At 34.2% G+C, this 144,179-nt stretch overlaps 3 protein-coding genes and 2 long non-coding RNA genes across 5 annotated transcripts; 3 read left to right on the top strand and 2 right to left on the bottom strand.

The window, feature by feature from the left end:
- Nucleotides 1-54,040: 54,040 nt before the first annotated feature.
- LOC145312889 (uncharacterized) lies at nt 54,041-56,673 on the bottom strand. The gene is made up of 4 exons (XM_080152116.1): nt 56,518-56,673; nt 55,600-55,725; nt 55,128-55,171; nt 54,041-54,666 (listed from the first exon to the last, which is right to left on the bottom strand). The coding sequence occupies exons 1-4, from the start codon at nt 56,533-56,535 to the stop codon at nt 54,222-54,224; spliced, it is 633 nt and encodes a 210-aa protein (XP_080008242.1). The 5' UTR covers nt 56,536-56,673; the 3' UTR covers nt 54,041-54,221.
- Nucleotides 56,674-71,664: 14,991 nt separating this feature from the next.
- On the top strand, nt 71,665-92,714 carry LOC145312282 (uncharacterized). Its single transcript, XM_080151523.1, has 16 exons — nt 71,665-71,729; nt 72,370-72,452; nt 72,995-73,054; nt 74,656-74,717; nt 75,224-75,308; nt 78,223-78,306; nt 78,675-78,749; nt 79,330-79,403; nt 83,453-83,568; nt 84,008-84,085; nt 85,464-85,523; nt 86,694-86,748; nt 87,046-87,085; nt 87,729-87,772; nt 90,536-90,593; nt 92,091-92,714. Exons 1-16 carry the CDS (start codon nt 71,680-71,682, stop codon nt 92,258-92,260), a joined length of 1,194 nt encoding a protein of 397 aa, XP_080007649.1. The 5' UTR covers nt 71,665-71,679; the 3' UTR covers nt 92,261-92,714.
- Nucleotides 92,715-96,208: 3,494 nt separating this feature from the next.
- On the top strand, nt 96,209-109,398 carry LOC145312654 (glutamate receptor ionotropic, kainate 4-like). The gene is made up of 8 exons (XM_080151915.1): nt 96,209-96,296; nt 96,595-96,598; nt 97,573-97,651; nt 98,184-98,284; nt 100,936-101,054; nt 102,275-102,354; nt 103,089-103,141; nt 109,302-109,398. Exons 1-8 carry the CDS (start codon nt 96,209-96,211, stop codon nt 109,396-109,398), a joined length of 621 nt encoding a protein of 206 aa, XP_080008041.1.
- Nucleotides 109,399-110,955: 1,557 nt separating this feature from the next.
- LOC145312890 (uncharacterized) lies at nt 110,956-112,263 on the top strand. Its single transcript, XR_013877165.1, has 3 exons — nt 110,956-111,034; nt 111,465-111,521; nt 112,115-112,263. It is a non-coding gene; the product is annotated as an uncharacterized LOC145312890 (long non-coding RNA).
- A 26,064-nt stretch (nt 112,264-138,327) lies between these two features.
- On the bottom strand, nt 138,328-142,669 carry LOC145312891 (uncharacterized). The gene is made up of 4 exons (XR_013877166.1): nt 142,638-142,669; nt 140,662-140,710; nt 139,419-139,479; nt 138,328-138,422 (listed from the first exon to the last, which is right to left on the bottom strand). It is a non-coding gene; the product is annotated as an uncharacterized LOC145312891 (long non-coding RNA).
- Between the last annotated feature and the right edge of the window lie 1,510 nt (nt 142,670-144,179).

Genomic DNA, 144,179 nt, shown 5'->3' on the forward strand with positions numbered 1-144,179 from the left:
TGGACAAGGGGGAGATAGTACAGGTGTTGGAGTCTGTGGAAGAGGCTAAACTTTCGGAATTGGCTGCTAATTCACATGCCTTTGTTGTAGAGGTTACAGAAGATTGGTTTGTACATCTATATAATACATCGATTAATTGGTTGACTGATAGTTGGCAGCATTTTGTCATGGCAGTGATTGGTGCTGCGGGCGTGGTAGTTGGACTGATGTGTATTGGTTGTCTAGGGAAATTGTGTAACTGCGTTAAATTTTCCCGTTATCCGTCTGGGCGGCAGTAATTTTGAAATTTGGCATCCCCGACAACAATAATTTGTGTAATGTATTTTGTTTTGAATGTCGTCTTATATGTAAAATGTTAAAATATTAAAACATTTAATTATTGATTATTATCAGGAAATGGTGATGATAACGAGAGACGATATCAGCGGGCATCTGGGCAGCGGCGGGAGGAGCGTGAGTTGTCTGTTGAGATGCTGAAGACTGATAGAGCCAGCCGGTGGCATGTTGTGTATAGAAAGGATGATAGAGTAGGTCTGCGTAGACGGCAGTATGAGGTGGAGTCGCCCAGGTATGAGCCTGAGTCCAAAGATGATGCTGGCAACGAAGGTCTTGAGGTAGATCTTGATTCCCGGGACAGATTGCCTAGTGACCAGAGTGGTTTGGAGCTAGATAGTTGGATTGAACCTCCAACTGACAAGCCTGAGCAAAAGGTGGTAGATTCCAGTTCTGGAGAGGGACGGCGGAGATCTGGCAAGTCTGTTGGTGGAGGAGGTGAACGGCCAAAACAGAGTCATGCAGCTGTGTCTGTCAGGACTAAGGGGGCCAGCAAGAGTTATGAGGACGCAGGTGAAGGAAGTTCAAGAAGGGGCGTGGCCAAGCGTCCTGCTGTTGGGGCAGATACTTTGGGTCCTAAACAGAAAAAAAATTTACCAGACCTACGAGTAGAAGTAGAGAGGAATAGGGCTGAGCGCAAGAATGACAGACGTGGTGAGAGAGGTTTGGTGCTCAGTGATGAAGATATAGGTCGTATCAGTGCCTCTGTTGCTTCGACTTTAAAGCCTATGGTCGAAGAAAAGATCCAAGAGGCTGTAAAAGGGATGATTACTGAATCAGTCAAACGTCTGAACGTTGCGCAAAAACTGTGGCAGACAGATGGTCATAAACATATTAAAGATATGTTGTCACAGCATAAGAAGGATCTGATGGAATGCATTAGGAAGGTGGATACTGAGGTTCAGCAAATGGTAACTACAACTGCACAACAGAAGGCTTCCTATCTTGTACAGCGTATACAGACAGCGGTGGCTGATAATTGGGAAAATAGTTCAGTCAAGGTGGGGCAACAGGTGGGACAACAAGTAGAAAATGCTTTGACAGATCAAGGAGCCAAGGTACAGGAGGCTATTTTAGAGATGTCGCAAAAAGAGGCTGAAGTGCAGAGGCACCTGGTGAATATATTTAGCGAGTTGTCCGAGATCCGGCGCAGAATAAATAATGACTTACCTGCTGCTGCATATTGGCAGTTGTAACAGGAGGTGATGATGGTTTCGGGAGGCGTACAGGTTACTGGTGCTGAGATGGAGGTGGCAATGCCGGCGGAAGATGGTTCAGTGGCTGCTGCAGGGATGGCGGCTGTGGATGATACTGCTGCAGTAAACAATGCTGTGATGGCGGCCGTAGATGATGCTGTGATGGCTGCTGTAGGCGTTCCAGCTGCTGCTGCAGCGGGTAATGCGGTCATGGCGGCAGTAGATGATGCTGTGATGTTTGCTGTAGGTGTTCCAGCTGCTGCTGATGATGGGGCGCTGAACACTCCTCCTCCAGTGGGAGAGGGAGATGAAGGACTTGATGCCGGGGTTAATTTTGTTGTGGGTTCCCCCAGTACAGACGTTGATCCAAGTTTGTTGGATCAGCCTGAGTCATGGTGAAGCCTTGACGGCTTCAGAAGGAGGTAAATGTCATATATTCAAGTTGCAGACAAGTTTAAGTTCTTACTCTTAATTACTCTTTAATTACTCTCAATTATTCTGGAAGAGTAAAGAGAACATTTATTAAAACAGTTGCAATTGAGAGTCCACACACAGAACACTTCTGGTTTGGGGTCGAGTCTTATTAGACCAATTCAGCTATTTACAGACATCCTACTACTTCAACGAGTTTGCACAGGCAGATATTCCACCCCTTCAAAGTGCATAGTTAATTAATACATTTGTATTAATTAAACAGACAGCCATCCTACTGCTTTGGTGTCCTGACACATAAACAGACATCCCGCTACTTCAGAACTTTCCAGCTTAAATAATCAATAGTTTGAATTATTAATATATTTAACCATATAACCATTGCTAAATAAAGTATACATATTTAATCTTATTTACCCAAAACTGCATTTAATCCAATATAAATAAATACTTAAAAATCTGTTTTGAATCTGTATTTTGAATTAAATATTGAATCTACTCTATCATTAACTTGTGTAAGTCTGTCTTCATCTCATTATTATTATAGTAACAATTTATATCTTCTAGCTTATGAATCAATACTATACAGAATAGTTTTTTTATTATAGTAACAATTCATACCCAAGGATATGGGATTGGAAACCTGACCGAAAATTAGGTCCCAGCCTCCTTTTTAAAGTGATGGGGCAACTTTTCTTTTTTGCCTATAAAATCAACTCATTGCCTCCAGTTCCTTATTGGCTGTAGGCCAATATCCAATAGCCTGAAACTTGCTTTTAGCATTAACCAATTAATTAATAACCAACGCTGCCTCCAGTTCCTTATTGGCTAAATTAATTAAAGCAAACATAAATTTCTGCTATTAGAATGGCAACAATAGAAATTTTTTGCTATCAGAATGACAACAATATATATGACGTTCAATCACATCAACTTATTATTAAATCTACACATTAATAAATGTCCATATAGCAAAACATACACAGAGAGATCGTTTTTTGAAGACTGAGTAGGATTCAACACATTATACTTTAGAACAATGTGAAAAACTCGTGATAGACAATTTAAAGGTAATATTTCATGTGGAATTGATAACCCGCCTAAATGATTACAAATACAAAACTAGTTCAATATGTAAATAAAAGTGTACTGTACTTTGTTTAAATAAAAAAATTTTCATTAATTTTGGTAAAAATTATTGCACACTTAACCCATTAGTGACAAACCGGCTTTTAACGCCCGGTTCCAGAAAATGCCATAAAAAAACGGTTTTCAGTTTCAGGATTGCATCATGCTTGCATGAGCCTACCCTTTACTGCGCTGTTTTTCAATTCCCCCCAGAGAGAAGCGTTTCTATCTATTCGGTCGGCCACAATCTTTCATCGAAAATGGGTGAACCAAGAAAAACAAGGTGATTTAAAATACCCCTTCTAACTTTTTTGTTTATAAAGTAAAGTTAGTGATTTTTTTCGTGAAATTTAAAGTTTATTGGCAACTACATTCATTTGTGAAATCGTTTTATTCAAATTATTATTTTTTATATGATTTTTTTATCATTTAATTATGTTCTATATAACTCGGCGTGAGTAAAAATACCCGCTAGTTTTATTGCCCTGCTCGGCGCGAGTAAAGATACCTGGTTTTAACTTTTCCTATTAGATATATTCAGTGGTGTGCGAAGCACTTTGTCTAGGGGGGGGCATTTTGAAGATTTTGTAAAATTTATCCCCCCCTAGAGGGCCTTCCCTTCTTTCCCATCCCTTCCCCCATCACTATTTCCCATTTATAACCCTCATATCTTCCCCCCCATCTCTTCTCCCCCATTCCTTCTCCCCCATTCCTTCTCCCCACCCTGCAATGACAGAAGGGAAGGGAGCTAGAAAGCATCTTTGAAAAAAAAGTACAGAAGATAATTTAACCTTCCCCCCCCCCCACAAAACATTTTTTATGGGTGGAAGGGGATGTTATAAAATTTCAGCAGGAAGAATGAATAACCCCATTAAAAAAAAATTGGGGGGGGGAGATAAAAACATTCATTTTGGAAATAATTTACCAAAAATTAACCTAATATGTAAAACTGATTTTAAATATTTCTTTATTGTATGACAAGGATGACAACATCTTTAAGTAGCAAAGCACAAAAAAATCATTTATAAGAATACAGACAAGTAGATTTAAAGTGCATCTGTTGAAATAAATATATATTTTAGGTAGAAAAAGTCACAAATCCTTTTTCCTGTATGTTGTGTGATGACAGTCAAAGTAAATTACATACTGGATGCTCGAAACAGCGAGAAATTTTATTTTTTTTAATATTATAATCCACAAAAAAATTTATCATACCATAAAAACCAAAGATATAAAGAACTATGTTAAAAATAAATAAAAAATACTTGTCCTTTCATCTACAGATATAAAAATTGATAAAAATCTCTTAGAAATATGGAAAACTTTCGGGTATAGTCTCTTTTGTGGCAACGCCTCTTAAAGGGCATTTCGTTGTATTTTCATAGTAGCTTTTAATATGTTATTCTAGGTTAAGTTAGGTCAGGTGATTTCCCCGCTGGGTTAGGCAATTGGCCCCGTAGGAGCTATAAATAGGTGAAAAGCTACTGTGAAAATACTGTTAATATTAAGTTTTAGCCTTTTATCTTTAATTGCAGTTGAAAAAATCATATTTTCCCCTTAGCATTATGTACTGACAGCCATAGTGAATTATAGAGAAGCTAAAAAGTTATATCAACATAACCTACCCTCTTTAAATGGCACTTTAAAACTCTGCTAATTTTTGATTAAGTGGTGTTTCCAAGGATTTATAAGGGCGGTGCATGAAGCGCCCCTAAAATTATTTACTCCCCCTTTGAACTAAAATCAATTAAAGACAACAAGAGTTGTGTATTTTATCAAGTTAGGAATATAGAGTGTAGTTAGTTTTAAGGGTCTTTAATGAAAATTGCCATAAAAAAAGCATGTCTTTTTGTAAGGGTATGTACACAAAAAAAATGATAAACTTATCCTATAAATATATAGTTATTCATTTAGACAGACATACAGTGTTGAGAAAAAGGCTTAGATAAATATCAACGCTGTTTCTTTTTTATATAAAATAACTTTTTGATTAAATATTTGTTGTTTACACATGTTTTCATAGAAATAAAAACAAAATATACAATGTAATAAAAAGCAGAAACCATTTGGAAGGGCGCGAAGCGCAAATTTTTTTCTTCAAATATGCAGGGAGGGAGGGGTTTTTGGGCTATTTATTACACTAGTCCCCAATATTTCATATAAAATTTTCTTATTTGTTGGCTCAACAACTTTGGGGACTTTAATGGAATTTTGATTGGTTGGTTAATTAAGTTGAGTTTCCATACATTTAATCCACTAATTGTAATCTATATAAGGGTAATTTTGTGTAACATCATTGGGTATGTACAAAATTTCTTTGGTAAAAAGTTTAAATTATACAAAATAAAATACTTCCTATTACCTGGTTTGTTATGTTCAGTGAAAAAAGATTATAACCTAATTTCTACACTAATTAAAAAATTTGGTGAGGTTAAATGAATAGTAACTGTCTGTTTGGCGCGAAGCGCCAAAATTTTTTATTGTTGAGTGTTTTTTGATCTTTTTTTTGGAAACTGGGATAGTTTTGCTTTTTGTAGGGTAGGGGGCAAAAAGGGGCATTTTTGTTGACCAGGGGGGGGCAAAATGGGGCATTTTTCAACATTTAGGGGGGGGCAGGGGGGGGGCGTTTTGGTCGCTAGGGGGGGGGGGCTATTGCCCCAAATGCCCCCTTCGGTTCGCACGCCACTGGATATATTAGATATTTATTATCATTTATTATTCTCTTCAAATGTAAAAATTTCTTTATTTCCCAATGATAAATATAATTGATAGATAGATAAATAAAAGGATCGATAGATAGATAGATAGACTGATATATAGGGATAAGACAATGGCCGATAAATTTATGTAGATTCCCAATGATAATCAACAATTGTTAGATAGATATATCTTGGTTTAGACTTTATTACATAAATATTTTTAAGGGGTGGGGGGAGGGGGATATGCAAATTTGATGGTTTTAGGCCATTTTTGTTATCTTGATATTACTGTATTATTCTATTCTTTTGTTTGTGATATTTTTAAAATACTTTAGGCCAAAGATATGTGATAAGTCTTTTCTAGTCTTTCCTTTATCAATAAAAATTATATTTTTTTATATATTTGTCAATTACTGATACTACTAGAATAGTTGCTACTCTATAATTCACTTTGGACGTTCAAAAATTACATTATCAATATCCCTCCCATTATTATCAATACAAATATTAGCAAAAGTTTTAAAACTTCCTCAAAATGGGCTTTTTTAACCAAAAAGGGCGGTACCTATAGCCAAAATCTTAAATGTGATATAAATTGTTTTGTATGTTAGTTGTAGCTCTATCAATTACATGAGGTTATGTAGTTTTCAATTACGGATTGTATCGTAGTTTTAAAAAGTGTTCATCTCACTTTGGGCGTTCAAAAATTACATTTTTAACTTTTTGGGCCAAAAAACCGGGTATTTAGGTCGAAAACGGGCTTTAATGCCGGGGGAAAGCACCAAAAAACGCCAAAAGCGGATATTAATGCCGAAAGGTTTCTTTACTCGCGCCGAACCCGTTTTTTTTGCAACTTTCCTGTGCACGCCACTAGAGCAAAACAAAAAAATTGGAATTCCGTTTTTACCATTATAAAGCTTCCCTGAGATTTTCAGCTCGATCGGTCAAAAAAGTGGCGCTCTGCACTAATGGGTTAATTGAACTTTTCTGTTAATTTTTAACGTAAAATTAATTTTTTAAAAAAATTATTCTATTATACCTAATTTATTTATTAAAGCTGGGGGGCTAAAGCGGTGTTTATTTCTATATACAAATTTTGGGGTGAAGTAGATCCCCCCTTAAAATGTTTGAAAATAAATCAGATTTAACCATCTCAAAAAAACCTTTTTTCAAATGAGGGGGGGGGGGGTTGGCGAAGTAATGACCATCTTAACGTGATTCTACTTAAAGCCACTAACATATTAGTTCTTTAAAAAGTTTTTATTATATTTTATGCTAGGTGGAATCAACTACCTGAATTCTATTCTATACTTTTTTTCTTTGCATTCATATAATAGCTATTTCATCATTGTTCATAATTTTCAAATCTAACTACTTCGTCATCCCGTAACTGGTTTTTTAGGCCTAGTTGGAAAATAGGCCTGGAATAATATTTTCTTACGTTTTCCATCCCTTATCCCTGTTCATACCTTCTAGCGTATGAATCAATACTGTACAGATTAATTAAAATAGACACCAAGCGTGCATGCCTCTTATAGAAGAGATACAAGCAATAGGTATAAATTAATGTTTTAATGGCTCTGCTTGGTATGTTTGTTGATATCATAAAATGTATATGTACATATAATAGTCATATATTGTAAACTTTTATCTTTTATCCAAAGAAAACAGTTTTCATACCCTACAGGGTAACAAAAATTACAAAGGAGAGTATAAAAAACTTCCTTCTATCATATTAAATTTTATTACATAGAGTATATTGGATAATACTATATAGGCACTTACTTTATTTAGTAATACATATTACTCCCCTGAACACTCAACACAGTATTGGAATCTTCCTTGTATTGTAATGAGGTTTTTTGCTAGAACGTATTTGATGATACTTTACATTAATGAAATGAATATAGGTATTATTGTATGCTAAAAAAATATATTTTGACCAGTAAAGTTATATAAAGCCTGTTGAGTTCAGTAATAATTGTCAATTCTTAGGTATATGATTAATATATTAGTCATGAAAAAGAATGTCTTTATTATCAAGATGGAAATGTATATTTACAAAACAGTGTTGAAAAATATCTTTGAATTATAAATAAACTAGTGGCTTCGCCCCTAGCCTCTAGGGGCTTCGCCCTATATAGTTATGGGAAGTCAACCCTCCTTAATAGAAATATTCAAAAAAATTATTCTTTGTTTAATTACTCTGTGGTAAAATTAAACCCAGGTTGTGCGCTTATGCACAAAATTTTTAATTTGTACAAATTAAACCCAGGTTGTTTGCCGTATACACAAAAATTTCAATTCGCAAAAATTAAACCTATGTTGTTCACATACACAAAAATTAAAATTAAAAAAAAATATATTTAAATTTTTTCTTTGGGGGGTGAATTTATGGGGGCTTTGCCCCATGTTGCAGTGGGGTTCCCCCACCCCAATTACTGGTTTTTGTTTACAAAAATTTTAAAAACTAAAAATTTTGGAAGTAGTGATTTTTTATTTTTGGGGGGATTGGGGTGTCCCACCCCCCAAGAAAATAGCTTAAAACCACCAGAGGACCAGTAGGTATATTCCCAGAAGAGTAAAGCCCAATTTGAAGAGCAGTTACTGAGATTTTACTAAAAATGTAAAAAAAAAATTTTGAGGGGTGGTTTTTTTTTTATTTTTGGGGGGTTGGGGGTGTCCCACCCCCCAAGAAAATAACCTAAAACCACCATAGGACCAGTAGGTATATTCCCTGAAGAGTAGAATCCGATCGGTTCAGTGGTTACCGAGATCTTAAGGGACGGACAGACAGACAGACGGACAGACATCAAGCTACTTTGTATTATAGATATATTTTAGTTTGTGAAATGGAAGAAGATGGCCAAACAACAAATTGCTCCTCCACGTGTGACCTTCAATTTGGAGTTTATCATCTAGCTTCACAGGATTCTCAAGCATCAACTTTAGTTGAAGAATTTAGTAACTTGAGTATAAACTTTCATGGCCCTGCAGGAGAAAATAAAAGAATTTTAGTTAAAGAAAAGATTAAAGAGATAAAACAAAAAGTATCTGAATATTTTTATGACCCAGACTGCAAGATTATAGCTATTCCAAATCATTTTGTAACACCTAAGAAATCAACTGTGTTAGGAAACAAAGGAAAGGAAAAGCAAGATGCTCAGATTTTAGATAAATATCTTGAGGAATGTTTACATCATGAGCTTGTCAATACTGCAATTAATTCAAATCTGCAAGCTTTCATAATAAACAGCTTTCAGGCAGCTGATTGTATTCAACAATTAGATAATAAAGGAAAAAAAAACAGAGGCAAGAATAAATTTGCAGAATTTAATCAATATGAGAAAAAAGTGAAGGAGATCCTTGGCATTGAAGATGTTGAAGAGGAGAAACTGAAGTCTTGTATTGATGAACATTTAAGGTGGAGAAAAAATCCAATGGAATTTCAAGGCTCAGAAAACTGGTTGTTTAAACAGGAATGTTCATATTTCATATAGTAACCTATATATTTGCCCTATAAAGCTTTGATTCTCTTATTACAATAATGTAACTTTTAATCTGAGAAATTTTAACTTACCTTTCTGCAAAATTCCTAGAATATTTTTCTTGTCTGTTTTTCCATACTTGTTTCTTTGAATTCAATAATATTGTTTTGTATTATTTCAAGAAATAAACATTTAAAAAAAGTGAAATATAAGATTTATTATTTATGTTAGGTGCTAAAAAGTCAGGTAGACAGAAAACGTTTCAATAATGAATCAGGGCAAGAGAAAACATGTGTTGAGAATAATCAATCTTATTTCCAGAATATGAACACTGACAGCTCAAACACAGATCAATGTTCTTCTAGTTCAAATCCGAAAGAAAAAAAGTTGAATAACCAAACATACCAAAAAGACAATGTCAAAATAGAAAACACATTTCTTTATAAGATCCCAGATGATAAACTTAGAAACTTTTACAAATATCAGTTTTATAATTTTAGCCTTCAAGAAAAAAAAACAGAATGGGACACTATTATGATAGTTCCTGAGTATAGTGCTATTATAAACATAGAGGTCAAACGTGGTTGCAATGCTTCTAGTGATAAACTCAAATTACTGAAAGATGCTTCAGTTCAAACAAAACAACACTTTTCCTTCATACAGAAGTTATTTGGAGGTATGCTATCCAAAGATTGGGTATTTGTCAGAGCTGCATGTGTTCCTTATTTAGAGCTTGCTGAAGATGCAGTAATACCCTGTGCCAACTGTCAACAATTTATTCTACAAGAAAAAGGTATCAAGCATGAAATGCCTTGGTTAAAGCAGTTATTTGATAACCATCTTGTTACATCTCAAAATTATGATCAGACAGTTTATGAAAATCTTGTAGCTGAAATGATATATCACATTTCAATAAAAGATTCAGGTAGATTAAATCAATTAATATCAGATCCATTGACAATTAGTAAAGCAGCAGAGAAGGTATTCACTGGAAAAACTGATGGAATATCAGGAGAAAGCTCTATTCCTAAAAATATGCTAACTGATGAACAACTAGAATTAATAGGAAAGACAGAAGGACTTTTAGGAGATGGTAACGATCCTAAGTATATGTTAACTTATGAACAATTAAAATTACCAGAAAAGATTGAAGAGCTATCAGAAGAGAGTAATGTTCCTGTGTACATGCTCAACAATGAACAGCTGCAAGCAGTACACTCACCAGCTAAATTCTTTATCATAGATGGTGACTATGGTACTGGTAAAACATATGTACTAAAGGAAAGAACTAAAAGATGTGCAAAAGCTAATAGTAAAGATCAATTATTTTACATTGATATGACAGCACTTTCACCTGATTTTCTTGATTATTATGATAGAGCTGAATCTTCTGTTATGGACATTATAGCTGTAGAAGATTTTGACTCTTATCCTAATATAAGAGTTATTACTGTTAAAGATTTAGGGATTAGTAAAAAAAAACCTGATCTAAGTGATGTATTTAATACAATAAACAGATTTTTAAGAGATAATCACTGTGATCATTTATTTATTGATGAAATGATAATTGAAGAAATTGTTTTTCCTGACTCTATAGAGACAATTTGTGTTAACCTAAAAGTAATAAATGAAGAGAAAGAAGATTTCGAATTTAAGAAAGCATATAAGTGTAAAACTATGAAAGTGAATCAAAATGCTGTACATGTTAATCTGACCAAAAATATGAGAAATAGCCAAAGAATAATCAATCTAGCTAATGCTTTAAATTGTCATACTCAACAAGTTTCCAGGTCTCCTGATACTAATGTCATTGGTAACCATAATTTTTACTACAGAAATATTTATGAGTTTAGTCATAGTTTGTTAGCTGTTGCTGCAGTAAACAAATATTTCTTACATAAACCAAATGAAAGTGTTGTTGTATTATCAGAGAGCAAAACAGAGCATATTGATGAAGTATTTGAATTGTTACACAAACACTTTTCCTCAACTACATCAGTTGTCAGAGATTTTAGAGAATATGTGGTAAAACGTGAAGGAATATTGGTAACAAGTATACAGGAATTCCAGGGTGCTCAAGCAAGAAACATTATCATACTTGGTGCAAGATATGGTTTCTGGTATGTATATATGAGGAATATAGTAATTAGAACAATGTCCTTTGCAATTATTATTTTGGAGAAAGATAACAATAAACTAAATAATTCTGGAGCAATTGAAGATAAAAATCTACATAAATTTCTTTATAATGAAGGAAAAGCTCCAGTGTGTCATCACTTTCATAATGAATATAAACAAAATATTAGTGCCTTAACTATGGCTATATTGGATAAATATAAACTATTAGATCAGGATGAGAGTATTGTAATAATAACATACTCAAGAATTTATAAAAATATTATCAGAGAGGCAAATACAAACGAGTTTCTAAGTTTAAACTATCGAGAGAAAAGGAAACAAATTATGAAGAAAACTAGATTAGAAAACAAAGAACTATATGAAGAAGTAAAGAGAAATATTTCTAGAAATTATGCTGATATATCCTGGAGCTACTTTAACAAGACAAGAAAAGTGATGAAAGATTTAGTAAACAAGCCAAGACATATCAATTATATCAATATTTATTATGTAGTAGATTTGGAACACAAAATCAGTGAATTCAAGAATATTATTGTATTTGCTGATGAAAACATTGACCATAAGCATGAATTTGCATCTTGGGGAGATTGGGGACTAAAATATTCAAAAGATAAGACAAGCATTGATGCTGAGGTGAGTAAGAGGAAAAAAAATGAATATGATACATATTGTAGAAATTCAATAATGTTAAATCAACCAAAGTTTGCCATAGTTGTACATGATGGTAATTTAGAAACATTCAGTCAACCTGAAGGAGCTCTAGACCTTATTGAGGATGATAATCTACATGACCACATAACTGTAACAAACACTGACCTTTCAAATCAATAAAAACACATAGTCGAGTGTTTCATATTTACTCCTTTATTTCAAGGAAAATATTTTTATGCAATATTTTCTATAATAATGTATAAATACATTTAACTTAGTATAATAAATAATGATTATTTTCAGTCTTTTTTATTTATATTTTTATGCACCTACTCTTTAATCTATCTTGTAACCAGCATATTTTTCAAGTTACCAGCAATAAAGAAAGATTGCTGGCCAATGGGACTTTTTACCCCAAACCCCTTTGTTTTACAATATCCTAGGGAGAAAAGAGCAATGTTTAAAAAGGAATAGTGGCTTCTAATGCCGTACAACTAGCTTCAATTACTTGTACACCTTTACTGCATTCTTAGTAGGTTGGGGAGGAGGAGGTTGGGGAGGGGGATCATCTTTAACTTTTAATTTAACTGTTTTCATCTTAACTAGCCCCATGAGGAAATGGAAAGTCAACTGTCCTATAAGATTTTTTTAGAGTTATATTTTCAAAAAAGTTATTCTTTGCCAAATTACCCTTTGGTAAAATTAAACCCAGGTTGTTCACCGTATACACAAAAATTTAAAACTCCTCTGTAAATTTTATTTGATACCTATATATGCGACAACTCTTAAAAGATGTTAATTTTTAAAAATTACAAAATGCTCAATAATTTTTTATAAATTTTTTATTTTTGGGGGGGGAGGTTCATGGGGGCTTCGCCTAATTGTGCAGTGGAAATGGGGATTTTTTATTCAGAAAATAGCTTAAAACCACCGGAGGACCCGTAGGTATATTCCCAGAAGAGTAGAGCCCAATTTGTTCTGCAGTTACTGAGATTTTATAAGAAATGTAAATAATTTTTTTAGTTTTTTGGGGGGTTGGGGGTGTCTCACTCCCAGAAAAATAGCTTTAAACCATTACAGGACTAGTAGGTATAATCCCTGAAAAGTAGAGCCCAATCGGTTCAGTGGTTACTGAGATCTTAAGCTTCAGATGGACAGACAGACATCAAGCTACTTTGTATTATAGATATCTTTTTTTCGCGCCAAAATTTGAATTGCTTCTCAATGACCTCACAACCAATCCCATCTCTTTTTTTTATAATAATTTGAAAAAAGTGGGGGAGAGATATGCGTTATTATAACGTATTAGTAAATTGAATCTCTTTTTCATCTGATAGAATAGGGGTTTACATTAGTGGATATTTGAGTTAAGGTAAAGTAACCTTTTTGACGAAAAAGCTAATTTGTTACCAATTTTTAAATAACCAGCGACTGCGCCCCTAGCATCTAGGGGTAGATATCAAAGGAATACAGAAGGGCAAAAAATTAGCCTAAAAAAATACCTCACTGTGAGCTACAATTGAATCAAGACAAAAGTAAGTGCCGAGCCCCGGGACCTATGTAAAAAATTGAAAAAAATATGAAAATCTTCAATAAAAAACAAACAAAAAATAATTTTCAATATTTTTTTTTATTAAAAGATACAAACAACTTATATACATACTATAAGCGTTAAAAAAATCACAATTTTTAAATTTAGACTTTCAATATAAAGATTTTTAGAAAAAACCTAACAACAAATTCTAACATATTTCTGATCAACATAGCAATAAAACGTCTTTTGCAAAATCTTTATCATCAAAAATAAATAGCACTTACTAAGGGTTTTTTTTCATTTAAACTTATACTTATCACATTAATTAACTTTAAAGATTGATTTTTTTTAAAAGAAAGATTGCGTGATTTTTTTCTTCATAATTAATTGCCTAATTTTAAGATTCAGACAAAAAACCTTACTACTTTATATTAAGGGATAATCTACTAGCAGCGGCTACGCCTCTAGAGGCGTATGAGGCCCTTGGGTTGGGGGGGAAGTCGAACCCCCCCCCCTTACAGTTACAGTTTTTTTAATGAAAAAGTTAAAAACATTTATTTTGGAGAGTTAATTCTCTTGGGATAGTGGTGGTACCCTTCCCAAAAAAGTTATAAACCTTACCAGGACATATGAGAAGCTACCATGTAAAGGAGAACCATATCGTTTCAGTGGTTAGTGAGATCCCTTGTTGCACAAAGACTCACATAGAACCTGTTACTTTATTATAAAGATACATATATACACAGAAACTCTACAATCAGAGTATGTCTGTTTGTTCATCCGTCTGTATAAAAACATGACATGTGCCTAGTTCTTGGAGATATGAATGCTAAAGTAGGAACTGACAGGACTGGAGTGGAGAACGCAATGGGACACTTTGGTATAGGTACAAGAAATGAAAATGGAGAACTTTTACTTGAATTCTGTTTAAATAATGATATGGTTGTAGGAGGTACACTATTCCAACACAAAAACATTCACAAATATACCTGGACAACGCCTGATGGACAAACAAGAAACATGATTGACCACATTATGATCAATAGAAAATGGGTCAAGTCAATGCAAGACTGTAGGAGTTACAGAGGAGCCGACATATTTAGTGACCATGAACTAGTTGTCAGTAAGATTAAATTAAAGCTGAAGCGTACTGGCCATGATAAAAAGAGTGAGATTGGTAGACAATATGATTCTTCAAGATTAAAGGACCCTGTGATAAAGAATGAATTTGTCTTAAAACTCAGAAATAGATTTCAGGTCTTAGAGGACCTAAATGACGAGACTGAGATCACATGGACTTCAATTAAAGAAAACTTTCAATCTACTGCTAAGGAAATCCTAGGACACAAGAAACCAGAGAAAAAGGACTGGATCTCTGATGAAACATGGAACAAAATAGAAGAGAGAAAGAAGCTTAAAAATAAAATTCATAGTGCTCAACATTTGGCTGACATGAGCAATTTAAGAGCTGAATATACTGCTAAAGATAAAGAGGTCAAAAAGTGCACAAGGAGAGACAAGAGAGATTACATTGACAATCTGGCTGAAAAGGCCCAAAGAGCAGCTGACTTCGGTAACATGAAAACAGTATACAACATAACCAGGCAACTAAGTGGAAAATGTAACAAAAAGATTGGTGAGACTATCAAGGCTAAAGATGGTAAATTACTCACTACAGAAAAAGAAGTTGCTGAAAGGTGGAAATCACATTTTGAAGAAGTGTTGAACAGACCTGAACCAGAAATTACTGCTGAACCAGAACCAGGACATGAAATAGACATAGACACACGACCACCAACTATTCAAGAAGTTAAAGCTGCTATACATAGTCTAAAGAATGACAAAGCACCTGGACCTGACTTAATAACTGCCGAAATGCTTAAGGCAGACATAGATCTTTCTGCTAGGACTCTAACTGATCTCTTTGATAAAATTTGGAGGCAAGAAAAGATACCAACGGACTGGTCTAAAGGTATAATCATAAAACTTCCTAAGAAGGGAGATTTGAACAATTGTGATAATTGGAGAGGAATTATGCTGCTTTCTATCCCAAGCAAGGTCCTATGTAAAATTATTTTAAACAGAATTGATGAGAAAATCGACAATAAACTAAGAGAAGAACAAGCTGGATTCCGTGCTGGAAGGGGCTGTGTTGACCAAATTTTCACCCTTAGGACGGTTAATGAACAATGTGTTGAATTTAACAAGCCACTCCATGTAAATTTTGTTGATTTCTCTAAGGCCTTTGACTCCATACACAGACAAACACTCTGGAAAATACTAAGAAGTTATGGTATACCTGAAAAGATGATAATTATGATAACTAAATTCTATGACAACTTCCAAGCCTGTGTTTCAGTTGGAAACAATAAGACATCTGATTTCTTTAGAATAAGCACTGGAGTTAGACAGGGATGCATTTTATCACCTATTCTATTTATATTGGTTATTGACTGGGTGATGAAGAAACCCACAGAGGACAAAAAACGTGGTCTCCAGCTGGGCATACTAGGACACCTAGAGGATCTGGACTTTGCTGATGACCTGGCACTGATTTCAGAAACAATCAAACATCTACAAGCTAAAACAGATAGACTAGTCAAATATGCAGGACAAGTCGGGCTCTTTGTTAATTTCAAGAAGACCGAAATTATGAATATACCTACAAACCCTGATCAAAATATAACAATAAATGGTGAACAATTGAAACAAAGCAACAAATTCACCTATCTGGGGAGTGTTATCAGCAGCGAAAATGGCTCAAAAGCTGATATTAAGACCAGGATTGATAAGGCTAGGGTTGCTTTCAACAGTCTACACAACGTTTGGAATTCAAAGAAACTTGCTCTGAAAACAAAAATCAGACTTTACAACAGTAATGTGAAATCAGTTCTTCTTTATGGAGCTGAATGCTGGAGAACTGTGAAAACTGAAACAAATCAACTTAATGCATTTCACAATAGCTGCCTAAGAAGAATTTGCAAAATATTCTGGCCAAACAAAATATCAAACATTGAGCTGTATGCTAAGACCAAGTGCAATAGTATTGAAGCAGAAGTGAAATATAAAAGACTAAGGTGGCTAGGACATGTGCTCAGAATGGAACAAAATAGGTTTCCAAAAAAGTGCTTAAAATGGAACCCCACCACTGGTAAACGTAAACGGGGACAACCAAAAATGACCTGGAGGCGGAGCACTGAAAAGGACCTCTTTATTTTGGAATTAACATGGGGAGAAGCTGAAGCACTTGCCAAAAAAAGGAACTCATGGAGGAACAAGGTGTCCGTATTCTCTGGACTTAACAGTCAAAAAGAGAGATGCGCCTGATGATGACAGAATATATTTATTTGGTACTAGCAGCTACGCCCATAGAGGCCTTTAGGGGCACTTAAGAGGGGAAGAAGTGGTTGAATTCAACAACTATATTTTTATTTTAGGCTTAAAAAGAAAAAGTTTTTTTTTATGTGTTGTGGGGTCCTTTTTTAAGGGGCGATTTCTCTTAGGGAGGTAGAGGTACCATTCCAAAAGAAGTTATAAACCTTCCAAGGACCAATGAGAAGCTACATAGTAAAGTAAAAAAAGAACCATATCAGTTCTTAAGCGTCAGAAAGATGGACAAACAGACATCAATATATTTTGTATCATAAATAGTGCTTTAAAGCAGGGAAAGAAAAAATTTTTTTTGCTATTGTTTAAAAGTTATATCCCTGTATAAAAAAGATAGGATGTCCATGTGTTTTTTTCTGTCTGTGCCTAAAGTTCTTGCTAACCGCTGGAGCAATTTGGCTCTCCTTTATTGACCTATCTTTTAGACTGATAATAGGATCAACATATAAAGGAGTAGTTTAGTGTCTATTAATCCTTATATAAAAATAACAGTTTCTGTGTCTATCTGTTTGAGTGTATATGTGTGTGGGTGTCTGTCGGTACCGAAGATTCTTTATAACCGCTTAACTTTTGGTTCCAGCTTTTCATGGTCCTGAGAAGTTTTGAGTTTAAAAAAAATAAGTTCCTACCTAACATTTAAAAAAAACTTTTTCTTTTACATACTACAACTGAAAGTAGGGGAGGGGTCAACTTCCCCCCACTTATCAAGGGCCCCTAGATGCCTCTTAGGGGCAAAACCGCTAGTGATAAAATAATTCTTATCTTGAATTATGATTAAAGTGTTCTTTTTCCATTTTATAAAACATAATTGTAATTATCAACCTCAAAAGAATACAAATAAAGAAAATAGCAAGTGTAACGTACAGATGCAAAGATATATTAATCAGAGCAAGATGGGACAATGGGCTGTTTATTAGACTAGTTCCCATAGTTTAATATAGCAATTTGTTATTCGTTGGCTTAACTACTTAGGGGACTTGTTGCGATTTTTGTTTGGTTGGTTCATTAAATTAAGTGCCCAACATTTCAACCATTAACTGAAACATAAAGAAGGGTTATCCATGTATCATATTTGGGAATGTAAATCAATTTAGCGGTCATTGTCTTATCCCTTTAGATCCCTGATTAGTATGTAACAATGATCAATGGTTCTTTTTTTCTATGTAGCTTCTCATTGGTCCTTGGAAGGTTTATAACTTTTTTGGGAGGATACCTCCACCATCCTAGGAGAAATCACCCCCTAAAAAAGGACCCCATTACACACACAAAAATAACTTTTTCTTTTTAAGCCCAAAATAAAAATCTAATTGTAAAATTCAACCACTTCTTCCCCTCTCAAGTGCCCCTAAAGGCCTCTAGGGGCGTAGCCACTAGTACCAAATAAATATATTCTGTATTGTTTTATACAGACTGATGTACAAACAGACATACTCTGATTGTAGAGCTTCTGTGTATATATGTATCTTTATAATAAAGTAACATGTTCTATGTGAGTCTTTGTGCACTAAGGGATCTCACTAACCACTGAAACGATATGGTTCTCCTTTACATGGTAGCTTCTCATATGTCCTGGCAAGGTTTATAACTATTTTAGGGAAGGTTACCATCACCATCCCAAGAGAATTAACTCTCCAAAATAAATATTTTTAACTTTTTGCTTCAAAAAAACTGTAATTGTAAGGGGGGTTCGACTCCCCCCCCCCCCAACCCAAGGGCCCCTATATGCCTCTAGAGGCATAGCCGCTGCTAGTAGAGTATCACCTGATATAAAGCAGTAAGGTTTTTTGTCTGAATCTCAAAATTGGGCAATGAATTATGAATAAAAAATCACGCAACCTTTCTTTTTAAAAAAATCAATCTTTATAGTTGATTAATGCAAAAAGTATAAGTTTAAATAAAAAAAAGTCTTTAGTAAGTGCTATTTATTTTTGATGGTAAAAATTTTGCAAAAGACGTTTTATTGCTATGTTGATCAGAAATATGTTAGAATTTGTTGTTAGGTTTTTTCTTAAAATCTTTATATAAAAGGTCTAAATTTGAAAATTATGAATTTTTTAAGGCTTATAGTATGTATATAAGTTGTTTGTATCTTTTAATAAAAAAAAATATTAAAAATTATTTTTTATTTGTTTTTTATTAAAGATTTTCATATTTTTTTCAATTTTTTTTCAGAACTTAAAATTGAAAAAAAACCAAAAGACCCCGCTGAAATATTTTGTCTCCACCTGGAATCATCAAGGATTTATGTCTATTTTCACCCTACATAGGTCCCAGGGCTCGGCACTTACTTTTGTCTTGATTCAATTGTAGCTCACAGTGACCTACCAAGACTTTATATAAAAATAAAATAGCCTAAAACCATCCTGAGACCTATAAGTAGCTTCACTGTGAAAAGGACCATAGTGGTTCAGCTTATTACTTTATATATTAGGATAACACACAATTATAATGTGGGTGTTTTAAATTCAAATTATCTTCCCTTCTTTTTATTCTTTGTAAATTCAAGATAAAAGCAAGCAAGGCTGGCATTATAGCAATATTTGTTTGTTTCTGATTTAAAATCTCACTAACCACTGATTTGATTAAGTTCTTCATTATATAGAATCTTCACAAGGTCCTTTAATGTTATTAGGGTATTGTTTATGCTATTTCTGAAACTTCCTTTCAATTAAAAAATGGAGCTTCATGATGCTAGGGGTGCTACCGCTATAGTCTACAATATAAAGTAGCGAAGGATTTTAATTTAAAGCAAAATATTTAGGAAAAGTAAGTTACAATTGCATAATAAGTTTCATACTTATCTATAAGTAATAGGGTGTCTGCTTGTGTGTGTGTAACTGTCTGTGTACACAGAGGGATCTTACTAACCAATACACCAAAAAAGTATAAGATAATTTTTTCTAGTGGCGATTTATCTTGGGAGGATTGTGGATGATACTCTCAAGTCAACCAAAATAGTTATAAACCTTCCCAGGACATATTACCCTTAAAGCTTTTCCTGACTACTTTTATATCATTATTTTTTACATCTACGTAAATGTTGCATGTATTGGTAAAATGGTCAATCTGGTTTTTGGTAATTCCATCAGGAGATGTTAAAGTGACCACGAAGCTGGAATATTTATGATATATGTCAGAGATTTATGTTTTTAAGAGTACTTTTTTAAAAATTAAGTCTTAAATACTTCCCATTTAAAAATAAATCAAACTTTAAAAATATTAATTTATTCCTTTGAAAACATTTATGTGTTTTGTGTTTTATTATACATATCTTAAAACCTATCAAAATCAACAAATATCAATCTTTTTGTTGAAGTTTACTAGCCAATTTATAGTAAAATAAATTCTTTTGTTACATGCATATTCAACTAACCAAAATAATTTTTAATTTCTTTTTACGGGGAAATTAAACAATTTCTACCAATAATTGAAAAGTTATTACCAAATATGGGTATAATGTCAGCTGATTTTTAGTTTCTAGTAAAAAAATACACACACAAACATACATAGGGACCCCACAGAACTTGATTGTATTAAAGTTTATACTTCATAACATGGAATAAGATAAAGAGCACACAAATTCTATTCTTTTTATATAAATCTTTTATATATGGATGTACAATAATTAAAGCAAGGCTTTCATTTTAATCCTAAACACAATGTAAAGATGGTTCCTGAGATATTAAATCAAGTCAGTTAGCATTTAATATATACAAAAATGGAAATAAAGTAACATGTCTTTTCAGTTATAGGAATAAAATTATTTACCTATTATAGCTATTGAAATTACAACTTAAAATACACTGAAGGGACTGCGACTTTTACAATATTCAGTAATGTTTGGTTTCATTACTTTAACTTAACAAAATCCGTTGGTACCATTTGTACATTGTACAAGAACATATAAGGAGGGGGGACGAAGAATGAAAGAGGGAAACATGAACGGCTAATGTAAGTTGGGTTTCTATACAAAATCTATAAATCAATAAATTAATAAACTTGATTAACCAAGTTGTCGAGATTTTAACTAATATCATCAGGGACGTCCTAGAGGGGGGAGATAAAGGGGTAGGCATACCCAAAATTTTTAATTTTTACCCCCCTCCAAATAAAAAAAGCTTGGATGTCACTGTCTCTATGATATAAAGATTACTCCCCCCAAAATGAACTTGGTGGTGCTGTAAGCATCCCCAAAATTTTAATTTTCAATTCCTCCCCCCCCCCAAAAAAATAAAAAAAGCTTGGACGTCCTTGAAAAGCTTCATCTATGTTATCAAGATTTTCGATGATTAACAACCTTTTTGTTTCAAAGACCCAACTCTGTGTGAATGAAACAGTCATATTACTGGATAAAAATTAATTAAAATCAACTTGTATATTATCCAGATTTTATTTAATTGACAACCTTTTCGGATTAAATCCCCAACTCTGTTGAATGAAACAGACAACTACTTAAAAATAATGGGCCCTGAATGTTAATTTTATATGGATTTTTCACTTAAATAATGTTTAATTGAAACTTATGTATATTGATTGAAGGAATATGAATTTAAGGCTTTTGAAAGAATTAAATAAAAAACCAAATTTGGATATCTAGGGTTTAAATATAGGCAGGTATTTAGAAAAATTTGACTCTTTTCCGATGATTGGAGAAAAAAAGATTGCTTTTGTTTATGGAAAACCTTATAATAATAATAATATTTATTTGGAAATCAACAAATGAGATACAATATTGCATTGATTTAATAGCCACACTGGCTATGCGGAATTGGTCAACAACTGTTCAGTTGTTGGCCCTTCTGTTTTACAATTAGACTAGTTACATTCAATTCTATAATTTTATTAGATTTATACATTAGTGTGATTGTATCCAACGCTGTATCTTTACATCCTTGATAACCTACAGGGGTGTCATGGGTGTGAATAAGTCACACCCAATCACTGTTGTGATTTTAGTCTAATAAGACCGACAAGCTGCTGCGTTAGTTCACATGTCGCTGCTGTCCTTATCCTGAGCCAAGCCCGTTAAGCCTGGTCCAAGCATCAAAGAGCATGACATGACATAGGGGGAGAGCTTTAGATGTTTAACTTTACTTGTTAAGATTAAGACTGCTAAATTTTTTGCTGGATATGTATAGCAAATAATATTTGTTTATTCTTTTTGCCCAATTTTATTCTTAAATGATGTAATTTCTGAAGATTTCAACAATTTTTCATATGTTAGTGTACCTGCATAGATATATCAATATTTGGTAACAGATTTTACGAAATCAACCCTTAACAGTCGGGCCCCTTGCCGCACCTTAATCAGTCGGGGGGGGGGGGGGGGGCGTTCAACGCCCCCCCTTATTATCTCAGTTCCTATTAGAGCTAGAGGGCTAAAATTTTTTGTTCAAGTCCCCTGTGTTATGATAAATTTCCGACCTTAAGTAAGTCAAGGTCAATTTTCGCTTCCTTCACCCTTTTATTCAACAACCTTTGTTTTTAGGTCCTTTTTTACTTAAAAATTTCAAACGGCTGTAATTTTTTTATTTTTGAAGCCAGAAGAAAATTTTTTTTGCAGAAAATGTTTATTTTTATGTAAATTTTATATTTGAAATTTCAAAACATAAATTTCAGCGGCCGCAGCTGTACTTGGCAGCTGCCAGCCGCCGCAGTCGGCGTTCGGCAGGAAAACGGCGGCGGATCTTTATGAAATTTAAATACATTATGTATACATGTAAGAAAAGCTTAAGTTTAAAATTTGAAGTCTCTAAGTCAAAAATTGCGGCCACAGGAGCCTTTTAAAGATTTCTGGAGACCTGGAGGATCAGGACCTGCAGGATCATACCTGGAACCTGAAATTGACTTGAAAACCTGTATTTAATATGAGGGTGTACTACTAGAGGATATTTTAGTATTTTGGTAAGATAAAATGCTTTGTTTAAGTCGAAAAAATATTTTTGTTCTTTACCTGGATGACCCTGCCAGGTTTGCTGGCATCCTGTGCCCGCCAGGATGGAGATATTCAAAAAATTCCAACTCTTAGTTATATGTCATACCCATACTTAAAAAGTCAAGCAGTTTGGGCTCTTTATCTTTCACACACAGAAAATGAGATAGAAAAAACCGGATGGGGGGGCGTTCAACGCCCCCCCCCCCTGACCGTTAAGGGTTAATGCAGGTTTTATATTTAATTGTAAACCAAGTTTGAAAATTTATTTCAACAGAGATGTAGTACAACAAAATTTTTGTAGTATAAATTTGGTTGTTTTTATATGTAAGCAAAGAAAAGGGTGATTTTTATTTAGTCTTATAAGTGCACAGATTGTTGTGATATTTTCGTGAGAAACGGATCTCGGCATCCTTCATTAATTTTTATTTCTAACTTAGTGGAATTTTTAAGGCATTATTTAATGAAAATTACTTAAAAGATAAGAAAAGGTAAATAAAAATTCATATTGAAAAATTTGCTTCACGATCACCGTTAGAGAGGGAAAATTGTACCACCAATAACAAGATTTTTATTATTGCACAGTTCACAAAACCTTCTTCCATTGTAATTTATGACATCATAGACATTGTATGATACATTTAAAATAAGAAACAAAGACTGTTCTTAAGAAATTTTAATCAATTTAAATTATGAAAAGTTAGATTGTTTTTAACCCTTATCTTAACCTATTAGTGCCGAGCGCCACTTTTATGGGCCGATCGAGCTGAAAATCTCAGGGAAGCTTTATAATGGTAAAAACGGATTTCCAATTTTTTTGTTTTGCTTTAGTGGCGTGCACAGGAAAGTTGCAAAAAAAAACGGTTCTGCCTGGCCATAAATACCAACCAGGCATTATGACCCGTTTTGGGCGGTTTCCCCGGGCATTAAAACCCGGTTTTGTAGTAAAAACCAGGTTTTTCCGACCAAAAAACGTAGAATGTAATTTTTAAATGCCCAAAGTGAGATGAACACTTTTTATAACTTTGATATGATCCGTAATTGAAAACTACACAACCTCATGTAATCTATAGAGCTACAAGTAATATACGAAGCGATTTATTTCAAATTTAGTTTTTTGGCTATAGGTACCACCCTTTTCGGTTAAAAAAAAACCGGTTTAAAAGACACACACTACAAAAAAAGAACATATAAAATTTGGGTGTTACATATCAGAAAACGAGCATAAAACTATTGGGTGACACATATAGAGATTACTAGGGTTATTAGGGTGGCTCAAACCCTTACTAATGACATAAACTGTTATTTTTATTGGTTGAAAAGTTAAAACCGGATAATAAAAACCGGTAATTAAAACTGTCGGGTATTTATGGCCAAGCCGAACCGGGTCATAATAGGGTGTAAAAAAACTGTAGTGTATCTCTGCTGGTTAGTACCTTTTTAAAAAAGGTAAAAATGGACTTTGCCTCCAGCGGGTGGCGAAGTCTCTGTAACAATCAGTAGCGTATGCGGCCCTAGCTTCAAAGGTTGGTAAGGTTGATTCCCTGCTATGGATAGCTTGCAGCACACTAATCACAAGAGTGGACGGTCAGGGTGCCCAACATGGGTCTTTGAGTGAAATCCAGTAGTATAATTTGGAACTATGGTTAGTTCCTCATAAATAAACAATGACTGTTTATCCGGAATATGTGTATTGAACTAAAGATTATTTCATAGACAAGTATTGATTACATATACATAACATGATAGATAGATACATTCATTAGTTAAGAGAAAAACATATATTTGGGTGTTGTCTCTCAGGGATGACAAGGGATGCACCTCATGTGGTGAATACATTGAAACCACATTGAAGGCAGTAGAGTCTCCATATTCAAGTCACTTCCAGTTGTGCCTGAAGATTCTCTCATGATGCTTGATGCCGTCCCTGGGCTCGCAGCTTTCTCTCTGAAGCTGAAATATAACTTGGGTCAAAATCCGGCTAAATCTGGATTATTGAGAGTAGGAGGCAGGCACATACATGTGATATCATGACCTGATAGATACATGTTATGTGGCCTTGTGATTCTTGGAATCTTTTAAATTTCCATTAGGAAAGCTAGCATTTTAGACACATGCATTTTAAATATACAATATAATAAGTACACAGATTTAATGATCAAAAGTCGCGTTTTGGCATTTGTTGGCCTAAAAATCCAAATGAAAGAAAAATCAATAGAAAAAATTTAAAGCTATAAAATGGTACTAAATTTGTTAAAATCGCTCTGCTCGTTTGGAATCGTGAAACGCTATACTGCATTAAATTACAAGTGTTTTAAGCTAGCCCCACTACATTTTCTCCCCTTTTTATCTGGCTTGACAGACATGCCAGATAACATAAAAGAAACGCTCAAATTGGCACAGACAACAGACTAGACAGCCAATTTTACGTGAAGCCAATTCTTGAGTTGGGTCCACATATCCAGTCTTCTCTCCAGATCAGGTATCAGGTTGTCCAGGGTGTACATGGGCAAGTTGTTGGTGGTTACCTGGTTGCAATTTCCATCTCCATTACATAAACCATATGAAATCAGTCAGGCTTGCTTCTGTATAAGAGGAAGAAGTGAGGGTGTGTAACCATTCTGCTTGATCTCTTTCTGTGTAGATTCCTCCATGGCTATAATCTGTCCAGTTGGTCAGCGGGGTGTCGATGGTCATTTCCATGGGGGCTTGAGTCTTCACGATGGCGGGGGTCAACTTCACCCAGCCTTCTTTTGCTTTCACTGTCAGTGGAAAGGTGTTGGAGCATGTGACTTTGGTAGAATGCAGTTTATAATGCATAGTTCTTGAATCTGCATAGCCGGCAGGCTCCAAGGGAACGTCCTGGTAACAACTTACTTCATCCTTGATCCGTTTGGTCGTCTTTTGACATTAAAAGGTCAGCAATAGATCTCCTTTCAACAGGCCATAGGTGTCATCATGTAGTAGAATAGGTTGATCTGATTTACCTTGATAATGAGTCTCACATAATGTCCAGTTGGCTAAATGTCTGGCGCATGCTATAAGTGAGATAATTTAAATGTACTGCAGCTTGAAGGTTAACATCTATCTGTCCAGGGTCAACAGTGGAAAGTCTGCTCAGGTCGCTGGTCTTGCCTAAGAATATGCCGTCATGATCCGTTGTGAGGACGTTGAATGGGCAATACATCAGCTTGATGGCTCCCGTGGTGTTGAGTAACACTTGGCGCTTGTGGTCCACTAGGTAGGTGTCCATGGTGGTGGAGGGGTGGATGGTGTTGACTATTTGTAGGGTCTCAGGTTGTTGCAAAATCAGCGGGTAAACTGAGGATTTTGCAACAACCAGGTGTCATGAGCGTCCGGAGTTTTTGGAGGAGGGGCTGGGTCAGATTACAACAAGGTTGTGATGTGAACCGGTCAAAAATTCGATCTCTCCACGCGAGACTGGATAGGGAAGGAGGGGGATATCCTAGGATTGAACCTAAACCAACCTGAACTAATCATGAACCTACAAAGTGTTGTTGTCTTTAATAGTGTTTTCATGTAAAGGAATAATAGGACCAGTTTCACACAAACCACAAAACAAAGGAACGTAGGAAATGAGCAATTGCAAGGGTATTATTTCTTTCTTAAAAGTCCACTCAAAAAGGGTCAATGACAAAGGGAGGGAAATGCGAAAAGCTGATTTATATTTGATGGGAGGTTGCGTGACCCATATTAATCCATTATACTTATATGAGGTTGCGTGATTCTCCCTAAGAATATAATCAGCTGGGTTGGGTGTACGAGTGTGTGTGTCTTATGCATACGTGTCTGTATGAAACACGCATGTGTGTGTGTCAGAACTAGTTGTTTGTCTGTCGGTAGTGTACACCAATTTCAAACATCATATTTTTCAATACAACAAGTGAATAATTTTCCAAATGTGTGAAGCGTATATTTTCATTTTAATTATTTTTGTTTTTATTTCTTTTAGGTATTTAATAGTTTCTGCCAAGGCTAGTAGCAGCCTAAAACTATTAAATTTTCATTAATCTAACACAGCTTTTAGCAACCCTGACTGATGCTACATCTATAATTTTACTTTTTGACAGTTTATCTTTTATTAGGACCTTTATCTGGTTGTCTCTCACCTTTTTAACCTTTCACCTTAACAGTAAATTTAGGACCTTTTCTCTACTTCCACAAGAGATAGTTTCCTTAATAGTCTATTATTAATGATTCTGATCTCTTACAGACTTTTTCACTATGAACGCTACACCCGAAGGATCTAGAGATGGGGGTGCCAGTGGAGCTAACGGCGCTGGAACCCTCGGGCCCGTCAAAGACGGAGCCTCAGCTACTGTTGGCCGTGGAACGCCCCTTGAACCTGGCTATGGGGGCCCCAACGTAACAGCGAATAGTCAGTAAGGTGGGTTGATTTACCCCTTTTTCTTGATTTTCACACTTTCCCAAGTTGGCCAAGCTAAAAATATGTATTTCAAAGGCCCTGAAACTTAAAAAATCATTTTTACTCAAATAACAACTTTCGCGCAGCTACTCTAAAATTCGCTGTTTTGGTGTAGAAGCTCAAAATCCTAACTTTCTTATTTTTAAAGCCACAATAATGGTAAACCTATCAAAATGCACGTAAATTTAACCACAAAAACGACAACCTGAAAATAAATTAGCCGGAAAGGATATCTAAAAAGATACAACACATTTTTTTTTATCAAATATCATAATATTTTCATTTTTTTTAAAGATAGCTGTATTTTATTTAATCGTAATAATAAAGTCATGTTTTTTTCTTTTTTTTTTGTCTTTCAAGTTTTAACACCCCTCCATCCCCCCTTACTATGATTTTTAGGGATGTGGGAACTGATAAATATTCTATTCCACTTATTATCAATGATGCAATTGTGTATCATGATAGTCACAAAACATTCAGCTTAAGAATTATTTTGAGTATTTTTATCGAATTTTGATTCATTGTTTCCAGAATAGTAGTGTTCAAACTTGTTAGCCAATATTTTTGTTTATCATCATTGGGAATGTACAATGTATATCAATTTATCATCCAAAGTCTTAATCCCCTTTTATCCCTGAGAGACATAGATTAATAAAAATATTTAGTCAACCAAGAATTTAACATAAGGGATGAGACAATGGATGATAAATTAATTTAAATCGCCCAATGTAAGTTCAAATCATTAGTGGAAAAGTTAAACATTGTAGATTTGTAAAGCCAACAAATGATATTATTTTATGAAATATTGGGGACCAGTATAAATTATATTCCAATGTCCTTTCCATCCCTGTAAATACCTGTCATAATTATTAAAAAAATATTTAAAGCTACAATAAAAAGGGGTCTGAAGGGAAATGACAATGGACAATAAAAAGTTATACATTCCAATGATTATAAACAAACTAATCAAAATTTAATAAATTAGGAGGTACTTATAGTTTAGGAACCAACGTGGTTACGAAACTTTGGGTACCTGTAATGAACTAATAACCATAAAAACCATTAAAACTGTAACAAAAGGAACAAATGTACGAGGGATAAGACAATGGACAGTAAAATTACATATATCCCCATTGTAATTACCCCTTATGTAGATTAAATTTATTGGTTTATAACTTTGCTTACTACTTGTTTTGAACAAACCAATCAAATAATCAAATTCAATTAAAGTTCCCATAATTTTAAAATAAAATAAAATGTTTATAAAACTTTGGATACCTAGCAAACCAAAAATCCTAAAAGCTATCAACATAAGGAACAAGTTCCAAAATACCAGCCTTCTCAAGGGATAAGACAATGAACAATAATTTGAAAAACAAAATTACCTTTTCTTAAATAAATATTATTTGTTAAAATCTTTACATCTAAATACAATAAAAGCACTTGAAGTTTTTGTCAGACTGACTTGCGGACATACAAAGTGAATTATAGAGTAGCTTCGCTTAAAACAATTAATAGATATAAAATAAATAGATAGATAGATAGAATAGATTTTATCAGAGTGGAAAGTTTTCCGTCAATTTCGGTTGCTAATATTAATATGATTTATTGGTCAGGTTGTTCCTACAGTAGGAGGGGAGGGAATGGGGTAAAGTAGGTTGATAAGGGTTTATTGTTATATTAACTAGCTTGAAGACACATTTTATTAGTGCATGCTTGAATCCCTTACGTATTATATATCAATTTTTGTATCTAAAAATAATATCTTAATTGTCCGTTTATAGGTAAATTTCTAATATTTCCGTAAATTTATGTGTTATAGATAAGTATTATATACGACAATGGGGGTTTTTGGGGTCGACTAATTCAAAAATGGGTTCATTTTTTATGTAGAGTCAACCATTTGGTAGATATTTTTTTTGAAAAATCACGAAACCTTACAAAAAAAATGGCGTCAAAAATAAAAAATTACGATTATTTTTTTTATATCAGCGATGCTTATAAAAACATATTTTGAATTGAAAATGCAATTTTCTAGGTTATATTGTGCCATATTATTCTCGCCATATTGGGAAAATCACCCATTCCAATATCAACCCACCTTAATAGTCAGGTAACCGATTGTCGTAGAGACCTATCGAAATTTTTCGACCAGGACACGACAAGATGCACTGTGAATGGAGACGGCAGAGACCGGGGAAACCTGGACGCCCAATCCAAGATAGACATTAATGAGAGCTTAAATAAATTAAATTTTGGTGAAGAGATATTAGATGTAGATGATGAAAATGACTTGACAATGACAGAAACAGACAAAGAATCAATGGCTAATGAAAGTGTACTAGAGGACTTGGAAACAACAGGCAAAACAATGGACAGAACTTGGATAGGAGATAAGGAAAATGAGACCAAAAAGAAAAGACAGACATGTGCAGAGATATGGGAGAAAATGAAAGACAATGAAGGCGAATGGACAGATGTACTTAGCAGAGAAGCAAAGAGAAAAATGACAGAGAATAAGACACAAGATTTTAGCAATGATGTTATTAATACTGACGATATTGATATTTTTAAGGGCAGTAAAAGATCCATAGGATACGAGAGACGTATGAGACTCAAGAAGGCTAAGACCTCAAGGGAGATGGAAGTGAGAGCCAAGGATCCACTCCAGCAGGAGGTCATCGATACCTACCTCAGTAAGGAATCTTTCTTGGACATAGTCCGCAAGAAAGAAAGATTCATGTTTGAAGTCAAAGTACGATCAACCTATGCCATGGAAGAAGCAAAGATCACTCAAGCTCAGTTGGATGAGCTGGATCTCCAACTCCTTGGAGCGTACATGGAATACATCCAGCTACACGGTGACAACTTTGAATATGATGCGGTTGCCGGCTACTCCAAAGAAACAGGAGTAGGCTGGCTCTCAGCAGGCACAAAAGATATGGCGGAATTCATTTTAAATGTAGCCAAAACCCTGAAGCCACCAGAACAAGATGACGAGGTAGATCCCCTGGAGTATTACATATACCTGGCGGAGGACCGTGTCTACAGGAACATGTGGACATCGGTCCACGGAAAGTGGACTAACTACATGCTGGAGCAGCTGACAATGAGAATAAAGATCTGCAACCCTATTCTCAAATACAAGGAGGATGGGGTAACTCGTTTCTACCACTTCAAGGTACACGAAATTGGACCTCTGAACTCTGCTGGTTTCTTCAAGATCGGACTCCAAGTAGATGAGAGGATAATTAACAAGCTGAAAAACCCTGCTATCAATGGTAAGCTGAGATTAGGTTTTAGTGACCTACTTCTTCACGGGTCAAATGTTGAGCAGGAGGTCAAGGCAGCGATAAGACAAAGAATAGTTGATGAAATCAAGACTGTCAGAACAGGCTTTAAGGCGATAGCCTTAGCCCCAGGAAACAGCAGGCACTAATCAACAACAGATAAGCCCTGACAATCATGTCAGGGTCACCAGCTTGACTCAGATAAATCTCCACCACTGCTGTCAAGCAAGCCTAACACTAGGAGAACGGATAACGGACTGGACTGGACAAGACGATCAAGCTTTACGGAAAGGATGGGCGCGGGCAATTGCCCTTGTGCAAGAACCCTATCTAATTAAAAATAAGGTAAAAATGTTTCATAATGTTAACATATATGAAAGTAAAGAGGCAGGTAATAGAGCATGCATTATAACAAACAAGAACATCACAGGTATAATTTTAACACAGTTCACCAACAGAGATCAAGCAGCAGTACTTTTTAATCTTAATGGTAAGGACACTATACTTGTTTCAACATATATGGCCAGCGATGAAAGGGTAAGACCAGTAAAACTACCACCAGAGAAAATTACCAAGGATATTATAAGGTATGCCAGGGATAATGGTATAGGTATAGTAGTAGGTACAGATGCCAACAGCCACAACACAGCCTGGGGGTCAACGGATATAAATCCAAGGGGAATAGCCCTATTGGACTATATTCTAGACAACCAACTCATGATTATGAATGAGATAGGTAAACCAACTTTTGTAACTAAATCTCAAGAAGAAGTTCTTGATATTACGATAGCCACACCTGAGATTGCAAATAAAATAGTAGGATGGCATGTAAGTGAGTATGACAGCCACTCCGATCATAAATACATAGATTTTATGATTGAGTCACAACCAAATATTAACACTAGTATTTTCAGAAATGTTAAGAAGACCAACTGGCAAAACTATAAACAAGCACTGCAAAGTAAGAGAAATGGTAGACAGAGAATAGATAGCGAAGATATAGATAGAGATAGATTAGATAATGAAGCAGAAGACCTAAGGAAAGACATAATAGAAGCGTTTGAAGAGAGTTGTAAAGAGTCAGAGAAAAAGGGAAAAGAGAAACCAAGATGGTGGGGAAAGACATTAGAAAAATCAAAAAAAGAACTGGAAAAGTTTAGGAGAAGGGTAAGAAGGGAAAAAACAGAAGAGAGGTGGGAAGAGTACAGACAGCTAAGAAACAGACATGCCAGACTAATACAAAAAGAGAAGAGTAAAGACTGGAAAAAATTCTGTGCAGAAATGACAAAACAGGACACGGCAGCAAAAGTGCAAAAAATTTTCAAAAGGGGTAAAAAACAACAAATGGGAACAATTAAAAAGAAAGATGGACAATTCACGAAGACCGTAAGTGAATCTCTACAGGTACTGCTTGAGGAACACTTTCCGGAGGAACCAGAAGGTGACAATGATGTACCTATAGATCATGCAAGTAATAATAGAAGGATAGATATGGATAGTGTAATAAATGAAGAATCAGTTAGATCTGCTATTAACAGCTTTGGTAACTTCAAATCCCCTGGGGGAGATGGTATTTACCCTGTTCTGTTAAAAAAAGGACTTGACTCAATCTTAGGAGACATTGTTAGACTTTACAGACATAGTGTAAGACTGAGTTATAGTCCTAAATGTTGGTTGGACACAAAAGTTTGTTTCCTTGACAAACCTGGAAAGAAAGACTATACGGACCCTAAATCTAAGAGACCACTATCGTTATCATCCTTCCTACTGAAAGGATTAGAAAGATGTCTATATTGGAATCTTAATGAAAAAGTTTTAAGAAAAGAAATTTCCAGGAATATCTACAGCTACAAAGAATCAGTAGGAACAGAGGATGCAATACACTCTCTTCTCGCTACAGTTGAAAAAGGGCTAGAGCACAACAACTTTGTTGCTGTGCTCTTTTGCGATATGAGCGCAGCCTTTAACATGCTGACAGTTAAAAGCATGATCAAAAACCTGACAGATATTGGTGCAGACAGAGAAACATGTGCCTGGACAGAACAAATGCTCAGAGGACGAACAGTCACAGCAACAATAAATGGAGAATCAGCGAGTAAACAAACCACCAGAGGCACCCCGCAGGGAGGGGTGGCATCAGTGGACCTATGGAACATGGCTAAAAATAATCTAGACCTCAGATTTCCAAAAATACACCCCTGCAAAAGAAATATTTATGCAGATGACACACATGTAATTAGTGTAGGAAAAACTGAAGAGGACTGTGTAAGAAACCTACAAAATGACATCTATACACTAGAAGAATGGGCTGGAGAACACGGACTCAGTTTTAGTCCAGCCAAGACAAAAGTCATGCTTTTCTGCAGGAAGGGCATGAAACCAAAATACCTGGATATAACAATGAATGGGCAGAAACTCCAATGGGTTGATGAATATGTATACCTTGGAGTAACGATAAGAAATAACCTGAGCTGGAGGAAACATGTTGAAAAAGCAGCAGAAAAAGCCAACAACACATGGTTACATTGTAATCGCATGTTAAACAGAACCTGGGGAGTCAATCAGAAAATAGGACGCTGGCTTTACCGCAGTATCATCAGACCAACACTCACATACGGATGTTTTGCATGGATAACAGCAATTAACACAACAGAAATAGTTAACATATTGAAGAAAGTCCAAAGAAAAGCACTCATTGCAATATCAAATGCCATGACCTCGACGCCCACAGCTGGGCTCGAGGTCCTGCTGAGCATTCAGCCAATAGACATCTTCATCAAGACACAAGCTATGGTGACATATAAAAGACTTGCTGTCAACGGAAGCTGGAAAATTCAACCAGGACAACTCCTTAGCAAAAAAAGCCATGCTGTAACACTCATGGATATGGCAAAGAATCTGAAACTAATACATGCCCCTAGAGACAAGATGAACTATACAATCAGCATACCAACAAATTTTGAAACCATCATAGAAAGGAGAGAGACAATCAACCAACAGCGGCTAAAACCTGGAAAAATAGATAATGAAGACATAATGGTCTTCACAGATGGATCCAAAAGTGAACAGAAAACTGGATATGGATATGTTATCAGTGGAGCAGGTGTCAGACTCTACGGATGTAATAACAGTGGGCCACTGGCCACGGTGTATCAAACTGAGCTACTAGGAATACAAGAAGCAGCCTTCACTCTGGTCAACACAGGTACAACAGGCAGGAATATAAAATTCTACGTGGACAATCAAGCTGTGATAAAAACCCTAGGAAAATACAGATTAAAAGAAAATCTGGCAGCAGAGACAAAAAAGATGGTTAACAAACTAGCGGAAACCAACAAGATAACAATAAACTGGGTACCAGGACACCAGGGACACAACGGTAATGAGATTGCTGATAGGAAAGCACGAGAAGGAGCAAATATGGAAGTTCAGGGAACCTGTACACACATACCTATGGCAGAATCAAATATAAAAGCTGAAATCAAGGACTGGGGGATGACATTGTGGCAGAAACAATGGGAAGGATTAAGTAACTGCAGACAATCAAAACTAATGATGCCTAAAGTAAACACAAAAATCTGGAGGCAGGTGGCAAACCAACCCAAGAGAAACATGAACATGATAGCACAAATACTAACAGGTCATACAACCCTGAACAAACACCTTAAGAACATGAAACTGGCAAACGTGAACCGGTGTGAACAATGTGAGGAGGAGGATACAATTGAAAGCATGGAACACTTTTTAGGCCAATGCCCAGCCTTTGCAAGAAACAGAAGAAATACACTAGGAAGTTTCTTTCTTAAAACAGAAGAACTAAACAAAATTGATATTAGACGTATTTTAAAATTTGTTAAACAAACGCAAAGATTTGAGTACTTCGAATAAGGGAAGTTCTCAAATCTTTGCAAAAAACACCTTTTTCTTAGGAGAAGGATTTTAATAAATCATAAGTAGCCAAAAGACTCAAAGAATGTAATCATACATAAGTAGCGAATAATCAAAAGTGTTACCTAAGAATGGATAGAATGTAGTTTATTTTAAAAATTTTAGATAGGCAACCTAAGAAAATAGATAGGAAACAGTTTTTAAAAATTATATATATATTGTAACTAACAAAATTCTTAATCCTAACAGGGACAGTGGAGAGAAGAAAATCCTTCTTGAATCTAGGTCGCTGCAGAGATTGTTACCGCCGGAATGAAGTAATATCTCAAACTAATATGATTAACTAATATATTCTTTAAACCTAGGCAGAGTCTACCCTCGCCGGAATGAAGAAAACTTAATACCATATTACACCTTATAACTAGGCCAGAGCAGAGTCTCCTCCCACCGGAATGAAGAAATATCTTTAATATATTTCATATTCAGGATTAAGCAGAGACGAAATATCCTTTAAACTTACACGTTAATACTCATATATCTTTTACAGCTAGGCAGAATCTTTTAGCGCCGGAATGAAGAAAACTTTAACACTTGTATATCTTCTTTAGCTAGGCAGAGTTTATTTGCGCCGGAATGAAGAAATGTCGTTTAAACTCGCATGATAAAACTAATATATCTTAATACCTAGGCAAAGACTTCTCTAGTCGGAATGAAGAAATATTTTAAAACACATACGATAAACCAATATAGGTTAAGATTAACAGACACACATCCAACTACTCTGGATACGTAAATAAACAATTTATTTTAGGAAGGATTTTCACAAACTTTATTAAACTAGACAGATAACAAACTCTTTTTACTAGTTAATAAATTATGATGTGATTCATTTAGATGGCACGGTACTCCTCCTCGTGCTGATTGATCTGCTGAAGCATAGCAGACAGCTCGGCAGCCTGGGCGGCAGCTGACATCTCAGCAGCAGGGCGACAGTGACGCAGGTTCGCCTCTACCCACCCATGGTGGTAGAGGCACCTGGTGAGAGCCCTCTTCAGTTCAATATCATCAGTACTCATAGCTCTACTAATCATATTCTCTTTCAGCAGGTCCATACGACTTTCCAAAACATTGTACAACTCCTCATTGGCGGCAAAAGACATTTTTAACTCTTTACTAGTGAACCGTTCAGTTCTAACTCTCTATTTAGCAACTGAAACTAGTTTCTCACAACTAGGTGTGGCAAACAAACAGACAACCACCACGGGCGAACACAGCTTAAACCAACCAACCATATAAAAAACTTTCAAAAACCACTTTTAGACACAGGGAAATAAGGATAAATAAGTACTCTGAGCAGAAGCGATAACAGTCTGGGAAGAAGATATAATATCTAAATAATCTAATAAAATATAAAAGTAATGATTTAAATACTGCCGTTATAACATGAATATTTAGGATATTTCATTGGGCGCATGAACGAATTTCCCCGCAGTCATTCACAAGCGAGGAACGGATCAAGGTCGTTGCTGAAGGAGTCAAGCCTAAGGCAGCACCTCGCCCCCAAGAGGTATTTTCCAGGTATTTGTAGGGGGCAGATGTTGTCGTTGATGCTCCAGACAAAGGTTGCTGCTCCAGTCATACACTCCCCTTTATGATATGGACATGGTAGAGATATATGATCTGTTTCACTCTCTACCTTGTTGTTGCTCACCAAGAAGGTTTTCTCCTTGAGAAGGATCTGGTACTCCGCCAGCTTCAGGGTGTTAATGTGGATAGTGTCGCCCATCTTGATCGTCTGCCCAATGCAGGTGATCTTGTCGTTCTCCATTTTCAAGGAACTGGCCAATGAAGCTGAGATGTAGGTAGGTCGATTAAGCTTGACTTTGATGGGGTCGCCGTAGCCAGAGATCTAATACTCTTGTAGTAGGGACATCCTTCTACAATTCTCTGCTGTGACTTCTTCATGCCTCATCGTTTGGGGTACTTGTTGAAGTTTCAAGTGTCCCCAAACTTCGCATTTGAAGTGGTACAAAGAAACTCTTACCATACATGAGTATCCCTGTACCTTGGTCACACTTGGTCGCTGCAGGATAGTGTACTTCTCTCTCAGGGGTGCTTCTCCAGTAGGTTCTTCTGCTTTGCATACTGTTTGTTTGTTGTATCTTCTAATAGACTTGGGTTCTGTGCAATCAATAATGTCTATTGAAAATCCCTCACTAATCTGTACTACCGAAGCCACCAGCACCGCGGCTAGTAGTAGGTAGCTTGTCAACAAAGTGGAAATCAATGTCGTAACATTGATGTATTATACCTTGGCATATCTTCTGACCTTTATTGAAAGTCACTGTTTCTCTCCCAAGGTTCCAGAAAACTGCCCGAATCTCGCCTGTGTAGTCACTGTGGACTATGGAGTCCACTCCAGATTCTTCATCTTCATCTGGGCATTCATCTCACAGGTCAGAGTGGCGTATTCAGGGATAAACATCCTGTAATACCCAAAAAAGCCCAGCACTGAATTGAGTTCAGCAACATTCCCAGGGGGTGGCCAGTTACTTATCCTCTCCACGTACTTGGGGACCATCCCGATCCCGTCTTCACTGAGCATGTGGCCTAGGTATTGGATGCGCTTCTGAAACAGCTTGCTCTTCTTGGCCTTCAACTTGATTCCAGCGGTCCTGTGGGCCTCAAACACCTGCTTCATCTGAGGAAAATGCGCAGCTACCTTCATGTTGTAGGATATCACGTCATCAAGATAACACTGTGCCACTTCTGATCCCAGGAGGTTCATTGCTGTGCTGATAAATCTGCTGTAAACAGCGGGAGCAGTGCTGATCCCGAACGGCATACGGCGGAACTGCCATAAGCCGGTCGGGGTAGCAAAGGCAGTCAACTCGCGGGAGGCAGTGTCAATCGTTATAATTAAACACGCTGCTGTAGCATCCAGTGCAGAGTACACCCGGTGGCCTCCAGCTCGGTCCAATAATGTCTGAATCCTTGGGAGCGGGTACGAGTCCATCTCTAGGCAACTATTCAGGCGGCGATAGACGACGGCCCACCTGATAGTTCCATCCTTCTTGCGCACTGGGACAAGCAAGCTGGCCCAAGGCGACGTACTGGGCTCTATCACTCCTTGTTCACTCCAGTCACTCATTTGCTTCTCCAGGTCCTTCAACATCTTGGGGTTCAGCTCCCGGTATCTCTGTCTCACAGGTTCTGTTCCAGGTTTAAGTCTCAACTTCATGGTTAGCAAATCTGTAGTTCCAGAAGCTTCTCTTGAGAAAATGTCCTTGTATTCAAAAATTAACTGCTTATCTTGCTTCTTCACATCAGGGTGTTCCTTCAGCAATGCATTCTCCTCCATCTCCAGGTCCTCCCACACTTCCTTGAATGTGGGGTTCTCCATCTGCTCCTTGGTCAACGGCTGCTCATTGATTTCCTTGCTCTTGGACATTGACTGCACCACATCAGCTGGGTCTCTGAACACCAAGCTCTCGGTTCCAATTGTCAGATGCTTGTCCTCACAAAGTTCAGCAACACAAACGGCTCCGGCTGTAGCCACATAAGCCGACTCTTGCAGATTGACCACAGGTATCCGCAGTATGCCGTTCTGCTGGATACGGTAAACATCTTCTAGCACACACACGTCAGGACAGCCGCCTAAACTGGCTTCTCTACCACAATATTAGTCTGCGGACGGATTTCCCTGCTGGGGAGAAAATTAATGACTGACACTGTTTCCCCAGCGAGGATACGCGATGCCTGGACTGACAGACGGACAGGGCACAGCATTTTTCCTAATGCAACCGCTTTCAAACGAACCGCCAGCCCATTGGGAGTACGAGGCGCGCCCTTAACGCAACGCATCCAAACGTTCTTGCGCGCAAATTCTGCTTTTGCTTTGTGCTTAAAAGAAAGTTGCGCAAGATATGAATCTACTGCTTCTGGCTTAGGAACTTTAAAATCTCGCGAATGGTGCACATAACCATTCAAAAAATTAGGCTCAACTTTACATAAATCACGCGCTGTGGGTTTACAATTATTAACAGTACTAGTATAGCTACTTATGAGTTTGTTCAGATCCTCGAAGGGTTGAAGTGAGACACTTATCTGAGGGTTGGGGGGCGAGTGCTCCCCCGGCGGTATTCCAGACCGCTCTTCGGCTTCTGGGGTGCTCGCAACCCTGGCGTCGATGGACTGAACCAGTGGAACTCTCATCCTTCTCACCACCAACGCTGCCTCGTTCGGGGTCGAGTAGTCTACCATGCCCTTGGCCCACTTGATCCACTTGCTGCCCAGGTTGATGGGGGTCCTCAGCTCGGGGATCACCATCGCAGTCTTGATGTAAGATGGGCATGTACCTCCAAGTGTCACATCAATATCATGAACTCTGCCAATGACGCGCATACCGCCAACATTAGCTGCGGTACCCACAGTTATGTTGCAAGGAATAATGGGCAACTGCAACTTCCGGGCTAGATTTTCGTTCATTTCATGGCAACTCCTTCAGGTAACTTGTTCCCAGTGTCCACCAACCCGTAGGTGTGGACAACCGGTCCCTTTGCCTGCAGACTGATCTTGATCATCACACGCGCGCCAACGCCTTGCACTTCGCTGAGCATGGTAGAATTAGCAGTTGCTGAGGGTCTCCGTCCTACCAACGGGAGCCCTCTCTGGCATTTTTTTACTTCAGTGGGCAGTGGCCAACGGCATACAAACAGTTGATATCTCCATAATATTGAGTGTGGTCCTCATCAACATCTCCACCAGCATTGTCATTGGGAACGCCCTCACCCATCTCACGTACGGCAGGACGGCCCTTATCATACTTCCTTCCATGGTTGTTGGAATTGCCACCACTATTACCAGCCTTGCAGCCTCTCTCTAACAGCTGTCAATTTCTCCTCAGGGATGGTACAGTCTTCTGCCAATGCCCGGGTGTGCCACAACGTTGGCAGTCACCCTTGGGCTTATCCTTGGCGGCTCCTCCTGTACCTCTATTTGCCTGTTTCTTCTAGGTGCAATTCCTGGAGATATGACCTGTCTTCTGGCAGTTGTAGCACTTGACGCTACTGCTGCGGTCTTCAATGGCGTTCACATCCATGTCTTCGGTCCCGTCTGACCTGTAGAATTCTTGGTTGGAGATGGCCAAACCATCCATCGAGTTGTCTTCGGCATCGCCATGGTGGATAAGTTGCCTCTAAGTGGCTATCTCATTCATAATTGTCTCCTTCAGGACAGCCATACTGGTGATTGAGGGGAGTCGCAGTAAACACGTTTACGCACTTCACGATGGTACAAGCCTAAAGTTACCTCTCTACGCAGCTGCTTAGGATCTCTTGTAGCCAGTGGGTATGCTCTCAGCCACAACTGCTCTTTCTTAGCCAAGTAAGACTGAGGAATTTCGTTCTTTCCTTGCTTCAGAGACATGTAGCGGTCCCGGTTGATATCAGAATCCGAGGGTGCCAGGAAGATGGCGTCAAGCCGCTCTATAACCTGCTCATAATTGAGATTGTTCTGGCCATCCACAACTTCTCTGGCCATGTGAAAAGCTTCTCCCTCCAAGCTCTGGATGTAGCTACGCTTGCGTCCTTCACTATCAGCAGGATGATGTAGAGCATTTTCGAAGGCATTGTCCATCCGGCTTTTATGACCTTCCCAGTCCTCGCCGCTTCGGTTCATGAAGCGGGGGAAGTTCATCTTATTCAACTTGCGGCACTGCGCCTCTAGCCACTCCTGTCCTCGCCGGATGGCCTGCGCTTCCGCGTTATCCGCCTGAACGGCCGCTGCCTGCTGGATAGCAGCCAATAAATTCTGCTGTGCCAAGTCAGCCATTATGAGTCAATACAATTTTCTTCAAAATTTGTAGAAAAACTCACCAATTCTGGGCTCCAGGGATGAAAAGATTCTATAACTGGTCTCCAAACGCAGTATCTCTCGTCTTTTTTGGCTTTAGTTATCATACAAACTGTCCCTTTTTCCACAGTTTTTCCGCAGTTTCTCCACAGTCTCTCCAAAATCTTCTTAATTTCTCCACAGTTGGCGCAGTTGACCGTCAAAAAGGATCGACACAGATGCCACCAGATCTTGTGTAGTGTATCTCTGCTGGTTAGTGCCTTTTTAAAAAAGGTGAAAATGGACTTTGCCTCGAGCGGGTGGCGAAGTCTCTGTAACAATCAGTAGCGTATGCGGCCTTAGCTTCGAAGGTTGGTAAGGTTGATTCCCTGCTATGGATAGCTTGCAGCACACTAATCACAAGAGTGGACGGTCGCGGTGCCCAACATGGGTCTTTGAGTGAAATCCAGTAGTATAATTTGGAACTATGGTTAGTTCCTCATAAATAAACAATGACTGTTTATCCGGAATATGTGTATTGAACTAAAGATTATTTCATAGACAAGTATTGATTACATATACATAACAGGGATGACAAGGGATGCACCTCATGTGGTGAATACATTGAAACCACATTGAGTGCAGTAGAGTCTCCATATTCAAGTCACTTCCAGTTGCGCCTGAAGATTCTCTCGTGATGATTGATGCTTGATGCTCTTTTTAAGCTAGCCCCACTACAAAAACGATAAAAAAATCATATAAAAAATGATAATTTGAATAAAACGAATTGACAAATAGATGTATTTGTCAATAAACATTAGATTTCATGAAAAAAATCAGCGACTTTACTATAAAAACAAAAAAGTTAGAAGGGGTATTTTGAATTTTCATGATTTTCAAATTTTGTTGAGCTATACCAGCAAACTGAAGTAAGCTAAACTGCCTGCTTCAGGGGGAAATGAAAGCCAGGGTAGTAGAGGGGGGATTCATACTGAGAATGATGCAATTATGAAGCCGGAAACCGTTTTTTTTTCCATTTTTCGGAACCGGGTTTTAATGCCCGGTTCGGCACTAATGGGTTAATTATACAATTTCCTTAAACTAAAATGTATTAACCCTATAAATTACTTTGCCTGTTCATTTGTCAAAGCTCAATGAACTAAACATAAATTCTGTTTTAAAATTGCAGGATTGGTTTAAGAAGGGCTTCACTCCTACTCACTAAAACAGACCACTAAAAAGAAAAAATGGTGTTTGTTGACTAGCTAAAATGGGGCTTACCTTGCAAAAAGTACATAGATTTGACAAAAGTTATTTAGATTTTGATTTTGGTATAGTTGGGATCTCCTTGTAACTGCAGGTTGTCTTTTAGTTGTGAGCTCTGTGGTTAATTTACAATAAGTGTCGAAAGCAAAGACAGCCTAATTAGCAATATTTTTTAAAAAATATTAAAATTTGCTGTCTATCGCCTATTTTGACCAAAATCATAGTATATACAAGGATGACAACATCCATAAGTAGCGAAGCACAAAAAATCGTAGATGGGAATACGTACAGGTAGATTTAAAAGGTTTTTACTAAAATCAAGAATAGATTTATTGGATAAGATAAATATGAAACCTTGTTTTATTTTGTATGATGACGATGGTCAAAGTAAATTATATTAAAGATGCTCATAACAATGGGAAAAATTATTTTGATACTGATATCCCATAAAAGTTTGAAAATTGGATCAAAATAAACAAAGATCTTGGGAAATATGTAAAACATATAAAAATAGCCAAAAACCTGATAAAAGGCAGTCTGGCCGCCATGGTTGTTTTCTTGAAACGACAAAAAATTTAATTTTTAAAAACTTTAAAAATTTGGAAAATCGGACCATATACACTGAAGATATGGAAAAAAGTGTTAAATATATTTATAAATAGCCTAAAACCTGCCAAAAAGGCAGTCTGGCCGTCATGGTTATTTCCTTTAAAGACGGGAAATTTAATTTTGATATCTACAACTGAAAAAATTTTGAAAATCGGACTATAAACACTGAAGATATTGAGAAAAATGTTAAAAATATAAAAAAAACAGCCTAAAACCTGCTGAAAAGGCAGTCTGGCCGTCATGGTTGTCTTCTTTAAAAGACGGGAAATTTAATTTTGATATCTATAACTGAAAAAATTTTGAAAATCGGACCATACACTGAAGATATGGAGAAAAATGTGAAAAATATAAAAAGATCTTTTATAGGAGCTGAGTAAATCCCATTTCCCCCATAGCGTTACGGACTGACGGACTGACTGACGGACGGACGGACGGACGGACAAAGTGAATTATAGAGTAGCTTCGCTACTAATAATGGGTTTAAATAATAAATTTGTTATTCTAACAGGATGCAGTAATTAACACCTTGATATTGAGCTTTATCCAGGAGAAAATAGTACAAATTCTTAATATTTTTATTGGATTTAATTTACTAATATTTTTGTCAAAGAAAAGATTTTTTTAGTAGCGAAGCTACTCTATAATTCACTTTGTCCGTCCGTCAGTCCGTCAGTCAGTCCGTCAGTCAGTCCGTCAGTCCGTAACGCTATGGGGGAAATGGGATTTACTCAGCTCCTATAAAAGATAGAATGCTGAAATTTTTTGACAACATTCCCATTATTAAGGAGCACAATTGACTATAAAACATCATTTGCGGTCGGACCGATTTTTAGCAGGGTTTAGGCTATTTTTATATTTTTCACATTTTTCTCCATATCTTCAGTGTTTATGGTCCGATTTTCAAAATTTTTTCAGTTACAGATATCAAAATTAAATTTTCTATCGTTTAAAGAAACAATCATGAAGGCCAGACTGCCTTTTTAGCAGGTTTTAGGCTATTTTTATATTTTTCACATTTTTCTCCATATCTTCAGTGTATGGTCCGATTTTCAAAATTTTTTCAGTTATAGATATCAAAATTAAATTTCCCGTCTTTTAAAGAAGACAACCATGACGGCCAGACTGCCTTTTCAGCAGGTTTTAGGCTGTTTTTTTTTATATTTTTAACATTTTTCTCCATATCTTCAGTGTTTATAGTCCGATTTTCAAAATTTTTTCAGTTGTAGATATCAAAATTAAATTTTCTGTCTTTAAAGGAAATAACCATGACGGCCAGACTGCCTTTTTGGCAGGTTTTAGGCTATTTATAAATATATTTAACACTTTTTTTCCATATCTTCAGTGTATATGGTCCGATTTTCCAAATTTTTAAAGTTTTTAAGGATTTAAAAATTAAATATTTTGTCGTTTCAAGAAAACAACCATGGCGGCCAGACTGCCTTTTATCAGGTTTTTGGCTATTTTTATATGTTTTACATATTTCCCAAGATCTTTGTTTATTTTGATCCAATTTTCAAACTTTTATGGGATATCAGTATCAAAATAATTTTTCCCATTGTTATGAGCATCTTTAATATAATTTACTTTGACCATCGTCATCATACAAAATAAAACAAGGTTTCATGTTTATCTTATCCAATAAATCTATTCTTGATTTTAGTAAAAACCTTTTAAATCTACCTGTACGTATTCCCATCTACGATTTTTTGTGCTTCGCTACTTATGGATGTTGTCATCCTTGTTTATTATATTTTTTTTTTGAATATAATGATTGTCCAATGTTCATTACGTGGGGTGGGGGGGGGGGGTGGAGAGGGGAGTTTACAACTTCAAGGGATTTTTATTGCTTTAAGGGTAAAAGGATGTAATAATATTTATTTTATAAAACAATTCCCCAATCACTAAAAAATATTTTATTTTTTATTATTATTTTATTCATCTGAAATCCATGGAAAAATGTTTGAAAAGTTTGAATCCACATAAAAATATCTATAATACAATGCGATAAATATCTAGTTCAAACTATTGATAAAAAAGTTTGAACATTTTTGAATCCATGGAAATATGTCTATAATATGATGCAATTTATATCTAGTTCAAACTATTGATGGAGAAGTTCGAACATTTTTAAATCCACGGAAAAATGTCTATAATACAATGCGATAAATATCTATTTCAAACTATTGATGGAAAAATTCAAACATTTTTAAATCCACGGAAAAATGTCTATAATACGATGCAATAAATATCTAGTTAAGGCTAATGATGGAAAAGTTTAAACAATTATATTTTATTCATTTTTAAATCCATGGAAAAGGTCTAAAATATAATAATAAATATCTAGTATGAACAGTTTGAACATTTGTAGTTTGGGACCAACTAATAAAAAATCAATAAAAGTACCTAAAGTCATATCCCTGCAATTATATGTATCAAAGTACTAACTGTGTGTGGGGGGTTGATGTAAATTTATAACTATAAGCCAAGTTGATGTCCGGTCGGTCAGTCAAAGAGCTTTATGATTTTATCTTTCTAAGTTTGTAGGAGGGGGTGTGGGGGGTTGCTTATAAACTTTGTGTTATTGCCCCCTAGATTCTACTCAATTATGAGAAAAACTATAAAATAAAGGATAATAACTGATAAAACATTTTATTGCGATTATGAGGTAAACTTTATAAAGGTAAAGAATTAAAATAAAAGACACTGAACGATAAAGGGTGAGAGAAGAGGGTGTTAATAAGTGGAGATCATAACATCTGCTAAGAAATGAAACAAGGATGACAACATCCATAAAAGCAAAGCTCTGAAATGGTAGGAAAAACATCAACATTTGTAGAGTGTTAGAACTGAATATTAATAATCAGAATATAAAAGTAAATAAGTCCATTCAAAATAAAAAGTAAATTTGTTGAAAAGCTGCTTAAATACAGGATAATGTTTGAGGAAATACATACATTTTTAGGACTTGAATTTAGAGATGTTTCACTTATAACTTTGTACTTTGTCATCATAGGAATCAGTACTCCAAACATCAGAAAAATCATATCACATAAAAAATTGTTGTTAAAAATCAACATTTTAAAATGGCTGTACGGACATTCTGGTAATAATTATATAGAGATGCTATGCTTTCTAAATTGTACTTAAGCTCTACAGGACTAACCTTGCAAAGTTTGAAATCGAAAGGACAATTCTAACATGCCTAAATTAATGAAAAATAGCTATTTATTCCAGTTGGACGGAACGATCCTAATTTTAGAAAGCTTTGCTTCAAAAAAAGCTTTTTTTACCAGTTTTATAAATAGAGAATCAATACTAAACAAACAGATTGTTCTATTTAAAAAAAAAGATTAATTTTGCCGGTTTGTAATTGATTACTTTCTACCTATTTCCAAGAAAGCTTAAGTCCAGGTCAAGCTTTAACTAACCGCTGAACCATTGAACAATAAAGCTTCTTAATTAAAAGTAAAAGTTAATTTTTAAAACTGCTCATATTTAAACATCAAGTTCCTATTGTAAATATTTATCGGAAGGGAAGCTTTTCTACAATTGGGGTTGGTTGCACGTCCGTCCGTCTGTACATCTGGAACAGATAGATCTTTTCATTAATGTAGGCATATTAGTATTGTCCTATTGTTTTTAAACTTTGAATGGAGATTCCTGTTGTAGTTAGATACAATAAACCCTCAGATTTCCTTTATTTGGCTAAAGTTAAACAGAGATTTTTAACCCCCCCCCACCCTAACTTTTAGAAGCTATTCTGTAAAAACACTATAAAAAATCTTAATATTGGAACTAATGGGAACACGAGGGGTGAATTAATCTTCACCCAATTCTTACTATTTTTGAGTGCAAATTTTTTTATTGAAACATTACCCAAAAAAAACAATAGGAAAATGAAAGTCAAATTAATCTTTAACACTCACGCCATAGAAGCTTACAATAGCTGTTTTACTTATTTACTGCTGTTCTTTAATTTACTGAATATTAAAAGAGGGATAGATATTATGGGATTTTAAAATCATTGCAATAAAAAAATAAACTGTATGCATATTAAATTAATGGTTGAAAAAATTAGACACTGAAATTTTGTAACAACCAATCAAGATTTAACCTTATGTTTTAAAGCCAAAATTAAGATGTTTATGTAAATTTGGGGACCAGTATAACTTGAAATGTTTCTTCCTTTCTTTCTAAAATACATACTAATGTGATAGCAGCCGGAGTTTGTCAGCCGCTTCCCGAGTCCGGGTATTACGGCGGTGTGAACAGACGTGGACGAGTGTAGTTATAGAGAAGCTGTGCTTCTCTATATATATCACCAAATAACAAACAGAATATAATTTGAGATGTTGATTTATTCAGAGCTTACAAGATACTAAAGATCTACAACATAATATAAATGCATATGGATTAGGTATAGAGATAGTCAAAGGTAAATCATATAAGTAAAACATAGATAGTTGCAATGGTTAGGTAGATGGCTATCCCTGTCCGGGGGACAGGATAGCCCATGAAACCGCACAATAGGTAGATAAGAATAGAGGGGTTGAGTGGTAGGTCTGGGTACTAAAGGGGAAGGTTTGATGATTACTGTGACAACAATAGTCTGTGTGGGTTGGTGGATCTATCTGGTGAAAGAAGGCTTGGAACCCCTATCCTCAGGGCTGAGGTGGTGCTGATAACTTGGTGGTTGAAGGGGAAGGGTCCGGTGCTTAAGAAGGGGGAGTGAGGGGTAACACCCCTCCCCCCACTTGCAGGACAACTGAGAGGTGAAATCAATACCATTACCCTGCATATTTGCAGGTGGTTCTACAATGGTAGAATAACAGGATTAGCTGGGTGCGTAGCATCACTATAATACCTTGGTTTCCATCTAGCCTACCACAACCTCCCCAGCCTCTGGGGTTTGTCAGGACCCCAGATGCTGAAAAGTGGTAGGCTCCAACCTTCCCCAGGTCGAACAGGATTTGCTATATCTGCTGGAGTAGCTGGTTCTGCTGGATGGTCTGGCTGTTGGATGTGTAGTTCTAAGGCCACCCTAGCAACTTCCAGGGGGGGAACAGCACGTGAGGGGGCTTGGACCAACAGCCACATGGTACACATCTCTTCAGATTTCTCTACTGGGCTGGTGGTCTCCATCTTGTTGGTCACCTTGCCGCTGGCAGGCTGGTTACTGGATGCAGGCAACCCCACATCAGCCTCAGGGGTCCCCAAGGCATTGGCTGGGGGCGCAGGCGCAGGCACAGCTTCTTCTTCCACGGGGTTGGTCAGGTTCTCTGCTGACAATGCTGGGGCTGCAGCGGTCTTTTCTGTTGGCTGGTACAGGTGCATTCGGCTTCCAGGGTCTCTGTCAACACGGGCAGGTGGGCGTTGCCATACTGTAGGAACTTTGCCTCCCTCAGGCTCATCCTGGACATTGGCAGGGTGGTGCGTGGCAGTCAGGGTAGGGGAAGGTAACAATCCATCCCCTGTGTTGGAGGCTGGCTCGGGTCTGCAGGTTTGGCTCTGCTCTAATTGGCTGGGGGACAGGCCATTCCACGGCCACTGCTGCTGGTGGACCTGAGGCACAAGGCCCTGGAGTTCCTCCCCTAGCATGGAGGTGTCCAGGCACATTGTCTCAATCTTGGCTAAGAATAGTTGTTGATGATCCTCTACTTCTATGTTTGGGCTCGTCACTTGGTGCATCTAATTTAGTCCCTCCTCAGGCAGCAGCCAAGGCTTCTTCAGGCTGGCTGGTAATGGCTGATATTCTGGTTCCTGGGGCAGATGCAGGAGGCACAGGCACGTTTGACCCAGCACAAACTTCCTGGTACAATAATTCAACACAATTATCCTGGTTTAGTGTATCCTGGGGTCTGGTGGTGGGTTATACTGCTGAACAGCCTCTTGGGGTAGCCTTTCTGGGTGGGCAGCTGTCTCATCCTCGAACACTGCAGGCAGCTGACCCTCCCCAAACATCCATCTGTTGGCCGGCTGGCTGGAAGTGACGGTTGTCACTCTTTCCATCCGGCAGGTCGGCTCCCCGGCAGTGACAGTTGTCACCCCTCTCATCTGGAAGGTTGGCTTGTCCGACAGGTCAGGTATTGTCCAGACAGGCACCACCAGGTTGGGGCCGAACTGAGGCACAGACTCCTGGGTAGCCGCAGCCCCAGAGGCAGCAGCTGGTTGGGGCGGCGGCTGGGCATCTCCCTCCAGGTAGACCTGGGTGTCAGACTGGTTAGATGCAGGTTGTTCTACACTTGGCAGCTGTGTGGCTGGTGAAGCAGCAGCGCTCCTTTGTCCAACTGGGTCCCATCAGTCCGGTTTCCACAGGATGTGTCAACCTGCCAGGTCTCTCATCATCCAGTTGGGGCACCAGCTGCCAAGCAGGGTCTCTCCTACTAGGGGTTGGGTAGTTCTGGGCTGCTTGTGGTGGCTCCTTGGTTGCATTCAGCCTTCTACCCGTACACACAGGTCCTTTCCATACAACAGCTGCTCTCCTCTCCTGGGTGGCAAGGCCAACCCCGGCCTTAGCTTCTGCAGGTGCTTCTCCACATGAGGGATCCTGCCTCCAGTTACTCCAGATGGTTGGTAGCAAAGGCCGTTGATGGTGCCAGTTGGATGGTGGGCTATGATCTCTGGGGGGTATCTGTGGCCAGTGGGTGGCCAGATACCCACAGTTGAGCCGGCAAGGCCCAGAGGATGCCATACTGATGGTAGCATGAACTGGTTTCTGAACTGCCAGCGGGCTGTTGGTAGCTACCTGAGTTAGGCCAGAGTTGCCAGCTGGTATTGCGTCCCTGCCAGGCTCTGTCAGCTGCTGGTGGGGAGCCCCTGCGGTGATTCTGGTTTTGGCAGGGGGTAGCCTTCTTATTGACTTCCCTAGCTGGAGTTCTGCATCCTGGTGGGACTCCAGCTTCAGCAGCATGGGGGGACTAGGCCGGGTCCTGTGCAGTGGTCCAACTGAGTAGATGCATCCGGTCTTGGAGTGTGGGGGAACAGCCTCACTGCTGCTGGTCAACTCTGCTCCCTCCTTGCTGGGTAAGGCCTTCCACTGCAGCAGGTCACCATTCTCCATCCTTAGGCCGGTCCCCAGTCGTTCCATGCCTGGGGGCTCCCAGGGAGGCTTGGGTGGCGGCTCCCCCACTCCCAGGTACACGTCAGGCATCTGGGTGAAGGGCCTATTCCCCTAGGACAGCTCCCCATTCTCCAGGTTGGTGACGCCAGCGCCAGGGGGGACCCTTCCACCCCAGACACAGGTGATACTGGCTCTAAGGCTGGTCTGCTTTGGCATCTCAGTTCTGGCAGAGTCAGGTACAGGTTCCAGTTCTCCCTCCAGCGCTGGACCGGGCGCAGGGCGACACAGTTTAGTGCCCATGGCGGTAGTGCCCATATTGGGGCTGGCAGCTATGTCTCTGAAACTTGCCACCTTCTCATTGGGCTGAGCATCGTTTAAAACTCCAGGGAGAACACATACAGTTTCAACAATCCCCAGTCCAATATCTCCGTTTCTCGTGCGTTGAGTACCAACCATGCAGGAGCTGTGCAACAGACATTCAGTCATCCTTCCAGACAAGGGCATATCAGGGACCAGGGGTCTGTGACTTTGCATGTGTTTTATGTTTATTGTACTCAACACAGTAGGCCCAAGTAATAACAGAAGCAGCACCTTGTATGAAGAAGCAGAGAGTGGTGGTGTACAGACGTTGGTAGTTGTGATCAAATGAAGGCTTCTGTCCACCACAATGCAAGCAGTAGGCATAGGCACACAGTCAATGCCCAATCAGGGATGTCTTCTATTGCCGCACGTTGGGCTAGGGGCTGACAATTTCTCATCTTGTAGATGTAGGAGCAAAGTATAGGAACCGCGCCGCAAAGAGCCTCGAGCCGGCTTACCCCTATTACAGATACTATGGCTGTGTAATTAGGGTGGTAGTCCACATAGCCGTAGACTCTGTCCTCCTAGCTCAAGATTTGCAGTGGCGGGGGTATCCCCATAATAAGTAGCAGGATGTTGGTCTGTTGGTGCCAACGGCTTGTTAACTGTTGAACCTAAGTTGTTCTCCTTTCCAGTATAGCTTCTTAACTTCTGTGGTAACCAGTGGATCTTAGCTTAGAGGTGAAAGGGAACATGTTAGGTGTCCATAGCTGCCTCTAGGAGCGTATCCGCTAGTAGATATATGTATATATAGGTTATCTATATATGGCTGCACTCCCATATATATGTGTATAGGAATATCCTCAGAGCTTTTTTCCTGTATATACAGTATGACCCTCGAAAAAGTATTTTTAAGCATCTGCAGCCCTTATTTCTCAATGAATTATTAAAAAATGCATATGTCCTTGTTCTCCATAGTATTCCACGTAAGTAGATATAAAAATATTTTTTTTACCTCCATTAACACCGGAGATTTTTAGTGCTAAAGTTTTGAAAAAGTGACTGAGGAAAAAGTAACTTTTTACATGAAACGACTTTTTTAGCAAAATTAAGCTAGAAATCCTTTTATTTTTGTTACTAGCAGAAACTTTATACAAAAATGAAATAAAAAATTTAGTTTTTGAGTAAAAAGCATTTTTTTACACATATTTTTTGAGTTTATTGTTTAAGATTAAAAAACCAAATAAATCTCTATGAATATAGCAGGAAAATTGTTTTTGTTTCACAATCCTAACTTTAATAACAAAAAAGTTATAAAGAAAATAAAAATAAAACATAATGATTTTTTAGTCTAAAAAGCTTAATTTACCCCCTATTAAATAATTGAGATGTCAGAAAAGTAGGCGGAGCAACTGTCATAATTAATCCTTTTCTATAAATAAGGGTTAATAAATAACCTAAAATTTGCAAATAATCAATTCATTCAGTAGTATTTTTTGCCATTAAAAATTTATATTTTTTGGTGGAATAAAAAAGAAATATTTAGTTAACTTGTTTTTCTTTGTGTCTCATTATTCAGTTGCCAGAAAAACATAATATAACCATCCAAAAAATAAGAGAAACAAAGAAAATTCTTTTTCTCAGTCACTTTTTCAAAACTTTAGCTCTAAAAATCTCCGGTGTTAATGGAGGTAAAAAAAATATTTTTATATCTACTTACGTGGAATACTATGGAGAACAAGGACATATGTATTTTTTAATAATTCATTGAGAAATAAGGGCTGCAGATGCTTAAAAATACTTTTTCGAGGGTCATACTGTAGTTTACAACTATGAGGGTCTGTGGTCAAGGTACACACCACCAATGCCCAGTGTGGGGGCACCAAGGCAGGATATTTCCACAGGGTGGTTGTACTTTCACTAAGGTTCCATATCAGTATCCATTATCGTATGGTGAGGTTAATATTCACTTAATTGCAACCACAACACAAAAAAACAAACACTATTTATCACTTGGTTGCTTCACAACTCTATATTTAGTTATCACACACTTGTATACAGCACTTAGCACACGGCCTTTAGGTAGAGTTGGAATAGGAAACTGAATCTATTTTCCTTATCACACTTTGGGCAAGGATTGGGTTTCACACCATTTCTTGTTATCTATCCTTTGTTGGCTATAGAGTCGCTCCCCTCCTTGGTGGATAGCAGGGGGAGGGGTGTGTGTGTGCAATAACCCGTCACAGCGCGCTCACACACGGTTTGAACGCGCACTCACAGGCCAAACTCCTGCTTACCCCTCAACTCGCGCTCTCATTGGTCCATTTTCTTCCTTTTGTCTGACAAATTTCTCTTTGCTCCGTCTCCCGGTCTCTCTCTCTGCACGGTGGACGGAGGGGTCTGAGTGCGAAAAGAAGGGGGGACGCGTGAGGGGACGGGGTAATTCCGCCCTACCCAGGGGGGGGTCCCGTAGATTTCAGGTGACTGGGTTGTGATAAGTGGGTGGGATTCTCCTTAATCCTCGGCTTATCAGATGTCACATTGGATTATGTTCACTTTAATTTATTAGGGGCCCTCCCCTTCTATCGGGGTAGGGGCGGTTTATTTGTGGTGCTGCAAGGTTGTGGCTACAATTTTGACAAGATATTGTTATCTTGCACCTGGTTTCTATTTTTGGCTTATCAAAAGTCCAGGCAATTGTTTACCCGCCCCTGCCTTAAATCTTTTTGTTTGTCTCTCACACCAAGGTGACAATACATAAAACAGATAAGGTATCTGCTTTTCTCGGTGGGCGGCTGTGCTGTAGCCTCCCAGGGTACTCAAAACTAGCGTAGTTTTGCTCTTACTGTACACTATACTTGTAACTTCATGCACAGTTTGCAGCTATTTGGCCTGTTTCAGCCAGTCAGTGGGCATGTTTCAGCCATCTAACGCACGATTCTCCATTAGATTCGCTGCTTTCCGCGGTCCTGGAGGCCCGTCTGGTCTCCTTGCTTGTCTTTGCCGGCTCAGTCACCCGGCCACCGTTGTCTCTGGGTAGCTCCCAGCTCTCGCAGCTGCCTGCTATTCCCTTCCACCTGCTGGATACTATTACCCAGGGTAGGTTACTAAGTCTTCTTTGACGCTTGGTAGCTCCCAACTCTCGTGGCTGCCTGCTACTCACTTACACAACTGCCGGATCTAGGGTTAGACACTGTCATCCAGAGTGGGTTACTAAGGTTCTCACTTCCATAACTGCCAAATCTAGGGTTAGACACTGTTATCCAGGGTGGGTTACTAAGGTTCTCACTTCCACAACTGCCGGATCTAGGGTTAGACACTGTTATCCAGGGTGGGTGACTAAGGTTTCCTTCGCAGTTGCTTGTGTCAGAGTACCTTCATTTCAGCTGCACATCTGCTCTACACTTGTGTTTTACCATAACCTCGCAGCTGTCACCAAAAGTTGTGGTAGTGGCCGGAGTTTGTCAGCCACTTCCCGAATCCGGGTAATATGGCGGTGTGAACAGACGTGGACCAGTGTAGTTATAGAGAAGCTGTGCTTCTCTATATATATCACCAAATAACAAACAGAATATAATTTGAGATGTTGATTTATTCAGAGCTCACAAGATACTAAAGATCTACAACATAATATAAATGCATATGGATTAGGTATAGAGATAGTCAAAGGTAAATCATATAAGTAAAACATAGATAGTTGCAATGGTTAGGTAGATGGCTATCCCTGTCCGGGGGAGACAGGATAGCCCATGAAACCGCACAATAGGTAGATAAGAATAGAGGGGTTGAATGGTAGGTCTGGGTACTAAAGGGGAAGGTTTGATGATTACTGTGACAATAGTCTGTGTTGGTTGGTGGATCTATCTGGTGAAAGAAGGCTTGGAACCCCTATCCTCAGGGCTGAGGTGGTGCTGATAACTTGGTGGTTGAAGGGGAAGGGTCCGGTGCTTAAGAAGGGGGAGTGAGGGGTAACACCCCTCCCCCCACTTGCAGGACAACTGAGAGGTGAAATCAATACCATTACCCTGCATATTTGCAGGTGGTTCTACAATGGTAGAATAACAGGATTAGCTGGGTGTGTAGCATCACTATAATACCTTGGTTTCCGTCTAGCCTACCACACTAACATACCACAATAAAATTTGATTACAATTATTGAAAATATAACCTTGTATGTAAATTATGATCAAGTGCACAATTTATCAATGACAATCATTTTGTGTGATAGGCCTGTTAAACATGTTAGCCTTGTTTAAAGTTTTTTTTATATACTTTCAATGCTTCTCTATCACTAGGATATATCAGGACCTATAAGAAGCTTCACTGTAAAGGAGAACCATACCATAGATATAGAACCCTAGATTATTTATTTCTTTCAAACCACATTCATGTTTCCAAAATCTGACAATAAAAAAACTGTAATGCTCAATTATTTATTGAATAAAACACAGTGATAACATAATTTTAATAATATGATATATATACATTCAATTAAATCAGATATTTCACAAAGCATTAGTAAATTATAAATATTTATTATTAAGGGCTTAATGTAAAAATTTAAATTTTACACTGTTTTCAAAACTAGCAAAACTGATGCAGCATATACTTCAACATACATTAAGAGTAATGCATCCAAAAAAGTAACATATCTCATTTGTGCACCCAACACTTACACCAAATCCCGCAACCTTAGCACTAACCCCACTAGGCCCAACATCAAACCCTGTGTCAGCACGCAGACCTAGGTTGGCCCCTATGTTCACGTTATTGCCAAGATCAACATTACTATTGACAGCATCGTATCCTGCACTAACTTTAGCCTTTATCCCACCAATGCCTGCTCCAAGGCCTGCTCCAAGCATTCCTTGATGAAAATTGACCTCAGCTTTACGATCTTTAAACTTGAAAAGTGAACCTTCCACATTTGCATCTGCCATGAAACCTCCAAGTCCATACTGAGCCTTTGCGTTAGCTGATCCACTGTAAATCTCATCATAGTCAGTCCTGCGAGCTGCAGCTCCTACCTCAGCTCTGTGAACTCTACCATGGTATCTAAATAAAATATATATATGTGAATGTAAGCTTAAATTTAATTTTATTATGGATAGAATTATTGATTGACTCCAGAGTTAAAATTCCAGATGAAATCCTTACTAGTTGTCAAGCCAAGATTTAATGGAAATTATGTCCCTGTATTGAATTAATTTTAAGGGATATTTAGCTGAGATGGCATAAGATCAATTCCAAGCCTTAATAGAGCATGCAATTAATAATTATTTCCAAATCCTAACTCCTCCCAAACGCACCAAATACAAATGCTTTTAAGATCAAACTTTTATGAATGCCTGTACTTCATAAACTACTTTTAAAAAAAAATAACCCATTAAATGTCAGAATTTAATCGTGAGTTATTGATACATATGGATGTTTTAAAAGACAATTCATAATATATTAGTACATGACATAAAACTTTATTTGATTAAATACATTCTTCAGATGTACACATATATTTCCTGTTTAGCTCGTTGATCACATTCGATGAGCCTCTCGTCTTACCCTAAAAAAAAAGAATTTTGATAGAAGATCAAAAATGGATAAATGTTTTAAACAAAAAATAATCAATTAATACAGTTTTCAAATTTGAGTTCTACACTTCAAGGCATTAAAAGAATATTGATTAAGTCTAACAAAATATGCCCCCTCCTTCTAGCTTTTTTAATGTATTTATTTTGTAAGCTGTGACTGAATACCACCAGATTGCAACAGGGGCAGAGACAGAGGGGGGCAATATTAGCATTTTAGGAGGTAGGATATACCCTCTCCAAAAATAGTTAAAAACCTTCTGAGTACCTTTAAATAGCTTTGCTGTGAATGAGAACTATATCAGTTTAGCAGTTAGCAAGTTAGCTTTATAATAGGATTGTTGTGAGATGTGTTTTTAATTAATGATGGAAAGGGATGAAATGGTTTGGAAGTTAAACTAACCTTATTGTTAGTATCTCTCTCCCAATGAGATGACCACTGAGGTGCCCTTTTCTCCCGTGAGATGCTACTAGAGTCACTAGATTCGTTGGGACGAGCTAAGGTCAGTCCGAGACAAAAACACAAAACCTTAATAAAATAGAAGAGCATAAAAATTTGCATCTAAAATGTTGTTAAAGGAAGCCTGCAAGAAATACAAATCTTTAACTGCTGAGAGACTGCCACAAGTAGATACATTATTACATATATCCCAAATTTAAAACGTTCAGGTTCAATAACAAAAAAGTTATAAGTATTGAAAAATGACATTTTAGGTATATTAAAATTTTAAAAGTTTTCTATTGCTCATAATAGAAATTAAAACATTAAATTACGTTGCCTAGACACAAAATTACAAGCTTTTCTTTGGCAGAAATTTAGGTTACCGGTAACTGTTTACATTTTTCAATAAACACCACATTTCATAGTTAAAATCATTGAAATAAAATGGGTTTAATTTGCGTTTGTAAGCATAAAATCATAGCAGAAACAAATGAAACTATTTCAAGCTGAGCTGTGATTGGGTGTTGAGCTGATTCAGACTTCTGATTTTTTGACTGGGTATTTTTAACAGATCTATAGTATAGATGTATATGCTCCTACTTGGCTGTGTTAATACTCCCATCACTATTGGTCAATTTTATATGACCCAATTAAGAGTTGGCACCAGGACATTGTGATTTAGTGTTTTACTCTAAATTTATGTTAATTGTAAAAAAATAATAAGTTACTGGCAACCTAAATATATGACGAAAATAAAAGTTGTTTCTTGGCTAGGGAGTTAACCAAAAACATAATTGTGTTAGGATCTTAATCTCCTTATTAACGCAATACAATAAGGTTATTTTCTGTCCTTCAAAATAATAAGGCTTAGAATATTACCAGAAGTTTAAAATGCATGGTGAATAGTTTGTTTTTGCTTCTTGTAAGTCAAAGAGGAACAGTTGAACTGAGTTATTTCTTACACCCACACATGCTTTTATATACATTTACACGTGTCATGACATTATTATGAGATGTGATTTGATGTCAACAACAACTTGCTTTAACTTGGAAATTTGAAAGATTTCTGTTTAGTTAGAAATTTTTTGTACTTAGCACACCCCACCCGAAGTCTTGTTAGGTTAGAAAAAAAATGGAAACTGTTTACACAGGATGTACTGGGATCTTTTGGTGAGTTCAGAACATGCTCTTCTTAAATTGAATTAGCCTCTTTTCATTGTAGAAAATTTTAAGATTACTTTTGGTGATTAAATTTTACTTTTATTTTTAGAGTACCTTCATCTAACCTCCTTTATGGTCTTATTTTGTCTTTTATGTTCTTTTATCTTAAATTGTTAAACATACATAAACAATTGATAGTCTGTAAAGAAATTCTTTAAGCCATTAAGTAATAATAAAAAAAAAAATTTCGTTTTGACTTTAGTAACGCCATCAACAAAAAAGCCATTTCATTTTCTTAAATTGGACCATCTATTCTCTGGAAAAATATGTTATCAATTATAGATATTCATTTTATTCTAACTAGTTCTATAACTGATTAATCTTTTTAAAAAAAATTAGCTTTCTTTCTTTGCACTTACTTGTACTTGTTTTTTTATACATGAGAACAACTGTATAGTAGCAAAGCTACTTTAAAATCAATTTTGTTTAAAGCATAGATTAGCAAACTAAGATCTTTACAACAGCCCTCTGTTTGTTAGTGGACCAGGGTAAAGGGAAGGAAGGCAGTTTGTACACTTTCACGTAAACAGTGAGCTCTGAGGCACATGTTTAACCCTTAATGGTCCAATTTTTTCTATCTCATTTTTTGTGTGTGAAAGCTAGAGGGATATAACTCAGTGATTTTTAAAATATGGGTATGGCAAATAACTGGATGTTGAAATGTTTTGAATATCTCCATCCTGGCGGGCGCAGGATGCCATCAAACCTAGCAGGGTCATCTAGGTAAAGAGCAAATTTTTTTTTTACTTAAAGCAAATCATTTTTTCTCACCAAAATACTAAAATATCCTCTTGTAGTAAACCCTTATATAAAATATAGGTGTTCAAGTCAATTTCATGTTCCAGGCAATTTTTGACTTAGAAACTTAAAATTTTAAATTTAAGCTATTCTTATATGTCTACATAATGTATTAAAATTTCATAAAGAGTTCATAAGATTTACATACGGATAAACATTTCCTGAAAAAATTAGCATTCTATCTTTTAAAGGAGCTGAGAAAATCATGTTTCCCTCTTTTTTTCTCTTACTAATGTACATGTAATGGACGGACATTTCAAATTATAGAGCAGCGTTGCTACTAAAAAAAGTAATACACTGTTAAATTTTATTTAATAAGGATGACAAATTACCTTCTTAGTCTTAGCGGTGAGACCGCTCCTTAGCCGCTTTTTAGCGGCCGGCCACTAAATATTAAAACAGCAGTAAAGTGGCCAATTTTAAAGCTAGGATTACCAAGTTTTAGGGGAAACTTTTATCTATCACAACAAAAAAATTCTGACCATCAACAAAAAACGGCAAATAATGGAAAACGCCATTTGCAGCAGTTTCAGCGGTTGCTGGTGCCAATTATTATTTTTATCTGTTTCTGATCACAATAAAAGACTACATAAAAAATTTGGCTGATCTAGAGCTGTTTTAAAATTCGGCTTAGAGCCCCCCCCCCCCCCTTGATCTGTAAGGGTTAAATCATTTTGACAAGAAAAACATGTACAAAGAAGTGCAAAGAAAGAAAGGTAGATTTTTGGAATTGATACCATATTTTACCCAAGTATAGACTATTCCATTCATAAAAAAAAGTTTTTGATATAAGGCCATGCTTTTTCCCTAATCAACATCCAGGTAAAAATGACTTGTGAAGTTCTGTGCTCTTAAACATAAATAAATGTGTTAATTTAAAGGTTTACGATTGTCAAGCAAGTTTAAAGGAAAAGTTCTAGGTATAAAACTCATGTCAACTCTGGAAATTGTTCAAATGAGAACAAAATTACGATTTTAACATTTTTGTGTTGTGTTGTTAGGCTTCTTCTGTTCATGTGTGATTTATTTGTATAAGAAGTGCAATTATATGAAGATACTTGTATTTTTCTTGAAAATATCTAATTTCATGTTTCAACTGTTTGCTGTGTAAAAGATGATTTTACTGCAATACTTTGAAATAAAACTCTTAAAAATTATAAAAGCTGGAAAAATGTTAGAGACCTTTTTAGAAAGTTCCAATATCTGTCGAATTTGCATGACGAAAATGAAAGACAAAATAAGACAATAAAGGAGGTTAGGTGAACGTACTCTAAAAATAAAATTTTTTTCACCAAAAGTAATTTTAAAATTTTATGCAATGGGAAGGTATTAATTCAATATAGGGAAAGCATGTTCTGAACTCACCATTAGGTCCCAGTACATTAAGGGTTAAAGGACTTTTTTTGTGTGGCCTTCCTAGATTTTTTGCTGACTATGAGTTCGCTGCTTTGTCCCATAAACATCATTTTTATAATATAATTTGTCATTAGTATTACAATGGTAATACTTGTTTTCTCATACTTTTGAATTCTCAGCAATATATACAATTATATAAAGTCTGTTAGTTTTTAAAAGCGAAGCTTTTCTATAATTAGGGTCGGTCCGTCCGTCCGTCCGTCCGTACGTCCGTCCGTCCGTACGTCCGTCACGGATAGCTTTTTTCCGTTAATTTAGGCATGTTAGAATTGTCCTATCGATTTCAAATTTTGCATGGTGATTCCTTTAGTAGTTAGGTACGATTTAGAAAGCGTAGCAACTCTATAATCATTACCAAAATGTCCGTACGTCCATTTTAAACATGTTGATTTTTTTACTTTTTTAAATAGCTTTTTTCGTTAATTTAGGTATGTTAGAATTGTCCTATCGATTTCAAATTTTGCATGGTAGTTCCTGTAATAGTTAGGTTCGAGTTAGAAAGCGTAGCAACTCTATAATCATTACCAGAATGTCCGTACGTCCATTTTAAACATGTTAAATTTTTTAACATTTTTAACAACAAATTTATATGTGATCTAATTATCCGATTGGTCTGATTTTTGGTATACTGATTCCTGAGACAACAAAGTACAATATTATAAGCGAAGCAACTCTATAATCAAGTCCTAAAAATGTAAGTATGTCCATAATCATTATCCTGTATCAAGCAGTTTTTCAACAAATTTACTTACGATTTTGCTTTGACTCTTATACATGCATTCTGATTATTCAGTTCTGACATTATACAAGTGTTAATGTCCGTTTGTACTACCGTTTCAGAGCTTCGCTTTTATGGATGTTGTCATCCTTGTTTTATATGTTTGATCATGTATTTCGCCATAACAAAACAGATCAAACAGCACAAAACTAGTACTTATATTTCCAAAAACTAGAGTTTATTATGGTTTTAACATTATGCATATATTTTTTCTACCATTAACACAAGCTGCGCAGTTTGAATTTCAAAAAGGTCTGCATTTTTTTGCTCACCCTTTATGCATGAAAACCATAGAATTGTAGTAAGGTGCAAGCCCAATTCGTAGAATTTTTGGAATAGTTTTGCTTTGAGAAATTATAAATTCTAACTGTTTTAGAGCTTGCAATAAAGCAGGTGAAACTTAATAATATTGCCAATATTTGTTCATGTATCATGTATTGTGAAAATCTGTTATTTGTTAGTCTCCCCACCCCTTCTCCTCTGACAAACAGGCCAGGGAGGAAGGGATAGGAGCCCTAACTGTCAATTAATATGTGTATTTATTATGTTTCTGTGTTTCCCTGATTATGTATCCATTGTCATTGTGTAGTTTAGTTCTGTATTAACCTTTTGAATCTATTTACCCTGTAAATAGATTTATTTTGTCATTGTTGATATCTAGGATTGAAGCTCAACTATAGTAAAAGTTGACACAGTCCATACGTCTTTCGGTTACATCATAAGAACTCGTTAACCAGGGGTTTGGGTTACCACAAAATAATTAGAAAAATATCTTTTTTAGACTTTTAAAAAAAGTTTGATTCTTTTCAATAAATTTTTTTTAAAGAAGAATTTATGCATTGATTAATATATGACATAATTTAGATATATATTTTTAAAAATTCTATCTTTTTCAGGATGATATACATGTTAGAAAAAATAATTAGCCCAAAAAGTAAAACAAAAAGCATTTTAATTTGGTAATACAATGATTTTTTAAATCTTAATTTTGGGGATGATGGTCCTAATGATGCTATACTGGTGATGATGGTGCTCCAGATGGTAATAAAGTACATGAGCTTTATGACTACATATGTAATGAACTATGATCCAATTTTTCAATTTAGTATTAGTATCCATTAAGAAGATATAATCTGAAATATAACCATCTTTAAAAACTACAGTATTTAACTAAAGAATTAAAAACCGTGATTGTATACGTATTTCTTTTGATTTGAGGCTGCTACAAATACAAACATGGACCATAGTTCAATAGATAAGTTGTCATAATTGTCAGGAAATTTTATAACATCTGGGTCATCATGACCACCAGTAAGATCATCAAACCCAAAATTAAATTATATTTTTTTTTACCATATCAAAAAAATTTTTGTAAACTTTTCGGGCAATCTTTTATCTCTAACAAGTATTTAAGTACATCCAGAAAACTGGAGGTTAACTGCTGTCCTCTAAAGTGATAGGGGTCTAATTTCTTATTTTCAAAACTTTCTTTATTTGAAATACAAATACTATCTACCTAAAATTATTTCATATAATAATCAATGCATAAATCCCTCTAAAAAAAGTTTATTGAACAGAATCAAACTTTAAAAAAGAGAGAATAGTTAAAGAAAAGGAGATTTTCTATTGATTTTATTGTTTTCATACATATAATAAGTTACACCCAAATTTGTATATTATTAAAGTATTTTTTAGTTTTCCATGAAATAGAGAGATATTCAAAAACAGGATTTCTGGGCATGTGAGGAAAATTTTGCCTCCAGACAGACTCTCAATCATATGGGTCTAAAAATTTCTTCTTCTTTAGTCACAGTAGATTGCATGTCTACAATCAAATAAAAAGTTGAGTTGATAAGAAACCTTAGGAAACAGCTAAAAAAAATGATATGCAAAGCACAGGCAAAATAATATGTGTTGTTGTGAGCTGAGTGTGTGTGTGGCCTTGGAAGTGAGTGAATGTGTGTCTGTGTATGTGCGCTGAGTTAGTGTATGTGGATCCAGATATTTCATCATAAAAAGAAATATTTGTTGCAATATACATTCATGCTATGTGCGTGCATGTCACAAATAAGGGGCGAGAGCAAGAAGATTATTTCAACACAAAATGAAATATTTGTTTGTGTAAACATTCTGTGCTAGGTGTATCTATGGAGGGGGTGGGGTAGAGTATAGCCAGATATTTCAACATAAAATTAAATATTTGTTTTGATAAACATTTATGCTAGGTGCCTGCACAGATTTTATGTCAGGGGAGGGGAAGTGTATTAGCGTTGAGGGTTATTTAAACATTAAATAAATTATTTGTTGTATCATACATTTAACCCTTAACAGTCGGGCCCCTTGCCGCACTTTTATTGGTCGAGGGGGGGGGGGTCAACGTCCACCCCTATTATCTCAGCTCCTATTAGAGCTAGAGGGCTAAAAATTTTTGTGCATGTCCCCTGTTTGATAATAAATTTCCTACTATAAGTGAATCAAAGTTAATTTCCGCTTCCTTTACCATTTTATTTAACAACCTTAGTTTTTAGGTACTTTTTACTTTAAAATTTCAAAAGGCTGGGATTTTCTTATTTTCAAAGCTAGAAAAATTATTTTTTCCGAAAATGTTTATCTTTATATAAATTTTATATTAGAGATCTCAAAAAATAAATTTCGGCGGCCGCAGCTGTACTTGGCAGCTGCCTGCCGCCGTGGTGGGCGGTCGGCGAGAAAAAGCTTAAGTTTAAAATTTTAAGTCTCTCAGTCAAAAATTGCGATCACAGGAGGCTTTTTAAGATTTCTGGAGACCTGCAGGATCATACCTGGAACCCAAAATAGACTTAAACACCTGTATTTTATAAACGGGTTTACTACTAGAGGATATTTTAGTATTTTGATAAAATAAAATGCTTTGTTTAAGTAAAAAAAAATATTTTTGCTCTTTACCTGGATGACCCTGCCAGAATGGAGATATTAAAAAATTTCTAACTCTCAGTTATGCGTCATACCCATACATAAAAAGTCACGCAGTTTGGGCTCTTTATCTTTCACACACAGAAAATGAGATAGAAAAACCGGAAGGGTGGCGTTCAAGGCCCCCCCCCCCCCACCGTTGAGGGTTAAGACTAGATTTATGGAGAGATGTTTCAAACAAAGTGTGTAGGGTTGGGTTAATTCAACATGAAAAATAAATCTAATAATACAATTGCAAAAATAACCTGCGATCTTTATATAAAAGTAAAAGTCTGTCTGTGTGTACCGAAGGATTTTGCTAACAGCTGTAGCTTCTCATAGGTCCTGGATAGGTTTAGATATATTTTGATGGATGTTACCACCAACTCCAAAGAAAAATCGACCCCAGAAAAAAAATAATATCCCCGAAAATTTTGTTCTAAAGTTTGTTTTAAAGTTTAGGGTAAACTTCTGAATGTATGGCGAATGTTGTAATTGAAATTTGCTGTATTATGTGTTTATCCAACAAGGATGATTTAGTTCATGTAACAACAACAATTTAGCTGAAATCCTTATAATAACATATAAAGTAACAGTATATTATAAACTATGGCTACGCCCCTAGAGGCCTCTAGTGGCACTTGAGGAGGGGAGAGTCGAATTTGATAGATTTTTTTTGAAAATGGGTCGTCCAGTGGCGTAGTATACAGAGATAGGCTTTTTATATGTAAAAAAATTACTAAATATATATAGCTTAAATATCTATGATCTAAATTTATTTGGAAATTTATCTATTTGTATTTTACAGTATGGCTTCCAAACCGATTAATATCCGCTGGATTAGAACTGGTTCTTATCCATGCTGAAAAATATTTATAGTATCGTAATACAGACAAATTTCCATGAATAATATAATAAAAATCATAAAAAATACCAGTTTTTTTGGCTAAGGGTTTTGGCCCCTCGAGGCTAACAAAACTCATTATTTGTCATTTAACTGTACGTGGAAAGCTGTCTATAATACGATGCGATAAATAACTCTTATATTTTTTGCTAAGTTATGACTAAATTGATTGATAATTTGATTAAATTTCAGTTTTATTGCAATAATGAATGTACTTTTTGGAATGAAAAAAGGGTTAGGCATATTAATTTTATGCTATGAAAGGATTGTCTAGTGTTTGTTTATCTTTTTATTTTAGATTTCAGAAGCTTAGTAATTTTTAACGTAGACTTTTAATTCTAATTCATACAACCTCAAAGGGAACTTAAGAAATGTAAGAAGAAAAATAAATAAAATAAAGGATCATTTTTAGAAATTTATAAATAATTATTTTTTTTCAACATGTGCAGTACTCTGCGAATTGAAATTGCTTCCAGCTGCCAGTTTTTATAATTTTTCATTGTTAGGATAGGGAACATGAGGCACCACTTCACTACTCAACTCTTGTCTATTGACTGCCTTTCTGAAAACCATCGCATTGGTTTTAGTGAATAGTAGTGTGGTATTCCTTGTTTCCAGCAATATTTAACAACATTATACAAAAAATCAACATTTCCATTATACATACATACATATTATGAAAATCTCGTTATAAATTACTTCTTTTTCTCATTTATAACAAAAATAAATTTTAGATACAAATTTTGAATATGATATGTTGGTTGTATTGTATTGGTAGCTTTATGGTGATCAGATCATAATTGGGTGTTGGTAGGATTGTGTGTGTATCTTGCTTTATATATGATTTAGCGAAGTTGCCCAAGAGGTTTGATCCACTATTTTTTCGTATTTTAAATTTAAAAGAAAAATTTAAATTTTTTTGTTTTTGTTTTTGGGTGGGGGGGGGGGGGTTAGTCGACTCCACTATTTTAATTTTAGTTTTAAAAAGAAAAAAACATCTTGGGTGGTTTTTAAATAATTTTTTGGGGGGGTTGGGGGTGTCCCGCCCCCTAAGAAAATAATTATAAACCTTCCCGGGACCTATGAGAAGCTACCCTGTAAAGGCTAACCAGAACGGTTCAGCGGTTAGCGAGATCCTTCGCTGCAAACAGACAAACATACAGACAAACAAACAGACAGGCAGACATCGTTCTACTTTGTATTATAGATATCAAGTATTTATTTGTTGTATTATATTCTGTTTTACATAAATAGATATAACACATAGGTTTGAGCTTCTGTTTTAAAGAGTGGTTTATATTTTGATAACAACCAGAAGAAACCAGGCTCCAAGCTTGATGCCGAACACAGTAATAGTGTCTGACTGATTATGACGTAACAAAAAAAATTAGCCAATGAGAGGCCGTTATTGACCAATGGTAAAATCTATAGTGGCCTCTCATTGGCTAATTTTTTTGTTACGTCATAATCAGTCACACACTATTACTGTGTTCTTGATGCCACATGTAAGTCATGAAACAAACAGACAAAGAAGATAAAATATAGAATTGAAATCCTCAAATATTTCTTACAAATTGAAGGAAAGTCTTGCTTGCGCAATAAAAAAAGTTATAACCAACTTAAATTGTACGATTATCAAGTTTGGACAAAACTGAAATAATACTTTTTAAAAAGAAAATATATTGAATGTGCTAATATCATTATTTTTGTCTAAATATTTCTTTGCTATTTTATTTCTAAATTCACGTTTAAATTCAATTTTGTACATGGTTTTGCACATTATTTAAGTTTTAATTCATTGTGAATGGCCAAATGCTAGTCAAACTATTAAAAAGGCATTAATTTAAATAATATATCTAGGTAATTTCTGAAATCATTCGATTTTATTAAGAGTTAGATTGACTTTTGGGACTTTCAAAAGTTCATATTTTAATATTTATTTCAGACTAGCCAGGCAGATTCGTCTACCGGGATTCTATTCTATACTTTATCTTCTTTGCAAATAAAAAAACATGAGAAAAATACATATCATTTTTACTCATTTAGTATGAGTCATTTATCGTATTATGTTATAGATAGCTTTTCGTGGATATTAATATTAAATAAGTATAAGATTAAACCAGATTTGTTAGTCCTGGAGGACCTGGTTAACAAAACTGGATTTAATTTTATGGTTATTTATTCTTGGGGTAATACTGTATGCTGTATATGATTTTTCGAATAGGCTGAAGACCGGTTCTAATCCAGTGGGTATCAATTGTTTTTGAAAACATACTGGAAAACTTTTTCTTGGTCTTTATACATTTACATGTGTACATAATTTTATCAAGTTCAAGCTTGGCATGGTGATTTATGTAACAATTGTCTACAATTTAGATAGCAAAGTACCTCTTTCATTAATACCAGAAAGTCCGTAGGTCCGTATGTATGTATAGATCTTTTTTTACTTTTTTGGCAAGAATATTGACAACATGACATGACAACATCCATAAAAGAGAGGGCTCTAAAATGGTAAGACAAATGAAAATTAACACATGTAGAGTGTCAGAACTGAATTAACAGATAATTAATGCATAAGCCTAGACAAAAATATAGGTAAATTTGTTGCAAAACTGCTTAAATATATGATACTGTTTAAGGACATGCTTACAGTTTTAGGACTTGATTATATAGCTGCTTTGCTTATAACATTGTACCTTGTTGTTTTAGGAATCAGTATACCAAAAATCAGATAATTTTAACATTTGTAGTCAGAAAAGTAAAATTCAGCATGTTTAAATAGATGTACGAACTTTCTGGTAACGATTATAGAGTTGCTGCGCATTCTAAGATGTACCTAACTGTTATAGGAATCATCATCCAAAGTTTGAAATCGCAAGGACAATTTAAACAGACGGAAAAAAAGCTTCTCTTTTAAAAATAAAGGAATCTAAGTATGGGACAATGGATCGAATATTTTAGTGGTCTTCAAATAAAGTAGCTTTGCTCCCATTATGAGTTTAAGAATTGATCACACATATATCTGTAATACAAAGTAGAAAGATGTCTGTCTGTCCGGCTGTCTGAAGCTTAAGATTAAATGGCTAAATAGCAGAGGTAAGTTTTTAAATAGTGTCTTTACGTCTTTAAGAAAAGTAATGCCGCGACAATAAACGATTTCATCCATACGAAAAATTGCATCTTGGGGCAAAAAAACTAGGTTTAATATTATAATTGTTCATTTTGTATCCGCGGAACTTATTATCCATTTCAGAAAAAAATAGGTATTGGATTTCATAATGGCAGTATTAAATATTTTTTATTTCAACATAATAATCTATGCTTGTTTGGCAGTTTAAACTTGTTAGGTTTCTAGGTATATTGTCAACCTTGTTATATTGAAAAGTTCATTTACCAGGTGTATAGAAACTACAAAAATTTGCGTTTTCTCTCAAATTGCATTTATGTGTACAACATTTCCCCCCCATATGAGATAAAGATCCATGACGGGAGGGGTAGTTTTTCAGATGACAAGTAATAAAATGCCGTTTCTTGCGGTCGTACGAAATGTTAGAAGGATGACGCAAATTTTAGATCTGAGTTTTCGCTATGTGATTTACTATTTTTCTCTATAAGATAAAAGCGATGCTTAAAAGGTTATTTAGATTGCTATAATATAAAGAAATTTTTTTGCCGTTTCTTGCGAACGACCGCAAGAAACGGCATTTTATTACTAGTCATCACACCCTCAGGGGTTAGACATAGGGAGGGGGAAATTAAACCTTCTTTAAATTTTCAATTTTTTAGAAATAAGGGGGGGTGTCATTGATCGACAGGAGTTTTGAGGGAAATGCGTGAAATATGTAAGATAACATTATTTATTTAATGCATATAGGAAAATTATACGTGGATATATTGACAGGGGAAAATTTGTCGTCAATTTATCTTGCTAATATGGACCTCTGTTCGCTCATCCAGTAGGTGGGGAAGGGATTGGGTAAAGGGGTTAAATTAACAGTTTTTTGTTAATTTAGTCAGCTAGGTGAATTACTTTATAATAAGAGTGCATAAAAATCTGGTGCAACATCCACATAATAATATATCCATTATTAATTGTGTATGATATTCAAAAGTAGACATAGACTAAATTAGATAGAAATAATAAATGTCACCGTTTTTTCAAAGCGAATCTTTCCTATAATTAGGGTCGGTCCGGCCGTCCGTCCGTTACAGCTAGCTCTTTTCGTAAATTTAAACAGGTTAGAATTGTCCTATTGATTTTAAACTGTGTATGATGATTCCTGTAGTAGTTAAGTAAGATTTAGAAAGCGTAACAACTCTATAATCGTTACCAGAATGTCCGTATGTCCATTTTAAACATGCTGTTTTTTTAACTTATTTAACAACGATTTTTTATGTGATATAATCGTCCAATTGATCTGAGTTTTTGGAGTACTGATTCCTATATTAATAAGATACAATCTCTATAATCAAGTCTTAAAATGTCAGTATGTCTTTTAACATAATCAGTTCTAACACTCTACAAAAGTTAATGTTAGTCTGTCATACCGTTTCAGGAATTCGCTTTTATGGATGTTGTTTGTACTTTTTTTCTGTACTTTTAGACAATTATCCTTGTCAATATAATCGATTTTAAATTCAAATTGAATTGAATTGCAGTGACATATTTTTTACTAAAATTTTGACAAAATCAGTTTTTACGGACAAAACGCTGAATTTACTTTATGAGGGAAATAAATGTTTTGGGGTAGTTGCACGGAGTGCATTTAAATTTGAATTTAGTGAACTGTATATTTTTTTCTGTTCAGTAGTTTAAACTACATATATAGAACATATATTTGAAAGAATTTAAATTTTCTACATGGTAATTTTAAAAATATGAAGCCTTAAAAATCATATTTTTTGGGATATATGCACCTTATAATTCTGGTTTTTACAAAAACAGCATGACGATTATCTTGGTGTTGCCTAATTGATTGCTATTTATTGTATGATATTGTTATGATATACTTGTAATTTATGCTTGCAATCTAACTTTTAAATATACTTCATGCAAATATTCCTTTGCTTCATTAGGAACCTGTTTGAGAAACTATCAGTTGACCTGACATACTAATTTCCCTATACAAAATCGAGACAGGGTCTCCCCTATCTGGTAAAAGGTATATATAGCTGTTGCCCCTCTATTCTTTTCATTTAACATGAATTTTATTATTCTATGCTTGTTGTTATGCAGAAACAAGGATGATAACATTTATAGTGGCGAAGCTCTGAAACTCTAGGGCAAACTAATATTAACTCGTGTATGGTGTCAGAACTGAATATAAAGCAGAATATAAAATTAATATAAGTTTTAACAAAATTGTACGTAAATTTTTTTGCAAAATTAATATTTTTTTGTCTTTGGAGATGCTTCGCTTATAATATTGTACTTAGTTGTCCTAGGAATCACTAAAAGTCAGATATAAATCATTCAAAGTTTGAAATTGATAAACTATTCTAACATGTCTGAAATAACGAAAAGAGCTAACTGATTCAGACCTACGGACGGACGGACGGAAGGACGGACAGACCCTAACTATAGAAAAGCTTCGCTTTTACTAAGTAAATACAACTGTATTTGTTTTTCAGTCAGTTATCAACTCAACTTTGATAAGTTAACTTGCAATATAATATTTTTAAATTTTAATTGAAAAAGTGCTTGGTATATTATTACTTGGATGTTACACCAGATTTTTATGTATGTACTATAATAAAGTGAAACTTGTAGCTGGCTAAAATAACGATACCCCTTTTGTAGATTCACATAACATGATGTTTTAGCTGCATTAGTAAAATATAAAATCACTAATCTTCTAATATATGTAGTTATCAATTTAACCGCTAGAGTTCTCAATTTTACAATAGTTTATGCAATGCTTTATCTGTTTGACTATTTGTACTTATAAGTAAAACTAATTCGTACATGTTTGTTATTTTAAATTTTTTTAAAGGATTTATTTAAGAAAGAATTTATCATTTTTTGGAAACAGTTGAAAAACTTGATAAAGCATAATTAGTATTAGAAAACAGTCATAAAGATGTACCAGTATTTATATAATCGTGCAAACCCTGGTACTTGCTCATTTGATTCAATCAAATTACATTAAGTACAATCATTTTCTTGGAGGTTCAGAAATGAACTGAATAATAGTTATCTGCTGCATCGTAACCTGAGCAGCTTGCCGCGGATACTAAAATAAAAATGCAAAACGTATATTAATATTATGATTTTAATATTATACTATATATTATAACTAGCGGCTTCGCCCCTAGCCTCTAGGGGCTTTGCCCCAAGAGGTTTGATCAAACCAATTTTTTCGTATTTTAGATTTAAAAAAAAAAATTGGGGGGGGGGATTTTTTTTTGGGGGGGGGAGGTAGTCGACCCCACTATTTTAATTTTAGTTTTAAAAAGAAAAAGAAAAATTATGTTTTTTTTTGGGGGGGGGTATTTTTCACGTTTGGGGGGGTTGGGGGTGTCCCACCCCCCAAGAATATATTTATAAACCTTCCCGGGACCTATGAGAAGCTACCCTGTAAAGGAGAACCCGATCGGTTCAGCGGTTAGCGAGATCCTTCGCTACAAACAAACAAACAGACAGACAAACAGACAGACAAACAAAAAAACAGACAGACATCGTTCTACTTTGTATTATTACTAGCGGCTACGCCCCTAGAGACCTCTAGGGGCACTTGAGGAGGTGGAATTTAAATCCCAAAACCAATATTTTTTTTATTTTAATTTTAATTTTTTTGAGAAAGGGGAGTAATTTTTTACTGGGGGCGATTTTTCTTGGTAGGGTGGTGGTACCCTCGCCCAAAATAGTAAAAAACCTTCCTGGGATCTATAAGAAGATACCCTGTAAAGGAGAATCAAATTGGTTCAGCGGTTAGCGAAATCCTTCGCTACAGACCAAAAAAGTTTACTACTTTATATAATAGGATAATATGATATGATACATAATTTTTAGTTGCGAAGCTACTCTATAATTCACTTTGTCAGTCCGTATCGCCATGGGGGAAACGTGATTTTCTCGGCTCCTATTCAAGATAAACAGCTGAAATTTTTAGTGAAGATTCTCATGACATATGCCCATCTAATCTATACATTGTTTTGTCCGTCTGTCAAGATAAACGGTTGGATTTTTTAGTGATTGATTAAGTCAACATTCTACATATTTTGACCAAAGACGTGCTATTAGTTGGAACTTGGGGTGCTAAATCGAATTTTGATTTTAACGTTTTTCTTATTAGCTTCATGCTTGAAAAGACCACTATACAATATACATTTTAAAAGATTTCGTGATTTTTATTATTGAAGTTATTACGACATATTTTTTTCCAGATGCCTATTTATGATTTTTGAGCTTTGCTACTTATGGATGTTGTCATCCTTGTTCAGTATTTTACAGCAAAAATTTCAATTTTCAACATCTATAAAGTCAAAGCTCTAAAATTTGAAGGAAGGACAAACTAATAATTACACTTCTAGAGTGTCAGAACTTAATAAGCTAACATTTATAAGTCTAAACAAAATTTGATGCAAAATTGCATAAATCCATATAATAGTGTAACTTGATGCCTGTCTGTCTCTCTTAATTGGAAATGTAATTATATTTAATCATCCATTATCTTATCCCCTAACATCTCTGTGTATTTAAGAATGGATGTAGAATATACATTGATATTATAACATGGAAATAATTGTCGTCAATTTAGTATTAAATAATGAACATATTAATTGGTCAGTTCGTTCATTCAGTTGGAGAGAATGGAGGAGGATTAAGGGGAATCATTATTCTAGCCAGCCACAAGTTTCACATTATCAGAGTACAAGATAATCTGGTGTAAGATCCAAGTAATAATAAATCCATTATTTTCAGACATGTACATATATTTAATCATCCATTGTCTTATCCCCTAAGATCCCTGTATATTTTCAGACAGCAAAGATGGAGGACTGGAACCCCGAATGGGCCAGCATGCCCTGGAAACCTTGGACGTAAGTTATTCTTGTTGATAGCACAGCTACTAGAATAAATAGGATATTATGTTCGTTCGTTCGACAACAAATGTCGCCGATAACACAAAATTAAATAAGAATTGATTGTCTATGATTTTTAAAAAATCTTTGGTATAAGTTATGTAAATAGTGACAAAATTATTTATCATTGGGGATGCACATCAATTTATCGGCTATTGTCTTATCCCTTTAGATCCCTGAAAAATTATAATATTGCACTAAAGTGCTAATAACAAAAAAAAAGAAAATTTGAAATCTTATGTTTATAGTCATAGAATCAATTTAAGTTCTTGGGGTCAAGAAACTCAATTTCAACTTTAATGTATAAGTAGAATAAATGTATACGTATAGATGTGAATAAATGTATACGTATAAATGTATACCCCCAAAACTATCTGGTTCTGGTAGGGTGGCCCTTCCTCTTCTGCTAGCAATTTGCATTCTGCTCTTTTGTAGCGACTTGGCTTTGTTAGGATTTACGACGCTATTGGCTGATATTTAAAGTCCCAATTGAAAGTCGGCAGAAGATACAAGGGGGGGGGGGGATAAAGTTAATTAACCCTTTCACCTCTCCATTGTTTTTTTCTAATTCTGATCCTAATTTTATGTATATTTTTAGGGACCCAGCTGAAAGATACAAAGTTCTACCAAGTTTTGTCATTGGAGAATTTATTTTTATTGGGCTTACTTTGGTTACATTAGGTAATTTCTAGCGGCTGCGCTCCTAACACCTAGGAGCTATGTATCCTATTAAAGGCCTTGGAAGCTTCCATAAAATGGAGAACTCAATCTGTTCAGTAGTTATCGAAAATGATAATTTTTTCCGCTTTTGTCTGAAACAAATACTGAAGGCAAACCCACTTAACTTGAATTTAGATATATTAGAATCATCCTATTAATTTCAAACTTTGGAAGGTAATTAATATTAAAGTTGGGTATGATTTAGAAAAAGTCGCAACTTTATAATCATTACCAGAAAGTCCATACGTCCATTTGAAATATTTAGAATTTTGCAACAATCATTCCTACTACAATAATGTATTATATTTTAAATGAAGCATCTATGTAATCGAGTCCTAAACGTGTAAGTATGTCCTGAAACAGCATCCTATATTTAGTCAATTTTGCAGCTAATCTATTGAGAACAATCTTTATAACTGTGCTTATGTTCGTTTGTTCTTCCGTCTGATTTCAGAGCTTCGCTTTTATAGATGTTGTCATCCTTATTTTCATATAAATTTCAGTGCATGCCATTAGCTCTGGAAGAAAGTATGTTGCTGTTTGGGTTTCTGCTTTTATAACAGGTACTTTGCAGGGATCTAAAGGGATAAGACAAAGCCGATAAATTGATGTACATTCCTACTGATGATACACAAAATTTACCCCTTCAGTAGAGGTTAAAACGTTTGAACACTCAACTTATTTATCCAACCAATCTACAGTGTTTTTTTTATGAGAACTTTTTTGAAAGCAATTTTACCCCACTTATAGTTATCAGAATTTAATGATTAATGGCTTATTTTCTTCGTTTTTTAAGGGAAATTATGAAACAACCAAAAAAAATTACAGTTTTTGTTGAAAAAGTAGAGTAAAGTTGAAAATTAAAAACTTAGGTGTCAACATGAAAAATGGTTTTAGCGCATTTTTCTTATGTTTAAATATTCTACCTTTTGCAAGAATGGCTGCAAAACGCTTCAAAGTTGAGATATAGAGCTATAAATTTATACAGATACTATTGGGGACATGTACTAGAATAGGTCAAAGTTTGAAGGCCATATCTCAATCAGGGAGAAAGTACTGGCCCCCCAAAGTCGACTACTAAAAATCCAATTTTGAGCATAAGAAAAATGCGCTAAAACCATTTTTAGATGTTGTCACCTAAGTTTTTAATTTTCAACTTTACTCTACTTTTTCAACAAAAACTGTAATTTTTTTTGGTTGTTTCATAATTTCCCTTAAAAAACGAAGAAAATAAGCCATTAATCATTGAATTCTGATAACTATAAGTGGGGTAAAATTGCTTTCAAAAAAGTTCTCATAAAAAAAACACACTGTAAAGTCCCCAAAGTTGCCCGCCCAACGAATAAGAATATCTTGTGTTTTCCCTCAAAATACCTTGTTGAGCACTAAACACCCCTCCCCCTCTTTTTAAGAATAAATTGAAAACCCTTTACCCAACATAAGCTAACATTTCCTATTGTAATAACAAACAAACAAAATGATTGGGAAAGGGGGGAGGGGATTGCTTTTCATTGGAGGATTACGCCATAAATCTATATCGGAATTCTTGTAAAATGTATTTCAAAAGAATAAAAATTTATATAGTTCCTTCGTAGCAACGCCTCTTAAGGGGCGTAATTTCACAGTAGCTTTTCCCCTATGTCTAGCCCCTGAGGTGGGCTCTAACACTGCGGGACAATCACCTAACCCAACATAACCTAAAATAACCAATAAAAAGCTACTGTGAAATTTCAACGAAACGCCCCTTAAGAGGAGTTGCCACGAAAGGGACTATACCCACCCCCCCCCCCCAAAAAAAAAAATTCTATCCTTATTTAGTTAATTTAGTTTGGATTTAAACAACAATTAACAATAAATAAGTTTTAAAAGGTAAAATCCAGTTCTCGCCAGCTGCGCGTCAGCCGCTACTAAGCCTCAAAGTTAAACCCGTTTGGATGCTTTGAGAAATATCTAGAAAAGAGGAGTTGCCATATTTGGGTCAGGTTTAGACTTCCAGTCGATTTTTAAAATGGTAAAAGGTTGTTTTTTCCTGAGGCTTACAGGCGGCTGACGCGCGGCTGCCGAACACTGGTAAAATCCTATATGAAGATCCTAACGGTTCTCCGCCCCACCCCCTTAAAAAGATTTATAATGTATCCCTTTTTCATTTGTTTTTTAATATCAGGAACTGTGAACGATGCTATTTTCATGGTTCTGCCAATGGTTGACAACTTCTGGCAGTCTCAGGTACAGTTGTCATAGGGATAATTTTGTCCATTAGTTAAGTAAAATACAATAAGCGACTGCGCCCATATTATCTAGGGACTATATAGCGAAGGTTCTATAAAAAGTAGTACCCAATCGATTCAGTTGTTAAGCTTCAGACAAAAGACCGAAGGAACAAGTGAATTATAGAGTGGATGTAGTGGCATCAACTGCACTCCCCCCCCCCCCACATCAAGTCTCTAGAGGCATCTAGTTTTGTAGCCGCTAGATTATAAATTTCTACAATTATAATTTTAAGAACTGATATAAAAAAATATCTTTAGGCATAATGGATTTATCATTACTTGGCTCATTTTCGTGTACTCTACTAAAGTGAACATTATAGCTAGCTAAAATAACCTTTGCCCCCTATACCCCATACCCTTCTCTCCTACTGGATGAACGAACTGACCAACAATTATATCCATTTTAGCAAACTAAATTTATCCCCTGTCATAATATCCCCGAATATTCTATATCTATTTTAGGCGTGTATAATGTTGACCCCCCGGATGCCGTTGTATATCCCATGTGTATACAATGTCTTCATGTACAGTGGCTTCATTGCAGCAGGTTCTACAACCTTATTTTTATTACATGTATATCCCATGTGTATACAATATCTTCATGTACAGTGGCTTCATTGCAGCAGGTTCTACAACCTTATTTTTATTACATGTATATCCCCTGTGTATACAATGTCTTCATGTACAGTGGCTTCATTGCTGCAGGTTCCACAACATTATTTTTATTACATGTATATCCCCTGTGTATACAATATCTTCATGTACAGTGGCTTCATTGCTGCAGGTTCCACAACATTATTTTTATTACATGTATATCCCCTGTGTATACAATATCTTCATGTACAGTGGCTTCATTGCTGCAGGTTCCACAACATTATTTTTATTACATGTATATCCCCTGTGTATACAATATCTTCATGTACAGTGGCTTCATTGCTGCAGGTTCCACAACATTATTTTTATTACATGTATATCCCCTGTGTATACAATATCTTCATGTACAGTGGCTTCATTGCTGCAGGTTCCACAACCTTATTTTTATTACATGTATATCCCATGTGTATACAATATCTTCATGTACAGTGGCTTCATTGCTGCAGGTTCCACAACCTTATTTTTATTACATGTATATCCCATGTGTATACAATATCTTCATGTACAGTGGCTTCATTGCTGCAGGTTCCACGACCTTATTTTCATTACATGTATATCCCCTGTGTATACAATATCTTCATGTACAGTGGCTTCATTGCTGCAGGTTCCACAACCTTATTTTCATTATATGTATATCCCCTGTGTATACAATATCTTCATGTACAGTGGCTTCATTGCTGCAGGTTCCACAACCTTATTTTTATTACATGTATATCCCATGTGTATACAATATCTTCATGTACAGTGGCTTCATTGCTGCAGGTTCCACGACCTTATTTTCATTACATGTATATCCCCTGTGTATACAATATCTTCATGTACAGTGGCTTCATTGCAGCAGGTTCCACAACCTTATTTTTATTACATGTATATCCCATGTGTATACAATATCTTCATGTACAGTGGCTTCATTGCTGCAGGTTCCACGACCTTATTTTCATTACATGTATATCCCCTGTGTATACAATATCTTCATGTACAGTGGCTTCATTGCTGCAGGTTCCACAACATTATTTTTATTACATGTATATCCCATGTGTATACAATATCTTCATGTACAGTGGCTTCATTGCTGCAGGTTCCACAACCTTATTTTCATTACATGTATATCCCCTGTGTATACAATATCTTCATGTACAGTGGCTTCATTGCTGCAGGTTCCACAACATTATTTTTATTACATGTATATCCCATGTGTATACAATATCTTCATGTACAGTGGCTTCATTGCTGCAGGTTCCACAACCTTATTTTTATTACATGTATATCCCCTGTGTATACAATATCTTCATGTACAGTGGCTTCATTGCAGCAGGTTCCACAACCTTTTTTTCATTACATGTATATCCCCTGTGTATACAATATCTTCATGTACAGTGGCTTCATTGCTGCAGGTTCCACAACCTTATTTTCATTACATGTATATCCCATGTGTATACAATATCTTCATGTACAGTGGCTTCATTGCTGCAGGTTCCACAACCTTATTTTCATTACTTGTATATCCCATGTGTATACAATATCTTCATGTACAGTGGCTTCATTGCTGCAGGTTCCACAACCTTATTTTCATTACATGTATATCCCATGTGTATACAATATCTTCATGTACAGTGGCTTCATTGCAGCAGGTTCCACAACCTTATTTTCATTACATGTATATCCCATGTGTATACAATATCTTCATGTACAGTGGCTTCATTGCAGCAGGTTCCACAACTTTATTTTCATTACATGTATATCCCCTGTGTATACAATATCTTCATGTACAGTGGCTTCATTGCAGCAGGTTCCACAACTTTATTTTTATTACATGTATATCCCATGTGTATACAATATCTTCATGTACAGTGGCTTCATTGCTGCAGGTTCCACAACTTTAATTTTCATTACATGTATATCCCCTGTGTATACAATGTCTTCATGTACAGTGGCTTCATTGCTGCAGGTTCCACAACTTTAATTTTCATTACATGTATATCCCCTGTGTATACAATATCTTCATGTACAGTGGCTTCATTGCTGCAGGTTCCACAACCTTATTTTCATTATATGTATATCCCCTGTGTATACAATATCTTCATGTACAGTGGCTTCATTGCAGCAGGTTCCACAACTTTATTTTTATTACATGTATATCCCCTGTGTATACAATATCTTCATGTACAGTGGCTTCATTGCAGCAGGTTCCACAACTTTATTTTTATTACATGTATATCCCCTGTGTATACAATATCTTTATGTACAGTGGCTTCATTGCAGCAGGTTCCACAACATTATTTTTCATTACATTAAAGTAATAGGATGTCAGTGAGTCTGTCTGTGTTCATTTAAGGATCTTGCTAACCACTTGACCGATATTATCCTCCTTTATATTTAGCTTGTCACAGGTCTTAGGAAAGTTCATAGCTTTTTTTGGGGAGAATACCTCAATTCTCCTAAGAAAAAAATAGTCTTTCAAAATTTTGTTTCTTTTATATAATGTAAAGTTGTGGGTTGATTTCCCTTCTTTCCTCAAGTGACCCTAGGGGTGAAGCCGCAAGTGCAAACACTTAGAGATACAGACAGAAAGACAAAACTTTTATATACCCTAGGTGCTTTTAGGTCATGGGAATCCTCACAATAAAGGTTAAACAACTAATTTCATGTTACTGTTGAAGAGTAATTTATACTGTTTGAATCGTGTTAAAATAAATATTATAAATATCCTTGACTGCTATTTTAAAAATATGTTTTGGCCACAATAGATGAAACTTACGTATATTTTCACATGTAGAGCTGCTATTCTGATAATCCTTATTCTTTAGATTGTTTAAAAGTTCCTCTGATAGTTGGATCCTGTATTGCTGGGATTATGGGAGAAGCTGTGTACAGTCCTTATGATATTACAGGTATAAATTTGGTAAGAGTGTACAAAATGGAGTTGTGCCAATAGTTTTTTGTTTCTGTTGGTGTAAAAAATGGGGAAGTCTGCGCCATTTTCAATTAATGGGGGTTTTAGAAACCACTACACTCTACTTCCACACACCCATGTATAAGTTTATAGAGAATGATGAATACAAAAAGTAGAAATTATCATGAAAAATACAACATTTTTATTGTGTATATTTTATTTTAATTTTTATATTGCATGGTTTAGAACCTTTGATCTCAATAAAACCAAGCATTGCCAACAATGGAGAAACAGATACATAAAAAAAACGATCTGCTTAAATTTTTGAGTTCTTTAAATTCTTAAATAAAAAAACATTTTGTTTAGGAATCAAATTTTTATGGTGGACTTGGCATGATACAGATGCTCCAATCAGACATAGGATTCTTGGTACTCCAATAGGTAAATATATACCTGGTATTATACAGATGCTTCAATCAGACATAGGATTCTTGGTACTCCAATAGGTAAATATATAACTGGTATGATACAGATGCTCCAATCAGACATAGGATTCTTGGTACACCAATAGGTAAATATATATCTGGTAAGATACAGATGCTCCAATCAGACATAGGATTCTTGGTACTCCAATAGGTAAATATATACCTGGTGTGATACAGATGCTCCAATCAGACATAGGATTCTTGGTACACCAATAGGTAAATATATATCTGGTAAGATACAGATGCTCCAATCAGACATAGGATTCTTGGTACTCCAATAGGTAAATATATACTTGATATATACTCCAATCCAACTAAATTATGTGCAGTGTTAAAGGAAAGGGGGAAAGGGGTTGGTTAGCAGGGGACATTTGTTAAAATGTGTTTTTATTAGCTGCAAAGAAAATTCTTGATAAAGGATTCCTCATCATAAACATCTTGTCTGAAACTTATTAGTTTAATGTTCATCTATTAACTTTGATTATTTATAAAAATTGTTATCTTATCTACTTGTTTAAAAAAAATATATTTTATAGGCTCCAGTGTTTGGGTGATAACCTTTACATGTATGTTTTATTTCGTCCTCCATTCAACACTATTCAGGAAAAAGGTAATTTTATAGCAATCCTCACTATATGTGAATTTTAAAACTTAATTACAATTCAATAAGCATGTAGGGCCCTTTTACTGTGGTGCCCTAACCTAAACAAAAACTTACCCCTCCCCCAGGGGTAGATATACCACACTTTTCTGGGATCTTGCCAGATCAAGTATCAACTGTGGGGAATACCAAAGGATGACTCCATGCAAAATTTGAGCCGGCTCCGGCCAAAACCGGCCGGGATTTTTATAAAAAAACGATTTTTTCCGGTTTTTAGGGGGTATCTGTAAATCAAGCCCCCTCCTGGGTACCCCCCAATGATGATTTTTGCTTTAAGGTCTGATCTGAATTCCTCAACACTGGATATGACCCCTAGAGTTGAAAAAATGGTTAAAATCCGGTCTTTTGACCGGTTTCCGGCCATTTCCGGCCCAAAAAAAAATTTTTAAAAATCAAAATTTCATCTAAAATTTAAAAAAATATGCTTTAAATTCCATTTTTCATTAATAATTTTTCAAAAAACAAAAAGCTTAGGCAATGAAGATAATTTTAACAACTTAAAATGTGAAAAAAGGTTGAAAATTGACAAACTTATGTCAATTTGAAAAAAGTTGGTAAATCCTAAAAATTTGATGGATTTATACATACATTTCAGAATTTAGGTTGACTTTGGTCTTTAACACATGCAATATCCAACAAAATTACAATCCTTTCCACGACATCCCTCCATAAGGAGCGATTCTTCGTATTTTTCACAGTAGCTTTTCTCCTATTTCTAGCCCCTGCGGGGGGCTCTAACCCTGCGGGGCCAATTACCTAACCCTGTGGGGCAATCACCTAACACAATATAACCTAACCTAACCTAAAATAACCTATAAAAAGCCATTTTAAAAATACGACTAATCGCTCCTTATGGAGGGATGTCGTGGAAAGGACTATACCCAAATGTTTTTCTTAATCCAAATTCTACATTCCCTGGCGGTTCCAGGGATATATCAGTAAGGCTTGTCGGCTGGCCAGAAAGCTTTTAACAGGCGGCCGACTAAAGGCCGGATTAGATGGTTTTTAATAATATTTGAGTCAATTTTCAATGATAAGATAACGAGTTCAATATATATATATATCAATTTGGAATTTGTTAATTACAATATCACATTTAGTTTTTTTCATAAATTAATTACAATTTAATATACAATTTAATAGTTTTTTGTAGCGAAGCTACTCCACAATTTAAAATGTGTGTCTGTCCGTATGTCCATATGTCAGGGGATGAACCTCTAATTAAGATATATGTCTGAGTTTTTCTGTGTACATTCCTCTCAGCATCTAATCTAATTCCGTCTGTCTGTTGGTTAGGCTCAAAATAGTTTCATTAATTTTTTGTTTGTAATATCTTAGTCCACATCTGCTCTATAATCAACTTAATCCATTTGCCCACTTTGATCAATGTACTACTTATGTATGTTGTAATCCTTGTTGTTTGTTATTACAAAAATTTATTTATTGCCAAAATACAATTCTTATATAAAACTATTCTTCCGAAAGTTCATAGTTTTTAATGATGCTATTGTAGGTATTTTTTTTCCTGGCTTCAGAAATAGCTACTGCCTTGCCCAATTTAGACTCAAAAGGAATGTCTTTCATAGCTACTGACGATATCAATTATGATTATAGAGTTGCTACGCTTTCTAAATCGTACCTAACTACTACAGGAATCATCATGCAAAGTTTGAAATCGATAGGACAATTCTAACATGCCTAAATTAACGAATAAAAGCTATCTATCTCGGACGGACGGACGGACGTACGGACGGACCGACCCTAATTATAGAAAAGCTTCGCTTTTAAAAATCATTTTGGAAAAATTATATCAAGTCATATGACGCAAAAAAATAAACTTTAATATTGATTACCTTCATGAGTTTCATATTGTGCAGAACTTCTCATATGATATGGAGGTATATTTATTTTATTTTGTAAAACTTTGTGATAAACTTCTAATTTCGATTTGGGTACTTTTGATTCATCTATTGCAGGAAATAGCTGTAACATTATTGCTGGTAGTTTTTTCTTTGCACAACAATGTTTGTATACTTTTCTTATCTCGCAAACATATCTACGTAAGTTGCCTTTTACACGAGCTACATCATGATTGAAAATCTCATTAACCTTAATTGAATTAATTGAAAATCTATTGATCAATATAAAAATTTCATTTTACATCTTTCTGACAGCTTTTATAAAGAAACGTTAAATATTTTGTAATGTAGTTATGAAGTTTGCGTTAAAATTTTATCATTAAACTCTGAATATGAAGTATTTTTCTATATTTGGATGTTCAGCTAATAGTTATAATTTTTAAGGCTTACTTACTTTTTAAATAATTTTATCTAAAACAGCCCCAATATCGTTGTCGTAGAGAGGAAGTGCATTACAAAGTTCTAAATTGGTTGGTAAAGTGTGGGAAGGAAGGTCATATTCTTTAAATTTTTTGTTCCCAACCAACTCCAGATTGTTCCAGCTAATCCGTTCTTTAAAATACTTTCTACAGTGCGTTTTTTTTTATGAGAACTTTTTTGAAAGCAATTTTACCCCACTTATAGTTATCAGAATTTAATGATTAATGGCTTATATTCTTCGGTTTTTATAACCATTTATAGAACATCAAAAAAATATTTCAGTTTGTATTAAGAAAGTACAGTAAAATCAAAAATTCAAAACCTAGGTGTTAACATCTAAAAATGGTTTTAGCGCATTTTTCTCATGCTCAAATCTTCTACCTTTTGCAAGAATGGCTGCAAAACGATTCAAAGTTGAGATACATACTTAAAAATTGATACAGATACTTTTGGGGACATGTACTAGAACATATCAAAGTTTGAAGGCCATATCTCAACCAGGGAGGAAGTACTGGCCCCCAAAAAAGGACTACTGAAAATCCAATTTTTTCTTGCAAAGGGTAGAAGATTTGAGCTTAAGAAAAATGCGCTAAAACCTTTTTTAGATGTTGACACCTAAGTTTTGTATTTTTGATTTTACTGTACTTTTTAAATAAAAACTGAAATATTTTTTTGATGTTCTATAAATGGTTATAAAAAACGAAGAAAATAAGCCGTTAATCATTAGATTCTGATAACTATAAGTGGGGTATAATTGCTTTCAAAAAAGTTCTCATAAAAAAAAACACACTGTATAACGCATCTTAAATGAAATATGATTATGAAAACTAAAATTCAAGCTAAAGGGAACATTTATTTCTAATTATTTTTATGTTATCTAATTTATATATACATTGTAAGAGATAGATAATATGATAGACAATTATATATAGCTTTTTTGTAGTTCCCCTAAAAAGGGGTAAGAAAGTAAAAGGGGGTGATTCATTAAAACCAAACATCATTCATACACACAATTTACATTAGAAAAATGCGGTCAAATTTTTAGGATTTACCAACTTTTTTCAAATTGACATAAGTTTGTCAATTTTCAACCTTTTTTCACATTTTAAGTTGTTAAAATTATCTTCATTACCTATGCTTTTTGTTTTTTGAAAAATTATTAATGAAAAATGGAATTTAAAGCATATTTTTTTTAATTTTAGATGAAATTTTGATTTTTAAAAATTTTTTTTGGGGCCGGAAATGGCCGGAAACCGGTCAAAAGACCGGATTTTAACCATTTTTTCAACTCTAGGGGTCATATCCAGTGTTGAGGAATTCAGATCAGACCTTAAAGCAAAAATCATCATTGGGGGGTACCCAGGAGGGGGCTTGATTTACAGATACCCCCTAAAAACCGGAAAAAACCGGTTTTTTATAAAAATCCCGGCCGGTTTTGGCCGGAGCCGGCTCAAATTTTGCATGGAGTCATCCTTTGGTATTCCCCACAGTTGATACTTGATCTGGCAAAATCCCAGAAAAGTGTGGTATATCTACCCAGGGGTGTCCAAGCTTTTTTTTGGGGGGAGGGGGTTAATCTAATTTTTTTAAAATCAGAGGGGTAATGTAAGAGGTTTTAAAGTTTGTTGTCATTCTTGTTATAATTTGTTCCTTATTTAGTGGTCCATATTGAGTTCCTTGTTGGTGACAGCTGTATTCTCAACTCCCCTTATGATGGTACAAATGGCAACGTTACAATTTATTACCCTGGAATCTCAGGGTCTACCTACACATAGGTAAATCAAATAGCCTCACTTTTTGGGGGAGATTTTGAATATTCTCCTGGAATCTCAGGGCCTATCTACACATAGGTAAATCAAAAAGCCCCACTTTTTTTGAGGGATTTTGAATATTCCCCTGCCTCAACGCATTTTCTACATTTATGTTTTATTCTCAGAATCTATTTTACAGTATTGCTTTAAAACCGATTAATATCCGGTAGATTAGAACCGGTTCTTAGCAATACTGAAAAATTATGGGTAGCATAGTATTATTTCACTATGGCATCTTGGGGCTAAAAAAATTGTTTTAATCTAAAAATGTAAATTTTATATCCGTGGATAGCTGTTTATAATACGATGTGATAAATAACTATTGCAAAATCAAAATAGTAACACTTTATCAGAGTACATGAAAATCTGGTGCAACACCCAAGTAAAAATATATCAATTTTAGATCATTGTATGCTGTTCTGATAATCTATGGAATTATAATCCTAGTGGGGTCTAGAAACTCTACACCCAAAGAAACCAGGTAATATATGGAATTATAATCCTAGTTGGATCTAGAAACTCTACACCCAAAGAAACCAGGTAATATATGGAATTATAATTCTAGTTGGATCTAGAAACTCTACACCCAAAGAAACCAGGTAAAGTATGGAATTAAAATTCTAATTGGGTCTAGAAACTCTACACCCAAAGAAACCAGGTAATATATGGAATTATAATCCTAGTTGGATCTAGAAACTCTACACCCAAAGAAACCAGGTAATATATGGAATTATAATTCTAGTTGGATCTAGAAACTCTACACCCAAAGAAACCAGGTAAAGTATGGAATTAAAATTCTAATTGGGTCTAGAAACTCTACACCCAAAGAAACCAGGTAAAGTATGGAATTATAATTCTATTTGGGTCTAGAAACTCTACACCCAAGAAAACCAGGTAATTTATGGAATTATAATTCTATTTGGGTCTAGAAACTCTACACCCAAAGAAACCAGGTAATATATTGAATTATAATCCTAGTTGGGTCTAAAAACTCTACACCCAAAGAAACAAAGTAATATATTGAATTATAATCCTAGTTGGGTCTAGAAACTATACACCCAAAGAAACAAAGTAATATATTGAATTATAATCCTAGTTGGGTCTAGAAACTCTACACCCAAAGAAACCAGGTAATATATTGAAATATAATCCTAGTTGGGTCTAGAAACTCTACACCCAAAGAGACAAGGTAATATATTGAATTATAATCCTAGTTGGGTCTAGAAACTCCACGCCCAAAGAAACCAGGTACATTAAACAATTTGTCACCCAAATAAATGTATAATTATAGATGTATAACCATGGCCCATATGGGGGATGGACTTTTTTATCTGCTAGCAAATTGCTTTCAGCTCTTGGCTGTATTAATATTTCTGAGAGCTATTCACTTTTATTCAATGTTCAAGTCGTGACAGGGTAGAGTTACATATAACTCTTCCCCCCTCTATTCTTTTAGTTTAATTTCAATTTCCTTAGTAGTGCAAATAAAGGAAAGGCATGCCCTTAAAATTCCCTTCAAGGGGGGTTAAAAGGCATTAACACCCTCTTGGAATGTCTTAAAACAACATAGAAATCCACGTGAAATGCGATTAAAATTTGATTTTTTTCTTTAAAAAGTAGAATGCTGAAATATTAAAACTCAGGGCTCAGCAGCAGTGCCTCAATCGCACATGAGCCACAAAGTTAAATCCGATTGGATGCTTTAATAGATTTTTTGAAGAGAGGGAGTGTTGTATTTGGTCATAATTAGACTTCCAGTTGATTTTAATCTTGTCAAAGGTTAATTTCCCTGAGGCTTAAAGGCGACTGACGTGCAGCTGGCGAGCCCTTAAAATTAAATTCATTTTGACAATTTTTAGGATTAAATCTGTGAACTACTTGTTGCTGATTGGTCTCATTGGATACTACTCTTTTCTTGTGTAAGTTTAGTATTTTCCTGTATTGCTTTTAAGGCGATTAATATCCACTGGATTAGAACCGGTTCTCAACCATACTGAAAAATCATGTATAGGATGGTATTACAGACAATTTCCATTAATAATAAAATTTAGATTTGTTGTCTTGTAATTTTTTACTTTAATATCCGTGAAAAGCTGTCTATAATACAATGTGATAAATAACTATTATCAAAGATCTATTATATATTAATCCAAATTGAACAAATTCAATAGATTTTTCCATTCAAAAGCATAAATAATTATTGTAAAAAACTGAACTAATTTTATTCCTTATATAAAGGATGTGCAAAAAAAAATGCGGATATTAAAAAAATTGCGCGGCTTGTGTTAATAGTAAAAAAGTGTTGCACATACCGTTAGAACCGCTATGAACTCTATTTTTTGGAAATAAAAGAACGGTTCCAGTGCTACGTATTGTTAGGGAGCTACGTGGTAAAATGTCCCAACTGGCATAAAACTGACTTGCGAGTATATTACTAAATATTAGAGAATAGGGTGTGCAAAAAGAAATGTGTACATTTTTAAATTTAATATAAGAACGGTCCCTGTGCTACAAATAATCTAGGAGCTAGGTGGTAAAATGTCCCAAAATTTACTCGCAAGCCAAGTTTTAAGTCAATTGGGACACTTTAACGTGTAGCTCCTTAACTATACGCAACACAGGAACCGTTCTTATATTTCCAAAAAAAAGTTCATAGCGGTTCTGACGGTACGTGTAACACTCTTTTACTATTAACAAAAGCCGCGCAATTTTATTTTTAAAAATGTCCGCATTTTTTTGCACACCCTATATATTAGAACAGCTACTTTAAAATTAGATTTAGTCTCATGAATTTATATAGAATATAAGTAGATATTATGGCAGGGACAAATTGTCGTCAATTTAGGTTGCTAACTTGGAACTCATTTTCATTTACTCTAAAAAAGTGTAGCTCACAGCTTTTTAAAGTAACGATAACCCTCATACACTCACTTCACCCCATTCCCTTCATTCCTACAGGATGAACGAACTAACCAATATATGAAGTCCAAATTTATACCATAGTTTGAAGCTAAAGTGACGAAAAATTTTACCTTGTCAATATATCCATGTATTTCCTAAATTCCTATATTCACGGTTCCTTAATTCAGGTTTAACATGGCAGCTGGTAAACCAGAGAAGCATCTTTCCATTGGTGTCCACCAGGTTTATATAACATTAACGGGGGGGGGGAGGTGTTCTTAAAGCCTTTATTACGACAGAGGGGGGGATTGGATGGGCCATTCGCTCTAAAGAAACTATATAGGAAAGTAAAAAAGTTCAGATTAAAAAAATGCAAATGTCAATATATCAAAATTAGGTCGACCAAGCTTTTTTTAGGGAGGGGAGGTTATGGGGCATATACCCCCCCCCCCCCCCAAAAAAAAAAACACAAAAAAAATTTAGTCTTGGACTTTAAAATTCAAATTGCTAGAAATTATAAATGTTTTGTGATTTTTCTAGGAGTATGGAGATTGTAATATAACAGCCCCTGACATAACAGGTGGAGCTAAATTTTATTGAATATATATTTCATATTTTTATAAAAAACAGTATATTAGCTTAGCACTTTTCATGTACCCTGACAAAGTAATACTGGCAGCTGGCTAAAATCTTGGTCCTAATTAACTAGTTAAATTGGCGGTTGCATAACATTTTTCTATTAACACAAGCCGCTCAATTATAATTTTAAAAAGCAGAGGAGAAAATTAATTTCCTATCATGATTTACTTTAAAGCTTAAGAATTTTTATGTAAATATTTACTAAATATTTTACTTTTTACTTATTTTTGTAATAATGTAGTAAAAATGGTAAGTGAAATGAATTATTTTGATTTTCTTAGCTTCAAATATATATATGTATATACTAGTAGCCTCGCCTTGCCTTTGCATTTTAAAGATTTTTTTGTGAACACATTATTTTTTAAAAAGTTACTTGACTAAAACAAATTAGGAGCTTTTTTGTTTTTAGCCTACCACAGGTTTAGGTATATTCCCTGAAGAGTAGAATCCAATCATTTTGCGGTTACCGAGATCTCAAGGGACAGACAGACGGACGGACGGACGGACAGACATCATTCTACTTTGTATTATAGATAATAGTATATTGCATGTATGAATATTAAACACATTTTATAAATTTGTAGGGCACTACAGACAAGTTTACCTCTGCAGGGACACACACGGGCAGGTATTGTCTATAAATAACATTGGATTTTCAAAGTAATGGATATATCAGAGTATCATGTACTCTAATAAAGTTAAACTTGTAGTTGGTTAAAATAACAATACACCCCCCTCTCTCCTCCTACTAGATGAACCATAAATGATATCCATGTTAGCAGCCTAAATTGACGACCTTATTTCCCCTGACATAAAATTCATGTATTTATTATATCCATTTTTAAAGTTAACTTTCGTAATTATATTCCTCTTAAGACACTTTGGCGGCAAAATAGGATTTTATGAACTTTCAAGTTGCGTAATTCTTTTAATACTTTTAATAGGTGGGTTAGAAAACTCCTTAATGTGTGGTATCCGCCTAGGTTAAATGGCAGACACCAGAGTTCAAATGACTACGGCAGTGCGAACAGACGTGGACACATATATTATAGAGAAGCTACGCTTCTCTAGCAATCACTAAATAATAAACAGAGTCTATTCAGTTGTTCCTTTATTCAGGGTCTAAGGTTTACTAAAGTTATATACAACAAACAATAAATACACAGATTGGAATAAGTAATCATAAACAGAATCAATATAATACATATACAATAATCAGTTTGGGCAATAATGATCCCCCATCCCTGGAAAGGGTGGGGGGAATTAACAATACAGCTTAACCATAATAAGGCTGTCAGAATCTATCATTAATTTTAGGCATAGGGAGGGGGTCGGCAGACCCCTTCCCAGGACTCGGGGGAGGGCCCTCGGCCCTTCTCCGAACCCAGGTCAGGGTTGCCATAGACATGGCTCACGGTTGCCGAATACCACAAATGCACTGCGAATTTTAAAAGAAAAAAAGTTGACCCTCAAAATTTCACCTTAAAGTGATACTTTTCTAATAGTTTATAGTCCACTAACTCATAAGCAGTAAGAATTTAAATCCATTAAGTCCCTTCTAACGAGATATTGGCAACTTTTTGCACACATTTTTGCAAACGGCAATTATTTCCTTTATTTGAAGTTTTGGATAATAACATTTTCATAAAAGTTTTCAGTAATAATCATTTAAGATCCATTGTTGAGAAAAAATAACTGAAAAAATGTGTTTCCATGCAAAATAAGCTTAAAATCTAATGATTTTAAATATTTGCGATTTAATGGTAAAAAAGAATATTTTTTTCTTTTTGATAGCCTGAATATGTTTAATTTTGTTTTTTATATAATCTATTCTTTGAATAGACATGCATATTCTTGCAGATTTTTAAAAAAATTTTAAAAATCAAAAATCGAAATTAATCAAAATTTATCTAGAGCCTTTGAAAAATACTTTTGATATTTTTAACCTATATAATCAATAAAATCAATGAAAAATAAAAAAAGTTTTATAAAACAAACTTTTAGAAAAGGTTTAAGATAACTTCATAAAATTAGCATTTAAGTAGGATATTTTTCTTGTCTGTTTTAAAAATGCAAATTAAACATAGTTAACGAATATTTAATTAGCAAGAATAGTAATAGAATATTTCAATAACTACTTAAACCTTTTTGTGGCTATGTTATTTATTTAAACAGAAAATCTATTTTGTCAGAATTATAAAAATAATGAAATATTTTCAAACAAGCTTGCAAAATAAACGTAATTTTATCAAACTTCCTCACAGTTTTTAGAAGATATTGTTGTAAAATATTAATTATTAAAATAAAATCTTTAATTTACAATGTGTAAAACACCTAAAAGTAAATTCTAAGCAAAATTAGATTTATTCTCTAGATTTAGAGTAGCTGCGCTACTTAAAAAAAAATCTAGTATTGAAACCTACAGCTGATCAAAAATCAATAGTCATAAATTGGTGGTTTACAGATATCTAAACATATATATACACCTTACAGATTTATTTTTAAGATGGAATGTAAAGTTATTATGCGAGATGTCATTTAGTCAAATTTTAAACAAAATAATTTTCATTAATTCATTAACAAAAAATAATGTTATAAATTTAAACTCACAAAGAGACTATTGTGTATTTTATTATTATGTTCTTTCTGCAATCTGATTCAAAATAAACTTTTTCTCTCATTCAAGTCAGGGATGAGTTTAGTACCAAAAAAAATAAAACAAGTTGAAATACTTTTAATTTAATTAGATATTATTGTATAATATTTTCTTTTATATATAATTTAAGAAATATATTTATAAAATATTTACCTGTCATAAAGACGACATATAAAAACAACATCCTTATAAGGAAATTAAAATCTATTTTCAAAATTTTCAAATTCATTTTATGCTTAAGAAGGGACGAGAAGGAATTGAAATTCAACATTAACTTGTTATTTTGCTTGTATATTTATCATATTTGTTTACAGTTTATTAGTAAAGTTTGGTAATACTTTATTTCGAGTCTATCATGCAGTGAATGGTAGGAACAATAGGTATATAAATACAATTAAGTTGCTTTTCCCGAGCAAGTTTTAGTCTATTTCGTAGTAAGGTAAGGTTCATGCCATTTAGTGTATTCTAAATCCTATTCCAGTATGCCTTCGACCCCGATTGATAACTGCTGGATAAGAACTGGTTCTCCACCATAGTGAAAAACCATGTATTGCATTGTTTTAATGACAATTTTCCACGAATATTAAAATCAATACCAGCTTACTTTTGCTGGACATTTGGTCCCGCAGGGCCATCTAAAGTGAAAAGAAATGTATATATGATCCGTGGAAAGCTGTCTATAATACGATGCGATAAATAACCATTATTATTATAAATAACTTTTTTTAAATATAGGACTATGAGCTCGACTGTGAAGACTTGTGCACTGAGCTGGGAGTTGACTGTACTGACGGTAAACCTTAATTGAAGCCCTTTATAGTGCCTAAAAAATGACGTCATAATAGAAAAGTCCAATATTCGGGTCCATTTCGTGGCAACGCCTCTTAAGGGACGTTTCTTCGTATTTTCACATTAGCTTTTCTTCCATTTCTAGCGCCTCCGGGGGGCCAATTGCCTAGATAGCCATGCATTGCAATCACCTAACCTAACATAATCAAACCTAACCATAATACCCTATCAAAAGCCCTTGTGAAATACGACGAAACGCCCCATAAGAGGCGTTGCCACGAAAGGGACTATACCCCAATATTCTAATATGACATGATTCGGTATTTTTCAGCCGAAAGTTTTAAAATCTATCTCCTTTTTTATAGGCACTAAAGTTAAACACTTTTAGCCAAAAATCCCGAATTATGACATCCTTATAATAAAGTAACAAGATGTCTGTCTGTTTGTTTGTCTGTGTGTTTGTCCGAAGGATCTCGCTAACCGCTGAACCTATCGGTTTCTCCTTAATAGGATAGCTTCTCATAGAGAAATCACAAAAAATCTGAAAAAATCTTTTTTGCGTGGACCCTTGAACACAACATAGAAAGCATTTCTCAAGTAAAAAACAAACATTTAAAGTGCCACTAAAGGCCTCTTTGGCGAAGACGCTAGTAATAATAATTTACCTAAATGCCTTATATGTAATATTTCTAATGAAAAATCAATATTCCTGTTATATTGTTAAATTTATTAACCATTACTTTTCTTACGAATCTACTCTACAAGCTATTGCGTTCTGACTATAATACAATTAGTAGATTGATGTTTGTCTGTCCGTCTGTCCATCCGTCTGTCTGTCCCTTAAGATCTCGGTAACCACTGAACCGATTGATTTTTATTTTTCAGGGAACACACCTACTGGTCCTGTTGTGGTTTTAGGCTATTTTCTTGGGGGGTGGGACACTATGGGGCCAACTAGTATCATTTCATGCATAGATAATTTTCCAGAAATATTACTATAAAATCTTAATACCAATACCAGTTTAGATGTGCTAGGCCTACGGCACCTACAGCCAACAAAATCTAATATAATATTTCTTAATTTTACTATATAAAGCGAAATAAATCTAAAATAATATTTGGGGGCAGATAAAAGGTCGTCAAAGTGTTGTCCCCCAACGACAGCTGAAAATCACGTATAGGTTTCTTGATTTCTTGTTTTGAATTAAATTCATTGTTAGTATAAATGAATATACAGACAATTACCTCCCTTCCTTTTTCAAAGACCTCTTTCGTCTGCTTCTAAATTATTTTCTGCTACTTTGCTGTGTTAATATAAATGACACAACTGGTTGATTATCAAAAAGTCATTAGAAAGATGGGGAGATACAGTTATTTAACCCTTTCTCCCTCTAGTGTTTTACTTTAATATTTAATCCTTTCTCCCTCTCATGTTTTACTCTAATGTATAATCTGCTGCGACGCTATAAATAAATAATTCCTTGTTTTTTATTTATTTTAGTAAGTACTAGCTGGTACGCAGTGTGTGGGCGACGTCACTCCAACAAGAACAAGTGGTTGTACAGCATCGCAACTATTTGTACAACAGCCGCGCTACTCTACACATATCTTCTGACCACACATGCTTGTCATAATAAGACCAAGAGAAGCAGCAAACAAAAAGTCACATAAATTTGGATTCTTGTTAATAGTGATGCTTTTCTATAATTAGGGTCAGTCCATTCGTCACGGACAGTTAGCTCCTTTGGTAGTTAGGCACGATTTATAAAGCGTAGCAACTCTATAATCGCAAATAGAATATCCGTACTTCCATTTTAAACATGCAAATTTTTACAAATTTTTACTTGATATAATTATCCGATTTATCTGATTTTTGAAATACTAATTCCTAGGACAACAAAGTACAATGTTATAAGCAAACCATCTCTATAATCAAGTTCTGAAAAAATGTAAGTATGCCCTTGAAATATATCCTGTTTTTAGACAGAATTTCAACAAATTTACTTACATTTTTGTTTTGTTTTTTATACATTTATATTCTGAATATTCAGTTCGCTTTTATGGAAGTTGTCCTCCTTGTTTTTATAATGAATATGTAATTTATGAATAAAAGTTGTTTTTCACTGATGCGCTATTTGATATTTAAAAATATTAATTATTAATTAGTCTATTCTATAATATCTAAAAAAAACAGAATGTCTATCTGTAATTTTGTGTGTAGCATAAGATCTCGCTAACCAATGCACACTGGTCCGGAGGGGTCAACAATTCAATTTTTCCTACCCATCAATTTAGACAAAAGTTGACCTGCCAGCCTTCAAAGACATTCTGGGCCACCTATATTTTAAATATCAACCCATGTTGATAATATGTTTTTTGAAATAATTTGGGGCCAAAGCTGCAGAACTCTAAAATCTAAGAACGTATTATTGACATAATAGTTAAATTGGCTATACTTGCTTAAATCTGATAAAATCAAATATCCGCATGTTGGAAATTGTCCAACTAAAATAAGTCCTATATAAGTTCAAAAATTATTTATAACACAAAAAATGGTACAAAATCCAAAAATGTGTTTTTTTTTCTTAGTTTTTAAGATAAGGGTAAGTTTGGCAAAATTTTCTTATTGAGTACTCTCTGAGCTTTTCGCATGTTTATTAAAGAGAATTTGTTGGTATTGCAATTAGCTTCATATTTCACGATATATATGGCATCCGGTTTTGTTCGTTTTTTGCATTATCTTAAAAACTAATAGATCGATTAAATTTCATCGATGTTGTAATTTAGAATTATTCCGACGCACGTAGAGGGGGGAAGGATCTATTTTTGCGGAGTAATATCTAATAAACAAAATGAAAACATACGAAATAGCTAAATAGTATAAAAATCTGTTATATTTCATGTAGGTTAGTTAAAATAAATTTTTAAATGTCAATTTTATTGTTTTATATTCATATAATTGATATTATTCTTTCAGCCTACTCTTTATGTTTCTTCGTGTGTGTGTGTGTGTGTGTGTGTGTCCCTATGCATTCGCGCCTTGTAACCTTGTTATTTCGTAGCGTAGAGTGAGGAGAAACAAGAATACACACACACACATTCAAACACACAAACAAATGCATCCTTATAAAAATATGCCATAATTTTATTAGCCTCTAGTAAGATGAAATAACAATGATTTAAAATATTTTCTAAATGAATAAAATCAAGAAAATTTAGATAAAATAATCAAGATATTAAAAATTAAAAACGCGCAAATTTGAAATTTGCAGCTGGTGAAAAACTGGTTATACTTACAAAAATTTTTACTTCACATGATATTTAGCCAATGCAATTGTCTACAAAAAAGTATTTCAGAGTCTTCTTGATTTGACAACTCCTTCCCGCCCTAAATGTCCAATAAATCCTCGGGAACGGCAAAAATCAGACTTTAAAGGTCATTTTAACGGTCTTTGACCTTCGAGGTCATGTATTTTTTTTTTCATAAATGGACTCCCTGACCCATAAAACCCCTAATTTGCTGTATTGGGCATTAAAATCGGCCAAAAGACGGCTGAAAACGAATTGTTGACCCAAAACTGCGTTTTCAGACCAGTGTGCAATGGATTAAAAAGGTTAACCTTTACAGTGAAGCTTCTTGTAGGTCCATGGAAGGTTTATAACTATTTTTGGGTGGGTTCTCTCCACTCTTTCCAGAGAAAATTTAATGATAACAAATATCTCCCCCCCTCCTACAAAAAAAATAACCTAATTGTCACATGATTCATCATACCATCCATAGCTATCCATTACAGACGTACAGACGTAATTTAATTATAGAAAATTTTGTATTTTATCAATATCCACTTAAATGAATATAATTGATCACATATTATGACACAAGCTAGAATTAGAATAGGTCCAATTAGTGGTATATAAAGAAAATATTGGATCTAGTGCAGTTCACGGTATAATGTTCATGGGATCAATAATCTACAATAAATCTATGAGTTTTAAAGACTGCTAGCGGCCAAACGGCTGAACCTTTATATTATATTAGTAAAAAATTTTAACTGACAAAAAATCATTAATTTCCATGACTCCATAAATGCGCGAGGAAGACTTTTTTAACGCGTGTTTTTATCAAGCTTTCCCTGTGCATCATTGGATCTTCTCATGCAGCTTATAACGGGGTACGGTAATATCATGTACGTTCAGCCGTTTGACAGCTACATGCTTTTAAAGTTAATAGATTTTTGAAGAAAATCTTTCCGAGGAACATTTTTGACAAAGCCCAAATTGTGCTAAAATTGGGTCAAAAATTATCCATGTGACGTAATAAAATAAGGGAGATGAGAGAAGAAGTGGGAAAGAAAACTCTTTAAAAAAAGGGGTTTTCCTCATTTTTATTACGTCACATAGATTACTTTTGACACAATTTTAACACAATTTGGGCTTTGTAAACATTTTTCTGTGAACTGCACTGGATCCAAAATATTTTGACATGTTATTGGTTTAGTTATTTTAGTAGTTTATGCATAATGGAGAGTAATGCTTCGAACATTACCATTTGGATGGTTAAGGTGGTATTTTGAGTAGCGAAGCAACTCTATAACTTAGATCTTTTGGAATAATACACGGCACCGTTGTTGAAATGAGACTAACAAAGGAAAAACACACAGCTCAATTGTAGTTCTTTTCGTCATCAACTTAACAACAGATATATAGTACAGATGTATATACAGATAACTACCTACCCCCTTTTTCCAATGACTTTTATAGTCTGCTAGGAAATTGTTAGGTTTTGTTAATATTCCCGACACAATTGGTTGATTTTCAAAGGCCAAATTGAGAGTCGGCACAAGGTCATTGGGATAGAGAAATACAGTCATTTCACCCTCTAGTTACCCCTCTTGTGTTTTACTCTAATGAGCCAAATGGACGAAGCCCATTTTGTTCCGAATTTGTATCACTTTTGAAAAGTGCGACTCCAGTTACGTCACATTTTTCTTTCCCGAAAAAGGGAAGGGGGGAAGAAAAAAGAGATGAGAGAAAAGGGGGTTTTCCCCATCTCTTTTGAAGAGATTTTCTCCCCCCCTTTTAGTATTTTAGTATGCACCATTTCTGATGGAAAATGAATTTAGTAACCAAAGGTAAATTTATTAAAAAGAATTATTTGAAAACTTAAAAGAATTTAAAAGTTCAGTAAAAAGACATAAAAATATAGAAAGCATAAAAAATTTCATACTATAAGATAAAAAAAAAACATCGTAGCTACCAAAAATCTTATTTGAATACACTTTAGAGTTATGGATGCATTCAAGGGCGTGCATAAGTTGGGATGCACTCACCCCCCTAGGCAAGGGGGATGGATATACCCTTTACGTCCCTTCAACAAACCACCCTAAAATAGATTAAAAAAAAAGTTACACACCCATTTAGTTTAAGGGGGGTTGTTAATGGTAAACAGCTAAAAATAACAATCCTCTTATTGTATGTAAAGCTAATATTCCCCTCGATTTTGGTTTAAAGGGGGATGTAAAATATTTACGACTCCCTGGCCTCCCCCCCTTGACAAACTCCTGTGCACACCACTGGATGAATATGTTTAGATATCAAGGTTATATGTATGATGTAGCAATGACGTTAGTTGACCGACTAAACACCTCCTATACATTGAAAGTGTATGATGGGTATGATGTCAACATTAGCTACGATCAGATTCTAGGTAATTTTTAAAATTCTAGCGCTTCTATAATTAGGATAGGTCTGTTTGTTTTTAGACAACTTTTTGTATCATATAATTGTCCTATTCATCTGATTTTTTTAAATAATAAAATCTCAAAAGCATGCATCTCTATAATTAGATACTAAAAAAAGAAAGACTTACAAATTAATTTTCTACTTATTCAATTCTGACTCTATAGAAAAGTTATTAAAATCGAAGCTTTTCTATAATTAGGTTCGGGGTGTCCGTCCGTACATCAGTTTCACCTGCCTAAAATAACTTTGTTTTGTTAAATTAGGCAGGTTAGAATTGTAGAATCGATTTCAAACTTTGTATGGTGATTCCTGTAGTAGATAGGATAGCAACTCTATAATCGTTATCAGAATGTCCGTACGTCCATTTCGAATATGTTGATTTTCACCTTTTTTTAAATCAAATTTTTATGTTATATAATTATCCGGTTGATCTGATTTTTTGAAATACTGATTCCTAGGAAACCAAAGTACAATTACATAAGAAAAGCATCTCTATAATCAAGTCCTAAAAATGTAAGTAGGTCCTTTATTTAATCAGTTTTTCAACAATTTTACTTAAAATTTTGTTTGGACTTTTATACATTTATATTCTGATTATTCAGTTCTGACACTACAAAAGTGTTAATGTTCGTTTATCCTACCGTTTCAGAGCTTAGCTTTTATGGATGTTGTCATCCTTTGCTTGGATGTTGCACCAGATTTTCTTGTTCTCCATTAAAGTGAAACTCGCAGCAACACCTCGTTTACCATAACACCCCCCCCCCCCCCACACCGTTCTACTAGATGAACGAACTGATCAATACATGAGCTTAAAGCTAAATTGACGACAATATATCCACGAATACCCTGTATCCATTTTCATAGATTCTATCCTGGATAACAAGACAATATTTGTGGCAGATACAACCATCAAAAAACACAGGAACAATTTATATTCAACACGATAATATATTTGTCATTCAATTCATCTAAGATTGTCGTATACATGATATCAGAGTAAAGGCTTATTTCTAGTAACGAAGCTATTCTATAGTTACTTTCCGACTGTTTGTCAGTCATCCCATAAATCTATAGAAGAAATTTGAAATGCACAACTGAAATTTTCATTTAAAAATCCTATTTCCTGTGCGCATCTAGTCTTTACAATCTTTCGTCCGTAGGTATTTTAATTTTTTTGGGCTTTGCTTCTTATATTTGTTGTTATCCTTGTTATATCTGTTTAGTTAAATAAAATTGTTAAGAAATGATAAAAATCTGGATGTATCTCTGCCTATCCTTACAACTGGACTTAGCTTGATTTCAAGAAAGCTACACCACGAGGTTGCAATTTATTAAACAAGTCCCCAAAGTTTTTTATTCGTTGGTGTAACAACTTTTATTGAATTTAATTGAATGTTTCCATAAAATGAGTGCCCAAACGTTTCAACCACTAATTTTAATCTTCTTAAGGGGTAACTTTGTTTTTGTGTATCATCATTGGGGATGTATATAAATTTATCGGTGATTCTAATTTCCATTTAGTTCTAGCTTAGAGTATTCAAAACCAGTTTTATCTAGAAAAATTACAACAATTTAGCTAGGGCAATATAAACAGAATTAAGTAATGGCTCTAAGAAAAAGGTAAGGGGGTGGAAGGGAAGAATCTTTATTTTAGCCCGCTGCAAAATTCACTTTCTTAGAGAACATGATATCTGGTGAAAATAATTTTTAAAATAATAACAAAATTCTATTAATATTGGGTAGAAAAACAGAGCTTATTAGAATAGTTACTAACAGAAGTATAACAGTAGAGTGTTTTTTTTTGTTTTGTTAACAAAGACTTCAAAGTACTAATAACTCCAATATTTTCCAGGTAAAACCTTACAATTTTCTGGCCCCACTGAGTGTTGAGGTCTGGCTGAGTATCTTCTTGGCATTTCTCTGCTTCTCTGCACTGCTGTTCTTGGTCAACAGGTTTCATCAGAGGGATATAAAGGGAATCCCTTTAAGGGATAAGACAATGGCTGATAAATTGATGTACATTCCCAATTGTCCTAAATTACCCCTTCTGTAGATTTAACTAAGTGTTTGAAACGTTTGCACACTCTACTAAATGAACCAACCAATCAAAGCTCACTTAAGTCCCCAAAGTTGCCAACGAATAAGAAAACGTTATTATAGGACTTTGGAGACCAGAGTAATAAACAGCTCATTGTCCCCTCTCTCTCTGGGTTTTATAAAGTTTGGAGAATAAATGTATACGCAAAGATGTATAACCCAGACAATTACTTGGTTCAAGTTGTGGGGACCTTTTTTTTGTCTGCTAGCAAATTGTTTTCTGTTCTTTTGTAGCAGTGTTAGTATTTATGACAATGCTATTGGCTGATATTAAAAAATACAATTAAAAGTCGATCGGCACTGGGTCTCCACCCCGTGGACATACAGCCCTTTCCCTCTATTCTTTTACTTTACTATGTAAAACAAAGTCATACAGAATATATGTTTTAGCAAAGTTAGTTTTTAACAAGGACAAAGGAAGTTCTTTCTGGTCAACAATTCTAGGAAAATCACGAAACCTACTCTGGAAACCTTCTAGGGTACAGAGCTAAAAAGAAGGTGCAACATACTTGTATTTTGTAGTATTGTTCAATTCAGAAAGTATAAATCATAAGCTATCACCAAACCTCAACCGTCTGTTTACAGAATCAAAACAAAGGCTTCTTACTAAACAATTTAGAATTAGGGAGATTTAAAAAATACTTTATAATAATTCCTGAAATTAAAATCTTTACATTTTTTTCTTATTCATGATATTTGTAACTGTTTACAAACAAAAACAAAATATTTTAACAAATTTTTAATCAAAAGCACTTTGATCAACCCCTCGAGGCAGGTTAAAGCAAAAGTTTCAAAATGATTTAATAACTAAAAAATATCTCACTATATGAATCTATAAAAAATGAAATTGGACAAATTCAACACTAACGAATTGGATCTTTACTGAAAAATTGAAAATAATTAGAAAATAATCTAACTTATGCCTAAAGCTTAAAATTAAATTCATTGTTCATTACTTATTAAACAAGGATGACACCATCTATGAGAACAAAGCTCTGAAACGGTAGGACAAATGGACATTAACACTTGAAGAATGTCAGAACTGAATAATCAGAATATAAATGTATAAGAGTCGAAGCAAAATTGTAAGTAAAAACTGCTTGATACAGGATAATGTTTATGGACATACTCACATTTCTAGGACATAATTATAGAGTTGCTTCGCTTATAATAATGTACTTTGTTGTCACAGAATTCACATAAAAATTTGTCCATGTTTAAAATGGACATACGGACATTCTGGTAATGATTATGGAAGTGCTCCGCTTTCTAAATCATACCTACTACAGGAATCACCTGCAAAGTTTTAAAATGATTGGACAATTCTAACATGCCTATGGACTGACCAATCCTAATAAGAAAAGCTTCTCTTTGAAAAAAAAATAACCCTAAAATATAAAATACTAAATTCAATTTGAAGATCGACTTAATCTAAAATAAGCATAAAAAAGCATATATTGGGGCTTTTACCACAAAGTTACCTATCAAGCACTGTTCCCTCCTTTTTAATTTTTTTTTTTTTTTGTTACCTTTGCTATACCAAAAGGAGTAGTTCCCCTTTGATCATTTTCAATTTGCTTTTACATTAATGGTAGGGAAATAGTGGGGCTCTGTGCTCTACAAGGCACTTTGGGGGAAATTACCCATATTTTAAATGATTAAAAAAGTTTGTAAGTTGTAATATTCAGAGAAGATTAGTAGTTTTTAGGTTTAATTATTGCAGTACTTAATAAATCATGATTTCAGGGAAGCTTTTTTATTTTACTTCCCTAATTCGCCACTTTCCTCCAACGTGTTTAGACATTAGATACAAGAAGTTGCCAAGAAAGTCAAAATTAAACTACAACAAATATCGGATCTATAGTATAGATGTATATACAGACAACTACCTCCCTTCCTTTTTCAATGACCTTTTTCGTCTGCTTCTAAATTATTTCCTGCTACTTGGCTGTGCTAATATAAGCGACACCATTGGTTGATTTTCTATGACCTAATAAAAAGGTTGCACAAGGCGGTTGCGATGGAGAGATACAGTTACTTAACCCTTTCTCCCTCTAGTGGTTTATTCTAATGTATTATACATTGAAAATCATTTGTAATATTATAGCAATGAAATAAACATTTTGAAAAGCGAAGCTTTTCTTTAATTATGGTAGATTCGTCCAAACGTCTGTCCGTCTGTGTGTATGTTTATCCATTCCCTGCAACTAAATGTCCGTATTTAACAAATAGCCGATTTTGTTTATTTAGTTATGTAAGAATTGGTTTATAACTTAAATAAATTGCATTCTGATTCCTAAAACAGTTAAGTACGATTTAGAATCCTTTAGAATTATCCTATTTATCTGGTTTTTGGAACAACAATTCCTAGGACAACAATATACAACATTTCAAGCAATATCTTGCTCATACACAACGTTTTCACACTCCACAAGTGTTCAAAAAGTTAGTTTGATTTTGCAAATGTTTTCAGATTGGTTTTTTTTTATCATTTACTACATTTTTAGAAGCTGGATAAGTAAACTGTTGATAGCGACCTGGTGGACTTTTCAAATATTTATCTTCAACTCGTATGTGACAAAGCTGGCGGCTACAACAACTATCACTGAGATCAACAACAATCTAAGTATATCATTACTGGGAGGGAGGGGACATTGGGCTGTTTATTACACTAGTACCAAGAGTCTTATTTACTAGCTCAACAACTTTGGACACTTTTATTGAATTTGATTATTTTGTTCATTGAATTGAACACAGTAATAGTGTCTGACTGATTATGACGTAACAAAAAAAATTAGCCAATGAGAGGCCACTATAAATTTTACCATTGGTCAATAACAGCCTCTCATTGGCTATTTTTTTTGTTACGTCATAATCAGTCAGACACTATTACTGTGTTCATTGAATTGAGTGTCGAAATATTTTAACCACTAATTATAATCTTAAAAAGTTGTAATTTGGTGTATCAACATGGGGGATGTACTTTAATTTATCAAAAATTATCTTATTGTACTAGCTAAACTTTAAAAAATAATATTTTTAAAACAGTAATTGAAAATATATTATAAATTGAAATGTTTATCCTAAAGTAGTTAGGTTTCTTGTCTGAAGCTTTAGTTTTAAAATGATACTAAACTGATTTAGTTCTTCTTTTTAGGGAAGTTTCATAACGGTCCAAGGAGTGTTTTAAGCTATTTAGGCTATTTTATTTAAAGATTCAAACCTTGGGATAGTTTAAGGCTAGTTTACGGCCCCCTTCTTACCAATTAAATACATATCCTCTAGATGATAGGGGCGCAGCTGCTAGTAACAAATATATTGGACACAAAACAATTATTTGTTATTTAGAATCATTGGAGGACATTCTGGCTAGACCAGAATACAATTTTGGTTGTATCAAAGGTGGAAATACAAACAATACATATTGCACAGAAATCATATAATTGTTTTTTTTAGTATCATTGGAGGACCTGCTGACTAGGCCGGAATACAATTTTAGTTGTATCAAAGGTGGAAAAACGAACGACACATATTGCACAGAAATCATATGATTGTTATTTAGAATCATTGGAGGACTTGCTGGAAATACAAACAATACATATTGTTTAGAAATCCTATAATTATTTTTTTAGAATCATTGAAGGACATTCTGAATAGAACAGAATACAATTTTGGTTGTATCAAAGGTGGAAATACAAACAACACATATTGCACAGAAATCATATAATTGTTTTTTTCAGTATCATTGGAGGACCTGCTGACTAGGCTGGAATACAATTTTAGTTGTATCAAAGGTGGAAATACGAACGACACATATTGCACAGAAATCATATAATTGTTATTTAGAATCATTGGAGGACTTGCTGACTAGGCCGGAATACAATTTTGGTTGTATCAAAGGTGGTAATACAGACAACACAATTCAGGTAAGGTGAATGAACAGTGTAATGTTTTATAGTTTTTTTTTATGGATATTGATTTATTGCTCATGTTTAACCAGGGCTCAGCAGCCATGTATAAGCGCCAGTGAAATCATCATACTATAACTTTAAATTCAGCTCAATGTCTAAACCTGTTCCTAAACAAACAATCCATCTTTTAAGAATTATTTGCACAAAATTGGGTTATGCACAGCTGCCAAGCCATGGTTTTTTTTTTATTTTGAATTATTGGTAAGATTAACTACTCATTTGAATCATTATTGGTTATTGGGTTTACCCTTTATTGTACTTTGCATTATGCTTGCACTCAAAGTTTTTTATAAACACAATTTATCCTTTACTGCCTTAAAACTTTGGGTGCATTTACCAAATATGGTTTGGTTGGTTCAAATTTTTCCACCAATAATTCATAAAAGAAATAATTATATTTATATAAGTAAGCATGTGCATCAATAAATTATCTGTTATCTTATCCCTTGAGATCCCTGAATTTACAAGAATACTAAAGCTAATTCAATGTTTATGTCGGTTACTTAACCCTTAAGGGTTGGAGGGGGGGGGGGGCAGCCGTAGAACGCCGACCCATGTGGTTTTTTTTATATCATCTATCTATTTTTAGCCCACTAGCTCTAATAGGAGCTCTGATAATAGGGGAGGTTTCAACGCCCTCCCCCCCCCCCAACTGTTTAAGATACTAAAAATGTTTTCTTTTTAATTAGTCCTCAGAAAATCTGCTATTGAAAACAGCTTATGAACAAATGCAGAAAAATCCGTAAGTAATTCAATACATATAAATTAGAACACAGTAAAAGTGTCTGACTGATTATGACGTAACAAAAAAAATTAGCCAATGAGAGGCCATTATTGACCAATGGTAAAATTTATAGTGGCCTCTCATTAGCTAATTTTTTTTGTTACGTCATAATCAGTCAGACACTTTTAAAAAATGGATAAAAAAAGGTGAAGTTCTTTCACATAAAGTGAGTGTTGAGCATTATAAAACCTACGTTCTTTTTAGTAGCGAAGCTGATATTTAATTTAAAATGTCTGGCTGTCTGTCTGTCTGAAACATTTTAGGAAAACATAATTTTATCGGCTCCTATTAAAGGTAGATGGAACATAATGTCAACATTCCTAACAATATAGAGCATAGGTACAAAATACCCTTGGCGGTCAGACTGCTTTTATTATTTTACATAAATTCTTATAGATTTTTGAAAGACAAAATCAAAATTAAATTTTTTATAGTCCCAAGGGATTTTTGTGTTTATAGATGAAAGGACAGGTAGATTTTTTCTCGTATTCATTTGAATCCGGTGGATAGGAACCGGTTCTCATCCATATGAAAAAACTATGTCTAGCATCGTATTATCCAGTTTTCTACGAATATAGAAATGTACAATCATAAGATTAAAACTAGTTTTTTTAGCCGGTGCCTTTGGCACCTCGGGGCTAAAAAAACTAGTTTTAATCTTGTAATTGTACATTCTATAACCGCGGAAAGCCGTTTATAATATAATAAGTATAAGTATAAAAAAATCATTTGTTTTTAATCATAAAGTATGTATTTTTTTTGACCGTCAAGACTGTCAGTCATCATGGAAAATATAGATATTATAGATATGAAAATACGGTACTTGCTTACATGTAGTAGACTGGAGCACCGAAACCCCCCCCCCCCGCTTAGTTTTGACAAAAATCAAAAATAAGGGGGGGGTAGTTTTTTAATGTCTGGAAAACGGCAAGGAGGAAAAAAGCTCAGCAAGGCAAAGACTTAACCCCCCCCCTTAATTTTGCGCAAAATTAAAACCTTTTACTGGCCCCCCTCCTCCTTATTTTCATTTTCTGTTCAGGGATACATCAATTACTAAAATCAGTCAATAAATAAGGAAATTATGCCCCAAAACATGAATATCCCTGTAATAAGGTTTCCCCTCTGGTATACTGGATTTACTTGATTTACCTCACTCAACTTTCTGGCGTGTTGTACAGTGAAAAAACTACCCCCCCCTTATTTTTGATTTTCTTCAAAATTAAGGGGGGGGTTAAAAACTACCCCCCCCTTATTTTTGATTTTTGTCAAAACTAAGCGGGGGGTTAAAAAACTACCCCCCCTTATTTTTGATTTTTGTCAAAACTAAGCGGGGGGGGGGGGGTTTTCGGTGCTCCGGTCTTCACATGTAAGCAAGCACCGAAAATACATGAGAAAAGTTTTGATATTTTTTTCTAATTAACCTATTCTTTAAACAAATGCTCTTTAAATCTCCTTGTCCGTATTCTTATCTATGTTTTTTTGTGCTTTGCTACTTATGGATGTAGTCTTCCTTGTTTTCCTATACCTAACCCCTGTGAGAGGCCTCATTCCTGCCGTGCTCTAACCCTGCATGGCCACCCAATATCCAATATAACCTACCCTAGCAAGCAATACAAATACATAGAAATGCATCCCTCTTATTTTTAATCTATTGAAAAGTACGGAGGGAGGTTATCATTGCTCAAGAAAGCCCTGAAATTCTATCATCAATAATACAAAGTAGCTTGATGTCTGTCTGTCCGTCCGTCCGTCTGAAGCTTAAGATCTCGGTAACCACTAAACCGATCGGATTCTACTCTTCAGGGTATATACCTATTGGTCCTGTGGTGGTTTTAAGCTATCTTCTCCCCAAAATAAAAAATTCCACCCCCGATTCTTTTTTCTTGCGGAGAAGATAGATTTTTTTTCTTATGGAGAAGTTCCATTTTTTTCTTTTGGAGAAATTTCATTTTTTTTCTTATGGAGAAGTTAGATTTTTTTCTTATGGAGAAGTTAGTTCACATAAAACTACTAGCGGCAGCACCAGTAGTAGTTCATTTTTTTTTAATTACCTCTTGGGGCAAAGCCCCTAGAGGCTAGGGGCAAAGCCGCTAGTTCTATTCAAAACGTTAGAATTAAAAATTTTAAAAATTACTAAATTTGACTTAACAAACACCACATTATATTGATTATCCATAAGAGGAGGCAAATATTCAATTATTATACTAAATATAAAATTAATTTTCTATATGTAAGGCAAACAATTATGAAATTAAATGTTTGTATTTAAGTCAAAATGAAAAAAGTCACAGACTAAAAGTATTTTGTATTGAGGAAAATAAAATAGAAAAAAATAGGAATATACACCTTATTTTTATATAGTAAGAGATTTGTTGATATTTTTTATAAATGTAGTCAAAACCATTTTAAATATTCTTTTAAAAGTAAAGTTTCTTTTCTAATAATATTAATATTAATAAAATACAGTGTTTTTTTTATGAGAACTTTTTTGAAAGCAATTTACCCCACTTATAGTTATCAGAATTTAATGATTAATGGCTTATTTTCTTCGTTTTTTAAGGCAATTAATAGAACAACAAAAAAATATTTCAGTTTTTATTTAAAAAGTACAGTAAAATCTAAAATTCAAAACTTAGGTGTCAACATATAAAAATGGTTTTAGCGCATTTTTCTTTAAAAAATGGATTTTCTGTAGTCGACTTTGGGGGGCCAGTACTCCCTCCCTGGTTGAGATATGACCTTCAAACTTTGATATGTTCTAGTACATGTCCCTAATAGTATCTGTATACTTATTATCTTAGCTCTATATCTCAACTTTGAAGTGTTTAGCAGCCATTCTTGCAAAAGGTTGATTATTTGAGCAAAAGAAAAAGGTGCTAAAACCATTTTTAGATGTTGACACCTAGGTTTTGAATTTTAGATTTTACTGTACTTTTTAATACAAAATGAAATATTTTTTTTTGTTCTATTAATTGCCTTAAAAAACGAAGAAAATAAGCCATTAATCATTAAATTCTGATAACTATAAGTGGGGTAAAATTGCTTTCAAAAAAGTTCTCATAAAAAAAAACACACTGTATTATGTATTATTTAAATCTAAAACATTGCTTCAAAACCAAAAGAAAAAAAATCCAAAAAAATATTTTAAGTAAAAAGACTATACCCTCAACTTTGCTCAAAGTCAAAATACAAATATTAAACATGAAGTAAAATTCCTATATTTTTAAGTTGGACCATTCATCGCCCAGCCCCACCTAAGGAAATATAATTAGAAACTAGATATGCTAATGATGTAATTATAATTCTGTTTAATACGAACCTCTATACATTGCCTCTTTGTAATAGAACTATCTATACTAAACAATGTGTTTTTACCCACATATGAGATATCATTATTCCAATATTTAACTATTTGACATCACAAAAACTAGGCAAACATTTCATTAAAGCATTTTTATATGAAAATGTTGAGTAGGCTACAAACTTAGCTTTAGGGTGTTGCTTGCATTAAATTTCTTGACTAAGTTTGAATATTCAATTTCTTCATTAACATTACATTATTTGGTTATAGACACAGACTTTTATCTCAATTCTGTGGCTGCAATCATCAAAAGAATACTTTAATGTAAAAACACATACTAAAATCTGCCAAAAGAGCATTACTTTTTACAATGAATCTTAATGTCAGACTTCTATTTCAAATTGGTGCCTTATGTTTGTTCATCTTTCAAGCTTTGAATGCTTTCCAGAAGTATCTTGAATATCCAGTTGTAGTTCAAACTTCTGAAGAAAAAATAAGCAAAGATACCAAAACCGTATTTCATATATGTAAAAATTCACAAGGCTTTGATTTTGGAAAGGCAAAAGAGTTGGGATATCCAGCATATTATTTGTTTCTAGGAGGTATTTCAAGTGCAACTGATATACCAACATGGAAAGGAAAAGATAATAACCTGACATATGAGAAACTTTCAGACATACTGTTTGACAAAGACTTCAGCGATGTAGAAGTAAATGAAAGAACACAACGTTTCTTTTTATTCCATGATTTTTACTGTCTGAAAACAGCAATACCAACTGGAAAGAAATTAATTGTTACAACTAAGAGGAAAGCTCTGCTAATGTTTCCCAAACATGAAACTACTGAATTAAAAATTGCAAGTAAGATAACCCCACAATCAATGCTTGCCCTAGATGTCAGTAATGAAACTACCCACTACTGGAGATACAAACTTTCATTTGAAGTACACGATGACAGCATTTATGAGGGTACTACCTGTGTTGACTATAGAAAACTTGACGAGGAATATGGTGACTGTCTTTACAAAGCCTTTAAGCAATATGCTTATTCAACATATGGTTGTTACCCTCCATGGATTGGTGATCTAGGAGATAAAGTTTGTGAGACAGATTTGACACCGCATAGAATTGAGAATGGTAGATATGAGAATTTTCTTCAAGATTTGGATACTATAATTGATGGAGATAACATTGAAATGATGAAGCAATGTCCCCGCCCATGTTATACAGTTACAGCAAACCTTGATGAGCCATTGCATACGGTTAATGTATATGACTTTTCATATGCTCTGATATCTAATGAAGCAGAGACAGCAACAGTGTACAAACCTGCCTACAGCTACGACTTCTTTGCACTGATTACGGAACTTGGTAGTAGTTTGGGACTTTGGCTAGGTATTTAGTATTTTACAAATAATTCAAAATACATATATGAGGTACATAATAATGTTCTGATAAGCAAATCAAGTAATTTATAATATTATTCTAGGATTATCTGCTGTAAGCTTTTTTGATTTAATTGCAACACAATGGATGAGGATCAAAGGAATTATCTGCAGTGTGACAAGATGCAAGGATGCAAATTAGACCCTAATTTCAACACAGATCTAAAGTTCAACATCATAATTTATTTTGGAATTTGTATAAGTCTGTGCTGAAGCTCAGCACCAAAACAATTATTGGATTTGGGCGTCATAGCTCAGTGGTAACGTACTGAGTTACGGTGATGAGAATTCAAGTTCAAGTCACCATGTGGTAACTCGAATTTCTCATTCGTAATTCATTCATACAACTTCCCCTTGGTTATGTAAGAAGGGTGATGATTGGGTATTTTGGATAATCAATAGTTAAGTACATAATATCAGTATAACCCTTACCCAAGCTACTCTGTGGAGAGCGTCATTCATTATGGTGACTTAATTTGGGACACCTGCCATACTTGGTGAGGGTGAGGTAATAAAGTGTAGGTCCCTTGAGACAGCGGGTCAAGTACTTGTACTGGAGCGTGGACCTTGAGCTGGCACTGGTGCTAGCATACAAAAGTGTCTCGTCCTACTCCAACACTAAGAAACTATGGCTACACACACACACTGAAATAATTTTTTATGTTTTGTGGGTGATGTTAGCACATCCGTTAACCAAAATGTTCACTTTAACCCCCTTCACTCTTTGGAGGGGGGGGGGGGGGATTTTTAACCACACAAAATGAAAGCTTAGAGTTTTATGAGAGAATATGTAAAAGGATATATCTAAAATTTTCACTTATTTAGTAAACCAAACCATGCTTAGATTAATTTTTATAGTAAATAATCTTTTTGAATATTTAAGAAGATCATTTGATCAAACAATGTGTGTAAGTATTTGTGTGCTTGTAATTATGAAAAAAATTTTAAATAAATAATTAAAGCAAAAAAAATGGAATTTTTGTCTTAGAATAGCACATCATGTTTTAAAGTTTTATTTCCATTATTTATTTAGACTTGATAGAAATAAATTTTTAACATCTTATTTTCTTTATTTTGTTTTTATATGAGAAAAGAAATTTTTTTCTTCAAATTATGTCAACAACTTCTTTTCCAAAGTATATTTTTATAACGAAGCTACTCTATAATTTAAAATGTCTGTCCATGTGTCTGTCCATCTTTTCATCTGTCTGTCTTCCCGTCTCTCTGTCTGTCTGTCTGTAGGTGAAACATGATTTTCTTGTCTCCTATTCAAGATACATGACTGAATCTTTCCTATCATTAAGAAGCATAATTAACCATAAAACATTGTTAGTTTTGCTTCGCTACCTATGAAAGTTCTCATACTTGTTTAGGTCTAGCTATGTTAATGATTATCCAAGTGGATTGGAGAGGGTGAAACAAGAAAATTATGTCATGATTCTTGAGGCTCCTTATGTCGATTATGAGTAAGATTTTATATTCCACAATGACTTTGAAACTGATTAATATCCAATGGATTCGAATTGGTTCTCAGCCATATTAACAAATCATGTATCGCATTGAAATCATAGACATTTTCTTCGAATAGTAAAATAAGAAATCAAAATCATGATACTATTTTTGGAATTAATCTTATAATTTATCGTTTACTATCCATGGAAAGCTGTCTATAATACTATGCAATAAATAAATATTTCTAAATTACTTACCTCCTGATTTTGAAAGAAAAAATTTTAGTATGAAATGGACTCCTAAATAATAATATTTAAATCCTATTTAAAATTCACAATAAAACAAGGATGACAACCTCCATAAAAGCACAGCTCTTAATTGAAAGGACAAACGAACATTAACACTTGTAGAGTGTCAGAACCAAATAAGCGGAATATTATTGAATAAGTCCAAACAAAAGTACGTACATTTGTCCCAAACTGATTAAATACATGATACTGTTTAAGGAAAAACTTACACTTTTAGGACTTGATTTTAGAGATGCTCTGCCTTTAACATTATAACTTGTTGTAATAGTAATCAGTATTAAAAAAATTTGATGAATCGGATAATTCTAATATACGAAAAATTGTTATCAAAAAAGTAAAAAAATCGGCATGTTTTTAATTATAGAAAAGCTTCGCTTTAAAAAAATATTTGAAAAATCTTTATTTTGAAACTGTCTAGAGTAAGTATGAACTGCAGCTTACAAAATCTTGGTAAACGACTGAACACCTTGTACTATGGAATCTACTTGGGGAGAGGATCCTCTCTACTGAAGCCTATCAACAATATTCTTCTAGGAAATAGTCTATTCTAATATATATTTATCGCATTGTATTATAGACAGCTGTCCGCGGATATGAAAATGAAAAATTATAAGATTAAACCAGTTAGCCACGATGGGTTATCAAAACTGGTAGTAATACCTCTAGAAAGTTGTTTGTAATACGAAGCTAAAAATTATATTTCAGTATGGTTGAGAACTGGTTCTAATCCAACGGATATTAATCGGTTTCAATACAAGAATAGTTATTTCTCGCATCGTATTATAGACAGCTTTCCGCGGATATAGAATGTACAAAAAAACTGGTTTTAATCTTATGATTGTACATTTCTATATTTGTAGAAAGCTGGATATAATACGATGCTAGACATAGTTTTTTCGTATGGATGAGAACCGGTTCCTATCCACCGGATTCGAATGAATACGAGAAATATGGAATCACACATTTTAAATGAGTGATAGGACAACAGATGATAATTATACATAATTAAACAAAAATAACCAGTTTGGGCATACTACAATTAGTATATCGTTATTTTTGGGGGTATAACGGGTTGTAAAATGACCTGCAAACAGAATTAGGTGGGTAGGGGACATCGGACTGTTTATCACACTAGTACCCAAAGTTTTATATTAGCGTTTTTGTATTCGTTGGCTGAACAACTTTGGAGACTTTTTATGAAATTTGATTGAGTATCCAAACGTTTTTAGTATCCACTAATTTTGTGTATCATCATAAGGGATGTACATCTATTTCTCGGCCATTGCCTTATCCCTTTAGATCCCTGAAACAGAATAGCTATTTGATTCCCATGAGAAGATCTAACAGTAAGTTTAAGATATCATTTTACTATCCATTCCTTTATCCACGAAAATCCCTTCAACTGCAGAACGAGTGCTTTAAAACAATATGCCTGTAACAACCTGCACTCCCCCCCCCCTCAACTACTCCCCACCTATTGTTTTGTTTAATTTAAAATTAATGTGATGGAGGTTTATTTTTTTGAAATTAATTAACCCATTCAAAAGACACTAACCCTGCGAGGGCTATGACCAAACAGTACCAAAACAACCTAACCTAACCTAAATAATTCCCATTCTGTTTTTTTTTCATTTTTTCTTCAAAAATAATAGGGGTGGGGGGGGGGGGGCGTTAGGTGCTAAATAAGAAAGAATTTTTCAGAGATATTTATTATAATAATTTATCTTTCAGTGTTTTATAATTAAAATTTTTTAATTATTTTAATTTAAATATAAGGGCAGTGGAGAATTAGAAAATTATTATGAAAAATGGATTTCACCTAAAAACTGTAAGGTTGGTTTTACGATGTTTTTCTATAATTAGGGTCAGTCGTCCGTACGTCTGTCTTTGCTTATGTATAAAACCAATGTTTTATACTCGTTAATTTAGGTATGTTTGAATTGTCCCATCAATTTCAAATATGCATGATGATTTCTTTCACAGCTAGGTCCGACATAGATAGTTTAGCAACTCTATAATCGATATCAGAAAGTCTGTACATCCAATTAAAACATATAGCTTCTGATTTTAGAGCTTCGCTTTTATGGATGTTGTCATCTTTGTATAAAAAAGAAAGAATACACAAAAACCAATATAATTAAAAATCAACAGATCTATATTATAGGTGTATATATAGATAACTACCTCCCTCCTTTATTCAATGACGTTTTCCGTCTGCTACCAAATTGTTTTTTTTGCTACTTGGCTGTGTTTATATAACCGACACTATTGGTTGATTTTCAATGAACCAATTGAGAGTTGGGACAGGAACACTGCGATGGGGAGATACAGTTACTTTCCAGTGCAGTGTTTTACTCTGATTGAAAATTAATAATATAAAACAACATCAACTCAAGAATTTTAAAGACTGTATATTTATAATCTAGGGTCAAGAAAATGGTCCCAAAAGTCTGAGTTTGAATGATTTATCAGGTAATAAAAGTAAAGCTCTGAAATAGAAGGACAAACGAACATTATCACTTGTTGAGTGTCATAACTGAACTATCAGAATATACATAAATGAATAAAAGTCAAAAGAAATTGCAAGTAAATTCATTGAAAAACTGCTTAAATACAGGATAATGTTTAAGGACAAACTTACATGTTTAGGTCTTGATCACACTACGCTATCATGCATAACTACTACAGAAATCACCATGTAAAGTTTGTAATCGATAAGACAATTCTAACATGCCTAAATTAACAAAAAGCTATACATTCCAGACGGACGGACGTACGGTCCTATCTTAATTTTAGAAAAAGAATTGCTATGAAATCCACACTATAAAGGAGAAACAAATCGGTTCAGCGGTTAGCGAGATTCTTCGGTACACACTGACTTTAACATAGCCTTTCTATAATTAGGGTCGGTCCGTCCGTCCGTCCATCTGTCACAAACGGATAGCTTTTTTCGTTAATTTAGGCATGTTAGAATTGTCCTATCGATTTTAAACTTTGCATGGTGATTCCTGTAGTAGTTAGTTACGATTTAGAAAGCGTAGCAACTCTATAATCATTACCAGATTGTCTGTACGTCCATTTTAAACATGTTGATTTTTTACTTTTTTAACAACAAATTTTTATGTGATTTAATTATCCGATTGATCTAATTTTTGGTATACTGATTCCTTGGACAACAAAGTACAATATTATAAGCGAAGCAACTCTTTAATCAAGTCCTAAAAATGTAATTATGTCCATAAACATTAACCTGTATCAAGCAGTTTTTCAACAAATTTCAACAAATACTTTTATATTCTGATTTTTCAGTCCTGACGCTATACAAGTGTTAATGTCCGTTTGTCCTACCGTTTCAGTGCTTCACTTTTATGGATGTTGTCATCCTTGTTTTATTTATTTTAGGAGTGTTCATGATTTTACTTATTGGAACCAGCATCACTGTTGTAGTTCTCATTCTTAAACTTATTTGGATTCAAATGTTTGAGAAAAAAATTGAATAAACTCAAAAGTAACATAATTTGATGTTTTATTATTTACCAGTGGCTACGCCCCTAGAAGTCTCTAGGGGCCCTTAAAATAGGGATGGAAGGTGAACCCCAACCCCTACTTTCAATTAGGTTTAAAAAGAAAAAGTAAATGAAATAAGGTGGGGTTGTTTTCTCTTGGGAGGGTGGAGATATCATCCCCTACAATAAATTTAAAAAAATTTCCTTGACCTATAAGAAGCTCTGCTTTACACTAAAGGAAATCCATATGGTTCATCGATTAGCAAGATCATTCACTACAGACAAAAAAAAAACACTTACTAGTTTATATAAAAGGATTATCATATATAGAACCCAGAACATCATCAGTCAATTGGAGCAACTCTTAAATCGTTACCAGAATGTCCGTACAACCATTTTAAACATGTTGATGATTAACTTTTTTAACATCAAATTTTTATGTGATAAAATCATCCGATTTTTCAGATTTTTGGAGTAAAGATTCCTGGAACAACAAAATATAATGTTATAGGCGAAGTATATCTAAAATCAAGTCCTTAAAGTGTTTATATGTCCTTAAAAATTATCCTGTATTTAAGCAGTTTTTGACCAAATTTACTAACAATTTTGTTTCTACTTTTGTTCATTTATATTATGATTTATGATTTCTGACACTCTACAAGTGCTAGTGTTCGTTAGTCCTACTATTTTAGAGCTTCCCTTTTATGGATGTTGTCATCCTTGTTTTTAAATAGAAATACACCTTTTAATAGAATATAATAGCATTATTTCTTAATTAAACAGAATTGTAAAAGTACTAAATAGATTACGCAAAGTTGAAACCACAAAAATATTAACCAACCAGCAACTAGCATTTTACAAGTAAGATAAATTTTATGCCTTTTGGAAAAGAGAAAATGTTTACTTTTTCCACCAATTCTCTTCTTGGGGAAAAGTAACAAGATATATATTTCTTTTTGAATTAGAAACCCTCTCTCTATTTTACTTAGTTCCTTTTCTCAAAGTGCTTACCGAGCAAAGAAACCATCTACTTAATTTTAGAATAAACTAAAAATAAGGGAAGGTCAATAATAGAAAAAAACAATTGACAAAGTATCCCTGGTGATAATGTTTATTCTTTCGCCCAAATAACCAATGGAAGGGAACATTTGTTAACCCCTTTTTAACCTAACCTAACTATTGCAATCTGTATATTTTCAGTATTGTTATACTTGATTAATTAGAGTAAAATACTAGAGAGAGAAAGGGTAAATAACTGTATCTCCCCATTGCATCTACCTTGTGCAACCTTTCCATTGGGTCATTGAAAATCAAACAATGGTGTCGCTTATATTAACACAGCCAAATAGCAGAAAATAATGTATAAACAGACCAAAAAAGGTCATTGAAAAGAAAGGGAGGTAGTTGACTGTATATACATTGATACTATAGATCTGTTCTTGATTAAATAAACCTCTACGTTGTTATTGGATTGAAGTGAAGCTTTCCTACAAAACCAGCAGATAACGATTCATCTGAAACTGTGACACTCCAGACATTATGTCACTTTTTGGGACATGACATAGGATATTTTTGTATTTACTTCCGTTTTCTCGCTGATTTCAAAGATTTTCTGAAGTCAAAGATCTACATAAAAAAGCTATCCATTAAGTGCAGTCAATTTTCACTAAAACCAATAAAAATTTTGGAATATAAGTGCAGTTGTAACCTTTTATTATATAAATAAGGATTTTAATTGCCTTTTATCTGAAAAGTGTATTTTATCCATGGGAAACGTCTAAAAACATCGGGTTTTATTATCTCAGTTCCTATCAGAGCTAGAGGGCTAGCAAGTCCCCTGTGTTATGATGAATTTTCGACCCTAAGTAAGTAAAGGTCAATTTTCGCTTCCTTCACCCTTTTATTTAACAACCTTTGTTTTTAGGTCCTTTTTTACTTAAAAATTTCAAATGGCTGTAATTTTTTTTTTGAAGCTAGAAGAAAATTTTTTTTGCAGAAAATGTTTAATTTTATGTAAATTTTATGTTTGAAATATCAAAACATAAATTTCAGTGGCCGCAGCTGTACTTGGCAGCTGCCAGCCGCCGCAGTCGGCGGGAAAACGGCGGCGGATCTTTATGAAATTTTAATACATTATGTAGACATGTAAGAAAAGCTTAAGTTTAAAATTTGAAATCTCTAAGTCAAAAATTGCGGCCACAGGAGCCTTTTAAAGATTTCTGGAGACCTGGAGGATCAGGACCTGCAGGATCATACCTGGAACCTGAAATTGACTTGAACACCTGTATTTAATATGAGGATGTACTACTAGAGGATATTTTAGTATTTTAGTAAGATAAAATGCTTTGTTTAAGTAAAAAAAATATTTTTGATCTTTACCTGGATGACCCTGCCAGGTTTGCTGGCATCCTGTGCCCGCCAGGATGGAGATATTAAAAAAATTCCAACTCTCAGTTATGTGTCATGCCTAAACTTAAAAAGTCAAGCAGTTTGGGCTCTTTATCTTTCACACACAGAAAATGAGATAGAAAAAACCCCCCCGAACGTTAAGGGTTAAGTGGAATTATTCTTTCTTATTTGGGGAAGAAAAGATGAAAAGGAAAGTGCGATTCCTATCAATTTAATATGATAAAATGATTTTTTAATTATGAATTATTATTTAGCTATCTTTAATAAAGTACCTACAATATCATTCAAAGGAAAAAAAAAATATTGACTCCACTTACTATCCATGGATGACAAGATTGCCAATGGTATTTTTGATGATGTCAAATATGCATGTAAAAAAACCGCGCAACCTTTAATTACAATCACGCAACTTTCAACCCACCAAATATGAATTCAATGTTATAAATTAGAATTAAAAGCCAGTCTGTTTATGAAAAGCCATTTCATGAAAACAATTATAGAACTATAATCCCTAAAATCTTTATTAATCACAACCACTTGCAAACAAAATAAATTATAGAGTAGTGAAAGTCATAAATATAGAAGAAGAAAAAACATTTTTTAAACTTTTATTTTTCCCCAATATACATATTATATAATACAAAATTTTTCTGGAATAATGTCGAGTTGGTATTAAGGAATAATACAGTTTTTCTTGTATTTTCTTATTGATTTGGAAGGTTGATGACTTGTTCTACTTCTTTAGTTATATTTTTTTCCTCAGTCAATAGATTTGTGTTTTCTTTAGGTATATATTCGTGTAGGTTTTCATCCTTCATTAGATTGAGAGCTTCTTTAGGTTGACAGAAATTTTCTAAATTCCCATTATGCACAATTATTGCAAACTTTGGTTGTGATTCCCAGATTGCATCTCTGGTACGTGTTTCACATCTATTTCTGTCTCTCTTACTTCTATCAACCTTTATGCTTGTCTCATAATCTGAAAAATCTAAGGTAGTCTTTGTTCCCCAAGCTGCAAATTTATGTATATGATCAACATTTTCATCAGCAAATACAATTATATTTGTTGCTTCATTGAAATAAAATTCTGATAAATAATTGACATTGATATAATTAATTTGCCGTGGCTTGTTTTCTAGATTTATGAGAATGTCATAGTAGCTCCAAGAAATTTCTTCATATTTTCTAGAAATATTTCTCTTCAACTCTTTGTAAAGCTCTTTGTTTTCTAATTCAATTTTCTCCCCAACTTGTTTCTCTTTTTCTTCTTTAGTTAAACTAAGAAACTCATTTGTGTTTGCCTCTTTCATAATATTCTCAGAAATTCTTTGGTAAGTTACAATCACAATGCCCTCATCCCGGTCCAATAGTTTGTACTTATCTAATATTGCCATAGTAATGGCACTAATATCATGCTTATCTTTGTTGTTATACTGATGACATTCTATAGATTTTCTTTCAGGATAAATATATTCATGTAGATTTTCATCTTTAATTGCTCCAATTTTGTTTTCTGAAGGAATATTCTTTGATGAAATAACAATTGCAAATGCCATTGCTCTAAGTATCATATTTCTTATGAAGTGGCCACCATTAACTAAATCATCAATTATGATAATGTTCCTAGCTTGAGCACCCTGGAATTCCCAGAAATTTGTTACTAAAATTCCTTCATTTCTTTTCATATATGCTTTGAAGTCTGACACAACTGGTCTAGTTGAGGAAAATTCTTTGTTTAACATATCAAATATAGAACTGTTAAATACATTGATGCTATATGAAGGTGTTAAAACAACTACACCTTCTTGTGGTCCAAGAGATAAATATTTTTTTATAGCAGCAATGGCTAATAAACCAGATGAAATATCATGAATATTATAATAGTAATAATTATGTCCACCAATGACATTACTGTCAGGAAGTTTAGGAGATATTTGTGGATTGAAAGCTTCAGAAAGCTTATGTAGTAAGTGGCTGTTTCGCATGTTCTTAGTAAGATTAACATATACAGCATTGTGATTCTTTATCATAGTTTCTATCCACTCATCCTTCTCTGTTGTTAAATAATCCAATGACTTTTCATAAACTTTCAGGGACATACAAGTTGTTTTCACAGAGTCAGGAAATCCACAACTTCCAATTACCATTTCATCAATAAATAGGTGATCACAAAAATTGTCTCTAAGGAAATGATTTATTGAATTCATGATTTCTTCAGGTTTTTTAATATCAAAGGAAGATCTAAAATTATCAATTAGATCTTTAATTGTAATAACTCTTACATTAGGATAAGGTTCAAACTCCACCTTAGCCATTTCATCCATAACAGATGTTTGGGATGTAAAACTGTCTCCTTCATACGAGGCAATTGTTATTGTTGTGAAATCAATGTAAAATATTAGATCTTTTTTATTGTCAGTGGCACACTTTTTTGCCCTTTCCTTTAAAACATATGTCTTCCCTGTACCATAGTCACCACCTATGATAAGGAACTTGTCTGTTGAGTTTACTGCTTGCATTTGTTCATTGTTGAGCATGTACTTAGGAACTTCACTCTCTGCTGATATTCCATCAGAATGTCCTGTTAATGCCTTCTCAACTTCTTTGCTAATGGTTAATGGATCAGATATCAATTGATTAAATCTACTTGACTCTTTAATTAAATTGTGATATATCAGTTCAGCAACAAGATTTTCATAAACTGTCTGACCATTATTATCAGATGTAACAAGTTTGTGTTCAGATATCCACTTCAACCAAGGTGTAACATCATCAAACTCTTGTATAATAAATTGCTGACAGTTGACACAGGGAACTGTAGTTTCTTCATGAATAGTCAAATGTGGAACACATGCAGCACTGACAAACACCCAATCTTTGGAAAGCATTTCTCCAAATAATTTCTGCATGAAAGAAAAGTGTTGTTTTGTTTGTTCTGAAGCATCTTTTAATAGTCTAAGTTTGTCACCACTATCTTTAGGTCCAAGTTTTACCTCTATGTTTATAATAGCACTGTATTCTGGGATAATAATTAATGAATCCCATTCTGTATTGGTTTCCTGAAGGCTGTAGTTAAAGTATTGATAGGTATAAAACTTTTCAAGGTTGTTTGTAGGAATTTTGTACAAGGGTGTAATTTCAATTTTGTTTTTTATACTGCCTTTTTGCCCTCTAAGCACCTGTGAGATTAAATGTTTTATATTGTTCAAGAATATCCATTCAGTAATACTCATCTGCAAATCTAATTTTCAGCATATGAATTTCAAATATCACAACAAAAGATATCAATGAGAATTTAACCCTTAACGGTCGGGGGGGGCGTTGAACTCCCCCCCATCCGGTTTTTTCTATCTCATTTTCTGTGTGTGGAAGATAAAGAGCCCAAACTGCTTGACTTTTTAAATGTGGGTATGACACATAACTGAGAGTTGGAATTTTTTGAAAATCTCCATCCTGGCGGGCACAGAATGCCAGCAAACCTGGCAGGGTCATGCAGGTAAAGAGCAAAAATATTTTTTGACTTAAACAAAGCATTTTATCTTACCAAAATACTAAAATATCCTCTAGTAGTACATCCTCATATTAAATACAGGTGTTCAAGTCAATTTTAGGTTCCAGGTATGATCCTGCAGGTCCTGATCCTCCAGGTCTCCAGAAATCTTTAAAAGGCTCCTTTGGCCGCAATTTTTGACTTAGAGACTTCAAATTTTAAATTTAAGGTTTTCTTATATGTCTACATGATGTATTAAAATTTCAAAAAGATCAGCCCCCGTTTTCCCGCCGACAGCCGACTGTGGCGGCTGACAGCTGCCAAGTACAGCTGCGGCCGCTGAAATTTATCTTTTGATATTTCAAATATAAATTTACATAAAGATAAACATTTTCTGCAAAAAAAATTTTCTTCTAGCTTCAAAAATAAAAAAAATACAGCCGTTTGAAATTTTTAAGTAAAAAAGGACCTAAAAACAAAGGTTGTTAAATAAAAGGGTAAAGGAAGCGAAAATTGAATTTGACTTACTTTAGGTCGGAAATTCATCATAACATAGGGGACTTGCACAAAATTTTTTAGCCCTCTAGCTCTAATAGGAACTGAGATAATATGGGGGGTGTTGAACGCCCCCCCCCCCCCCCCCGACTGATTAAGGTGCGGCAAGGAACCCGACTGTTAAGGGTTAAAATAAAAAAAATTCTCTTGATTATTGGAAGTCATAAGAAAATATTATATGAGTTGAATATTTATAAGGTAACCTAAATGATTCTCATCCTCAAACAAACATGAATTATCTATAAAACATTCCTTTCTAAACAGCCAGCTCTTTAAATCAATTAACAAAACAATTAATTCAAGCTTGTTTTCTTTCCATTTCAAATGTTCCTCTACACATAGATCTAGCTTTTCTCTAGGAATATCTTCTATGTTCAACAACTTTTTTATTTTCATTTCATGCTCATTAAAATCTGCAGTATAATCTTTTCCTCTTGTGTCTTTTCCCTTCTTAACAAGTTGTTGAATACAATCCCCTGCCTGGAAATTGTTCATAATGAATGATTCCATCTTTAATATTCTTGCTGCATTGACAAGCTCATGGTGTAATTGTTCTTCATGATATTTATCCTTAAACTGATAATCTTGCTTCTCCTTGCCTTCATTTCCTAACACAGTTGGTTTCTTGGGTGTTACCAAATGATTTGGTATAGCTATAACCTTACACTCTGGATCATAATAATAATCAGCTACTTTTTGTTTTATCTCTTCAATCTTTTCTCTTGCTAATATTCTTTTATTTTCTCCTGCAGGCCCATGAAAGTTTATACTTAGGTTATTCAATTCTTCAGTCAAATTCAAGGTTTCATAATCTTGTGAAGATAGAGGATACACCACGAGTTGAAGGCCACAAGTGCAGGTAAAGTTTGTTGCTGGGCCAGCTCTTTCCATTTCTCAAACTAAAATCAGTAATTTCATAAGAGATAGATATCAAAATCAGTCTCTTAATTAAAGGCTCTTTGTCTATGTCATCACCACATCCCCCCCCCCCTTGCTACTGATTCAGAATCCTTAATGAAGATAAAAAGATAACCTTATTAAAAATATTTTGGAATTCTACATTATCCTCTGACTCTTAGAAGAATTGTGAAATTAGAAATTATTATTAATAGATATTATGCAACTCCGACCCAACCCCCCCCCCCCCTTCCCTTCTTACCAACTTATTTTGAAAACATAAAAGTTTAAATAAATTCTATCTGTAAAACTTCATAAAATGTTTTTTTAAACTAAATATCCAGGGATCTAAAGGAACAAGACCATGGCCAAAGGACACTCAAACTAATAAAGTAAGCAATGTAATTCGGTAAAAATGTAATAGTTGTTTTAGCAAAAAAATGAGAATTGGCGACTATTAGAGTAAACTTCCTATTGTCCCCTCCCTCCCTGCTAAATATCCTTTTTGTACAAAATATGTTTCAATGGAATAGATTTTGAAAAAAATGCAACATTTACCTTTAAATACACCAAGGTATTTTACAGATTCTAAGTGTGATGGCAAAATCTACATTAGTATAGTCATCTTCTTTTTTCTCTTGCCACCTTTACCTAAATCAATATTAATGATTTTTTATGGTATATTCTATATTCAATACTAGGGGCTTCACCCCTACAGGCTTCTAGGGGAACTTGGTCAAAGAGGGTAGTCAACCAACCTCTATTTTTAATTTTAATTTTAAACAGAAAAATGTTATCAATGGGGCGTTTTCTCATGGAAAAGAGGTGGTACTGTTTACCAAAATAGTAAAAAACCTTCCAAGGACATATGAAAATCTACCCTGTAAAGGAGAATCATATCGGTTCAGTGGTTAGCAAGATCGTTTTGTATGGACAGACCAAGAACCTGTTACTTAATATAAGGACGGCTCATCCCCTAGAGGCCTTTAGTGGCACATTAGTCATGTGTCTTTTTATTATCTAATTTGAGAATTAATTTTTCTCGTATTCATTCGAATCCGGTGAACAGGAAACGGTTCTCATCCATACGAAAAAACTATGTCTAGCATCGTATTATATCCAGCTTTCTACGAATATAAAAATGTACAATCATAAGATTAAAACCAGCTTTTTTTAGCCCGTGCCTACGGCACCTAGGGGCTAAAAAACTGGTTTTAATCTTATAATTGTACATTCTATATCCGCGGAAAGCCGTTTATAATACGATGCGAGAAATAACTATTCTATGCTAAGATTAGCTGTTTTTTAGTTTTGTATTTTTTGATAATTGCTCTTGGAAGTGTAGTGCTACTGTTTACCAAAATAGTTATAAACCTTCCAAAGACCTATGAAGCATATCCTTCCGTACAGTTAGACAAACATCCTGTTACTTGTATAAAAAGTTGTTATTTCTCTTGTATAAACTTTCTTACGAGTAATTTCAGGTAATGTCATAAAAATAATAGATCCATTGATTGTTAATAACAAAATTTAAATGTTTAATTAAACAAGATAAATAAGGTGATAGAATTTATCTATTTACCTTTATGTAAATTTCTAGGAAATCAGGTGCTTCATACAATTTCACTCTTGAATCCTGAAATACAAAACTTATTAAGCTATATCTACAGGGTGTTTCAAGAGAAATGCGTTTTTTAAAAACTTAATTTTGCATAGAAAAAAAAACAATTATATAATATGCTTTATATATTTGGAAAACCTGTTCTGGGACATTTTTTAAAATATATTTAAAAATGATTTTTTCAACAAATTATACCTGAAAAACCGGTTTTTCTTAAGGCCTTATTTTTTACAGATTTATTGATTTAAAGGTTGTGCAAAAATCTGCACATTTTTAAAATTTAAATTTCGTGGCTTGTATCAATAGTAGAATAAAGTTACTATTTTTGTTCTACACATAGTATAGGAGCTCTGTGGTAAAATGTTCCAACTTACTTAAAACTCTTCAAACCCTTTCTCTTATTTTTCAACTAAATACAACTAACACAAACATTGTACTTGTATTTCCAAAAAATAGAGTTTATGACAATTCTAACATTATGCACAACGTTATTCTACTATTAATACAAGCCGCGCAATTTGAATTTTTAAAATGTGCACATTTTTTGCACATCCTTTAAATCCATAAATCTTTAGAAATAAGGCCTTTGGAAAAACCGGTTTTTCAGGCATAATTTAAAAAAATAATTTTTAAAGCATTTTACATAATTTTTTTTGTTCTATGCATAATTCAGTTTAAAAAACGCATTTCTCTTGAAACACCCTGTAGTATCATTTAATTTATAGTTTTTTTTTATAGTTATGTTTGAAAATAAAAAAAAAAACAATTTTTAGATTGTATTTCTAATGTTTAAATTTTGTAACTGTGAAAAAAATTATAATTAGCAAAGATAAAGTCATGATAATCATTAATATATTAAAGTAATATTTATAATGACACCATGTGATACTGGTGATATCTTGCCGCCACACTACTAATGCAGCAGATCAAAATATAGTTTTAGAATATATCAGAACTTGCGGCAATGCCCCTTACCCTCCCCCAAAATAGGTAAAAACCTTCCAAGTAAAAGTTACATTGTAAAGGTGAACCATGTCAATTAGGGTGCCAGGGAGAGCCTTTGGTATGCACAAACAAAGATCCTTTTACTTTTTTACAATTTATTTGAAATTAACATATGGAATTTTGTGCTTAATAAGATAGAAAGAATGAGATAAATGCTGTTATTTAGAATACAAGTTATTACCTTTATAAAGTACAATCCATGATTGTGTAACTGACCAACTTTTAGTATAAAGGGTAGACTCAAAGGAGGTGGGTAAAATGGAATCCTTTTTCTTCAATTGTTTGTCAGAATCCTTGCCTCTTGTCTCTGCGTTATATCATAGTTTCTTATCTGAATCCTAGAAAAAACAGAAAAAACATATTTAATACTTTAACCCCTAAAGATTTAGGCACCTTCCTTGTTAGAGTAAGGGGATGAGGGCTAATAAAACGCCTTCCTGCGTACTTTATCCTTTTTTATTTTAAGTAATCCAATTTCTTAAATCAGTCTGACCTTTAATTCAATTATTATTCAAATTTGAAAATCAACACAACTTAAAAGTGCTTAATTCGAAAATACTTATTATACTTGTTATTTGACTGACTGACCTACCATAAATACAGAAAAGCTTCACCTTTAAAGATCTAACCATTTGTTTATGTTTACCTTCAGATGCATATCTCAATTCTAAGAACAAATTTTGAACAATACTGGTAATTTTTATCTTTTTATCTGAAATAAAATAGATTTTAAAATAATTCATGAACTTCATTTAAACAAGGATGACAACATCAATAAAAGAAAAGCTGTTTTCCTAACAATAAACCCCAACCCCGATTTTTTAAACAGATTTTTAATTCAGGGAAGTAGTTTTTTTATATTACTTACTCCCTCCACTCCCCACTAAAAAAACTTTACAATATCCCCCCCCCCCCCCCCCCAAAAAAAAAGGTTTTTTTTCCATTTACCATATGGTTGAAAGCCCATTTCAAAAAAAAAGATTTGCATTTCATCCCAAATATATGAGTTTTGCCCCTCACCCTCTTAATTTTTAAAGGGGTAATATTCCCATACAAAAATGTTACCCCTTGTTAAAAAAGTTTAAATTTAGGCATTCAACCATCCACTCCCAACCATATTAAGCTTTTGAACCCTCTCCCCCTCCTAAAATAAAAAAAAAACTTGGATGTCCCAGCTGTAGATGTTAAAAAAACAACCATATTAAGATTTTGAACCCTCTCCCCCTCCTAAAATAAAAAAAACTTGGATGTCCTTGCTTTAGATGTTAAGAAACACAAAATAATCTTCTAATATTCCACTAATAATCAAACAAAGAAGTCTTTTTATTATCATGTGAATTAATAGTTTTTAGTCCTTTGTCCTATCCCCACAAATAAATATATCTTTGCTACTAATCTAGAGATGCAGTAAAAGAACTATAGATGATAGACATTGGAAGAAGAATTTATATTATATTAATTTAATAACTATTGTCCTATCCACTTCTATCAATTTAAAAGAAGTTAACACAATCACAACAAAAAAAGAACTGAGCTATGTTAAAAAACTCTCTCTTTTTGCCCCGGGCCCAGACAGACTAGATTTATTAGTCATGGATAGATAGTCTTATTCTGTTGTAATCACAGTAGAGAATATGTCTTACATCAACTAAAAAGTAATGGAAACATGAATCCTTGGGAGCCAGCTAAAAATGTTGATTGTGTATTTTTAAGTATTTTCAGGGATTTCCAGGGAAGAAAGGACAATGACAAGAAAAATTTGATATACCTCCCCTTTTTTTTCTTAGGAATATTTTTGAAGATTTAAAATAGTTTGATTTTTATTTTGTGTCATATGTATTGTATGAACTTCAACTAATATAAATGTAGACCATTAGGGTATACATCACCATGGTTATAATATACATAGCCAAGCGCGTAGGTGTGTGCGCTGGTGAGCGGGGGTGTGTGTTGGCGTGCCCTGAGTGTGCATGCGTGTGTGTGAGTGAGTGAGATTAGCCTTAGAAGTGAGTGTGTGTGTGTGTTGGCGTGCGCTGAGTGTGCATGTGTGTGTGTGTGATTGAGTGAGATTAGCCTTAGAAGTGAGTGTGTGTGTGTGTTGGCGTGCGCTGAGTGTGCATGTGTGTGTGTGTGGAAGTGAGTGAGATTAGCCTTAGAAGTGAGTGTGTGTGTGTGTTGGCGTGCGCTGAGTGTGCTTGTGTGTGTGCGTTTTTTGTGTGTGTGTGAGTGACAGTGTGCCCTATTAAGACAACTTTTTTATTTTACGTCTTTTTGAAGCTATCTTATTAAATAATTATATTAACTTAACGCATAAATAAACTATGACACTTTTACGGAGCCTTTATAGATATATTTTAAGTCAAACCCTCACCCTAAAATGAAAATTTTATAAAAAAGTAGAATTGACTTAACTAAAAATTAACAATTTTTTAGATAAATTTGATATTACCCTAAGGAAGGTTTTAGGCTAGAAGGTGGCTTCAATTCCTTATGTCAGAGATATGGTCTAAGAAACAATTAAATTTTAAATCAATAGGAAATTTCTAACATGCCTAAAATAACATTAAGAACTTCTTCAGATGTAAGAACCGAGCTTAATTATTGAAAGGCCTTACTTTTAAGATTTTGAATGTAGTACTAATAACAGGGTATGAATCATGAGGAAATATTTGGCATGGTTATTTCAACATTGAATGAAATATTTGGTTCAATAAACATTTTCTATTTCAGGTACGTACGTGCACAGATATTAGGTTAAAAGGCCATAGGGATATTTCAACTTAAAATGAAATATATGTTGCAATATATCTTTAGGTTAAGCGGTTCATAATAACCGGGGAAAGGGGAAGAGGTGTTGGTAGGCAAAGACAGCAATTATAACACAATATGAAATATCTATTGCAATATATTTTGTGTTGTGTTTGGGGAAGGGAACAAATATCTGCAGAAAAAGAGAGGAGTATAGAGCAGAGGCAGATATTTCAACATCAATGAAATATTTGTTGCAATATACATTTTATCCAAGATATTTAAAGGGGGGGGGAGGGGGTATTAGCCTAGCCAATTATTTAAACATAGAATGAAATATTTGTTGCAAAATAAGTATTTAAGCTATAGTGACACAGAGTAATTAAACAAAACAAAGAATAATTTTTTATTGAATCATTCTATTGAGGAGGGTTGACTTCCCTTTACTTCATAGGGCGAAGCCCCTAGAGGCTAGGGGCGAAGCCGCTATCTATAATACAAAGTAGAACGATGTCTGTCTGTTTGTTTGTCTGTCTGTCTGTTTGTTTGTAGTGAAGGATCTCGCTAACCGCTGAACTGATCGGGTTCTTCTTTACAGGGTAGCTTCTCATAGGTCCCGGGAAGGTTTATAACTATTTTCTTGGGGGGTGAGACACCCCCACCCCCCCAAAAAATGAAAAATCCTCCCAAAAAAAAATATTCAAAAAAAAACTAAATTAAATAGTGGGGTCGACTATCCCCCCCCCCAAAAAAAAAATTTCCCCCTCCCAAATTTTTTTTTTAAATTTTTAAAGTTTTCTTTTAAATCTAAAATACGAAAATCGGTTTGATCAAACCTCTTGGGACAAAGCCCCTAGATGCTAGGGGCGAAGCCGCTAGTATTATATAAAGTAGTAAGCGTTTTTGTCTGTCCCGAAGGATCTCGCTATCCGCTGAACCGATATTGTTCTCCTTTACAGTGAAGCTTCTTATATGTTCTGGGAAGGTTTAAAATATTTTAGGGGAGGGTGTCTTCAACCCTTTCCCCCCCCCAAAAAAAATATTTTTTCACTCAAATTTTAAATGGGATGAGGTCGACTTTTCCCCCTCCTACCTTAAGTGCCCCTAGAGGCTTCTAGGGGCGTAGCCGCTAGTTAAATTAAAAAGTTGATTTATGAAGGGGAAGGGGGAGGATTTTGGACATCTACATTCACCTAATTTATATTTTAGGTTGTTGTCAAAATATTAGGTGGCGCTTCTTTCATCTGTGCTAAAACCCAACCCTGTGCACGCCACTGCACTGGTCGCAATATACTTTCTATGCCATCACAGATATCCATGGATCTAAGGGGATAAGACAATGACCGATAAATTAATGTACAACCCAAATGATGATACACAAAATTACCCCTTCTTTATCATTAGAGTTTTGGTTTAAACGTTCAAACACTCAATTTGATAACATGACCATGAAATATTCAGTAAAGTCCCCACAAAGTCCACGAATAGGAAAACGTTAATGTATAACTTTGGAGACTAGTAATAAACAGCCCTTTGTCCCACCTCATTTGACATATATCTGTAGGGGGAGGGGGGGGGGCGGGTTTGTGAAGAAAGATCCTAGAGTAAGGACAAAGTCTGTTATAGATCAGAGGTGAATTCTTTAAAACAAGGATGACAACATCCATAAAAGCAAAGCTCTGAAACAGTAAGACAAATGAACATTGACACAAAAAAAAAGTCAGAACTCAATAATCAGAATATAATTGTGTAAAAATCGAAACAAATTTTAAATAAATCTGTTGAAAAACTGCTTAAATAAAGGATAGTGTTTAACCCATTAGTGGCATGCACAGGAAAGTTGCAATAAAACCCGGTTCGGCGCGAGTAAAGAAACCGTTCGGCATAGGTAACCGTTTTTTGGCGTTTTTTGGTGCTTTCCCCCGGCATTCAAGCCCTGTTTTGTCCTAAATACCCGGTTATTTGGCCCAAAAAATTAAAAATGTAATTTTTGAACGTCCAAAGTGAGTTGTAGAGTAGCTAATACTACGATACGATCCGCAATTGAAAACTACATAACCTCATGTAATTGATAGAGCTACAAGTAAGATACAAAACGATTTATATCACATTTAGTGTTTTGGCTATAGGTGCCACCCTTTTCAGTTAAACAAGCCCGTTTCCTAGAAGTTTTAAAATTTTGATATTATATGTGGACGGGTTTCTTTACTCGCGCCGAGCCGGGCAATAAAAATGGCGGGTATCTTTACTTGGGCCGAGCCGGGCCAATATAGAACGTAAAAAAACGATAAAAAAATCATATAAATAATAATTTGAATAAAACGAATTCACAAATGAATGTAGTTGCCAATAAACTTTAAATTTCACGAAAAAAATCACTAACTTTACTTCATAAACAAAAAAGTTAGGAGGGGTATCTTAAAATCACCTCATTTTTCTTGGTTTTCAAATTTTGTTGAGCTATACCGGCAAACGGAAGTAAGCAAAACTGCCTGCTCCAGGGGGAAATGAAAACCAGGGTAGTAGAGGGGGGATTCATACTGAGAATGATGCAATCCTGAAACTGAGAACCGTTTTTTTTTGGCATTTTCTGGAACTGGGCGTTAAACGCCGGTTCGTCACTAATGGGTTAAGGACATACTTACTTTTTTAGGACTTGATCATAGTGATGCTTCGCTTATAACATTGTATTTTGTTGTCCTAGGAATCAGTATTCCAAAAATCAGATCAATCAGACAATTTTATATAAAAAATTGTTGTAAAAAAAATCATCATGTTTAAAATGGACTGACGGACATTCTGGTAACGATTATAGAGTTGCTACGCTTTCTAAATCGTACCTAGCTACTACAGAAATCACCATGCAAAATTTGTAAGGACATTCCTAACCTGTTTAAATTAACGAAAAGAGCTAACTGTCTTTGACGGACGTACAGACGGACCAGCCTTTTCAATCCTGGTTTTATTATCAGCTTTTGAGCCATTTTCACTGCTGATAACACTCCCCAGATAGGTGAATTTGTTGCTTTGTTTCAATTGTTCACCATTTATTGTTATAGTTTGATCAGGGTTTGTATGTATATTCATAATCTAATAGTTATTTATCGCATTGAATTATAAGATTTTTCTGCGGATATTAAAATTAATAATTTGTTCTACCAGATTTATAAACCTTTCAAATTCCAGTACTATATAAAGGGCGAGCAAAACATGCGTTCAATTTTAAAATTCAAATTGTGTGACATGTGTTAATGGTAGAAAAAAGGTAGGCATACCATTAGAACAGCTATAAAGTGTATTTTTGAAAATATAAAAACGATTCCTGTGCTACACATTGGTAAGGAGCTACGCGTTAAAACTGACTTGACTTCCGAGTATATTACTAAATATTAGAGAATAGGATGTGCAAAAAGAGCTGCGTACATTTTTTAATTTCAAATTGTGCAGCTTGTGTTAATAGTAGAAAAATGTTACGCATACTGATGCACCATTATGAACAATATTTTTTTTGAAATATAAGAACAGTTCCTCTGCTACAAATAATTAAGAAGCTAGGTGGTAAAATGTCCCAAACTTTACTTGCATGTCAAGTTTTAAGCCAGTTGGGACATTTTAACACCTACCTCCCTAACTATAAGTAGCAGAGGAATTGTTCTTATATTTCCAATAAATAGACTTTATAGCGGTTCTAACAGTATGCATAACATTTTTCTACTATTAACACAAGCCCTCGCAATTTGAATTTTAAAAATGTACGAATTTTTGACTCACCCTTCAAATGTGCAAACAGAAACTGTGCTGCCAGCAATTCAGCAGCTACCAATCTTTAAAGTTCTCTATTGTAACAATAACTTTGTAAATTAGTGTCTATTTTGTGCCTGATAATAACAAATGCTTTGGAAAAATCCCTCATTTTTATGACGTCACATGGCTGATTTTTTTAGACACTTTGTTAAGTAAAAAAAAGGTTTATTGAGTCATCTCCCTTGTTTGTTGAAAACTTTCAGGACTTGTCAAATATTTCAATCTTCTATTTAGAAGTTGCCATGTACATTGTTATCTTGTTATTGCTGGGCTACCTATAAATATATTCATCTTTTGCCTTGTTGCTTAGTAAGGTTTTTATTGTCAGTTGCTTAAGATTTAAATTTACCACTGAACCAATCGGATCAAACCTTCACAGGATGGTTTTAGCCTATTTAGTTTTTAAATGTCTTGGGTTGGTGTCAAGCTATTTTTCTGCTTATCCTCCCCTTTACAGAGCGCCTAGATGCTAGGAGTCCAACAGCTATCTTAAAATATAAAGTAGTAAGATTTTTATATCTAAAGCAAAAGATCTATATAAAGAAGCTACCTGTAGACAAGATTTTCAGTAATAATATTAATTATGTCCAATATACATGATGTAAAGAAACCTTTTTTTAAATCACTCAACCTTTGAAGCCCAGTTCACAAAAGACTATTAATCAATCTAGAGAAATTTTTGGTTGGCTCAAACCATTAACAAACATTCCAAAGGCTGTGAACAAAACTGATGGTAAAAAACAATTGACAGATTATTTATCCCTTAAATGTAAAACAACAAAATAAATCATAGAGTAGTGGAAGTAATAAATAAAGAAAAATAACATTGAAAACTTTTATTTTTCTCTATACATTAATAATACATACATATTATATAATACATTATCATTGAAAAAATTACAGTAAGTACAGTATAGATTAAGAAAATACTAAACTTTGTGTTCTCTACAGGTATGTATTAATGTAGATTACCATCCTCAATTATGTTTTGAGCTTTTTCAGCTTCTTCAGTTGTGTGTCCTTCCTCTGTCAATAGGTTTGTCTTCTCTACAGGTATGTATTTATGTAGATTATCATCCTCAATTAGGTTTAGAGCTCCCTCTGGACTGCTGAACACATCAAAATCATCATCATGGACAACTATGGCAAACTTTGGTTGATAAAACATTATTGAAATTCTATAAGATGTTTCAAATGTATTTTTTTCCCTCTTACTCTTCTCAACATCAATGCTGGTTTCATCAGCTGAATATTTTAGTGAATACTTATTTCCCCATGCTGCAAATTCATGTTTATGATCAATATTTTCATCAGCAAATACAATGATATTTTTGGATTCACTGAGTTGTTCTGTATCTGTATATTGTATATTGACATAATTGATATGTCTTGGCTTGTTTACTAGTACTGTCATTGTATTGGAGTCTTTGTAGCTCCAAGATATATCAGCATAATTTCTATTTATGATTCTCTTTACATCTTCATATAGTTCTTTGTTTTCTGATTTAATTTTCGCCAAAATTTGTTTGTTTCTTTCTTCTTCAGGTAAACTAAGAAACTCATTTGTATTTGCCTCTCTGATAATATCTTTAGAAATTATTGAGTTTGTTATGATTGCAATACTCTCATCCTGGTCTAATAATTTATATTTATCTAATATAGCCATAGTTAAGGCAATAATATCATTTTTATATTTATTATAATAGTGATGACACTCTGAAGCTTTTCCTTCAGGATGAATAAATTTATGTAGATTTTTATCTTCAATTGCTCTAGAACTATTTAGCATATAGTTATCTTTCTCCAAAATTATAATTGCAAAGGACATTGTTCTAAGTATTGAATTTCTAAACTCCTGAAATAATCTTTTTGATTGATTTGTAGCACATATGATAATATTCCTTGCTTGAGCACCCTGAAATTCCATTAAACTTGTTACCAATATTCCTTCAGGTTTCTCCATGTATTCTCTAAAATCTCTGACAACTGATGTAGTTGAGGAAAAGTGTTTGTGTAACAATTTAAATACTCTATAAATTCTGCCCTCTACTAATACAACAACACTTTCTTTAGGTTTATGTATGAAATATTTGTTTACAGAAGCAACAACTAATAAACTAAGATTAATGTCATAAATATTTCTGTAGTAAAATATATGGTTACCCATGACATTAGTATCAGGAGAACAAGATATTTGTTGAGTAGAATCCTCTTCTAAAGCTTTAGCTAGATTTATAATGTTTTGACTATTTCTCATATTTTTAGTGAGATTAACATGCATAGCATTATGATTCCCTTTCATAGTTTCTATCCACTCCGCACGAAAATAATGGTCAGTTACTTTAAGGTTAACACAAACTGTTTCTATTGAGTCAGGAACAGTAATTTCTCCAATTATCATTTCATCAATGAATAGATGATCACAGTGATTATCTCTTAAAAAACTGTTTAATGCATTGATTATATGAGTTTGTTTAGGGTATCCATCACTAATCCCTAAATATTTAGTGGTAATAACTTTGATATTAGGATAAGAGTCAAAATCTGCTACAGCTATATTGTCCATGACAGAAGATTGTTCTCTTACAAAATGTTCATCAAATCTATGTGAAAGTGCTGTCAAATCAATGTAAAATAATTGATTTTTACTATTATTTTTCGCACATTTTTTAGCTCTTTCCTTTAGTACATATGTTTTACCAGTACCATAGTCGCCATCTATGATAAGGAATTTAGCTGGTGAGTGTACTGTTTGCAGCTGTTCATTGTTGAGCATGTATACAGAAATATTACTTTCTTCTGATAGATCTTTAATCTTATCTGGTAATTTTGATTGTTCATCGGTTAGCATATTGTTAGGAATGGAGCATTCTCCTGATATTCCATCAGTTTTTCCTGTTAATGCTGGTCGTTTCCCAGTTAGCATATTTTTAGGAATAAAGCTTTCTCTTGAAATTCCATCAGTTTTTCCTGTTAATGCTAGTTGTTCACTAGTTAGCATATTTTTAGGAATAGAGCTTTCTCCTGATATACCATCTGTTTTTCCAGTGAATGCTTTCTCAGTTTCTCTGCTAATTGTCAGTGGATCTGAAATCAATTGATTAAATTTACTTGACTCTTTAATAGAAATGTAATATATCAGTTCAGCAACAAGATTTTCATATTCTGTCTGATCATGATTATCAGATGTAACAAGCTTGTGTTCCATTATCTGCTTTAACCAAGTTGTTGCATCAATAGCATCTTGTAGAATAAATTGCTGACAGTTGACACAGGGAACTGTGGTTTCTTCATCAATAGTCAAATGTGGAACACATGCGGCCTTGACAAACACCCAATCTTTGGAAAGCATTCCACCAAATAATTTCTGCATAAAAGAAAAGTGCTGTTTTGTTTGATCTGAAGCATATTTAAGTAGTTTGAGTTTGTATCCATGATCTTTAGGTCCAAGTTTAACCTCTATATTTATAATAGCATTATGCTTAGGAATTATCATGATGGTGTCCCATTCAGTCTTTTTTTCTTGCAGGCTACAATTGTAAAACTGATTTTTGTAAAAGTTTCTTAACTTATCATCAGGGATCTTGTATAGGAGTGTATTTTCAATTGTATTAGACAACTTTTTTCTTTTAGGACTTGGACTAGAAGAACACTGATCTTGGTTAGAGCTGTCAGTGATGATATTCTGGAAATCAGATTGATTGTTCTCAACAACAATTGCCTGTTGCTTTGATTCCTTATTGAAACGTTTTCTGTTTACCTGACTTTTTAACACCTAACATAAATGAAGCAAATATTTCACATGTTTTAAAATTTTTATTTGTTGAAATAATAACTAATATTATTATTGAATGAAAAAGAACAACAATGAAAAGACAAAAATTTTTTTTTTAGCAAGTTTGACAAAAAGTATAGATATCTCATATTAAGATTATTTAATTGATCAAAATAAAATTAATTGTGCCTTAAATGATAAAGTGAATATAAGGTTTAAAGGAAAAATATATAGTTTATCATATGAAATATTAACATTCCTGTTTAAACAACCAGTTATCTGGATCTTGAAATTCCATTGGATTTTTCCTCCACTTCAAATGTTTATCAATACAAGACTTTAATTTCTCCTCTTCAAAATCTTCAATGCCAAGGATAGCCTTCATTCTTTTCTCATACTGATTTAAATCTGCATAATTATCCTTGCCTCTGGTATCTTTCCCTTTTTTAGCTAATTGTTGGATACAATCACCTGATTGAAAGCTGTTGATTATAAACGCTTCCATATTTGATTTTCTTGTTGCATTGACAAGCTCATGATGTAAACGTTCTTCAAGATATTTATCCAAAATCTGAGCATCTTGCTTTTCCTTCCCCACTTTTCCTAACACAGTTGGTTTCTTAGGTGTTACAAAATTATTTGGAATAGCTATAACCTTACAGTCTGGATCATAATAATAATCAGCTACTTTCTGTTTTATCTCTGCAATCTTTTCTTTAGCTAAAATTCTTTGATTTTCTCCTGCAGGTCCATGAAAGTTTATACTCATAGTACCAAATTCTTCAGCTAAATTTGATGACATAGAATCTTTTGTTGATAAAGGGAAAACTCCAAATTGAAATCCACAAGTACACATGGTAGAAGGAATTCTAGACTCCATCTCAACTTCATTCTAAATATATTCTGTGTTAGCCCTTAACATTAAGGTACCTTTCCAAATCTTAGTATCTTATGGGGAGAGTTAGGGGTGGGGGGAGGATGTGTTTTTTATCGTTCCTTTTTTATTAAATAATTGCTGACTATATGACACAATCATGGTAATATTTACTTATAACCCCTTAATTTAGCAAAGTAAGAGTTATGTCCTTTTTTATAACTAACTTATTATTAATAACTGGGTTGAAATATATTGAGGTAAAATCTAATTCAATATTTTCAATGTAGATATTAATAGAGTGGAATTTTGACTTTTGTTAGAAAGCAGCAGAAAAATAGCATTCGATTTTCTCTAACCTTGAATGTTTCTGAATTGGGTTTCTAATTGATTGAAAATTAACATAGTAGCCTAGCAATTTTTAATATTTTGTTAAAGTCATAAAATATCTTTGTATAATTTTAATGACTAAAGAAAGAATACATACCTTTTTAGAATCACTACCAGGACCTGCACAACCTGTGTTTTCCTCCATTTCAGTTCCACTGCCTAATTCCTCCATTTCTAAATAAAAAAAATCTAAGATTATATAACTAAATGCAAAAGTAATTTTGGATCTCTTATATCCAAAAGAAATAAGCCATTTTTTATTTATTGTTATCAAAATTTAATCTTAATAAACAAAATTTTAAAATTGACCATTTTTAACTATATTTTTTTCTTTGTTCCTCTGGCAAATTATTTTTTTTCAATGATTGGCCTCCAATCTTTAGTATTGTCCAAGTTGATTTACTTCCCTGCCATAAAATGAATAATAATCTTTTCAAGAGTTTTTTGAAGCTTCACTGTAAAGAAGTATTAAATTGCAGCTGTTAATGAGATCTTTGCTAAAGAAAGTTATTGTAAGTTGCAAAGACTATGACAAGACTTACCTTGACTCAGTATACAGCTATCTCATTGCAAATAAGTTTATTCTTTGCAGAAGTAGTAACAGCACTCCCAGCTGTTAGTGTGGCAGCCACTGAGTCTAGAGGATCTAGGATCTGCCAGTTTCTATATTTGCAGCACTGTAATTGGTTTTGTCAACAGAAATGCCTAAAATTAAAATGATTTAGTAAAAAATAAATCAACATAAAGTTTTATTTCTTTTTAGAAATCTAATGGTTGAGTACTACCCCTGATTTATGCTAATAGCCCCTAGCCTCTAGGGGCTTTGCCCCAAGAGATAATTTTAAATAAAAAATAAAAAAAAGTACTACTGGTGCTGTGACTAACTTCCCCATAATGGGGGGTATTTTTTTGTTTTTTTCGGAGGTTGTGGGTGTCCCACCCTCCCCCCCAAGAAAATAGCCTAAAACAACCATATGACCAGTAGGCATATTCCCTGAAGAGAAGAATCCAATTGGTTCAGTGGTTACCGAGATCTTAAGGGACGGACGGACAGACAGACAGACAGACGGACTAACATCAAGCTACTTTGTATCATAGATATTGATGTGAAGCTACACTCTTATTAAAATTCATGTCAAATACTATAATATTTACATCAATTATTTATAGTATTAAGATTTATCCTCTATAATATATAAATAATATAAAATTTTAGCTTTTTATTTGCGCTTCCTATTAATATAATTATCATTGTTGAATTTATTTAATCATTCTACATGACCCTGTCTATAAAAAGTATTTTTGTGTTGTATTATAATCATGTTTAAATTTAACGATAAAGATAAAAAAAATAGAAAATATAATGATTCACAAAGCATAAAGTAATTGTTAGGAGCAAAGATACTCATTACCTCCAAAATAAAAGTAGATAATATGCATTCATTTTTTATTGACAGGGGGGATCTAACAGGAAAAGGCAATGACCTACAAATTGATGTAGATCCTCAATGTTTATCCACGTAATTACCCCTTCTTATGTAGAAGTAAAAGCATATATTTTTGTCTGTCATCTCTTGCTGAGGAAATGTGGGTCTCTCTTACATCTAAGCTTCTTATAGGTCCAGTGAAAGTTTAAAACTATTTTGGGTGCCTCAGTTAACCTTTCCAATTTAAATTGACCATAGAAACAAATTGCCCACAAAATTTTGTACTAAAATTGTAAGAGGAGGGTAAACTTCCCTTAAGTGTCCCTAGAGGCCTCTTGGGGCGTTGCTTTAAGTATATAAATAAAGAGAAACAGATATACATCAGTTATAGCATATTGGCGCTACTAATAGTTTTATTTTACCTCTTACTTATACAGATAACTCCAAGACCAACAAGCAAAGCTTCTCTATACCTTAACAATATATATTTCTATTAAAAATATAGCTGACTCTAAACATTGTACAGTTGTTATTTTTGTTTGTTTGTTTGTTACTTTAACCCTTAAGAGTCGGGCCCCTTGCCGCACCTTAATCGGTCGGGGGGGGGGGGGCCTTCAACGCTGCCCCCAATTATCACAGTTCCTATTAGAGCTAGAGGGCTAAACATTTTTTGTCCATTGATTGATACGGGATTTCCGACCTTAAGTGAGTCAAAGTCAATTTTCGCTTCCTTCACCCTTTTATTTAACAACCTTTGTTTTTATGTCCTTGTTTACTCAAAAATTTCAAACGGGTGTAATTTTCTTATTTTTGAGACTAGAAGAACAATATTTTTGCAGAAAATATTTATTTTTATCCAAATTTTATATTAGAAATATCAAAACATATATTTTTTAGCGGCCGCAGCTGTATTTGGCAGCTGCCATCCGCCGCAGTCGGCGGGAAAACGGCGGCGGATCTTTATGAAATTTTAATACGTTATGTAGACATGTAAGAAAAGCTTAAGTTTAAAATTTGAAGTCAAAAATTGCGGCCACAGGAGAAGATTTCTGGAGACCTGTAGGATCATACCTGGAACCTGAAATTGACTTGAACATCTATATTTCATATGAGGGTTACTACTAGAGGATATTTTAGTATTTTGGTAAGATAAAATGCTTTGTTTACGTCAAAAAAATATTTTTGCTCTTTACATGGATTACCCTGCCAGGTTTGCTGGCATCCTGTGCCCGCCAGGGTGAAGATAATAAAAAAATTTCAACTCTCGGTTATGTGTCATACCCATATTTAAAAAGTCACGCAGTTTGGGCTCTTTATCTTTTACACACAGAAAATGAGATAGAAAAAAAAACGGAAAGGGGTTAAGTCAGGTTGGGTTAGGTTATATTTGCATATAATATTTTTTTTATTGGTGTAAGAAAATAAAAAAGGTAAGAAGCTGCACTATTACGAAAATATACATTTTTACAACTTACCTAACAATGGAAGATAACACCAAGGCCAAGTTATTATAAGGAGCAAAGCTTCTCTATAACTAAAATAAAAATAAGTCCATTAATTATTACAATCTTTGTATATAATCTTCTTTTATTTTTGTATGAGCCAATAAAAAGTTTTAAAATCTTTAAACAGCTAATTAGAGGAAAGGACAGACATAACTAATGTAAGCTCAAATATTAGTATATTATTTATAATTCAAAGTAGGACAATGTCAGTCCGTCTGTCTGAATCATAAGATTTTGTCAACCACTGAACCGTTATGACTCTACTCCTCCGAGAATATAGCTATTGGTTTTAAGCTATTTTCCTGGGGACTGGAACACCCCTCAAAAAAGAGAGAAAAAAAACTATTTGTAGGAACAGACAGACATAACCTAGTTATAATAGATATCTGCGCTACTTAAGAAAATGTTTTATCATTTACCTAACTAAGTATGTCGACAAGGCCACGGTTATTCCAGAGGAGCAAAGCTTCTCTACAACTAAATTAATAAAAACGTTTATTGATAATTTAAACCAACACTATATCTTCCATACTTTTATGTATATATATATATAGTAACTGCCCTAATAGTAAAAGAAAGGGAGAAAAATCTACCTAGAGGAACGGTCAGATATAACCTAGTAATAATAGAGTAACTGCACTACTTATGAAAATATTTTAACACTTAACTAACTATGGATGATAAGACCAAGGCCACAGTTATTCCAGAGGAGCAAAGCTTCTCTACAACTAAAATAAATATATGCAATAGAAGTAATATTTCTTCAATATTTATAGATGTGAAGCTTTTCTATAATTAGGATGGTCCGTCCGTCAGTCCGTATATAAGGGACTGTTAGCTCTTTTCGTTAATTTAAACAGGTTAGAATTGTCCGAGAAAGACTAAACTACATAACTTTTGTGTCACTTTTAAGAAAGATGATTCCTATATGACGTCATAAAAAGGGAAAAGAAAAAGGGAAGGGGGGAAGAAAATCTCTTCAAAAGAGATGGGAGAAAAAGGAATCGTCTACCTCAGAAGTGACACAAAACTTATATAGTTTAGTCTTTCTCGAATTCTCCTATCATTTCAGAGCTTTGCCTGTATTAGTTAGGTACGATTTAGAAGGCGTAGCAACTCTATAATGGTAAAAAGAATGTCCAAACGTCATTTTAAAACATTGATTTTTTACTATTTTTTATGTGATAGATCACCTGATTGATAGTAAAAATAAATGTTTATAGTGGCTGCGCTAAAATTGAGAAAAAAAGATATTTGGAAAAACAGACAGATAAAACTGATATATAGAGTAGCTGCGCTATGTATAAAAATAGGTAGTTTTGTTACAGATAACTTTGAGACAAAGTTATGCTTTAGGAGCGAAGCTTCTCTTTAATTAATAAAAAATAACATGTTTATTACTTACATTTATATATCTCCCTCCCCCCCCCCCTCCTTTCTTCAAGTGCCCCTTGATTAGATGGTATACATATCCTTATAATAAAGTAACAGGATGTCTATCTATTTGTTTGTGTGTTTGTTTGTTTGTAGCGAAGGATCTCGCTAACCGCTGAACCATTACAGGGTAGCTTCTCATTTTTTACGAAATTTTTTTACGGAGAGAATTGAACGCAACATAGAAACTTTTTTCTCAAAATATTTAAAGTGCCACTAGAGGCCTCTAGGGGCGGACAGACATGGTTAACGAGTATCTGCGCTATGAAATGAATAATTATAATCCTTACCTAACAACAAAAGGTAACACCTAGGCCAAAGTTATTCCTTGGGAGCAAAGCTTCACTATAACTAAACAAAAGATATAAATACACTTTATAAATAAATAGAAATAAAGAATGATAACTCTACTTTATATATATTTTCCTTACAATAAAGTAACAGGATGTCTGTCTGTCGGTTTGTACCAAAGGATCTCACTAACCGCTTAACCAATATGGTTCTCCTTTACAGTGTAATTCTCATAGGTCCTCTGAAGGGTCATAACTATTTCGCGGGAGGGTACCACCACCCACCCAAGAAAAATTAACAAAATTAAAAAAAAATATCAAAAACGCCGCATAGCAAAAAAAATGACTAACCCATCCAGCGGCGAAAAAAAAAATATTTTTGTTAAACAGCTGGTTTTAGCAAAGATTGAAAAGAAAATATAGAGGTCTCAACAGCCAATAGTCTGTCTATCTGTCCGTCTAACTGTCCATCTGTCCGTCTGAAGCTTAAGATCTCAGTAACTGCTGATCAGATTGGGCTCTACTCTTCAGGGAATATACCTACTGGTCCTGTGATTATTTTAAGCTATTTCCCCGGGGACACCCCCAACCCCCCAAAAAACTAAAAAAATCCACCCCCCAAAAAAATTTATTTACATTTTTTGTAAAATCTCAGTAACTGCTGATCAGATTGGGCTCTACCCTTCTGGGAATATACCTACTGGTCCCCTGGTGGTTTTAAGCTATTTTCTTGGGGGGTGGGACACCCCAACACCCCCCAAAACAATTCCCCACTTCCAAAATTTTATATTTTTTTTTAACTTATGTAAACAAAAACCAGTAATTGGGGTGGGGGAACCCCACTGCACCATGGGGCAAAGCCCCTTATGAATCCCTCCTCAAAAAAAAAATTTTAAATATTTTTTTTTACAAATTTTAATTTTTGTGTATGCGAACAACCTAGGTTTAAGTTTTACAAATTGAAATTTTCGTGTATATGGCAAACAACCTAGGTTTAAGTTTTACGAATTGAAATTTTTGTGCATACAGCGCACAACCTGGGTTTAATTTTACCACAGAGTAATTAAACAAAGAATAACTTTTTTAAATATTTCTATTTAGGAGGGTTGACTTCCCATTACTTCACAGGGCGAAGCCCCTAGAGGTTAGTGGCGAAGCCGCTAGTATAAAATAAAACTGACAGACATACATTAGTTACATAGAGTAGCTGTGCTATTAAAAATTATGAAATTTTACTCCTTACCTAATTATGAAAGATAACTGCAAGGCTTGGCAGCAAAGCTTCTCTATAACTAAAGTAATAAATACATCCATTAATAACAAAACTTTTCTATAATTAGGGTTGTTTGTCCGTCCGTAACGGTTAGCTTTTTTGTTAGAATGTCCTATCAATTTCAAACTTTGCATGGTGATTCCTGTAACAGTTAGCAACAATTTAGAAAGCGTAGCAACTCTATAATCATTACCGTATGTCCATTTAAAAGATGGTGATTTTTTATGTATATAGTAGCTGCGCTAATATTAAAGCTTTGATTAATTACGTAATGTTTAAACTTAACACTAAGTTTGAAAGTCCCCTTCCTTTTACTTTTTACATAAACTTTAAAGCAAAACAAGGATGACAACATCCATAAAAACGAAGCACTGAAACAGTAGGACAAACGGACATTAACACTTGTACAGTGTCAGAACTGAATAATCAGAATATAAATGTATAAGAGTCGAAGCAAAATGATAAGTAAATTTGTTGAAAAACTGCTTGATACAGAATAATGTTAATGGACATACTTACATTTTTAGGACTTAATTATAGAGTTGCTTCGGTTGTAATATTGTAATTTGTTGTCTAAGAAAACAGTATACTAAAAATCAGATCAATCGGATAACTAGATCACATAAAACTCTGTTGTTAAAAAAGTAAAAAATAAACATATTAAAAATGGACGTACGGACATTCTGGTAATGATTATATAGTTGCTACGCTTTCTAAATTGTACCTAACTACTACAGGAATCACCATGTAAAGTCAATAGGACAATTCTAACGTGCCTAAATTAACGAAAAAAACTATCCGTTACGGACGGACGGATGGACGTACAAACAGGCCAATCCTAATTATAGAAAAGATTTGCTTTTGAAAAAAGCTTAATAGTAGGGACTTTTACATAAATTGGATGAAATAAAGTCAAATCTACTCATCAAAAGCTACACGTTCATGTTAACAAATCTATGAGAAACTCTGAGAAAAAAAAGCAATTAAGAGATATGGACAGACATACATTAGAATTAAGTCTGGAGAGAGAAAGAGAGAGAGACAGACAGAGAGGGACAGAGAAAGAGAGAGAGAGAGAGAGAGAGAGAGAGAGAGAGAGAGAGAGAGAGAGAGAGAGAGAGAGAGGGAGAGAGAGAGACAGTGAGAGAGACAGAGAGACAGAAAAAGAGAGAGATAGAGAGAATAAAAAACAGAAAGGAAAAAAGAAAGAAAAGAACTGTCTAAACACAATACACGATTTTTCAGTATTGACTAGAACCGGTTTAAATCCAGAGTATATGAATACTTTGATAGTTATCTATAATACAAAGTAGAACGATGTATGTCTACTATTTTCTTGTTGGGGGGGGTGGGACACCCCTAACCCCCCCCCCCCCAAAAAAAAAAAAATGAAAATTCCCCCCCCTCAAAAAAATTTTCTTTTTAAAACTAAAATTAAAAAAGTGGGTTAGACTACCCTCCCCCCCCCAAAAAAAAAAAGATATTTTTATAAATTTATAATTTATAAATCTCTTGGGGCAGAACTCCTAGAGTCTAGGGGCGAAACCGCTAGTTTATCATAATGTACTATAGACAGACAGCTTTCTGTGAATAGTAAAAACTAAAATTTATAAACCCTGGCCTTCGGTGCTAACCAAACTGCAATTTATTTCATAATTTTTCATTTTAACATTTATACAAAATTGTCTGTAATACGAAATCTTACATGTTTTTCAGTATGGCTCATAACCGTTTGCAATCCAGTAATATTTTTTTTAAGCTATATTGGGAAAATATTTAAGATTTACAATGGAAATATAAGGAATCCTGCAAGAAATACACCGCTCTAACAGCTGAAAGACTGCCACAAGTAAACCCACACCATATATTTGAAGCCTTCAGCTTCAAAAACAAAAAAGTTTTAGGCATTTCAAAATGTCATTTAACTAAAATAAAGATTTTTTTACCTTGTGACGTTTGTGTAATAACTATAAACAACTGTAATAATAAAGTAAAAACGTGTTCATTTTATATGGCGAGGAAGAGATAAGACAAAGCAGTTGAAAAACCGTTTATCTTTGTTTTTTGAATATTCAATATATATTAGAATATGACGTGGATAATTTATAACAAACTTTTGTTTAAAGGATATATTATTACTTGGATGTTGCACCAGATTTTTATAAACCCCGAAACTCTGATAATATGATGATCTCACTAGATGAGCGAACTGACCAATAAATTGGGTCGATATTAGCAAGCTAAATTGTCGACAAACTTTCCCCTGTCAATACATCTATTTAAAACCTATATCAATTACTTTTGTTAATTGATATATTGGGGACATTTGGCTGTTCATTTTACTAGTCCCCATAATTATATAATAACATTTTCTCGTATTCATTTGAATCCGGTGGATAGGAATTAGGATCTTATAATTGTACATTCTATATCCGCGGAAAGCCGTTTATAATACGATACGAGAAATAACTATTATGATTCGTTAGATTAACAACCTTGGGGACTTTTGATTAATTTTGATTCATAAAGTTGAGTGTCTCATTCATTAGTCAGTTCGTTCATCCAGCAAAAGGGGAGTATATATGTATGTAAAAGGAGGTGTGTGGGGGTGTCGATTTTTAGCCAGCTTCGATTATGTTATTATGTCCATAAAAATCTGGTGCATTATCTGAGTAATAATATATTGACTGTTTTAAAGTAACTGTGTTAGTAACAACAAAAAACGTAATTAGACATTCTAAAAGATAACAATGTTTCATTTCATAGAAATTTCTAGGGAATTAAACTTTATACATTTTTTTTCAGCGAATCTATTCTACATCCACTTTGTCCATCCGTTTGACTGTGTACAAGGAAATGGGAATTTCTTAGCCTAGAACCTTCTTAGATACTGTAAGCTACGCCCCTAGTTACTTGTAAAAAATAATAAAGTTGAACTTTTTAGTGACTATTCCGATGACCTACATATGCGCATCAAGTCTACAAATTGTTTTTTTTTTCGTCTGTCTGTCAGTAGCGCTTTGAGATTTATTTCGTGGTTTTCAGGGGAAATATGATTATTTTGGCTTTTATTAAAGGTTAAGCATGGAGGGGGAGGACATTGGGCTGTTAATAACAGTAGTCCCCAAAAATTTATAATAACTTTTTCCTATTCGTTATCTTATTAACTTTGGGGACTAATATTGCATTTTGATGTATTTTTTCATTAAGTTAAGGGTTCAAACATTTTAATGAATAATTGTAATCAATACAAGGGGTAATTTTGTGTTAAACTTATATCAATTTATCGGCAATTGTCTTATCCCTTTAGATCCCTGATTATAAGTGTCCTAAGAAAAAGCCAGGTTTGTTATATAAAGATAAGAATAATATTTAAAATGATTCCTAACATGGAAATTTCCAAAGAATTAAACTTTATTTGTCTTTTGACAAAACAAAAATGATGTAAACTTCCATAAAAGCGAGGCTCAGAAATGCTAGATTAAACT

This window comes from Acartia tonsa, chromosome 2 (genome assembly GCF_053477335.1).
Source record: "Acartia tonsa isolate MP-2025a chromosome 2, ASM5347733v1, whole genome shotgun sequence".
Classification (NCBI taxonomy): Eukaryota; Metazoa; Arthropoda; class Copepoda; order Calanoida; family Acartiidae; genus Acartia; species Acartia tonsa.

Bases quoted from the DNA above. Each gene is read 5' to 3' on its own strand.
- LOC145312889 (XM_080152116.1), bottom strand. The intron at 55,172-55,599 runs GTTAGTTTAACT...CTTTTTTTTTAG, and splicing joins AGAGAGATACTAACAATAAG to GGTAAGACGAGAGGCTCATC. The intron at 54,667-55,127 runs GAAATATATGTG...TATTTTATTTAG, and splicing joins GTGATCAACGAGCTAAACAG to ATACCATGGTAGAGTTCACA.
- LOC145312282 (XM_080151523.1), top strand. From the start codon at position 71,680: ATGGAGGACTGGAACCCCGAATGGGCCAGCATGCCCTGGAAACCTTGG. The intron at 83,569-84,007 runs GTAAATCAAATA...TATCAATTTTAG, and splicing joins CAGGGTCTACCTACACATAG to ATCATTGTATGCTGTTCTGA. The intron at 87,086-87,728 runs GTGGAGCTAAAT...ATAAATTTGTAG, and splicing joins AACAGCCCCTGACATAACAG to GGCACTACAGACAAGTTTAC.
- LOC145312654 (XM_080151915.1), top strand. From the start codon at position 96,209: ATGACGTTAGTTGACCGACTAAACACCTCCTATACATTGAAAGTGTAT. The intron at 97,652-98,183 runs GTTGCAATTTAT...AATATTTTCCAG, and splicing joins CAAGAAAGCTACACCACGAG to GTAAAACCTTACAATTTTCT. The intron at 103,142-109,301 runs GTAAGTAATTCA...ATACTTGTTTAG, and splicing joins GAACAAATGCAGAAAAATCC to GTCTAGCTATGTTAATGATT.